General features: G+C 52.6%; 7 protein-coding genes and 1 long non-coding RNA gene across 13 annotated transcripts; 1 reads left to right on the forward strand and 7 right to left on the reverse strand.

Annotated features, from left to right (window-relative positions):
• The first annotated feature begins 277 nt into the window (after positions 1-277).
• LOC125158432 (uncharacterized) lies at positions 278-4,718 on the forward strand. Its single transcript, XR_007149405.1, has 4 exons — positions 278-509; positions 3,542-3,599; positions 3,895-4,006; positions 4,596-4,718. It is a non-coding gene; the product is annotated as an uncharacterized LOC125158432 (long non-coding RNA).
• On the reverse strand, positions 2,489-27,901 carry HOXB3 (homeobox B3). 4 transcript variants are annotated; one of them, XM_047845468.1, is made up of 4 exons: positions 27,853-27,901; positions 9,256-9,343; positions 5,704-6,302; positions 2,489-4,833 (listed from the first exon to the last, which is right to left on the reverse strand). In XM_047845468.1, exons 3-4 carry the CDS (start codon positions 6,149-6,151, stop codon positions 4,001-4,003), a joined length of 1,281 nt encoding a protein of 426 aa, XP_047701424.1. In that variant the 5' UTR covers positions 6,152-6,302; positions 9,256-9,343; positions 27,853-27,901; the 3' UTR covers positions 2,489-4,000. The 4 variants fall into 4 exon arrangements, with proteins under 4 accessions (XP_047701424.1, XP_047701426.1, XP_047701423.1 ...); XM_047845470.1 differs by having other exon boundaries at positions 5,704-6,037; positions 27,853-27,881; XM_047845467.1 differs by lacking the exon at positions 27,853-27,901 and adding an exon at positions 25,734-25,749 and having other exon boundaries at positions 5,704-6,037.
• On the reverse strand, positions 8,009-32,628 carry HOXB4 (homeobox B4). Its single transcript, XM_047845475.1, has 5 exons — positions 31,957-32,628; positions 30,757-31,092; positions 29,054-30,509; positions 27,853-28,030; positions 8,009-9,343 (listed from the first exon to the last, which is right to left on the reverse strand). The coding sequence occupies exons 1-2, from the start codon at positions 32,411-32,413 to the stop codon at positions 30,794-30,796; spliced, it is 756 nt and encodes a 251-aa protein (XP_047701431.1). The 5' UTR covers positions 32,414-32,628; the 3' UTR covers positions 8,009-9,343; positions 27,853-28,030; positions 29,054-30,509; positions 30,757-30,793.
• Positions 32,629-45,621: 12,993 nt separating this feature from the next.
• On the reverse strand, positions 45,622-50,141 carry HOXB5 (homeobox B5). The gene is made up of 2 exons (XM_047845474.1): positions 47,542-50,141; positions 45,622-46,854 (listed from the first exon to the last, which is right to left on the reverse strand). Exons 1-2 carry the CDS (start codon positions 48,101-48,103, stop codon positions 46,607-46,609), a joined length of 810 nt encoding a protein of 269 aa, XP_047701430.1. The 5' UTR covers positions 48,104-50,141; the 3' UTR covers positions 45,622-46,606.
• A 140-nt stretch (positions 50,142-50,281) lies between these two features.
• On the reverse strand, positions 50,282-59,001 carry HOXB6 (homeobox B6). Of its 2 annotated transcripts, none has more exons than XM_047845472.1 (3): positions 58,828-59,001; positions 52,071-52,563; positions 50,282-51,012 (listed from the first exon to the last, which is right to left on the reverse strand). In XM_047845472.1, exons 1-3 carry the CDS (start codon positions 58,999-59,001, stop codon positions 50,753-50,755), a joined length of 927 nt encoding a protein of 308 aa, XP_047701428.1. In that variant the 3' UTR covers positions 50,282-50,752. The 2 variants fall into 2 exon arrangements, with proteins under 2 accessions (XP_047701428.1, XP_047701429.1); XM_047845473.1 differs by having other exon boundaries at positions 52,071-52,595; positions 58,828-58,953.
• Positions 59,002-61,588: 2,587 nt separating this feature from the next.
• On the reverse strand, positions 61,589-65,016 carry HOXB7 (homeobox B7). The gene is made up of 2 exons (XM_047846080.1): positions 64,507-65,016; positions 61,589-62,432 (listed from the first exon to the last, which is right to left on the reverse strand). The coding sequence occupies exons 1-2, from the start codon at positions 64,904-64,906 to the stop codon at positions 62,179-62,181; spliced, it is 654 nt and encodes a 217-aa protein (XP_047702036.1). The 5' UTR covers positions 64,907-65,016; the 3' UTR covers positions 61,589-62,178.
• Positions 65,017-66,434: 1,418 nt separating this feature from the next.
• Positions 66,435-68,805, reverse strand: HOXB8 (homeobox B8). 2 transcript variants are annotated; one of them, XM_047845765.1, is made up of 2 exons: positions 68,382-68,805; positions 66,435-67,483 (listed from the first exon to the last, which is right to left on the reverse strand). In XM_047845765.1, the coding sequence occupies exons 1-2, from the start codon at positions 68,803-68,805 to the stop codon at positions 67,179-67,181; spliced, it is 729 nt and encodes a 242-aa protein (XP_047701721.1). In that variant the 3' UTR covers positions 66,435-67,178. The 2 variants fall into 2 exon arrangements, with proteins under 2 accessions (XP_047701721.1, XP_047701720.1); XM_047845764.1 differs by having other exon boundaries at positions 66,435-67,486.
• An 8,307-nt stretch (positions 68,806-77,112) lies between these two features.
• Positions 77,113-80,642, reverse strand: HOXB9 (homeobox B9). The gene is made up of 2 exons (XM_047845809.1): positions 80,126-80,642; positions 77,113-77,382 (listed from the first exon to the last, which is right to left on the reverse strand). The coding sequence occupies exons 1-2, from the start codon at positions 80,640-80,642 to the stop codon at positions 77,147-77,149; spliced, it is 753 nt and encodes a 250-aa protein (XP_047701765.1). The 3' UTR covers positions 77,113-77,146.
• Between the last annotated feature and the right edge of the window lie 57,437 nt (positions 80,643-138,079).

The raw sequence follows: 138,079 nt of genomic DNA on the forward strand, positions 1-138,079 counted from the left end.
GTACTGGAGAGAGGGGACACAAGACTCGCCCCCCCCCCCCACCCCGGAGCAATTGGTGGGAAACTAGATCTCAAAGCAGAAAATGAAAAGTCGATCTGGGGGAAGATTTTTAAATAAGTGGGTCAGAGGGACCGAGAGGAGATGAGGCGATCAATCTTAGCCCCCTGACAGCTCCCTCCGATGGCATCAAAGAATTTGGCTCTTTGGGAAAGCCGAGGGAACAGCCGAAATTCCACATCCCTTTAAAAAGGCCTGGGGGTGGGGGTGATAGCAAAAGAGAAAGGTGATTCTGGGAGAGCAGGGGAACAGATGGGCAATGGGGACAGAGGGAAGGACGCTGAGTTGGGTGGAAAGTTTGTGTGGAGAACTCCCACGGCTCTGGCCTCCCCTCCCCCTCCTCCTCTCGGCTGCCCAGCAAGGAGGAGAAGGCTGGTTAGCAGAGAAATGGCAACTCAGCCGGGAGCTGGAACTAGAAACTTTCTGTCAATGTAACAGCCGCGTGGGTGGCGGTGAGTATTCATCCGCGTGGGTGGCGGTGAGTATTTAAAAAGGACCGAGAAGGCCAGAGGAGAGCCAGGAGAGAGAAAGGGGATTTGTAGGTGGGGGCTGCAGGGACGGGAGGTGGACCGCTGCGGAGGGCTCAGAACAGAAGGAGCTGCTCTGAACTGGGCAAACTGGCCAGAGACCGTTGTGTCCAACTCCACTCCAAAGAAGGCACTTTTCGCCATTTGGGGGGGGGGGGTGCGGATGGGGCGGGGGAGGGGAGGTGGGCACAGAAGAATCCGAAGAGTAGTTGTCTGGAAGTTGTGCAGGGAGGCCTGAAAGAGGGTGCTCCCTCCATTCACCCCCTTGAGAAACCCTGGAAGTTTTTCCGCAGCCTCTCCAGCTGGCTGCAGGGTAGAGCGCTTCTCTCCGCATCAGCTCAGGCCGAGACTGTCCCTGCAGGAAATACGGCTCTCTTTAACCCTGCTGACAGATTTTATGGCCAGATTAGAGAACAGCAGAAAAGTTGGGTGTTAAAAGGGGCCAAGAGAGCCCTCCTTCCCAGAGACACCGCTTCCCCGCCTCCTGTTATGCTGTGAATCTTACAGCACAGATATTTTTCCCCCACGACTTTGGCTGCTTAGCTAGAGGCTGGAAGCCCGCAGAAAGAAGGGCGGAGGACACCAAAGCCAAGTGGGCCCCTATTTTTCGTTTGCAATTCCAGCTTCAGGCCAAAGCTCTGTTTTTCAAACTCAAGCTCAATTCCTTCTCTTGGCCTGCCTCTCCCGTGCTAGATAAATAATCAATCCACTCCACCCCCAGAGCCAAACATGGCGCTCCATCTAGTTACATCATTCAGAAAATGTTATTCAGGGAAGAGGAAGAGAGAAAGACAGAAAGAAAGAAAAACCCTTGAGCGTTATTTGATCCCAATCAAACTTTGCACGCTCTTATGCCTTTAAATTATAGCCTGACCCGATGCTAAATTGCTTGCTGCTTGGATGAGCCGAGTCCAGTTAAAACCCTACTTGGTGAGGGGGGGGTAGAATTCAGGTTGCTTTTTTATTGTTATTTATTGTTGCATAAAGACTGTAATTACTAACCTTGGACTGCCAGGATGCAACATAAAAATGAAAATCAGCCCTCGCTTTAAGGCTGAGGGCCTGGAACGATTCTCACTGACACTGCCCCCCCCCCACCCCACTACCACCAAATATATGCTCCTAATTAAGCAATGCGGGCGCATCGCTTACAATTAGAATTATGCATCTCTTCAGCAAGCAGCCATCGCTTCTCTTTCAACGAATTAGCTCCATATTTCAGCCGCCCTGTCTCTTCGCTCTTATCGGCTCCAGCGACGCGGCGGTGACATTTCATCTTTGACAGACCCTCTCTATCCTCGCTCCGATGTGATAAAACTTTTATGGAACCACGACTAAGAAATGAAGTTTTCCCAAGGATCGTGGAAACGGAGCTGCACATTTGCCTGGGGACCATTTTATTTACGCTTGGATCCCACCGCCTCGCCCTCCCTCCTCCCTCTCCCCTTTCCTTGGCAGGGAAAATCTAAAGCGCCTCCTCTCCCTCCGCCCCGAGTTTTATTTAGTGATTTAATTTCACTTTAGTTTTAAGGTTTGACCTGAGAAGTCTAGGCCTCAGATTTTTTTTTTTTTAATCATTTTCCTTTGTTTTCATTTTAGACCCAATGGTGGTTGGGCTTCGGGTCACGTGACGACTTCTTTGTAGCTCCGGAAGAGAACTGTGAAGTTTAGGTTCCTTGGAAGAAGCAGTAAACGGCCAGATGTTGTTGTTGTTGTTGTTGTTGTTGTTGTTGTTGTTGTTGAAGGTGTGGCCAGGAAGTTGTGGCCAAAGGCGCGAGAGGACAAAAGGTCAATGAGAAAAACGGAGAGGCCAAGATAGGGTCCTCGATGTCCTTCTTTCCTTGGGGGAAGTTTGGCAGTCAGCAGCCTCCCCCTGCTATGTAAATCGGACCACCAGGACAAGATAAAATTGATAACAGAAAGTTTATTCAAGAATTGTTTGACAGACAACCCTTTTAAGTGAGGAAAAAAGTAACTACGGAAGAACAAAGAAAGTTTCGAGAGGGAATTAACTCTAACTCTACGAATTCAGGACTATACAATGACAATAGGAGCTGAGTTCATGCCTTTTAGAACTAATTACAATTGCTCATAAGTACGCGTTTAACATAAATCTACAGCTCTTTTCTAGAGTACAATAATAACTAAAATAGCTGGTTTTACATGACAGGAAACACAACGGCCTTTATAACAAGTAAATACTAAAAAAGTACAATTTGTCATTTTTTTCCCTCATATAAATACATAATGTAGGGGGGGGATAAATAATACAAAAAAGAAAATATTTTAACAGGCTATAACCAATAAATATATATGAAAATGTTCACTAGAACACACACTTTTTGAGCGATGCCGGACTCCTGCAGACCCAAGCATCTCTCACAGTTGTTTTTATATCCATTAAAATGTAAACTCTAAGTGCAACAAAAGTGTCCTGACAGGGGGTTGAGCGAGGCGCACAGGCCCAGCTGCAGCCCCTGCCTGGGACAGACAGTTTGTTAAAATATACCCTGTTTTCACGTTAAGTCAAGAGAGCAACAGAAGAAAAGAAAAGTGTAGAACCTCGTGTCGCCCGATTGCTTTCTGTGGAGAGAGGGGGATGGTCCTGGAGCTGAGATGGGAGACAGCAGAATGGGCAAAGCTTCAGTCCTGACACCTTGCCTGCTCTGACCTCCCAGCGTTCCATAAAAGAAAAAATATATATATTTATAATATAGACAGCTCTGACTTTCAGGATCTCTCGCCATCCCTGAGCCCTCTGAAAACTGTAATAGAGGGGGGCGGGGTGTAGACATTAGTGTCCTAAAGCAGAAACTATGGGGCTAAAAATGGAGGGAGCGCCCCCAGAAACCTCACATGGGTGGGAGGAAACTTGAGGCTTCAGGAAAGTGGGAGGGGAGCGTGCTTTGGGCCCTTGGTTTTGAAATGGGCTCTCTTTTTTTGTTTGTTTTTTAAAGGAGAACTGCAAGGAAAAAAAAAATCAAGATTTGGAGGAATTACTCACAGAGATGGAAGGTAAGTTAGTTGGTTGGTTGGTTGGTGATGGCCTAGCCATCTTGTCTGCTTTTTAAAATGTGCTTCTCTGCCTTGTTTCCCTATCTCCTAACTGGGTATTGCTGGAGGCCTAGGGTTGAGGGGATCATCTCCACAGTCGGCTGTGGATTTCTCTCCAGTGGGTTGGCAGGCGGACCGAACAAGGCCCGGAGGACCTTACAAAGCAACTTCTCAGGCCAGGGGGAGGGGAAGGGGCTCCAGCCCCGGTCTTCCCAGCAGCAAGTGTGGCTCTCGCCTCCTTGCCTCCCTATTTCAGACTTCCAGGCTGCCCCCTCAGAGCGCACGGCCTGCGCCCCTCGTAGCTCTCAGCCACCCCAAGACCTCGCCCCTCCGCCGCCCCGGCCCCCCCGGCCCCTCTCCGATCACAGGTGTGTTAATTTGGGCGCTTCTTGGATTCTACCCTGAGGAGGAGGCGCATGGTGAGAGGAGAGGTCTGTGTAGGTAGGGTGGGGATCGCAGGGTCCGTGGTGCTGGTTGGGGGCCATAGGGGGCGCCCCATTGTAGTCCAGGTTCCCCGAGGGGTGGTGGGAAAGGTGGTTGAGGCCGTAGAGGGAGGGGCCGGCAGGGGGCGGCAGCGGATCCGCGTAGCCGCCCCCGCCCACGTACACGGGGCTGCCCTGCATGGTGGGCGTCCCATAGGCGCCCCCGTTGGCTTGGAGGACGTGGGGCTCGTAATCGGCCGCCGGAGTCGGGGGGTACTTCTGCGGGGCGCCGCAGCCTTTGAGAGGGGGCTGGTAGTTGGAGGGCAGCGCGTAGGCATTCTGGTGGGCTTTGCCGAAGGCGGGCGGGGACGGGCTCTCGTAGCTGGGGGTCATGGAGTGTAAGGCGTTCATGAAGCCGGCCGTGGACTGCATGGGTTGCGGGGGGCTGCCGGCAGGGGAGGGGCCCCCGGACGACGAGGCCAGGCCCTTGGCCTTCTGGTCCTTCTTGTACTTCATGCGCCGGTTCTGGAACCAGATCTTGATCTGCCGCTCGCTGAGGTTCAGGAGGTTGGCCATCTCCACGCGGCGCGGCCGGCACAGGTAGCGGTTGAAGTGGAACTCCTTCTCCAGCTCCACCAGCTGCGCGCTCGTGTACGCCGTCCGCGCGCGCTTGGACGCCGCCGACCCCGGGGGGCTCTTGTCCCCTCCCCCGCCGCCGCCGCCGCCCCCGCCGCCACCACTGCCGCCGCCTCCGCCGCCGCCGCAGCCCTCCGCTGGATCCGAGGGGGAGGGGTGGGAAGGGGACAAAATGAAATAAAAGATAATTACTGAACACGCCGAAATTGAATGCATGGTTTCTTAATAAATCCAGGCCTGGACTCGGAGCCCCCGCCGCCCTCCCCTTCTCGTCCCCGCCTCCTCCTCACCACCCCCCCCCAACGCCCGTCGCATTAGCGGACACTCTATAATAGTGGCATTTATTAAGAGACCTGTTCTCCTCTTGCTGCCCCAGCTTATGAAAATTTGATCATGTCACGCAGACAGAGCCGCATGGCCATTTATTTAGAGCTGGGTTTTCGCGCGCGCGCTTTCTTCCCCCATCACCAACTCCAGGTTCTGGGAAGACACCCCCCCCCCCCAACACACACACACAAACTTCCTGCCGGGGTCCTGTGGACTAGGTGGGCGGCCGAGGAGAACCCCTGGGGGAATCTGAACATTCGGGGGCAGGGCGCGGAAGTGTGGCTCCAAGAGGCTGCCTTGCCTGGAGGCCGGGACCCCGGGCGGCCCGAGCGATTGTGATTAATACCCACAGTAATCATACTTAATAATAATCAATCGTTGACGACTCTGCGTCTACTGGCAGCGTCTCGTGGCTCTGCGGCCTTGCAAAGGGCTGAGTCCGAGCGCCTGGCCTTCTGGAGCTCTCGGCAGCTCAGGTGAAGGGTGGCTGGAGGGAGAGGGTGTTGGCGGGGTCAGGGGTCATCAGGTGGTGGGGGCTACGGGAAAAGCGCCGCTGCAGGGCCGCCACCTGATATTGTTCCCCGGCCGCCGCCTGGGCGCCTAGGGGCTGGGTGCTAGAATAACAGTGACATTCCTGGCCTGGACAAAAGCTGACGACGAGGAAGGCAGAGAGCTGGTACCTGTGCCCGGGGAGCTGTTTTTCAGCTTGGACGTTTGCCTTGACTCTTTCATCCAGGGGAATATCTGTTTGGTGAGGGTGGAGTTGGAGCCAGGAACGCACTTGGGGGTGCCGGTTTTGCTGGGCCCGCCCCCATTATTGCTGTTGCTAGTGGTACTGGTAGGTGCGGCGCTGGGCGGGGGTGAGCCGGGCGGGGCGGGCAGGGGCTCGGGGGCCAGGCCGGGCCTCATGCAGCTGCCGTTGAGCTCCTTGCTCTTGGCATGCGGGGCGGCGTTGCCCAGGGACTGCAAGGAGCACGCCGAGCGCTGGTAGTCGCCCTCCAGGTGCGTGGCGGCCTGAAAGGGGGGTTGGGGGGGACCTTCGTAGCCGAAGCCATTGCTGCCAGGGTACGAGGAGTAGCCTCCGAAGAGTGCTGCCGCGGCGTTGTCGTAGTAGGTGGCTTTCTGCATCGCTGGGCGAGGCCCGGGCAGTGGGTGGCAACTTGCAAGAGCCTGATACCCTCACGACCGGACATTGGCACCCGCGGGGGTCACGTGAGGCGCCGGACCCCCCCCTCCCCTTTCTGCCCCCCTCCTCCCGAGTCCGTTGGGAGCTGCTGACCTGTGGGGTGAGAGAGAAGAGACACAAGGGGGAGAAGAGGACCGGGGCTCGAATCCATCTTAGGAGCTGAAAAGGGAACTGACATCAATAGGGTTTTTTCTTCTCCCCAACCCCAACATCTTCAAAGCAGATGCTGAGGCCACTTTCCTGACCTGAAATGGATTTTTCTTATTTCAGTGCTTTAATTAAAAAAAAAAAATTTTTTTCCACTTCAAAAATAAGGATTCTACTCCTTCGGGGACTGCCTAGGTATACAATCTTACTACTGGAAGGCCATTGCTTCTTTCCTGCCTGCAGGCTAGTCCCTGACCTCTCCTCCTCCCTCTCCCTATCTCCCCCTACTAACTCTGGGATAGGGTGGCTCAAGGAGGGGGGGGGGGACTAGGAGACTCCAAAATAAAAACATCGTCAACACCCTCCTGTGAGCTGAGAGGCCTCCTGCCTGCTCTTTGCCTCCCTCCAGGTCCATCTAGGTCTGTCACCCAAGCAGAGTCTAGCCTGGAGAAAAAAAACCCCAAAGATCTCCAAAAGAGACAGGAAGGAGAAGCAAGTTGAGCAGGGAACCTTCTCCTGTGAGGGATCCTCTCTTTCCCTACCCACCTCACGAAGAAGACAACAACAGCCTGACCTAGAAACTTCCTGAACATTTTTAACCTCCAGAGCCAGCAGAACCGAGCCTCCTCCCTGGCCCCTGGAGGAACCACCACCTCCAGTGTGAGTCTTTGCTCAGCCAAGTCTGGGACCCAGCAGCTAGCAGCCAGCGGCCCCCATGGGGCCCCCAAATGGAGCAGGATTGTTTCTATTTCCCTGGCCAGACGGATTGGTGCAGTGACCATTTGGCCCAGGTCTCTCCCCGCTCCATTTTCTTCATCAGACCGAATTTTTTCCCACCCTTTCCTTGACAGTCTGTGTCCTTTGATTTCCCCAAAAGAAGACTTTACTACCAAAAGCTGGACTTTACTACCAAGAGACGCAAAAGTACTTCCTAACTGAGGACATCTTCTCCCAAAGGAAAAAAAAGTCCACAGAGCAATTAGAATAATATTATTCTCTGGGTTGGAAACAGGGTACCTTGTTTACTGAAGTTTTCTCAGGCAAAAAAAAAAAAATCATTATTTTAATGCAGACGCTTAAAACTGTGCAGAAAAAAAATAAAGGTCCGTGCTGTCATAGGATTTTGTATATTTCTTCTAAAAGTTCTGACTGCATTTTTTTCCTCCCTGTCTTCCCCAATTTCTCATCATCACATTTCATAAAACCTCCAGAGTGACCCTCTCTTCTGACATGTGAGTTTAGACTACTTAAATCTCATTCAGCCCAGCTGTTCAACCCCAAAGAAAACTAAAAACAGGCAAATAAAATAAAAGGAGTGCAGGTGAAGAAGTCCCTCCCACACATAAATCCCCTTCTTAATGGCACAGATACACATTCAAAAGGGAGCCGGGGAGCCCTGAGTTCCAATTGGTTTCTGGGAAGAATTTGTTTCTGGGAAATACACATGGGTCTGCAAACAGCAGGTCCTTCCAGGGAGGAGAACTGGAGTTCAATTGACCAGGCTGACCCAATCCCTTTATTATTATTACCATTAGCCTCCGATGATTTAACCAAAATTAGCTTCAGAGCAGCCCTGGATGAAGGGGGAATTAATTAACAGGCATCAGTTGAGTTTGTTATTAATAGAGAAGAGAATGAAATAAAAACGTTGGAAGGGGTTGGCTGGCTGGGCCCTGGCTTTATTTAGTCTAAATGATTGTTACAGCAGTAATGATGATGATGATGATGATGGTGATGATGATGATAAAGCAATAATCTGACTAGACGCCTGGGGCTGAAATTCCTGTCGTTCCCCCTGCAATAAACCTGCAAACCATCGCAGGACAGAGGCCAGGCGAGTGTGGGAAGCGGAGAAGCCAGAGACGTAACAGGAAAGAATGGAGACTCCGCTGGCGGCGAGAAAGGGCCGGGAGGTTTGTGGACGGAGCTAGCCCCTGGCTGCCGCCTCCGGGCTGTCTCGGCCACTGCTGCCGCGGTGGCTGGTGACTAGCTATGCTGGCCCAAGGAGGCGAAGAGAAAGCGTTCAGGACGCCTCAACGGCTAGCGGCGGCAGGTTCCAAGCACACCGGGCGGAGGGCAGCAAGTTTGGGCGCTGGAGGTAACCGAATTAAGAGGCGCCTTAGCAACTCCGCTCTGGGACTTTGCCAGGCCCGGATCGACCGGAGGGCGCAGAGGCCTGGCTGGTGGGACAGTGAGAAGAGGTGAAGGTGCTGAGGGGATCTGAGATCTGGGGATCCAGGAGAAGAGGGGGTGGGGAGCAGCTCTACCAAGCCAAACATGTCTATTTCCCTTGCCTCCATGTTGGAAAAATCCAGGCTCCATATGGCTTCTCGGGAGAGAGGGAGGGAGGGAGACGGTGGCTCCCGGCTTCCCCCCAGGGTCTCGTTGGAGGAGGGCGGTGAACCACCCCAAGAACCCCACCTGTCCAGGCACACCCCTGAAAAGAGCCGAGGACAGTAACAATAGCTGGGGAAGCCCGGAGAGAGGGGATAGGCCACCTTCCAGGACTTAAAAAAAAAAAAAAAATTAGTGGAAGGAAGAAAAATAAAAGAACAAGAAAGGAAAGGAGAGAAAGCTTAGGCTCTTCTTAGCAGCCGGGGGGAAATTCAGCTCTGGCTCTGGCTGCTGAAAGAAAAAAGAGGAGAAAAGGAGAGAAGCAAGAAGGGAGAGGGAGAGAGGGAGAGAGAGAGAGAGAGAGAGGGAGGGAGGGAGGGAGGGGGAGGGAGAGAGAGAGAGGGAGAGAGAGAGAGAGAGGAGAGGAGAGGAGAGTCGCTGCGTGGAAGGAAGCTTAAAGCTTGTGAACTCTTCTTGAACCGAGATTGGAGTCATATGGGCCATAAATCATTGAGACATACTCTCCGCCATTCACAAACTGATAGCCTATTTCAGTCCAGCTTACCTTAGCCACCGACGAGGGGAGAACAGGCAGACATAATATATATTCACATCGAGCCCCAGCGCGAGCGGCAGGCGAGAAATCTCCCCTCCTTGAAGGCAAAGGAAAAAAAGACCACTGTTTAAAGCTGCGTCGCCCCCCCCCCCCAGTAGCCACCCCGGCTGGGGAGCCCGAGGGGCAGAGCGGCCGGTGGAGCCGCGCGGCGTCCGCTTCAATTCACTCGGCTTAGGAGCGGGGGTGCGCAGGAGGGAGGGGGGTGGGGGAGCGGGGGAAAAAAATAGAAGAAGACCGAAAGGTGCTGGAGCGGCTCAGCTCGCTGAGAATCCAGCTCCGGGCTCCGGCTTGGCCAAGCCGCCACAGTGTGGTTGCCCTACAAGACTGGTACGCCCTACTCTCCGTAACAATGGCCTCTGCTTTTGCACAGGGAAAAAAAAAAAAAACCACACACACACACACACACACTCACACACACACTCACACACACACACACACACAAGCTCACACACACCCCCACCACTCCCCCTTTAGTAAGCTTAGATGCCAGATAAGGAGGGAAGGTGGTGGTGGTGATGGGGGCGGGGGAAATTTTTTAACGCCCCCCCCCCGGAAAAAAAAAAGTGAGAAAGGAAAGAAGGCAGAGATGTTTGTTTGTTTGTTTGTTTGTTTGTTTAAAGAACAGGTAAATTTTTAAATTGAGATTTTGGCGGGGGAGGAAGAGGAGAGCACGGGCAAGGGAAAGCTGGTGGAGTTCAGCTCCCCCCGCCCTCCCGCCCCGCACCCCACTAATAAGCCATTATGCTAACTGAGAAGTAGGTGGGGAGGCCTAGTCAAAGGCACCCAAGGTGTCTGGGGGTGGGGGTGCTGGGTGCCTCTCTGCATTCATTGGCAATGGCAACACCAAGGCTTTTTTTTTTTTTTTTTTTTTAAGTAGTTTCACTCCTCTGGGACTGGTGGCTGGGTCTCCCGCCCTCTCACCCTGGCTTCCCCCCCAACCACACTCTGAGTCTCCCAGTCTGTCTCTTCTCTTCCCCCACACCCTCCCTACTCCTCTTCTCCCCCTGCAAGTCTCCAGGCCCAGTTTCCAACCGGTAGGGGGGACAGCCAGACGTTTTTTAAAAAACACCCCCCCTTTTTTGAGAACAGACAACAAGCGGTGAGTGATTATTTTAAAAATCCAGACCATCTTGCAGCAGGAGGGGGGGTTGAGGAGAGGGTGACAAAAGGGGGACTCTGTTTAGCTCGAGCTCCAGACACGGCTGGCAATAGAGAGGCTGTAAGAACTTAACAGAGAAGTTTCTGTTAAGATTCTCACCTCGGGATAGGCAGAAGGGGCTAAGAGGTGATAAGGACATTTGTACTTCTGAGAAGGTGAGAAGAGCTACCAAAATGGCTTCATCTTAAATTCGCTGGCAGAAGAGAAAGGCGGTTATTAGTATTGTTCCGAACAAACCTGTTTGTTTCTCTTAGCTCTGCAAGATTTATGACTCTTGGCACAAATGAGGAAGACTACAAAAGCTAAACTTTTCTTAGGGTGTGTTTGAGAAGGGCAGGAAAAGGCAAGGAGGCCTGTAGGAGGGAGACAAGAGCCAAGAATGTAGGTGTCTGCAGATTTGGGGCGGGGGTGGGGAGAGCCATTCCCGCTGGAGGAAAGAGACAAAAAAGAAGACCAGGACGTTTCCCAAAGCAGGAGTGTTTGCAACTCTGCCTAACTGCTGAGTCGGGACTTAGGGGATGACACAGAACGCAGAGAGTCTCTCTTTTCTACAAAGGCAGCTTGGAAAACTTGTTCTCTTTAACTTGGAGTAGACAGAGCCAGCCACTACCCTGTGGCCTCCTGGTTAGAATGCTTGGCTTTTGCCTTCTCCCATCTGGACGCACCAGAGGAGATGGGACTGGGAGAACAAAGGTGAGAGATGGCTCCAGCTATTGTCCCCCTCCGGGAGAGGGTGGCTGTGTCTGGCAAAGGTCCCCTCACACCCTATTGCTCCCCACTCACAAGCTCTGCTTTGGGCTGAGAAAGGGTCCTATTCTCCCAGGGTCTCCTCCAGCTCCTACCTCTTCGGGGCCTGCTAAGTCAGTTTTCATGGGCTGGAGCAGCCAGTTTTGGGGGGCCTTGCTGAACGGGGTGGGTGGGACCCATGGCCTCCCTGCCCTCCAGCAACAGGAACCACATGCAGAACCTCCCACTGTGATGCCCCAAGGACCCTACTACCACCTGCCTAGAGAGCTGGTGGCCGAAGGAAGGGGGGGGGGATGTGCATGAGGATGAAGGGTGGGGGCCATTTTTCTGTTTATCAGTAGTACCAAGAAAAGAAAATGCTCAAGCCAGAGCCGATGTTGCGGCTCAAGCCAGGACCCTCAAAGAGAGCCATTAGGGCTGCCTGTGTACGTGGCTGCACAGAGCCTGTCCTGAGATTTCTAGACCCTGGTCAGGGGCCTACAGTGTTGGTACCTATGTAGCTTTGGGCCTAGTGGGTTGGGGACTCAGCCCAGGGAGGCTTCCAGAGGCTTAAGGGAACCAGCACCTTTGGGTCTTTTCTCTGACTCCCCCAAATTAAAAGTCGAAAATGGACCTCAGACCCTCCAGCTCTCCTAGCTGTTGCTACCACTGGCTAGAGAAGGTCATTGCAAAACTGAGAGAAGAGGAGAGCCTGGTGGCTATGGGGCTGCACAGCTTTGCTTCGAGGAATAAAAGAGAGCCTAGAGGGCACCCAGCCCAAGGCGGGCCTGTGAGACTGGGGCTGCGATGCTTTCCCCAGACAGTAGCGGACCCCTCCCCTCCCAGAGCCTCCTCAACTCACTGTGGTCCCTTCTGGTGACACAAGGAGCTGGGGCACGGTGGGATGGGGGGCGAGAAAGAGGACTGGGGCTGGAGAAAGCTAACCTGGAGAAAACTTTCAGAAGACACGCACCCCCCCAAATGCGGTAAGAGATGGAGTGGGGGCTTCTTATTAAACCTGGAGAACAAAGTCCATTTGAAATGCTTGGGAGGCAATTAGATCCCAGTTTGGTTTCTTTCTTGCCTTTTTCCTTCCTTTCTTGGAGATTTCTGGCGGGCCGGTTGCCCCTGATCGGGGCTGGGAGATGGGAGGCTGATGGTAAAGAGGCAGCCTGGCCGGCACCCATTCCACTGGGTGGGCAAAGGCAGGGCAGTGAGGAGCTGGGCCAGGGGACTCGGAGTAGGAGACATCAGAGGGGTGTGAGCGAAGACCGGAGTCTAGAAAAAGACAGGGGAGAGGAGTTTCTCACTCCTGACAACACAGTGGTGATTTAGGGGCAGACCAGAGAGAGGAGTGACCAGTTTCTTCCTGAACCCAAGAAGGGAAACTTGGGCAACTTACCGTGTGCGTGTGTGAGAGAGAAATTGAAAAGGAAAACTCGAGAAAAGATTAGGACAGATTTTAGGATAATCTAACAAAGGCAGAAATTAAGAATAAAGGTAAATATTAGAAAGAAGAGCCCCCTTCATGGGCATAGTTTCCTCTTCCACTCCCTACAGCACTCCCCTCCTCCATTCCTAATCCCTACTCAATATCAGGGGACAAGGAGCACTTTAAACCTCTTTAAGCCATTCCTGGCGCCCACCCTCCCAGGCCTTAGAGGGATCATGTCTCTTTCTCTCCCCCCTCCCAATAAAACCCATTAAAGAGCAAACGAAAATTCTCCTCTCAATAAGGACAAAATGGCTGGCTCCTTTAAAATCGATTTCTGGTTTCAGCTTTGGGGAGACCAAGGATCTGGCCCCCAGTTCAACCATCCCCCGGCTCACTGAGAAGTGGGGACCTGGGAGCAAGGGTGCGGAGCGATTGGAGATCTGTTTCTTTCTGGTCCTGTCTGGGCTCCGGGTCCCACACTCTTCCAGCTTCACTGCCCCAACTTTGTGGCCGCTGCGGACTCGTGTGAAGTTCACACACACACACACACGCACCGGAATGTCCATCTCTTCTTGAATATTAATAAAGATTTCAAAGCTGGCGGTTGTAAAATTAAATTGCTAATGAAGATGGCTCTTGGTTTGTTCATTCCCAACCCCCACCTCTCTAAGATGCCCTTGCGGGAGGAAACAAAGGGGAAACGGGGCAGGAGAAGATTCGGTGCCTCCGCGGAGGCCAGTGTAGACCCGGCTCAGCGGCTCAGCGGAAGCCGGGATCGAAAGAAGACGGAGTACGGTCAGAGAAGAAAAAGGCAAGCTGTGTTCTCTCTGCCCCGAAAGTGTAGGGGCGCGAGGGGGAAGCAGGAAAAAAAGGGGGGAGGGCAGCCACGTGGGTTCGCAAAGTGTCTCGGTGACCACGGAGGCCGCCTGGATGCGCTGACCATACGGAGCCGATGGAGGTGCCGCGGGGCCGAGGCTGGAGTCCGGGGCAGGCGGGCGCCCTGGGGGCTCAAGAACCCGTTCTGAATCCGGGGTCCCCGCCGCATCTGGAAGCTCAGTCCCGGCCTGGCAACCCCCCACGCTGGCGGGTGTCGAGACAAAGGTGGGCAGCCCGGAAAAGGCAAGAGGGAGAAGGGCGAATCTTGGACAGCTTGGGGAGGAGGTGGGCTGCTGGGGAAGGGAGGGAGAGGCAGGCAAGAGAGGACAGGGGCCCAGCCTGCTGCCAGCGACTGCGCAGGTCTCTCCTGACAGATCGGATGTCTCTCTCCCTGTGACCTCTGTTTAGCAGACAATAACTCACCGGATTAATGACCAATCAGCGGAAGGCCTTCCCAATTGCCTCCAAATATAACCCCCCACCCCCCCACCCCCCGAGTCAGAATAGGATAGGGCCAGAGTCTGGACCTGCCAGCCCTTTGAGTCCCCGCCCCCCACCTCTCAAAACAGAGCTTCTGATTTCCAGAACCCCAAAGAGTTCTGCCCATCTCTTCTCACTCCTCCATCAGAACTCATGTACCTGGCCACACTTCCCAAGGCAGTCTGGAAACCTCTGGTCCCCTGCTGGCCTCCCATGTCCCTGACCCTATAAGAAATCTCCCTCTCACAACTCTGCAACTTCTGAGAAGCTCTCTCCTCTTTTGAATGTTATCTACTTCCAGTTGGGTAAAGAGATGAAGACAAGAGCAAGAATAGGGCAGGGGGTGGGGCGCCTGGGTGGCTCAGTCGGTTGAGCATCCGACTGAGCGTCTCACTTCAGCTCAGGTCATGATCTCACAGTCCAGTCCGTGAGTTCGAGCCCCGCGTGTCAGGCTCTGTGCTGACAGCTCAGGGCCTGGAGCCTGCTTCAGATTCCGTGTCTCCCTCTCTCTCTGCCCCTCCACTGCTCATGCTCTGTCTCTCTGTGTCTCAAAAAGAAATAAAAACATTTAAAACATTAAAAAAAAAAAAAAGAATAGGGCAGGGGCTCATCCACCTCATAAGCCTCCTGTCTTGGCTGCCCGGGGAGGAGACCTGATACAGTGCTGTGGCACCCTGTGTGTGTCGTCTCCCAAAAAGAGAGGGCTCAAAGGCCCTGGGGTCAGAGTGAGGCTGGGGGACAGACAGTGGCCTACCATTACAGAATCTAAATTCTGAAACCATAATTCAGTCTTTGGGCTGGAGTAGGAAGAATTTCAAAAGCTGAAGTCTGAACAGCTCCAGACTCAGCCCGGTGCCTGTCAAGGAAAACGCCTTGCTCTGTGAGGGGAACCCTCCTCTTCCTTAGCCCCTCACCCCCAAATGCCAATCCCAGTCCAACCCAGCTAGCCAGCCCCTCTCCACTGCCTTCTGTTCCTATTGCTCTCAGCCTGGGCTTCTCTGCTGAGAATAAAGACACCTTCAAGAGGAAGAATGGTCCAGATTCTAATAGATTTCCTAGAGCCAGTCAGAGTAACTATCCACTGCTCTGGGTGAACACAAACTCCCTGTATATTGCAAATAAGCGTGCGCGGTAACTTCTATACCCAGATGCTCTCAGGACCCCAAGCACTAGAGAGTTACCCAAGGTTACACCTAGGGAGAACTCAGACACTGTCCTGTCCTACCCCTGCTACTGTAACAGACAGGGACACTGAGGCTCAGAGCCAGGAAGTGGTTTGTCTAAAAATTTGGCATAGGCGTAGCAGTTGGGAGGCTAGGCTTCTAGGCATTCCAGATTGGCTATGTGCTCTGAAGCAGTGAACTCCTGGGGCCTCAGTGTCCCCTCTATAAAGTTAGAGAACATGTGTGGAGGGGAGGGATTGGGCTTAAATGATCTCTAAGGTCCTTTTTTGGACTGACAGCTTGTGGTTCTCTGTGTGCTAACGTAAAAGCGAATGACCATTATTGCGCAGTAGTAAACTGAGTTCAGACAATAATGGGCACCATCTCTGGCAAAAGCAGAATATTTCTTCTTGGGATTTAAATGGGACACCCCCACTGCCCAGCCCCCACCCCACTCCTGGTTGTCCTTGCCCCCACAGAGGCTCATGCACGGTTTTAACTGCTTTTCTGTGTGTGTGTGTGTGTGTGTGTGTGTGTTGTGCGTGGAGGGGGGGGTGGTTTTCTACCTTCATCATCAAATCAAAAGTGCTATTTTTGGACAGCAACCTAAGCAGTAAATAATTAATTTGTATAATTAGAAGGGGAAGGCTTTGACCTGGCAATTTTTAACCAGGAGTCAATGCACCCATTGTACCAGCCTGGCTTTCTCACCCGACCCCCAACTCTGCCCACACACCTACCGGCCTCCCTAACTGCCCCCTCCCCCCCCCCCCCCCCACCAGTTGGAGACCAGCATTCCCAAGATGACCAGCAGGGTTCAGAGTCAGATTCTGCTCCCTCCCCAAGAAAGTTCCATTCTTTGCCTCGCTCCCTCACAGAAACAGGCCCTCTGGCAGCACCCCTCACAGCTTGCTTTCCCGACCCCCTAATGCCCCTAACCCCCTAACACAGGTTCCAGGTCCAGGCTCTCTGCTCTTGGGACACATGAAATCCACCTCCCCAGTTCGAGATGCCCCAACAATGCAGCGGAGTTTGCATTTCAAGAAACTCCCATTAATATCAATTTACTTCACTGAAACCTCGGGTTCTTCATCAAGTTGATGATTTATGATAAAATCAATTAAATTACGGCCACTTAGGGCCCAGCCGCTTCCTCTCAGATTTCATTGGTGCGGGGCCCAAGTGTCTGGTGGAAAAATGCAAGTTTAGCTGGAGGCGAGGAAAGATAATTCTGCGACTGAGAAAATTTAATGCAAAACAATTTCCAGGCAAAGCCAGGCTTCTAGAAAGATATGCAAGAGCCACCAGTTGGCCTGAGGACATAACTATCTGGGGTCAAAATATTCCTCTCCCCACCCCCAGCATCCTGCATGGCTCCCGTCCTCTGTTCCACTTTGTGCTCACTTGTCCCTTCCCAAGCAGAGACTTCGGGAGAATTGGAGAAGTAATGGTGGAACTCAAGCCTGCCAAGGCCCAGTGTCCAAGCACCGATGATCTCGGCTACCACCCCAGGCCTTTTTCTTCTCTCCCCCTCCCCTCCCCCCCTCCACGCAGCCATGCTCACTAATTCCTTAGTCTCCCATAGCAAAGTTAAAGGTTCAAAGGGAAGATCAGGCAGCGTGGGCAGATGGCACAGAGGGGCCAGGGACCAGGCCAAGTGGACTGTGCTGCATGTGGCTGTGGGAGGAAAGAAAGCACGGGGCAGGGGGCAGGGGGCAGGGGTGGGGGGAGCATGGTGAGAGGACGGGGCAGCAAAGCGCGGAAAGAGCTATCACATCACAGAGTACCAGGACCAGAGAACACGGAGCCTCCCTCCCAGCTCCCTGTGTGCCCACTCCCAAGGCGATGCTGTACCCCCACAGACCCCAGCCCAAGCGCACGTGTGCCCCAGTGTGCGGACGCTCTCACACAATACACAAACACACCTCCACGTGTGCACGCTTGCACACTCTCCTTCTGCATCACACAGACCCACCGCATCCTGCGCCTGCAAAGGGACGGGTCCCACCAGCTCCCCACATCTGGGAAAATAAATCCCAGCCAGTGAGCCTGGCATCGTCTCCCACTACAAGGAGAGGGGCTCCTCCCGCCTCTGCTCTGTTTGGTTTTTGGTTTCCAGAGCAGTCCCGGAGTAAACATAGCTTCTCTGAAGCCATAAATCACCCCCTCTCCTACCTTCTCAGTTTAACACCCGGCCTCACCGCAACCCCTTGTAGTTTCAGCTTCAAATAACCCGCCAGGTGCTAAAAGGCTCACCAGGATGGCAGCTGGACTGTGGGAGCGGGGCCCAGCTGTCCCCCCAACTCTAGGAGATGCCCCCACATTTCCTCCACAACCCACAGCTTCCGGCTTCCCTGGAAAACCCTCCCCAGCCTCCAACACTCCCTTCCTAAGCCGGAGAGCCCCCCCCCCCCCCATCCCCTAACCCGGCTCCCGTCCACACACCCGCGGCGGGGCGGCGAACAGCCCCACATTCCTCCACATTGCCCTGCACACCCGGATCCCTCTACCCCCTCAGCACCCACCCACCCGCCTCTTTAAGGTGCTCACATCTTTGTCTGCCACGATTCGGATCCAGCCTCTTTCCCGACCCAGGAGAGAGACCTAGGGGCTGGGGTCTCGGCCGCCCCACACGCACACCCTTAGCCGGACCTCCCCCCGCCCCACACTCCCCGCGCTGGGCCGCGGGGCTCCGCACCCCCACTTACCTGGGCGGACTCCCGCTAGGGCGCAGGCCGCGGGCGGCCGGGAGCAGCGGACGCGCGGGAGCCGACTGCCAGGCCCGGGTCCCTCGGCCCCGCCTGGGGCGCCCCGGCCGCAGCCGGCCGCATCGCGCTGGTGCAGACCCCGGCGGCCCCCGGAGCGGCCGGCGGCGCGGGGAGAGGTCCGGAAGCGCTCGCCCCCTCCCCGCCCCCGCCCCCGCCCCCGGCTTTGTTCGGCCTTCGGGGCGGCGGGGCGGCGAGGCGCGCGCGGAGGCTGCGCTCTCGGGGCGCGGCCGGGGAGGAGGGCCCCCCGGGGCCGGAGGAGCCCGGAGCGCCCCCTCGGCGAGGGCCCGCGTGGGGGCCGCGGGCGGCCGCGCGCGCCTGGCACCGAGCCCGGTCGGGGCCGCGAGAGCCGGCCGAGCTGCCAGGGGAGAGGAGCCGCGAGTGACAGGGGGCACGGCGAGGCGCGGGGAGCGCCGGGGGCGCCATGGCGGAAGGCGGGCGCACGGGCGGCTCTTCAATGTCACCAGCGAAATGGGTTCCATATGTCCGGCCCAGCGGAGAAGGGAGGGGAAGGCAGAGAGTTCTGGGCTGGACGGGACGGGAGGATGGGGGTGGGGGTGCGCAGTGGGGAGAGAGAGCGGTGGCGAGGGGGTAAAGGGACTGGTGCGAGAGAGAGGCGCGAGAGGCTTTGCATTTTCCAGGTTCCCTGGAGTTTTCTAAAGCTGCTTAGGCTGGTAGGAGCTTGCTTCCCCTTTTTCCTTTTCTTTCCTGAAAGATGGGGGAGGGAGGAGATCAGTGAGGGCAGCGTCCGTCGGTTCAGGCTGGGGGTTCCAGGGAGGAGATGTGGATTGGAGGTGAAAGGGAGAGTTCTTGGGCGGCTGGCAGATCAACTTCTTCTCCGCGTCCCTACAGGGGGAAAGGAGGGACCAAACCCGCCAGGGGGAAGAGAGGCCGAGGAAGGGTTCCAGGGCCCAGGTGTGAGAGCCTGACCCAAATCCACCGCCCGCTACCCCCTCCCCCCCCCCCCCCCACCGCCGCAGTGGAATTCTGTTTTGGGAGATTCCAGCCATTAAGTTACTGGCGGGAGACGTGGAAAAGTGCTAAGGTAGTCTTGGCCATTCCCTGACACTTCAGTTCCTGCCCCAGCTGCCTCAGACCTGATTTAGCACCCCCAAGGGCCTACTCGAGAGGCAGTTGCTTCTGGGACGGCCCCAGCTTTGGGCAGCTGCCTGTAAAGAAAGCACCGAGTCTGGAGGAGCTTCCAGACCCCTGCAGCCCTCCCCTCTCCCTGTGGCTGCCCTCCCCAAAGGGTTGGGCTCTTTCTCCATGTCTCTCTCTCCCTCTCTCTCCGCACCCTTTCTAATAACCATCTCTGCGGTCTCTGTCCCTTTCTCACGGCCTCTTTGTCTTCTCATACTCTGCCTCTCTATCTTCAGGGAGTTTGAACTGAGTCCCGGGAAAGACTTAGTAGCTCCAGAAATTCACTTCTGGGCTTGCTTACTAGGCTGCCCCTCTCCTTGGGGGCAACGCGGCCCTTGGCCTGAGGGCCCTTTCATCTGTAGGGGTAACACATCCTTCCATCACAGAGACATTCTCTTTGACAGAGAAGGGGGCAAAGTGAGTGGTTCCCTTCCCAGTTCCCTCCTTGTCACTTAACTGTGTGTGTGTGTGTGTGTGTGTGTGTGTGTGTGTACCCATGCAAGTTGTGGAGCTCCTTATCCCAGGACAGCCTCTCTGCCCCTCTGACGGGCCTTTGTCTCTCCCTGTCATCCCCTCCTTGGGCTCTGCCTCAACCTCCCCCCCTCAGAAAGGGATCTTACTGCTGCTTCTCTCTCTGAGGCCCTCTCTTTTCCTTTGGCTAAAACATTGGCAAGCCCAGCTTCTTACAGGCAGGGGGATACACACTATAATTACTAGAGAAAGTGTACACCAGCAGAGTTGGGAAAGAAGATGGAAACAGCCAGCAGCTTTCCGAAAGCCCCTGCCACTAAATACGTTCTACTTCATCCCCTGAACAGCACAAAAGCAAATGGGGTGGTGTGTGTGTGTGTGTGTGTGTGCACGCGCGCGCGCGCGCGCACACACACACACAGAACTGATAAGAGGCAGGATGCTTTGTGGCTAAATAAACCAAGGGTGTGTGTGTGTGTGTGTGTGTGTGTGTGTGTGTATTTAAACAACAACAACAAAGTCATTGCAAACTTACGGATTTGGGGGTAGGCCTATATGCCTGGGCATCAGGCCTCACATGGAGAGATTCAACAAGGAGCCAGCAACTAAAAGATAACATAATGGTGGAGAGGGATGATCTCCCCGCTTTTGTCTCCTGGGGGAAGACTCTCGAGTGTGAGTTGGGGAATGGGAAGGGGCGGGGGGGGGGCATCCCCAGGGCCAGAAGAGACAAAGACCTGAAGGGGGGCGCTGAGAGAATGGAGAGGATAAGAGGGGGATCAGACATCCACGTCAAAGGCAAAAGCAGCAGGGGGAAGAGGGACAGAGAAGGAAGGATGGTTGGTAACCCGGGGTAGAAGCCTGTAGGACTGGCTCCCAGCTCACCTACCACCCCCCATCGCCCAAGCTGTGACCTGTCCCAAGGAGCAAATCCTTCAGCCTTCCCCCTTTTTTTCCCCATCCTCCAAAACAGGCTGAATTCAGAAGCTAATAAAACACAATTCTACCCTCTTCCTTCTTCCTCATGTCCCTCCTCCTCTCCAAGGAAGAGGTAATCCTTCTCCCTTCTCAGGGATTCCAAGACTTTGGCCTAAATTCTGGAACACTGATCTGGGGGCGAACTCACCCTCTCCACATTTACACCCGCCTTGCAACTTCCCAGGTGAAGGAGAAAGACATACTCCCCTCTCACACCCAGAGCGAGCACGTATGTGTGGGATTCTCCAACACTGAAAGAGAGAGGGCCTGAAGGGTCAGAGCCTCTGTCCCTCAAGTCTGCCTCCCCCCAGCCCTTCCCTCCTCCCCCACAATCTCCAGTCCTGTCAACAGCTACCCCTGAATCCAGATTCTCCCCAGTTCCTTTTATCCAGACCAGATAACACCCCCACCCATCCCAGCCTAGGGTCTTGATCTCTTTTACCCTAAACCCTTTTCAACCCAGACTCCCACCACGCACCCACAAAGCTGTCTATTAACAAGGATGGGGCTCCCTGCCACTTGGAGCAGAGCATGGGAGCGAGTTCCTGGATGCCCCAAGACTGGGGCCTAAGCCGACACTCCACGAGGCTGATGCCATGAATAATTAACACCTGGGCACTGCGTCACTCTAATTTTTTTGCTCGAAGGTTTACACTAGCAGGCAGAGTTAAATATCACAGATAATCGTGGCTATAGTCACTTGGCCAGGCTCCAGCCAGAAAAGGAAAAGCCAGCAGCCCCGATCGGACTTGGCAAAGGTTCTGGCCCTCTGCTCCTCACCCATCACAACTTCGGGGCGCAGTGTAGAACATCCCCAGAAGCTATTTCTGGCTTTGCTCTGGACCCATCAGGCTCTTCCCTAACGGGAAGGGACTGAGCACCCCCCCACACACATAAAACCCGAGGGGAAAGTTACCAGCTCTCCTCCTCCCAATATGCACCCCATTTGCTCCCTCTTTGGATGGGGGCTGAGGGAGGGGAACACACCCCGTGTTCTGGAACACTCACCAACTTTCTGGGACCACCTGATTCCCGGAACATTTCTTTTCTAGAAAAACTTGGAGAACTTCTCTTTGCGTTAGCCCCAAACACACATAGTCCCTCACTGCTGAGGAAACTTTCTTTGTTTCAGGAGGTCGAAGGAAGGCTACTGGGGTGTGAATTCATTTCCTTGTTTTGTTAGCCAGGAGGGTAAGCAGCCAAGGCTTTCAGCTTCTCTCCCTGCCCTTCACCCTCCGACCCCCACCCCATCTCCCCCAATGTGGGTAGCTCCTTCTTCACCCTCGACACCGTGCCACACACATCAACCCTATAGATGACGCTTCAGTACCATAACTGAATCCTTCTAGCCCCTTCCAATTGCAGAGGGCTTCAGCTTGCTCCCCATCGATTACAAAAACCTTTGCCTTCAACTCCAGTAATTTCTTCCTCCACCTGCACTTCTCTTGCCCCCAGGCTCCTTCTGCCTTCAGAGTTGGGTCCTTTACCCTGGGCTGCAGACAGAGCAGCCAAACTCCTGGAGGGGAACCACTGAAAAATGAGGCTCTGCCTGCTGCTTCAGGAATGCTGGCTCTATCAGGCTTGCAAATATAATTTTTATATTAGGTCGTGGTCTTTGACTGGGTTTATATGCCAATGAGGCATTTCTGGTTTACCAAATTTATACAAATCTTGCCTTAATTGATAATCACAGATGCTGTAATTTAAGACCTCCAGCTATAGAGCTTTCATATTAACTGCTGATATATTACTGTAAATCGTCTGAAATAACCAACTCCTGGGAGCAGAGCAGAGAGGGAGGAGTAGCTCCGAGAGCCAGTCTCTCCCGGCCGCAGAAATGGCCCAGCTTCCACATCATTTTCCGTGAGAAATGATTTATCGAAGACATGGCCATAAACAACACAACTCGCTCACAAACACACACAGACGCGCGCGCGCACACACGCGCTCACACACACACACACACACACACACACACACAATGGCTGGCATGCCGGCCGAGAAGCTGACATCCATATTGCTATAAATCAAGAAAAAGGTTGGAGGAGAGAGAGAGGGAGAGAGAGAGAGAGAGAGAGAGACAGAGAGAGAGAAGAGGAATATTCCTAAATTCTCTATGCAATGCCTCAATGGGTATAAACACACAGAGCACCGTGTGAAGAGAAATGGCAGGAAATGAAGATGGCTATTTGTCACATTTTACGACAATAACATTAATAACAAACAATAAATTTACATGGACATATAAGACGCGGTAGGTAGTGAGAAATCCCTTCTACTTACAATACCCCAGCCCGCGGTGTGGCTCCGGCTGCGGGGCTGTTTTATTGCTGCCTCCCTCTCTTTTTCTCTCTCTCCCTCTCTCTCCCCCTCTCTCTTTTTTTTTTCTCGGGGTACAGGCTTGTTTTTCAAAGGACAGTTGAATTGCACGTCAGAAACAGGGAGACCGAGCCTGCGATTTTCCTGACGAATACATATCTATTCTGCAACCTCGGCATTAATTATTTAATGAATCACGTGACCAGGAGGGGGAAGGGGGTCTTTCGATTTCAGACTCAAAGGACCACTATGACCTTCCCCTTCAGGAGGAGAAATTTTCCTGCAAAATAGGTTCCCCCCAACCCACCAATGGAAGAGTAGCAAGTTCTTGTCTCCCACATTCACATCTATACCTACTCTACCTACGGCTCCCTAACCTCCCCCCAACCCCCCGCCCAGACACACACTTACCTACAGCCCACCTCTCCTCTCTCCCTTCTCCTCCTGCTTCTGCTTAGTTCGTGGAGGTGCAGAAATAGTCTGCAGGGGCGTCTGGGGGGTGGGGGTGGGGTGGGCGCAGAGCCCTGCTCCAAGCCTCTGGATTTCTCAGCTTCCAGCTCGTCTCTCTGCGTCCTTTAAGATTAGGATTCCCCCCCAACTCCATTCTCTCCCTCACTCCTAGGATATTTATTTTAGTGGGACCCACTCCCCCTCTCCTAAAAAAGCAACAACATTTCTAAAGGGACCAGCTTCAAAAGAAGCACTCCCCACAAGTCCGCGGTACATAGGCATGAAGAATGGGGCTTCTGGCTTTAATGCTCTTTCTGATCTTTTGTGGTACATTTTGAAGGGGCAGAGAGGGGACAGGATGAAGAGACGACTCTGGAGCTCCCAGAGCTGAGAATACCCGCAAGGGGGACTTCCCCCCCCCCCTTGTGTTACTACCACCACGAGGAATCAAATTCTACTGACCAACTGAGAATATGTTCTAGACACAAAGACTCAGACTAGGGTTTCTACACAAAAGAAGTGGGCACTCAGGCTCTGTCTACCTATGTCACACACCATCTCGGTGACCCCCTCCACCCCTGACACACCAGGGAAGACGGCTTAAGATTTGAACTAGAGGGGAAGGAAAGGGAAGAAAGACGAGGCTTTGAAGTCAGTCTGGCAGCCCCAGGGTCCCTATTCCCCAGGTGTCAGTACCCTGAGCTCCCAATCAGCAGACAATGGAGACCGATCAATGGGCAAAGAGGAGGGGGGGTCGCATATTAAAGGGTTAAACACAGGGATGATAGGGGAAATCCATTCCCTAGGCCTGGAGAGGGAAGCGGACACACAGTCCTTCATCTCGGATGTAAACAAAACAAAAACAAAAACAAAAACCCAAATCCCCCAAACCTTCACTTACAGCTTGGCCCCAGAATGGGCAGACCAGTAGCAACCAGAATCGGAGTCCTGGGCCATCGCGTGGGGTGGGGGCGCAAAGGGGAGCAGAAAAGACATTCCTGCAGGAGCCCCTGTCCGCACATTCCCAGTCTTATCTTCGGCAGCAACTGGGGCAGCCTGGCCTCCGCCGCGCCGGCTGGAGCAGACACGAGAGAGAATCAATGCGGCTTAGGGTAGGGGAGCAGGGGCCGCGGGGCCGCCACTGGTTTGTTTGGAGAGGTCTGACCCAAAAACAACTCAAGGGGGAAGAGGCTGAGGACCCAGATGCCTCAACCACCCGCAAAGAAACAGCCACCCTGCACTGGCACTCGGCGGCCCCCGTAAATTCCAGCTGTGGCGGCAGCTTGGCCCCGGCCGCCTCCTCGGAATCCCGGAATCCCGCTCCCGACGACGCACGGGTGGGGCGCCGGCGGGGCCCAGACTCTGTAGGGGGGTGGTCGGCTTTGATTGTCCCGATACAAAACACAGACTGGGATTGAATTCAGCCGGCTGCGGCTCCCGATGTGGGCCCTGCGCCTGGTTCCAGCCAGGGCAACTCCTTGCAAGGTCCTGGCCACAAATGCATTAAAAACGGTCCCCTATAGGAAAACAGTCCACTAAAGTCTGAAAGAAAAAAAAGGAGAGAGAGAGAAAGAGCGAGCGAGCAAGAGAGAAATTGGAAGCAATATGCAGGAGCAGGGGAAGACAGCAATCTCTGAAACCTGAGAAATTGTCTTTAAGGGCAAGGAAAAGAAACCGCAAAATGACACGAAGAAGACACGCTGGGCAGGTTCTGTTAAAATGCCCACACTCTTTTCGGATCCTGGGAATGTCCGTGTTCAAATAAACAAGCGCCTGAGCGCGCGCTGAGCGCTTTCTTGCTGCCGATAAAGCGAACGTTCATTCTGCGAGAGAGGCAAGATTGATTTACGAATCTGAACGCGCCGGTTTTATGGCTGATCACAAATCCGTCAGCGCTCAGCTCACGCTGGGAAACTTCCCAACTCCGTTTTCCAAGCAGACTCCCCTCCCCAGCCGGCCACTCTTCCCAGGGAGACCCACCACGGGCGCTGGGGTGGCCTCCCCGGGCTCTGGCAGGACTGAGGAGCCCCTCTGCCCCAGTAAGTGCAAGGAGGAAGGTGAATCCGGGGGGCCCAGGGGCCTGGAGGGAAGAGAGGCCAAAGATGAGGATGGGGTGGCCACCAGAATTGTAGAAGGTGAAGGTGAGTCTGTCTAGCTGGGGAGACTGCCCAGCCCCTGAAAAGACTGGGGTCTGGAAGTGAGGGAAAAGGGAAATCTGGAAGCTCTGGCCTATGGGGCTGAAACCCTTGAATGAACCCCAACTTTCCCTTCCATTTTTTCCCCCCTCCTTCCCTTTGATGGACCCCTCACTCTGCAGAGAGCAGCTTTGTAAAGTCCCAGGTGACTAGATCTTTGCCACCTGGGACTATAAGAAGGCCCACAATTGGTTATCTGCCCTTATGAGTAATGGGTGCACGTCTCCCACGAACCTCAAACATTTCCAATCCAGGAGCAGCCCAGCTCACCTTTCTACCCACTTCCTCTCCTGCCCCAGGCCTCCAGCCCCTGCATTTATCATGCCACTCAGGGACAAAGGAGATGATACCAACCAACGCCAGTTAGTTCTTGCCTGAGACTGAGTCCCCAAGTGACAGGAGACCGATTGAGACGATTTACAAAATACAAACCAACATCCCACACACATCCCAGCAAGGTTCTGTGTCTCCTGGTTTTAAGTGAAGGAACATTTCCTCCCTTCCCAGCTGGAGTCTCAGTCTGTCCGTGTGTCTCTCTCTCACCCTCTCTCTCTCTGTGTCTCTTTGTCTCTATCTCCTCTTTAAAAAAAAAAATTGGTTGCTGGTATGGATTTTCAGACACATCAAGTAGAAAACAGAATTGGAAAGGCTCCATGTTAGCAAATTCTCCACGCATCTCTTAAAATTCAAAGTTGCTAAAACTCTGGTTGATGTGGCAGAACTGTCCTTGGAAACGGTCAGGACAGCCTGTACTGACCCTTCTCCCATCTCTCCTGCTCCCCCCTGGTGGGAAGGTATCCATGGGCTGTGTGAGAAGCTGGGGTGAGACTGGGGATTAGGGGAAGGGGGCACAAGTGATTGCAGGAATAGTCTCCTAAACAAAGGAACTTCAGAAAAATGGGTTAAGAAGCTGTGAATTTGGATATCAGACCTTGAGAGACAGTAACCTCCAAGGGACTGTTAGTGGGGGAGCCTTCCCTCTCTTTAGAACCCAGGGGCTTGTCCCTTAAGCCCTCTGAAGCCCTGTGGACCTGTCATATCGTCTCCCTTTGTCTCTCTTCCCTCCGCTCTCTCCAAGCGAAACAGGAAACGAGAGATGAACTGGACATGGGGGGGTGCGGTGGTTAGAACCCGGCCTAGGGAAGGAGTCCTACACAGAGAGCCAGATCAGCACCCTACTCCCTTCCCCCAACTGCACCCCAGGGCTAAAATTTTCACTCCTTTTCTCCCCAGGGGACAGTAATAGAAAAACAATCCAGAAATTCCCAGTTAGCAAAGAAGGGGTTGGGGGCTAGAGGGAGATGACGAAGGTGGGCCACGACAACAGCTCAAAGTACCCCTCCCTGCAGAGGTAGGACTTTCCCTCCTGGGCAGGAGGCAGGAGCCAGCCCACTGTCCAGTCTCAGAGAGGTCAAGGGGCTTCCGAGGTCATTTTGTGGTTCTAATACTGAGCTAATCGCCTAGAAAACGTGGCCTCTCCATGAACTCTCTCTCCTGCCAGCCTCCTGCCTCCAAACCCTTAGTGAGCCCCAGGGTAAAAGAGCCAGCACATTCGGGCACAGCCCACTGGCTACCTCACCCTCAGAAGCAGGGCCCCAGAAGGGGGAACAGAGACCCCAAAACAAGAGAGCAAAAGGAAACCAAATTGAACACTGAGCCTCCAGGAAGAAGAGGGGGGCAGAGTTGAAAAGGAAGATTCCGGCATCAACGAACGTCGCCTGTAAACGGAACAGTTTCCTGCTCCAGAGTTGCAAATATTTGTCTAGAATCCCAAGCTAGACACAAAAAGAAGGAAAGGAAAAACAACAACAACAAACCGACATCTACCTATACCCTGCTCCAAGCCTGGGGCATTCCATCCAAGAACTGCATTCCATTTTTTCCAGGAGGCGGCAGTGACAACATCTCACCGGTAAACAGACATATGGGACGCAAGCCACCAGTGTAGACAAGCGAAGTCACAGAACACACGGGCCACATGTGCACATCACCACACACGCACACATGCACACACGCTAGCCCCCCCCCCCCCCCCCCCCGCCAGGCCCGCCTGCATTTTCCGAAACCCGAAAAAGCACTTCTGAGAGCTGCCTCACAAACCACCCTCTCTGGGGTTTTTCAGGGGTCCTGACACCTCAGTCCCAAGCAGTTCAAACACTCTCCAGGTGTGAGGCCCCTCTCTCTCCCTCTGACCCGAGCATCAGTCATCATAAAAGGCAGCAAATCTGACCAAGCATCCCCCATAAAAAAAAAAAAAAAAAAAACCGCGAAGAAAGTTGAAAAAGGAAAAGGAGGGGAGAGACTTTCTTCTTTCCTTTGTAAAAAGAGCTCATAAAATGATCAAAAAAAAAAAAAAAAAAAAAGGCAGCCCAGGCAGGGGCTTTGTTACCTTTGCGCCTCTCGCCTCCTCTGGCCTGAATTCTGCGGATCCCATTCATGACGAAGGGCTTCTTCCAAACTGAGAGAAAAAAGTTTTCAACTTTATGGTTCCAAATTTTTTCCCCCTCGCAGATCCGGGAGAGCCAGCTAACACTTTTTTCCCCCAACAGCCGGTCTGCGGAGATTTGCTGTTGAATAATAACAAAGGAGAGAGGATACGTATTTAAAGAAAAGAAGTGATTAATGGTTTTCTGTATAATTCTCACATTTTTCTTAGCTCTTGTCTACACAGAATGGCTGTGAACTTTAAGCTCCATAGAAATCTTTTTTTTTATTCTATTCATACCTTCCAAGGAGCAGCTTTGATTTGGTTCTATAGAGACATTCCTGGGGGGGCATATGCTTTTTAAGGACTATTTTCCCCCTCCACTAAGGGCGGCATCCCTTTGGCAGTTAAACATCACACCGCGATTCGACCAAAACAAAGCTCGCCTCCAGGTCCTGTCAATTTTTTTTTTTTTTTAAATGAGACCTCCAGGAGCATTTCAACGGGCAGTTCCAGCGCCCTTTCCCCGTGCTGTGGACACCGGCCCTGTGTGTCCCAGGCCCTACCCAGCCTCAAATTCCCGGGCGCTGCAAACCGGAGGAATACAAAAGAAATAACAGTAAAAAACGTGCTGGTGGAATCAGCTATGTTTATTTTCTGGAGGGAGATGGGACTGAAAAACGACTTTTAATTGCATACGCTCTCTCGAGCCCCAAGTTTTTTGGAGGCGGGTGGCTGTATCCTGGGCCACCACGAGACCAGAGACCCCGAGGCTGGAGCCCTGGGACCTTAAGCACATCTCTTGGGTGCTGCCCCAAAACGGCCCAAGCCCGACAGAGCTTGTGAGGGTCATCGGCACCCCCACCCCCTTCCCCCACTCCATTCTAGGGGTGACCGGGACCTCAGAGACAGAAAGCTATTTGGTCCCCGGTCTACTTTCGATACTTTCTATGAGAAAGAAAATGAAAATTAATACAGGAGCAGGGCTTCACAAAAGAGGCCATTTGTCTTCTTGATTATCTATTTGCTTGTCAGAGTTTGAGCTATGGCACCGGCTAGCTCCTTTGTAATATAAAAATACTCTGAAAACCTGCAAACACCCAGAAACATCTGTGCAAAAAATTAGACTCATTAAAGCTTTAAACACCTCAGAGGAAAACGATACCTTCTTAGGCGGGAGGAAAGAGGCCGGCCTCGCAGAAATCCTCCCTCCGAACCTTAATAAGCAAAGAGCCGTCTGTCTAGAAAGAGACAGCTTAACCGCATTTTATTTGCTTATGACAAATAAATCACGATATGAAAGGCTTTGCCATACTTAAGCCTCTCGTGTCCTACAATGAAACATTTTCTCCCCCATTAGGGATTGGAGTCGGCCCTCCCAGTACTTTCAATCCATTTTTGGACTGGAGGGAAAAAATTAAAAGCCCCAAACAAAACACACCCACCCCAAAAGGAAAACAAACCAGCTACCACAATTTGGAGTCCTCTGAGATAGAAATTCTCCTTGGACCCTTCGAAAAAAAATCCTCAACCACATACAATGTGAGGCCGAATGGACTGAGATGCTTAAAATATACGCTGGGTGGCATTCGTCTGTATCTTTACATCAAGGTTTCAACAAAAACACGCCGTGCTGGTCACAAGAAACCAAACATTTATTTCTATTGTCACTCTGTACAGGACACAAAATTTTCACGCCAACGAAGGGTTCTAGACTCAGGCAGCCCCAGAACTAGGAAGGGACCTGGTTTGGAATGTCAGAGAGAGAACAGGAGACAGGACGCGCATGACATAAAATAATAATAATAATAATAATAATTAATAATAATAATAATAATCAATGCAAAACAATGATAAACTATGGGAGAGGTCTCTGCAATATGTCTCCCAGACCGGGAGGCCCCACCACATTTTCTGTGCTAGTCTCACATTCATTTGCAGCGGAGGAGAGAAGGCCTGGCTGCACAACTCAATTGGCCAGAGGGTTGTGCCCAGCTTCCAGAACTCAGCTGGCCCCTCACTCTGCCAGGAATGGCTTGACCTTCCAGAAGAAGGCCCTCTCGGGTCTCCGGGTCTCTTTTCTGTTGGACTCAATTTCCCTGCCTGGTCCTACGGTGCCAAGGCCACCCCCCACCTCCACGTGTCCCCTTCCTGCTGCTGCCCCCCACCCCACCCCTTGGTGGAAGGGGGTGAGCAGTCAGTGTGCCCGTGGAGGGGCACCGAGGGGGAGGAGGGTGTGTGTGTGTGTGTGTGTGTGTGCGTGTTACCGTGGCCAAAACACTGCGCTATCTGGCAGTCACAGGGTGCTTTCGCTGGGTGTCAGGAATGGGGGACAAAGAAAGAAAATCCAGGCTGTCTTCCAGCAGCGGCAGCAGCAGAGGCGGCGGCGTCGGAGCCGGGCCTCATTTGTTAGCCGGGTGTCGAGGTAATGGTCGCCACCGAGGCCCGTCCTCTCCGCGGCAGAGTAAACAAGACAGATGGGCCTGGGCCTGGCGTGATTAAAGATGAAACGTGGATCCATCTTCGCCAAAGCTGAAAACGAGGAGTGCAGCCTCCTATTTCTCTTTCTGTCTTTTTCTTTCTTCCTTCTTCTTCTTTTTCTTCTTCTTCTTCTTCTTCTTCTTTTTTTTTTTTTTTTTAAGGAAGAAAGCAAGAGACTTGAACCTTGCTTCTGGGGGGCCTCGCCTGGCTCCCTATTGTCATTTCTATAAATAAAGCTTCCCCTCCCCCTCTTCTGCGTTTATTCGTGTAATAGATAAAGTAGGGGGAGGGCAGGTAGGCTTTTGCGGACCCAGGCCCCAGGGTCCCCTCCCGCATCTCCCCCTGCCGCTCCCCCCCCCACCCCCCCGCCCAGCGCTCACAACCCACCCCCGCCCCGAGGTTCGCGGCTCCCGCGCGGGGGGCACTAGAGCGCGGGGGGGCCTCCGTTGGGCCGGCCAGGGGGCCCTCCGGCTGCGCCTGCGGTGCCACCCGAGCGGATCTTGGTGTTGGGCAACTTGTGGTCTTTTTTCCACTTCATGCGCCGGTTCTGGAACCAGATCTTGATCTGGCGCTCGGAGAGACAGAGCGCGTGGGCGATCTCCACCCTCCGGCGCCGCGTCAGGTAGCGGTTGTAGTGAAATTCCTTCTCCAGTTCCAAGACCTGCTGGCGAGTGTAGGCTGTCCGAGAGCGCTTGGGCTCCCCGCCGGCGTAATTGGGGTTTACTGGACACACACAGAGAGAGGGAGAAAGAGAAAGTTTTATTGCCCCGAAAGGGAGGAGGGAGAGAGCCTTTTCTTCCAGCTAACACAGCGTCTCCCTCCCTCCCTCCCTCCCTCTCCCGCCACCTCTCCTTCCTTGGAGGGGGGGGGGGGCGGTGGGCATGAAAAGGGAAGAAAGCGGCCCCCAGGAAGAGAAAGAGACCTCAAAGTTCTGGAGGGTTATGTTGTCTCCACGTTGTTGTTTGGGTGTCTGGAGAAGGGGGTGGGGGCAGAGAGGAATCTCCACAAGGTTTTAACCGCTCCTCTCTGCCCCCTTGGCCTGGGGCCCCGGGATGGGAGAATGAGGGGTGAAAGAGGGAGGGGGGCTTCCCTAAACCTTTCTTCTGTTAGTTCCCACCCTCTGTGCTCAGATTCCAAGCAGCGCCTGCCCCCAGTAAAAACTTTTGCCCACTTCTCGAGCCAAGGAGCCAGACTAGAGGAAAGAAAGGGAAAAATAAATACTGGGAGTTGACTCAACTCTCCGCTCAAATACAGATTACCCCCTCCTCCTTCTCCTCCCCCACCTCTCCCACCCCTCCCCAACTTCCAACTTCACTGAGACTGCATCTCCCTGGCGAAAAAGTCGCTGGTGAGAATGGCAAAGAGGATGGGGAACCGACTTCAAAGGCGCGGGGCCCACCAGGCCATAAAAATTTATGGGGGATGTAATTATGTGGCTCTGAAAACAGGCGACCGTAAATCTCCGGCAATGGCGAGTTTATAGCGGGGACAATTGGCTTCCCCCAGCTCCCCCCCCCCCATGCCTCCGAGGTCCCTTTGGTGTAAAGCACCGGGGGTGGGAGGGGGAAGGGGTGCCCACGCACTCACCCGTGCTCACGTGAACTTTGCGCATCCAGGGGTAGACGACGGGCTCTTTGCACGCGGAGTGGGACGGGCTGGGGTGCAGGGGGTTCTGGGCGCAGGGAGGCGGCGGGGGGCTGCTGCTGACCGCCTCGCAGCGCTGGCCGGGCTCCGGGAGGAGGGCCCCCGAGGGCGGCGGCGCAGGAGCCCGAGGGGACAGCCCGGGCGGCGGCGGGGGTGGCGGGGGCGGCGGCGGAGGCGGCGGGGGCCCGGGGTCCCGGCAGGCCGCGTAGCGCTGCACGGTGCACGCCGCGCGCCGCCCGAAGCCCGCCTCCGGCTGGAAGCCGCTCTCTCGCCTCTGGCCGCCGGCGTAGTACCCCGGCGAGGGCTCGCTGGGTAGGTAATCGCTCTGTGAATATTCCTCGCACGGAGGGAACTTGGGGTCGACATAGTTTGAGTTGATCAAAAAAGAACTCATAGCCATTAATTTCTGGGAATTGCCCACAAAATATACTAAAATTTATTCCGACCCCTGACTCGTTTTCCTGTTTCCGAAAGCCCTCCTACTTACTGTCAAGTGAACAAAGTTAGGGGCCCACGTGATCCCCGGAGCCAATGGCCGCCCCGCCTGCGATTCCCGGATAAGGAAATCTGCTCACCCGGACCCTACTCCAGCCAAAGAGGTTTATTTCCCCTTCTTCTCTTTCCCCCTCCCCACCCACCCAACACCAGGATTTACATAGGGCTCCTGCGGGGCGACCGCCTCCTCGCCAGGCTCTCTCCGGGATCAGAGAGAGAGAGACAGAGAAGGAGAGAGAGAGGAACAGGGCAGGTTGCCGCTGGAGGGCTTGTTGGGGCGCTGGGCAGAGAACAATCCTGGATCCCCTCGGAAGTTGGGGCTCCCGGTGCAGCCCCTCCTGTCCTGCCTCGCCTCCACCCCGCATTCTCTGCCTTCCATAGGCCCCCATCCCTCCTCAGGACGGCGAGGAGCCCAGGAGTCTGTGTGGGGAGTTAAGTGAGAGACAGCCTGGGGGCTCTGCCTGGAGAAGGGAACCCACATTGGGGGCGAGAGGCACTGAGCATGGGGCTTTTCTCTGCAGTCGCCTGGGGAGGGGTAGGGAGTGAGAGAGGAGGCGTCGGGAGCAAGCAGGCGGGTGCACGGAGGGACTTGTCAGAGATGAATGGAACCGCGGGCGGATCGATAGGAAATTCATGCACTAATTCGGGGAGACCTCGCCTTCCAAATCGCATTTAGCTGCGCTATTAGTTTGGTTGTGTCAGTCAGTCCTTCCGTTCCCTTCTCCTATCCACTCCTCCCCGTGCCCAACGCGGCCCAAGCGGGGAGAAATGACTTGGTTTCTCACACTGAACACGAGCGCTGGAGTAAAAATCTTGCAACTTTTGAGAGCACACTGAATAGCAATTTGCTAATTCCAAAACCACCGGAGCAATGCTAATCACGGTGTGCAGACTTTCTAATTGCCGCTAATGCAGCCGCCTCTGCAGTGCAGAGAAATCTCACATCCTTATGATGATGGGGGTAGGAGCCCTGGGGGTGACCCACACACAGAATAACACCCCTTCGTAACTGCATATTTCCAGGCCCTCTTGTTCTGATCCCAAACGAAAAGGAGACCTCAACATCCGTTTGAAAAGCGATTTTCTGTGCCTTCGCCCACTGACGACGATAGTCGTTCCCCGCCCCCCCCCCCCCGGATTTTCAGTAAAGCCTCCCTGATCCCAGAGTAGAGAATTAGTGGGCTTGAGGGAGAGAATAAAATTAAAACACCACCAGCAATATTAACCTATTAAGAGAAGCGAAAAGGGACCAAGCCTTCCAGGGGCAGGCGTGGGAGAATTCAGGTAGATGCTTCCTCTGTCTCTAACCAGTAAGGGAGGAAAAGAAAGAAGAAAGAAAAAGGAAGGAGTCTTCGTGTGGTCAGTCACCGGATGGTCCTCATTTGGGAAAAAAAAAATTTTTTTTTCTTCGGGAAAAAAATGAGCGGAGTGTTTATGTCAACTACATATTCCCCTAGATACGAATTTGTGACCACAAAATTCCTTACACAAATTCGGATCTACAGGGTATATACAGAAGACAGACAGATCTTCTTGGCCCAGAAATTTTCCAGTTCTCCCACTTTGCGCGCCTTCTTCTCGTTTGGGGTGTGATTTCAGTGCTTTGATTTTATTTCGTTTTGTTCTACTTTTGAGCTCTGGGAGCAGGAAAAGGCACTGCGGGTCCATTTTGGGGATTACAAGGTTTTCAACTCTCTTTCTCTTCTATCAGAGAGAAATTGAAACCGCCGGTTCCGCAAAGGGACGCGAACCTCGCGGCCGCCGCGCAACCCTGGGCGGCGCATGAATTATGAGATGTAAACATTAGCTAAGCACAAAAGGAGGAAGGGTCATCCTGAGGCTGCAGCATAGTCAGAATCAGGCCCTTCTGGGTGCCCTCGCGCCCCTCCCCTCCCCCCAGGACTTTTATTTTTTTTTTTTAAGAAAAACAAAACCCCAATCGGTTCCTCCATGCCCCTCGAAGCCTTTAGTTTGCCATCAAACGAATATCTAGATATTTTCCAAGGCGCCTCTCAGCAAAGGGAGGAGGGAGAGTCGGCTGGGTGTGAAGGAGGTGTCATAAAAGTCCTTTTGGAAAAATTCAATGGTAAAAAGAGAGAGAAACAGCTGTAAAGAAAAATGCTGGGAGACCAAACAGATGGGGCCCCGGATATTTAATGACGGGCAATTCCATTTACAACCTGAGAAAAAGATCAAAGGCGTTTCATTTCCGAATGAAGGGCAATGAGGAACCATAAAAGATGCAGCCAGATGATATTCTGGCCCCTCCCAAACTCCCATACCTCCTGGGGCCAGGAAAGGGGGATAATCCCTGAAGTGTGCGAGGAACCCCGCTTCTCCCACCTCCCTAGCCCCAGGCAGACTCTCTCTGTCTAAATTTGCTCATTCTGCCACCTGCTAGGGTCGCTGGCAGTGCGACCAAAATGGGGATCTGGGAAACCTGGGGGAACCTGGGGTTTCTGAATGAACTTCCTGACGGTCCCAGTAACTGCTGAATATACTAAACTGGGAGACTGGGGACTGGGCTGGAGGGAACTGGGTCCTAGACTGAATGCTGAGGGCCAGCACAGGGTTAGGGGAATTGGCGCAGAGAAAGCCTCCGCCTTGCCCAGACTCCCTACCCATCTCCCTGAGAAATACTTGCATCCCTGGTGAGCAAGTCAGAATCATATCAATTTCATTAACAAATACCGCGCGATAACACACACACACACAAACAGCCCTCTAACCATCACATTCCAGAAGTCTCTGTCCATCCACAATTCTGGGACCCTTGCAGGTGGGTAGGAGGAGTGCTCCCACTTGCCAGAAACTATGTCCAGAGACCCTCTGATTTTCTATCCTAAATCCAGATTGCCAATTTTGGCCTCCGGGCCTGATTTCTAACAACAACACTCTCCCAGCCCAGCCAGGCTGACTTGCATATATTTGAAAAATCGCACGCACACACACACACACACACACACACACACACACACCACACACCACACCACACCACACTTATATTTTAATGATCTTTGCCAAGAGAGGGTCCAATAGACCCCCCCACATGGGCACCTAGAGAGACTACTAGAGTCTGGCCCTGGGCCCACAGACAAAATGCCTGGGTAGGACCCCCACCAGCCCCGCGACCTCAAGCAGGGATCTTTCCAAGTCTTATCAAAGGCCAGTTAGTCAGGGGTTCCACGACCCATTCCAACTGGCCAGGCCCCTCCCCCACCCCATACCTCCTGTCCTTCTCAACTCGCTCGCTCTCTGAAACCCGTCCAACTCAGTCGGCTTTTCCGAATTTGGGGAGGGCCGCTAGGCCGGCCACCGGGCCTCTCTGTTGCTCTGCACTTCACAAAGGATGCAGCCCAGGTGCTCGGAGCACCCCAAGAGAGAGGTATGGGAGACAGAGACACTGCGGGGCTGGGTATGGCTGATCTTAGGGACAGAGCGCAGAGATTTTCTCTTCTGCGCGCTGGGAGCCGCCACCTGCCCATCCCACCGAGGCGCCGCACCCCCACCCCCCCCAAACCAGCCGAGTGCAGCCGCGATGGGTGGAGGACAAGGTTTATCAGCCACTCCCTAGACGGATTTCACCAAAACCGGGGGCTGCCTCTCCCTTCCACCCTCAAAAGAATGCTAACAGGAGTAGTCATAATAAAAATAAGAAAAAGCAAAAAGCTTTGCGCGCGCATCCCGAGCCACCTCCCCTGTACTCCCCGCTGGCTCGCCGGCCGCCTTCCCCACCCCCGGGCAGCCACAGGTTGCTAGAGTGACCTCTCACTGCTCAGCCCCCTTCGCTGTCCCGGGCGTGCCCAGCCCGCACGGAATCCGTCTACCTTTTGTCGCCCGGGAGAGGGCACAGAGCGAGGGAGAGAAACCGAAGGGTCGAGGAGGCGAGCCCCCAGCCGGCCCGCGCACCGGAGGCCGCACCGAGGAGTGGAAGGCCCCAAGAGGGAGCGGGCAAGAGTACTCACAGACCCTCCCGGCCGCAGACCCGCCCTCGGGCCCGCTCGGCCACAGAGGAGCTCGCTCTTGTCCACTATTGTGTGTCCGGAAAACCGAACCGCGGCTGCGGGCACAGCAGCTCCGGGCCTCCTTGGAGGCCGGAACAAGACTTTTTTTTTTTTTTTTTTTGATGTGTTTTTGTTTTTGAGGTGCAAGTTTTCGTATTAATCTCATACTTTGTCAGTCTTTGTTAAACAGCTAGGCGCGTCACGAGGCTCTCGAACATTTTAATAATTTTTAGACGCTGTGACCTACGGTTCACCCCTCTCCGGGCCTCCCCCACGAGCAGGCAGTTACTATAATACGCTGGCGCAGTTCGCTCGGTCATATTGAATTTTGCGCAGGTCATTACTTGGGAGAAAAATGACGGAGCAGGAATTTGATTCAGCTCATCCTCCCCAGCTCTACTTTTTTTTTTTTTTTTTGCCAGAACCTTCTCTTCCCTTCACCCAACCCCACCCCCAAAAAAGTCCCATTCCGATAGGGCTCAGCCTGCCCCACCTTCACCTTGATATTCCATCACTCCTGTATTTTTGCCAGTTCTGGTTCCCAGGGAAAAGTGGGAGAGGGTAGGATGATTCTACAGGGGCTCCTTTTGGGGCCTATGAGGGAGGATGGCACCTGGAGAAGTGGCCTTCGGGATCTGGGTCCCTGAGAGCAGGCCGGAGCCGGAGCCCCCTTCCCTCCTGCCTTCACTATTAAATGGCTGCATTGGTAGGGCCTGTATGCCCACCCCCTTGCATACTCTATCTGCTTTATTCCATTCCCCAGTGCCAGAGATAGCCCCCTTTCTGCCCAAACTTTGGAGGCTCCAGGGCCCCAGGAATGAGTCCTCCACCTCGTGGGGGTGAGAATTGGTCCATAGGCCAGCACATTTGGGAAAGACAGAGAACCCTGAGAGAGGAGCTGGACTGTGCTGGTCAAAGCTTGGGACTTGGCTTTCAGAGGCCTTAATTTCCCTTTAAAAACAAAACAATACTCCGCTCCCCCCCCCGTTTTTTGTTTAAAACCACTTCTCATCTGTACAGTAACTCTTTTTACCTACCCCCATCACCACCACAAGGAGGTACTGGAATAAAGCAAGGAGGCATTAAAAATACTCAGAGACTTTCTTTGATTTGTCTCTCAAGGATTAGAATTGGTGGATTGTCAACAACACATTTTCCCCTTTCTCCAGCCTCCAACGGACCAGCAGAGGTAGGTCAGGTGACTCCCCTGCCACCCAGTTTAAGTCTAGGGCAAGTGTCTGCAGGGAGATATACCCCCCTAGCCCAGGGAGATGGGAGAGAACATCCCCAAACACCTGGTTTGGCCAGAATGGCTGAGGACCCTCTTTTCCCCTTCCCGAGGCCTCTCCAGCCCAGGCCCTTTGGCTGCTCCAGGCTAGTCCACAGACCCATAAATTTGCTAGCATTCTGTCCTGGAAAGGAGGAAGAAGACACAGAGGAGGAACAGGAGTTCCTGTTCCGGCTTTGACCTCTACCCCTTCTGGACTTCAGGAATTCCTTCCTGGCCTGGCTCCTCAGAGAAACGTGTCCCAAGGCTGAGTAGAAATGGGGACCCACACCCAACTGGTTAGGCAAAAACTGGGGCAAACTGATGTAAAATCTGCCATTAAGTTGTTGTCTCTTCCGGCCATATTTCAAAAGGCATCTTTATGAAAACTCTCAGGACAAACACCCACAGCGCACCTCCTATACCCAATGCTTAGAACAGAAGATGAAGACATTTCATAACACAACAAACAGTCATTTAAAGACCAAAAATAGGCATATGCCTTGGTGTTATAATTACAGAGTCCCTGTAAACATGTTACTTATGAGCGCAGCCTAATGCATGGATTGGAGGTTCATTTCAGGTTGCTTGTTTCAACTCCAGTTAAAAAGATCTCTGTGAGGCCATTCAGTATTTTTCCTTCTCATTTCCCCTCCCTCCTCCACATAGGAAGAGAGGGATTCTGGATGAACACACAAGTGGAGGTTTGGGAGAGTGCGAGGATTAGCAAGCCAGCCTTCTTTCCAATATCCACCTTCTTAAACCCAAGCAATTTGGAAAGAGGAATGGGAGTTCAGAAACCCTCCAGTCCTAGCCCATAGGAGTCATGGACTCCAGCTTCCTGGACCCAGCCTGGGGGCTAGGAAACCCTGAAAAACAGGCCTGCCTGGGGGCAAAGGGGGGAGTTGGGGGAGTCAGCTGTTTGGCCCCTTTCGGAGAAGCAGGGTGGGGCTGATGTTGGTGAGAATCAGGCCTTCACCTTGGAAGCCTTCTTTGGCCCCATCAAATGTCCTGCAAGGACGTGTGGGTAATTGGATTTTTTTTTTTTTTAATGTGTGCGGCTGGGTAGGTTTTAATTAAATTTTATATGGTGACTCAAAGGTTATCTTTGGGAGAGAAAATTGCGCAGAGGATTCCATGCCCCCAGCGCTCTTTTGTGCGGCTCCCCCACCCCACCAGCTCCGGGGTTTGGAGAAGGGTTTCTCCTCTACTCCAGTGTCTCCCTTCCCAGGTGTCAGTCTCTCCACCCCACTTCTGCTCCCCCACTCCCCAAGCACACGTCTCCCATACCTCCAGCACCCCTTGCTCCCTTGCTTCTCTCTCCACTCACACAGCCTCCTCCCCTTGCCCAGCCCGCCCCCGCCGCTAGACGCCGCCGCCCGCTCACGCACGCTGTAAACTTTTGACCCTCCAACTTTGCGACCCCTCTGGCAATAACACTGGCCTCACGGCCCAGGGTCTCATTCTGCTGTGCCGCCTGCAGAAATGCAAGCGCAAAAGCGCTTTTCGTGCCCCTCCCCCGCTCACCACGGTCCCCAACCTCCACTAAGGGCCTTAGCTCTGGGGAAGAGGAGTCTTGATTATTAAATAGCTCCTTCGGAAAAAAACAAAAACAACAACAAAAAACGCCACCCCACTTCCTGCCTCGACCCCACTTCCCGCATTTCCACCGGTCTCTCCTGTGGAGTGCCTGGAAAGGCTTTGGATGACCCATCCTCTCCATTCTTGTCCCCGAGTGGGGCCGCGGGTGCTGGGCGTGGGGACACACAGGGCGCGGTACGACGCGTCGGCTGACCTGGAGGAGGAGGGAGTTTCTGGGGTGAAGAGTGGAGAGAGCTTGGAGCAAGGGTTCCTTGAGAGCGGAGGGAGCCACAGTCCCCAAAGGGCTGGAAAGAGAGCTCAGTGTCCAGGCCGTGCGAGACCCAGCGGGCCCGGGGCCACCTTGCACGGCCGCTCGCTGGCGCCTCAGAGGCCCCAGCCTGGCTGTGAACTTGGTCTAAGGCGGACTCTACTGGCAGCTCGGGGACGTTACAGCCTCTGCTTCTCGGCCAGCGCAGCGGCCATACGGGGCGACCTGCGCTCTTTCGGTTTCCCTTGTGCCCAAATATCCCCTCTCAGGACCCCACCTCTCACAGGGACAGGTTTCCTTCCTCCTTCCCTAGGGGCCCGTTGGGAGTCAGAAAACAGAAGAGAGCAAATTAGAGAGGCACAAACACAGAGAATGGAACAAGCTTGCAGAATTTCCAAAATAGATTATCCTGCATCCCGCCTTCAAGCTCCAAGGGGAGATGTTCTCACATGCTGGCACTTTCCCTCTACTTTTCCTCCAGATGCTGCCTTCCGAGCTGAATCCTTCCCTTCCCACCTGGCCCGGGGTCATCTTGACCAGGCAAGCCGGACTGGGGCCTGCGAGATCCCTTTCCTCCCTGGGCACATTCATCCCTACCCCACAGGGCTCCGAGGTCAGGGATCGCTATAATCAAAGACAGCGTCAAGGCTCAGAGGCCGAAACCAGGGCCACAGCTATGTGGGCTCAGCCCGTAACCACGCGGACTGCAAGGCCAGAACCCGGCCGGGCAGCCTGGGAGCCTCTTCCCCGGGGAAGAGAAGCTAGAAGAAGCTGCAGCGAGTGCATCTTCCTCTTCAAGTGGAAATGTGGGGAGAGAAGAGACAGGACAGAAGACGCCTGAAACAGGGAAACGGAGAAAAAAAAGGTGGAGAAGAGATTAAAACTTGGAAAGGTGGTGACATGCCAGGTGCGACCGGTCCCAAATCGCTCCCAAGTCCAGTCCTCTCCCGTCTCCTAAATCCCCCACATCCTCTGGGAGCCCGAAATCTGGGTCTCAGTAAATTCACCAAAAGGAAGAACGAAAAATCCGAAAATCAGCCTAAACCTGTCGGCAGGCGCGTCCCCGGCCCAAGCCGCCGCGGAGGTGGCGGCAGCGCGGCCCGCGGCGCGTAATGTATGCGGCAGCGGCTCCAGCGGCTCGGAGCCCCAAGCAGGCCGGCGCTTCGGCCCCGTCTGCTGACCTCTGCGTGATCCCGGACTCTATGAATTATTGATGAGATATGAGCGTTGATTTCCCCTTTCAGGATGCAAACTCCATTATATTGTTAAAATGGCGATTTAATCGTTGAGAATAGCTTTGGTGTGGGTTTTTTCCCCCAACTCATTTGCGCCTCCTTCCTTTTCATTTAACTGTCTTAATTAAATCCTTTAACAGATTTTAATCACTTTTTGGAGGGAGGGGGAAGACGAAGGGGAAGGCCATCACCACCACCACCACCACCACCACCAAACACTAAAAACAAAACAAGCCCCCAAACCATAAAAAAGCTTCTACCTGGAGGAAGTTGGAAGGAAGGTGGGCAGGAGGCGTGAAGCCCTGTGGAAAGGTCGTGCTGCGAATATCCACCAAAGGATCCATCCCTTGGAGGGCTGGGGCAGCCTACCTCTGACAAGGAAGAGTCAGGCCTGAGGGGTGTTTAATTCCACCCCTGAGAATATTTGTGTGTGGATTCTGACTGTGGGGAGGAAGGCACGCTTGCCCCTGCTGAGAAGTGCGGGGACATCAAGCTTGGGGAAGGCCACACGATTCTGGTGGAGAAGGACTCTCCAATCTGGGCCCTGGGGGCACTTAGGGAGAAATGTCCATTTTCCTTAAGGGGCCCCTATTTCTCCCCTCCTCCTCCTCCCCAAGCAGCTCAGTTTCCAGGCCGGTGTCTGGGTTAATTAATATGGATGTGTAACAGCGCTGCAGCAATCGATAAATCCTGCTGTGGGCAGATCCCAGCCTCGAAATCTGATTACTTCTAGAAACTCCAAAAATGGAGAGAGTGACCCTAAAGCATGGGAGGGGTTCTCCCTAGCTCTGTCCTCCTTGGTCGATCCAGTTGGTCCCCAAGCTGAAAAGCCCATGCAGGGAGAGCCTTCTCCTCACTGCCCTGGAAGGGGTTGAGTTTGGGAGAGCGGTCTGTTTTCTCTCTTGCTCCAAATCCTTGGCTTCTGCCCCAGCATTCAGACCCCAGGGATAAAGGAACCGGGCCGGGGAAAGGAGCTTCTACTTGGATCTTGCCCCCACACCCTGTCCCCACCACCCCCAGGGAATACATTCTCACAGCCAGGGAAGGGTTAAGTGTCCTGCTGCAGTTATGGAGAGGAAGCCGCCGATGAAATATGGGCGCTAAGAACTCCAGGGCCGGCTGGCTTTCCTGTTTACACTTCTTTATACTTCCTCCCGCCCCGTGGCGCAGAGAAACAAACCAAAACAAAACAAAATAACCAAATAAAACAAAACCAAAAAAATCAAAATCAAATTGTCTGCAGAGTGCTGGTCAGGCTGGCCTTGGGGGGGGGGAGGGCAACTGTGGCCTCAATCCCTGGCTGCCCCCTCCGCCCTGCCCGGGGGTGAGGGTGCTGGGCAGTTGCAAGGATGGGCATAAGGATCTGGCCAGAGGGTACCAGCCTGTAGCTCACAAGGTTGAGGCCTGGGCTCAGCCGGGGAGGGGAAGCAAGTGGGTGAGAAGGGAGAGAAGAGTCCTCCAGACTGGGGAACAGCTTTCCCAAAGAACATCTTGGAGGGAAGGGCAGGGCGGGGGCGGGGGGGGGGGGGCGATGAGAGGGGGGGGGCTATAGCAAAGGAGAAGAAGCTCCTTGCACCAGAACCCCCTTCCCACCTCTCACCCCCTCCCCCAACACATCCTTGTTGGGTTTTAAGGGAGACCATTGCCCAGACAACCTAAAGTAGAGAAGAGGAAAACCCAGGCGGAGGGTCTTCAGGAGCTGCTTAGAGGAGGAGACCAGACCCTTCAAGGGTTTTGGCCTCTGGGGAGGAAGTGGGCACCCCCGCCTCGGGCTTCTTTTTGCCATTCCGGAAAATCTGTCTAGATATGCCCAGCAGATGTCCCTGGGACACCAGCCCCACACGTTTCTTTATCAGAGTTTGCAGAGCTGACATGGAAGGGGGCAAAAAAAAAAAAAATCTTCAAGGCAGGCCTGGTGGTCTGGGGTTTCTGAGAGAAAGAGGCGGCGTTGGAGGGAGGCCAGGGCACATGGCAATGGGGTTTCCCAGGAGGCCCCAGGTCAGATTCTGCCCCTGCTGCACTCTTCCTCTGCACCTTACTCAACTCATTTGCCTTGTCCAGAGTGGGAGCGTGGGGAAGCTATGCCTCCAAAATATATTGGTAGCTTAAAGGATGCTGAGGATCCTTTGGGAACTGACCGGAGTCTCCTTTCCAAAGGATACCAATGCCTCATCATTCTTGGGGAGATTCATCTTCAAATCAGGGTGAGGACACCAAGCTCTCTGTCCTCCTTGCTCTCAAACCTGTGAAGGCTCTCCTAAGTCAGGCCTGGGCAGGGACTGGAGAGCTCAGGGAACAGAGAGTGGCTGCAGGGAAGAGGGGAGAGAGGCAGAGGGCAGGCATCCTTTAATGGGAAATGAAGGGAATCTTGTGGCCCTCTCCTTGTCCCAAAGATCAGAAGCCCCTTAAGGCGCCACATGTCCAATTTGAGGAACTACCCACAGGAGTTGATAAGCTGGCAGGCCGGCAAAAACCGGAGTAACAGGGTGGCAGACCCCGTCGATCTTAAAAGGGGGGGGGAGACGGTGGTCAGTTTGGTGGAGAGGAGGCCTCTGGTTTTTAGAAGAGGGTGACTTACACTTAGAAAATAACAGGCCCCCTGGGGGTCAAATGATGAAATCTCTCTGGTTTGTGGTGCCACAAAACAAAGGGGCTTTTAAGGGTCTGGTGGAAAGAAGAGGGCGAGAGAGGAGAGGAAAGAGAGAACCTCTGATTTTTCTCTCCCAGCTCCTGCGTCCCTTCTTGCCCCCCGCCCCCTCCGGACAGTTGGGGTCTGTGTTCTGGAGCAAGTTTTATTTATGGAGGGACTGCCAGGGATCTGCTTCAACATCTAACTCCTCCAGGCAAGGGAAGAAGCGCTCCCCTTCCCGCCCCCCCCACTCCTGGCCAGGAATTAGGTTTGGAATTTGAGGGGATTGTGCCCCTCTGACCCTACTTAGAGCCAAGCAGAAGGGTCGGCTTGGAATTAACAAGCTGAAGCTGGGTGCGGAAGTGCCGCGCTCCCCATCCTGAGTAACCCCCTCCAACAGGCCTTGGAGAAAAGGCAGGGACCCCCTTTCATAGGGTTCAAAAATCTGAAAGCCAAAGAGAGCCCCAGTGCAAGGCAGCCCCCAGCAGCTGCGCTAGCCTTCCGGGTGCTTTTTCTCAGCTCAGATGTATCCAGATAAAAGTGCCCAGCCGCGCGCGCGCCCCCACACACCCCTGACAAATGAATGTCATAAAGTTTCTTTCCTGGGGGTGGGGAGATGTCTGTCTGAAGATATCCAGCAGTGAAGTGGCCCCCCCACAAGGGGCCCTTGCTTCAGTAATACACACCCTTCCCTCTTGCCCCCTAAATTTCCAAGGGCACCGAAGGAGCCCCCACGAGCCCCTTTCCCTACAAAGAGCCAGACACTCCTGCGAATACAAACCAGGCACCCCAACCGCTGAGGCCTTATGGAACCGAGTGCCCCCACTTCAGACACCCAGCCTGTCAGGACTCCGTGCAAAACGCAGACTAAATTTCCCCCACCTTATCATCTCACAGCCCTGCGGCCAGAGGCAAGATTTCCTTCCCCAGTTCCAAGCCCCAAAATTGCGAGGGGAGAAAGCGAAAGCTGGAAGCCACTTACCGCCGCCGGAGCGCCGGGGGCCTGGGCTGCCGCCACCGCCTTCTGGGCTGGGAGAGCGCTCACCTACCTCTGCCCCCTTCCCCACCACAGCGAGCAGTTAAAGTGTCACTTAACATTCTGGAGAATGTGAAATATACCGCGCGGTGTCAACTCCCCAAAACCATAAAACTAACTTTATGGACCTCACGTGACTTTCTCGAGCCAGTGAGGGGTATCTGTCTGACTTCTCGGCGATTTTTACGATCTAACTTCGAGATAAAACCCCTATCCATTTGACATCTAAATGTCATAGCGACTTTTGGGATAGTTTGCTATGGACAAAGGGGGACAAAGTCAAGGGGTGAGGGGGAAGGAGGGCCCAGTAGAGCCTCTACGACCCTTGGCTGCCTCCTCACCAGTTCCCCCTCCCCCCCAAGTCCTGTAAGAAGTTGGGCCAAGCTGGAAGGGATTGACCGGGTAAGTGTCCAGACTTGACTCTTGTACTCAGGGTGGAGGCGGACTTGGATGGAGGAAGACTGGGCCCTAACCCTGGGCCACTCGGGCTGGCAGGGGAACAGGGGTCTTTCAGGAGGGACCCCAACTCTTAATCAAGAAGGAAGATCAGCTGGGCCCCTGGAAAGAGGGAGCCCTTGATAAGTATAGAGAAGACTGAGGTTGAGAGAAAACCTTTGAAATTGAGCTGATTTTTTTATTATTATTATTATTATTTTTTTTTTTTTTTGGTCTTAGTGGGTGGCAGAGCTGAATTGGGATTGGGGCCAGGGGCCAGGGGATCTGAGCAGGCCTGTACCACTCCCAAAAGGCCAGGAGCCTCCTAACAGGACTTAGGCCTAAACTGCTTTCCCTGAAGAGGTTTCTAGAGGCTTTTCTGGCTGGCTGGTGGAAGGCCAGGGTAGAGTCCAGCTCGGCCTTTCCCTTACTCCAGCCCCGTGTGGGATTTCTGGGCCTCCCAGTCCCCCAGACAGGGGAAAGCCTATCCCTTGGCCCAAGTACCGCTGACCAAGCCAGGGATGTAGGTGGCTAAGAGAGGCTGCTGGCAAGCACCCTGCTTTCCCTTCCCTACACCCCAGATCTGTCAAGAATGGTCTAGGGTGTGCCCAGTGATGGGAGAGGCAGGCCCCCAGAGAAAAGACAAGTGGGAGGGCAGTGGAGTAGGGGAAACATTTATTTGACTTCAAGGAAAGCTACAAACAAATACCAAAAGCGAATCACTGAGACAGGCCCGGCAAAGGCAAAGACAGATTTCACACGTAGCACAGCATCCACTCACTCACTACAAATGGTCTTAGAAGCGAACTGGGGGTGGGGGGTGGGGAGGGGATGGGTCTGACCCAGACTATCCCCATATTTACAAGGTTTGGGCCCTCTACTCCAGACCCATGGACTCACAGAGAAATACACAAGACATTTTACACTGAGGATTATTTTTGTTTCCCTACACTCCCAGGCCAGGCCTTGTGGGGCCTACCCAGGCGGCAGGAACCTTACTCTCAAGGTTTACCTTCCCTCTTCTCCATATCACCCTCTCTGGCCCTCCCTGCCCCCTTCCCACCCCAGGACCAAGCCATGGGGAGACTTGGGCCTGGGGAGTGGGGAGGGAGGAGGAGGAGGGTGGAAAGAGACAGTCATGGACTCCATCGCGGAGGCCAGCTCAGCTGGGCCAGGGGGCTGCGGCACTACCCCACCTCAACTGCTGCCCCTTAGAGAAGTTTCAAGCTGAAACTCAAAATACAGCGATCATCCTTTTATAAATAAGTTAGAAGAACACAGATGGGGAGGGGAAAGTTCACATTAAACATGCGAGTTTCTTTCTTTCCTGGAGGAAGGGGTGCAACCACAGACACGAACATTCAGAAATACTGGCGGATTTGGGGTGAGTGGAGGGGCGTGGGGAGCATGGAGGGAAAATAATAATAATTATTATTAACAATAATAACAAGATTAACCAGTCCAGGAGAGAGGGAGCCACAGGAAGACCTAAGACCGAACGAAAAATCGTAACACAAGGCCGGGGCGAGGCAGGCTCGTGGGAACCGGTCCCCAGCGGGCAGTGGCAGCGCAGGGAGGCTCGGAGGGGCCAGGGCTGGGGGCGGCAAGGGCTCTTGGGCCACCCAGGGCTCCTCCCGGCGGGCTCAGGGCTGGAAGGCGCTGCCGGCTGTAGCCAGGCTCATACTTTTCAGTTTGTTGTCTTTCTTCCACTTCATGCGCCGGTTCTGGAACCAGATCTTGATCTGGCGCTCGGACAGGCAGAGCGCGTGGGCGATCTCGATGCGCCGCCGCCGCGTCAGGTAGCGGTTGAAGTGGAACTCCTTCTCCAGCTCTAGGGTCTGGTAGCGGGTGTACGCGGTCCGGGCCCTTTTCCCGTCCGGCCCGGTCATATCTGGAGCAGACAGAGTAGAGCCGCGAGGCAATGTTATTCCGGTTAAGGGAGGGGGGCACTGGATGGGAGAGGGGCGTGGAGCAGGACCCAGGCGTCCCTGGCACCCAGCTCACCGCAGCTCCAATCCTCCCCACTCCAGACGCCCGCATCCGAGCTCGCTTCTGCACCCCCTTCTCCTGCAGCCCCCACTTCTGCCGGCAGTGAATGCGCCCGGCTTTGTCTCTTGCTCCCTCCCTGTGCCTCACCCTTCGCTGGGCTCAGGCGGCCGCTCGCCCCGGGAGGGAGGAGAGCGGCTGCACTTTTGCCCTGGAAAGCTCGTTTTACTGCTCGCCCCTCCTTTGCTAGCAGCAGCCTCAAAATTTCGGGGGTAAGCACGACCCTTCCCCACGTTACATAAACCCCATCCTTCCTCCTATAGCTAGTACAGCTGGGCGAATAAAACCTTAGCCGCATCTGGGGACAAATGATTAAAAATACTCCTCCCCAGCTAAAGACCTAGACCTTCTTTGGCTCTATCCCCCGAGCTGTGAGGACCCTCTTAGAGACTTCTCCCCCCCCCCCCGGAAAAAAAATAAATCTATATTTGAGGAAAAGCCAAGCTCTCCTCGCCTCCCCCCCCCCAACCTCCCCAAACGCAGAGAAGGAAAGCCGGGGGAAGACAAAAAAGGGAGCGAAAGCGACAGTTACCATGGCTGATGTGAAGCTTCCTCATCCAGGGGAATATCTGCGGAGTCTGCCCCTCGGGCGCGGCTGTGGAGGTGGCCATGGGCTCTGGCTGTGCCCGAGCTAGGCTCGGGCTGCTTAGCTGGCTCGCCGCTTCCTCAGGCTCCGAGGATGCGCTGGCCTCGTCTATTTCGGTGAAATTGGCGCTGGAGCTGGCCGGGGTCGCCTGGTCGGAGGGGGACGAAGCAGAGGGCTTGGCGCTGTGGCTGTCGCCGTTGGTGCAGGGCAGGGACTCGGGCGAGGACAGGGAGCAGCTCGACGCCGCCTGCCTGAAGCGGGGCTCCTGGGCGGGCGCGGGGAAGGCGCGCGAGCTCTCGCCCACCGCCCCAAAGTGGCTGGAGGAGGCCGAGGAGCGGTTGACGCTGAGGTCCATCCCATTGTAATTGTAGCCGTAAGAGCCGGTGTGCATGGCAGCGGGATCCCTGTAAGAGCCGCTCAGAGAGCTGCCACTGCCATAATTTAGCAACTGATAGTCCGGGCCATTTGGATAACGCCCCGAGAAGGAGTTTACAAAGTACGAGCTCATTTGGGTGATTTTGGAGGGCTTGATTTGTGGATCGTGGTCGTTATAACCCTGTGCTTCACGATTTATGATGTATTAATGAATTATAGCGATGCACTGTACTTCGTTTTGCTATGTATGCGGCCAAATATGGGGGGGGGGTTGGAAGGGGGATGGGGGGGCGTTAGAGAATCACGTGCTTTTGTTGACCAGTCGTAAATTCTCGCTGATGACCTCAAGAGGTAATTCATGCTCTATGGTTACAAATAATGACGATCCGAGAATCGTTAGGGCCGATTCAATGCGAGCCTCCGAGAGAGGGGGAAAAAAGGAGAAGGGGGAGAAACCGGGAGAAGGTTGGCGGCGGCCTCTGAGCAGAGCGCGCCACCTCCCGGCGATCGGCGGGAGCGCGGGCCGCAGACTGCCATGGCGGCGACCGCTGCCTCCCTGCTGGCTCCCTGCAAACGCCGGGCGAGAAAAGAAACCTGGGCCAGGCTCACCCGCAGAGTTGAGTCTTTTAGAGGAGGGACCCAGTTGAGCCTTTACCCACTTTCTTGAAAGTGGTGTTAGACTACTGGTGTCCTTCTCCTTGTCATTATTATTATTATTATATTTTCACTCTGGATGAGATGATCAAAAACTGAGTCGCTTTTCCCTTATGTGGGCTTTGCAAGTCTCCGAGTTGGGGAAGGAAATGGTGGGGGGAGGGTTGGAAGATGTGTGAAAAACAATTATTGCAATGCGTTTCCCCCTGAGTTCAGCCCGGCCTGCTTCCTGCCTGGACTGCTGTGGCCCATGCATAGCGTCCAGGCGGAGCTGGCAGGGCTGGGCCGAGGGTTCCACGGAGAAGCTTTCACTTCTGTGCCCTTTAGAAGTTTGGAATCCTCCTCCTGACTTCCTCTTCATCCTTAGCCCAGGCCCGGAAAATGGCAAAGCAGGACAGGGACCCCAGAGGAGGAACAGGGCTGGGGCTAAGCGGCCTAGTTTAGGGGAAAACGGCGGCAGAGTAGGTGCCTGGGGTTTGGGGTTCTGAGAGTCTGGGATGAAGGCAAGACCCTTTCACCAGATGCCCGCTATTGCATTGGGAGGCCCCACTGAAGGCCCCTTGCTGGCATCTGGGTAGTTTCAGAATGTGCTCCGCGGCCCACATCTTCCCTGGAAAGGGGTTCCGAGGACCAGCGGCGCCTTGCTGAGCACGCTGGGCGGCCAAAGACCGCCGCAGCTGGGCTCCTTCTGCCGGATGGCTATTTTCTTTAAAAATAAAAAAGCGAGAGAGAGGGAGGAGGAAGAAAGGAAAACAGTGTCCGCAGACTGCTGCCTGGGTGAGGGTGGGGGTGGGGAGAGAATGGGTCGTTTTTTTGGTTGAGGGCATGAGACCAAAATGCCCCATCACCTGGCCTCCTGCCCTCAAGTGTCCAAGGGGCAGGGGAAAGTCGTGCCCTCCACCCCGCGCCCGCCGGCGCCTTCAAATTCCCCTACTTGTCGATGAGCTCCTGCTTGAGGCAGGAAGGGGCGCCTGGAGCCTTCAGCTGCGCGCGGAGAGATACCCGGTGGCCCCGATTTTAGTCTCCAGAGGCACGGGCCGGGAGCCGAGGGCCAAGGCCGGAGGAGATCAGGCCATGTGGACAGGCCAAAGGCTACCAGCTTCGCGATCGTGAGGACAGCAAGGCGCTGCTGAGGCGCCAGACCCTCCTGGCTGTCTCTGCAGGGGCTCCGGGCTCGGGGCCTCGGTCGTCCCTCGTGCCACGGACAAACGAGGAAAAGCTAAAGAATGAGAGGGAAACGGCCCTTCTCCGTCCCCCAAGTGTGCACCAGGAGAGGCTGTTTGGAGCCTCAGCACTGGCGAGGCGCGGCGCGGGAGCCTGGGCGGGACCGCTCCAGCCTTTATCTCCACTGTAACTTCCGAGTCGTGTCGGGCCCGCTGGGGCCGACCAGGGCTCCAGCCTTTGCTGCGGAGTTTCCGGCACTGGGACGATGGGGTGGCCTTGGGGGTGGGGGAGTGGCAGGGGAGGAGCAGAGGTGACCGAGCGGCGAGTTTTAACGTCTTTATTATTATCATCATCATCATTATTAATAATATTAATATTATTACCGAAGTATTTCACGTCCAGAGCTAAGACAAGACTACAAACACAACACATAGAAAATTAATAAAATAGAACTTTGTTTTCTTCTGAGGCTCCTCTTCTTATTTCTAGGTAGTATGTGCTCCTTCCAGTGGCTTTAGGGAGGGGGTGGGAGAGAGGTCTGGGGTCAGGGAGTCTTCGAGGCCCCCGCTGAGGGGACTGCGAATCTACCATTGAACCGTGCACCGGGGACATGGACGAAATGAGACGCGACACGGACAAGAGCATTTTGCTCTGCTTCCAGGAAACATCAAGTGAGTCCGGTCCTCAGTTCTCACAGGGGAGCCTGATGGGGCTGAAGCGGGTCCCGCAGGGATGGAGGGGGCGCTCAGGGTGCTGGGTGGGCTCAGGCGGCAGGGCCTCCCAGCACCCAATGAGAGCTCTGCGGGCGGGGGCGTCCAGAGAGCGCTGGGTCCCCCCGCACGTGTCGTGCGCTAGAGAGCAGGTCCCCCGGGTCCCCCGCCCGCAGAGCCTTCTCGGGGCTCTCCGAGGCCCTCGGCTCCCCACAGGCCGCTCCCTTCGCGTCCCCCCTCCCTTTCCAACGCCTTCACTCCGCTGGTTTTTCTTCCTCCTCCTCGGCACTGAGCTGAGACGCGCTGAGCAGTTTGCTCTCCTTTTTCCACTTCATGCGCCGGTTCTGGAACCAGATCTTGATCTGCCGCTCGGTCAGGCACAGGGCGTGCGCGATCTCGATGCGCCGCCGTCGCGTCAGGTAGCGATTGTAGTGAAACTCTTTCTCCAGCTCCAGCGTCTGGTAGCGCGTGTAGGTCTGGCGGCCGCGTCGGCCGCTGGGCCCAAAGGAGGAACCTGTTACGCAGAGAGAAGATGCTGAGGCCTGGGGTCAGCGGGGCCAGAACCCCCTCCCCCACTCGACCCTCAGACATGGACTCTAGCCTGTCCCGGGATGCCCTCCGCTCTCCGAGAGTTCCCTGCTACCCCCGCCCCCCTCTTTCACTCCTCCAGCGCCCCCTCCAGATTCCCTCCGGGTCTCCCAGGCCTGTGCCTCTGGTCTAGACTCCAGGTGGGGGATGGGAGGAGGGCTTAAAATCCCACCTGGGCCGAGGGGGAGGGGCTGGGGAAGCACTGGCCAGGTGTGTCTCTTCCTAGCCTCATCTTTTCTTTCCATCTATCTGGCTCCCCCACCACCCTGTGATAGATTCCAGCCCTTAATCCGTAATGACGTGGATCGATCCATAGTCGGCATTAACGGCTCCTCACTTTCGTGTCCCGCTAATGGACATCAATTTGGGACTTCAGGCCCACAAATAATCCAACCTGAGACCCAGGCGCCTGCTTCTCCCTCTCTCCCCCTCCGCCTGCCTGCGCCTGCTCCCTCTCCCTTTCTTCCCCTTATTCGCCCTCCCTCCTCTGACTACCACCCCTTTCCTGGTGCCTCCTCCTTCCCCAGCCCCGGACCCCCAGGGAAACACAGTCCGGGACAGACTCAACTCTCCCTCGCCAGCGTCACGCCGCCCCCCTTCCTATGACGCACTCCGTTTTTAATGGAACCGTCTTCGGGTGGGGGACCCGACCAGGGCTGGGGGCACGAGGGAAAGCCACGCCAGTGGCTGCGGCCCCTGCCCCCTCCCCTGCCCCGGAATCCGGCTCTGGCGTGGCGCTCCGGGAGAGCCCACTCGCTCCCCCTGGCTCCCAGTGCAGCTGGGACTTTGCAAACTTTGTAACTCCTGAGGGCCAGAGGACAGAGCGGGAGACCCGGGGCAGGCGCCCAGTCCTCCCTTAGCTCCTAACTGAGATGCCCACCCAGCACCCCGGGGGGGGGGGCGGGAAGGAGGTGGGGGCGCTACTTCTGTCCCCGGGGGTGGGGGCCCGCGGGGGTCGGGGCGGCCGCGGGAGGGCTCACTCACTGTTGCACGAATTCATCCGCTGCATCCACGGGTAGACCGGGGTGGAGCACTTCTGCTCCTCCGCCTCGCCGAACACGCTCTTGTCCTGCGCACAGTCTGACTTCCGCGGCTCAGGGTGGAACCGAGGCGGCTCTTCGGCGCCCGAGAGCGCGCAGGCCGACTCCTTCTCGCGGTAGAAGGCCGGCGCCGGCCCGTAGTCGCAGGGCGCCGCTCGGCCGTAGCCGCCGCCAGCGGGCGGGTAATAGGAGGAAGCGGCAAAGCCCTTGTCCTGGCCGGGCCCGGGCCCGTAGGGCGCGGGGTAGTGCCTCAGCGGGTCCGCATAGCCCGACGAGTAGAGCGGTAGCTGGCCCAGGAAGGACTCCTGCCCGCTGGCCAGAGTGACGGGGAAGGTGGAGTTCACGAAATAGGAACTCATTGGGAGGGGAGGCGCGCTCGGCCGCTGCTGCTCCGCCGGGTTTATGATTTGTTGTGTTTTATAGTCCGAGCGCCGCGCCTATTAGTAGTATATCTGAGATTGGGTTTTAGCTGAGGGGGGATGGCGAGGTGCCAGTGAGGGCCAGAAGGAAATACAACCATCTGATCCAACACTGACCAATGGCAGAGGCAGGAATTGTCAAATAGCACCCAGGAGGAGCGCAGCCCGCGCGAGGGACCCGCGCACAAACCTATCAACCTTTTTTTTTTCCCTCCTTCTTCTCCTTCTCCTCTCTCTCTCTCTCTCTCCCCGACAACACAACGCGTCCTGTTCCACCTACGTAGGATCTGCGAAAGAGGCGTCTGTGCCTTGGAGGGAGGAGGGAGCATTTGGATTGAGACCACCCCATCCCCCAGTGATTAAATAAATATATCCCTCCCCTCCCCACGCAGGATAGGAAAAAGTTAATTGTGTTTTCAGAAAAGTTAACCCCTGCGTGGCTTGAGCCCCGTTCCCTCAAGGGAAGGGTGGGTAAATGTCCCCCCGAATGAATCTCCGCGTGGTGAGGAGAGAACTAAGGGAAAAGGTTTGTTTCTAGGGTTTTGTGTAGGTAGAGAAGGAGCAGAGTTCACTGTTTAGCATCGCTTTCAGAAAGAGAGGCGAAGAAGAGGAAGCACTCTCCTTCCCAGGTGAAAACTGTTTTTCCTGCTTCTCAGGTCTACTCTGTCTCCTCCAAGCCTGGGTTTATTATTCTCGCTTCTTCACAATTCTTATGGTCTGAAGGGCAGGCCAGAGCCCAGAGGACCCAGAAGTCTGGGAAGTAGGAGGGTCTGAGCCCAAGGTTCTCCCTCCGGCTCTGTGGCTAGGTTAAGCTAAGCGAGGCTAGGATCTTCTTGGAAGGCTACAGCAGCTGCCCAAGACGTCCTGCCTGGTTCCAGCATCGGCTGCTTGCTCTTGGAATGGGAAGGGGCACTGGGGAAAGGGAATAGCCTTCTCTTCGCTTGTGGGATAAGGAGAGGAAGAGGAAGGGACATCCCCCAGCCTAGGTTCCCCTGATCCCTACCCTGCCTGCAACCCGCACTCCACCCCCACCCCCTGCCCCCCAAATCATTAGAATATCCTGGGCTACAGATTCTTAAGAATCAAAGATATCTCAGTACATCTGGGTACAGGGAAGAAATTGTTCCCCCTCCAATTCTGGGTCCTCAAAACTGCCTGATATTTGAGGCAATCAGAGACAGCCAGGAAAAGAGGGGACCTTGCTCCTTTTCCAGGTCTCTCCAGAAGCTGGCAGGTCTCTTTAAAATGAATTTTTCCCCAAGACTCGGTTTGGGCTTAGTTTTATAAGGAGGGAGAGGTGTTCAGGTCCTCCTGGGGACTCAGCAGGCAGCTTACAACTATCAGCCCGAATCCCCTCTCCAGAGGCTCACCACCCTTCTGTCAGACTCTCAGTGTCTCTCCAGTCCCTCCCACATCTCATATTTGTATCACCAGCTTTGCTGCTGCACAAGCTTGAGTGTAAGAAAGAGTGCTCATCTCTGTTCCTCTCTCTCTCTCTCTCTCTCTCTCTCTCTCTCTCTCTCTCTCATCTAAGGAAAATGAGCCTTGAAGCCAGGCTGGAAGACTGAATCACAATATGTTTTCAACATTCTAACTATGCACATGGAAGCCAGGCACTAAAGGTCGATAATGTTCAGACCTGAGTTCAGGAATGAGCCAGGATGTGTGACAAAATCTGATGATGAAGGGGCCAGCTGACTGTCTGCTATCTCATACTTTGGGTTCCTTTTTGTGGGCCAGGTTTGCCCACTAAAGATGACACAAGATACTAGGGAAAGTGGTTGGGATACTAGGGAAAGGGCTGAGCTTGGTGACCAAAAGTGGGAAATTGGTTGGTTGCACAGTGGCCTACAAGGATCCCGGAACTCGGGAACGCTTCTAGGCTATACCTTCATGGCCACGTAGTGATCCCTGGATGTCCCACCAATCACTTCCTAGCCCAACTTGGGGGGGGGGGGAGGGGGTTATCAAATTTTAAGGAAATAAACTCAAGTCTTCTAATGATGAAGAATCCTAAGTGCCCCAATCTAGCTGTGATTGGGCCAACTCCTAGAGAGGAATAGGGAACATTTGGGCTGGGGGAGCAAGGTCAGGAGGGTGCCTGTATGCACCTCCCTCCTCCTTGCCACTGAGGCTAGGCCTTGGGCCATATCTGTCCTGCCTCCTCCCTGGTCACAGTGTCCCCTTCCTAGAAATGCACAATGTGAGCTTTGCTGTGGAGTCAGGACTAAGTAGGATGCTGTAAGACAGGGAGACTTCCCTGATACAGAAGCATGAAAATAATCTCCTTATCCTTAGAGCCACAGCCCCAAATTAACCTCACCTCTGCAGGTTGCCTGTCACGAGATGGAGCCCGAAGCAGGGCCTGGGCGCCTGGAGTCCGGCATGAAAAGAAATAGCGCCTCATCGCTCTTATCTAAGCCCAGAGGTATTTATGAGCGTTTATTCGTCTGATCCGTTTGTTTGGGAGAAAGAGCAGACAGGGCCCGGCCAGAGGCCGCCTGGTCTCTGGAGCCAGATCTCTACGAATCTGTCTGTGGTTCGGTCCACTGCCGTCTGTCTGTCTCCAAGGGGGAATATGTAAATACCCAGCAGGCACAGCCGTCTGCCAGTCTGGGGTGTCTCTCCCAGCCTCATTGAGGAAGTGTGTATATAGAGAGATGGATATAAATGTGTACCAAGTCTTGAGTACGCAACAGAAGGATTGTACAGAAACCCCACAGGCAGAATTTATAATTGTAATATTCTATGCTGTAGATCCGAGCTCCTCTGGATGCGCACGCATTTTCATTTCCCAGGGAAATGTCCGAGTTGTGCTCAGCAACTGAGTAAAATTCTCCTGCACCAGTAACCTCAGGGAGGGGTTTTTGCCTGTATGTGTACGGAGGAGAGGAGGATTGAGACACTGTCCAAGTTTCCCATTTCCTCACAGCTCCAAAGCTCCCCCCACCTCCGGCTCATTTGGGTTGTGGACATCTTCCCCCAGCCCACTCCCAATTCTGGCCGGGATGGAGCGAATGAAAATAACTCGACTCAATTCTTCCCCTAGACTCTGTGATTCTCTGAATTTGGGAAACATAAATGTTCCCAGAGGGAGTTCCCAACCTAGGGGAGCTGTTTACTAGGGATATTGCCTTAAAATTAGCCCGCCCAAAGCGCCGGTACAAAGACCTCATTTCCATTATGCAAATGAACGGCACCGTCTCTGATCTTGGGGGGTGGGATGGGCGGTGACGCTCAGCTCACTCTCCCTGTTCCCGGCACCCAGGTCCATGGGCACCCCAGGAGCCCCAAAGTGTTTCAACCCCCTGTACCAGCCACCTTCCCTCCCTACCTGTCCTTCGGATTGCCCACAAGAAAAGAGGGGCCCGAGACTTTCCGGGCAGGCTCCCTCGGGGCCTCCGCACTGGGCCGGGCCTTCTGGCCTCGGAAAGTCACTCTTTCTGCCCAAATGCTGAAAGGGCAGCTCTCCTGTGGTCCAGACTCTGGAGGCGCCACAGCCGCTGGGTCTGCCCCCCAGCACCGCCGGCCCCCCTCCACCTCGGCAGTTCTGGCCCAGACCCTAGTAACACCTCGGCCTGCCTGGCACCGCAGGCAATTTCCTGGAGCCCCCGCCCAGGAACTGGGGCCACAGCACCTTGAAAGGAGCGGCCAGAGCTTCCTCCTGCGGCTTGAAAGCCCGAGCTAATCAGTAACCCGTGAGACAGGGGCCAATATTCAAACTCGGCAGCGGAGGCCCGTACCCCTGCCCCCGCCACCCCCTTCTGGGAGAGCAGTCGGGTTAAGCGGGTGTGAGGGGTCCTGCAAGAACGGAAATCACAATGGTCTGGTTCCTTAATGATTGATCCCTGCTCCCACTCCCAATTTTTACCCAAAGCATATTTGTGTCGATTTTGCTTGAAACGGTCGAGAATGGGGGAGGGGACCCACACTCACTTGCAGACACCAACAGTTTCCAGAAAATTCGGCTCAATTCCTTCACCACGGACTCACCGGCCAACCCGGAGAACACAGACCCGGTCTGTCTTTAGACAGCCGAGTGGAACTGCGGGACCGGCGCCTCCCCTGCTGGCCCCCTCCTTTGGCCGAAAAGAAAACCAAATAAACCTTGAACAGCCTTGGCCTCGCATCTCCCGAGCAGCCCGGATGATCCCCTCTGTAGCCTTGGAGGGGTAGGAGGGTGAGGACTCTCGACTCTGATCCCCCAACCCTTTGGTTCAGGGCCCCCTGCCCGCGGGATGCAGTATTAGTCCTTTTTAAATATGTCCTAGAAAAAGCCGCTTTCCCAGCCAGCCGCTGGGTTTGGAGCTGGAATGGGGCGGGCCAGGAGGAAGGGACACTTGTTTTCTAATCCACACGCGGAATGGCGGGTACCAAGATCCAGCGGAAAGCGACAATCTGGGCCCGAAGTCCCCGCAACCCGCCGAACCTGAGCAGCAGGGGCTCCGGGCGTCGCGCACGGTTCAGGCAGTGAGTGTCGCCTGGCTTGCGGCGCCGAAGCCGCATGTCTCCGAACGGACGGTAGATGGCAGCAAACCGCATAATTTGGGTCAGAGCAAACTGTCTAAGGGATGATTTATAACCACACCAAGACTACAGGAGAAAAAGACCTTCAGTCTGGATGGGTTTGGGGAATTTTTCCTTTGAGAATAGGCCCCGAGTACCGTGGGTGCTGGCCGAGAACTTCTCTCGCTGTGCAGCCGAGGGTCCCCGCAGGTACCCAGTCCGGGCCTGCTTCTAGGCATCTACCTGTGCCTCCAGGGACCCCCTTCCCGCGCCACAAGTGGCCTGCATCCCTCTCTTCCCAGCTCAGGATCCAGAATGCCAATATCCCCCTACCGACCCCCATCCCCCGCGATCCCTGGGCCACCAGAGGCTCCAGGCCGAACGCTCTGCATTTGGTCTTTAAAAAGAGGAAAGCAATCACCTATTCGTGCAAACCAAACTAAATCATAGTCTCTCCTGCCCTCCACGCCCCAAACCGCTTATCTCTCCGCTGGCAGCTTCCCCGGAAGCCCTCCCACTCACTCTGTTTTTAGGTTCTCACCAGCTTTCCCCTTCTTCCACGCCATCAGCTACTTTAGGAATTTCGGTCTCCCTCCCAACGATCCTTCTCCCCCCTCCTCCCAACCCCCAGGAGGCCTGGCTGGAGAATGAAATCAGGCGCCGGAGGGACAGGACTAGCTGTCTGAGCTCAGCGCCAGGCAGCCCTCCAGTCCGGACACCATCAGGTTCCCTAACTGGGTTTTCTTTTTGATTTTCTTCTGCTGCTTCTTCTTCTTCTCTCTCTGTCCCTCCCTGTTTTGTTTTTGTTTTTGTGTACAAGCCTCAAACACAACAACACACTCCACAGCTTCTTCACAATCACCACGGTTGGATCCGGGGAAAGTTTGAGGTGCTCCCACCTGAGACACACACATGGCAATTTCCTCCACCGAAATCCACACACCCATAAAACACAAGTAATAGAATCAATATTGCACAGACACCAACACGCTGTGACCTACCGCGTTAAAAACCACAAAACTGTCTCCCTGCAGAGCGACGCTCCCTCCTGCGGGAGTGGCGACAGACCTGGGCATTCTCAGGCTGGCTTCCTGGGGGGAGGGGGTCTCCCTCGATGTTGGTGCCTCCACCCACAGCCCTTGAATTTCAAAAATGTCTCCGTAAGGGAGATAATGAGCATTTCTCTGTGAATTGTTCTTTCTGTGTCCCTCTAGCCGCCGCCTCCTCGCCCTCGCGGGCCTCTGCGGACATTCCAGGCCCTCCAGAGACCAGAACGTCCCTTGGCACCACCTCCCCTTGTGCCAATGCCGCCGGGAAACCGCCGATACCCATGCCGGGCAAGAGAACTGCGCGGGGGGCAACTGGGGGAGGCCGGAACAAGGGGGGGGGGTGGGAGGGGGAGGGGGCGCGCACCCACAGAGGCCATAGCGACAGGCTTCTAGGGCGCCCTGGAGCCCAGACGCCCCCATCGTCTCCTTTGCAGCCCCCTCGCTTGAGCCTCTCTTCCCAGCTTAAAAAGGCGACTTAGAGCTCGCCTCCGTGGTCCCTTTTCGGTTCCTCCTCCCGTCTTCCCTGCCTTGGCTCCCCCTCCAGGAAGCAGCCACCCCTCTCTCTCCGGGCCACCGAATTTCCTGGGAAGCCTCTCCCTGAAGTGCCCAGAGGTGGGGTTCGGCCCCCCGTCTTGGAGAGAGGGGGGGAGACGGAGACAAACCCAAGCCCCACCCCCTACAAAATCGATGCAAAAGAATAAGAAGAGAATTGTAGAATCTCCCTTACCTTTGTAGACCTTGGGATTTCTCTCCTCCGATTGATACGGGTGAGGAGGAAGGAGGGGGGAAAAGCGTTCTGTTTCTTCTTCATCTTCCAGATAATATTGTCCCAACCTGAGAGCCGTCGCTTCCCCTTCTCTGACTTGGGAGAGAGGGTGTTTCGCTTTTCTGACATTTGCATAGAAAATGGAGTAAGTTCTGGCTTTGAAAAATGGTATCAGGCTGCAGTCCTGGGCAGATTGTCCATTTACCCTCCATGATGACTAAAATCCCAGATCAGCAAGCAAATCAACTTAGAAATTAAAATTATTTCTGGTTCTCTCTTTTGTGTAATTCCCACCCCTCCTTCCCTCTCTCTCTCTCTCTTCTTTCCTCTCCCTTCCTCTCTCTCTTTTTCTTTATCGAGTGATACTGAAGTATAAAAATATCAAGAGGCTGGAGCCCTGAAGGACGACAGTGCTCCGACCTAGGTGTGGTGTCCAAAAGAATGCTGCATTATAACCACCAGGGAAATGATAAAAAGTTCATGTTCACGATCGCCCGGCCACATGACCGGCGCCGGCCAATCGCTGGATTCAACCACTCATAAACTTCTATCACAAAGTTGTAAATTTTCATAAAACAACAAGGAATTTATTGCATTTCTTCATGGCTGCTCCACCAGCAACCCTTTTCTCAGTCGCCATCTTCTTTTCTTCTCCTTCTCGCTATTTGGGGAAACCCCAGTATGAGAAGGGGTGAGATTTGGGGTGCAGGGAATCAGGCAGAGGAGCCACAAGGGTCCATCTGGGAAGGGGATTCTTTCCAGAACCTCCCTATTCTCACAGGAGCTCTGCCCCCTCTTCTAGTAAGAATTCACCCCAAATCCTCCACACAGGGGCCATTCTAAGATAGTTTTGGGGTGAGTCGGGAGCAGCGGCAGGGATCCAGAATTGCCACTTGCATCAGGGCAAAAGGAAAGCTTCAGTGCCCCCTCTCCCCTTCTGAATGCCCCCCTCATTCCCAGCCCTCTAGATGGCAAGACCCCCACCTGTGAGGCTTGTGGCATTGCGGGTGTGGGGGCCCTAGATCCCCCAGGGCCTAGTTTTTGCCCGGGGAAGAAAGGTAGTCCTGATAGAGGCCAAGGCGGACAGTCTAGCAGCCAGATTCTCGCCTCTGCACCCCAGAAATTAGAAGACGATGAAGCAGGATCCCTGCCTCTCGCGCCCAAATGCCCGCACACCCAGGTTCCCAATGACAGCTCTGTGTGCTCTCAGGGGGTTCTGCGGTCATTAATGGGGGAAACTGCAGGTCCAGGGGACTTTTACTTACAAATTCAAATTAAACAGATCCTCCTAAAATGTGCTTCCCTTCCAAACTGCTTCCCCCCCCCACCTCTGTCCCCATACCTGTTCTTTACGTTTAAAGGATCCAAGGCTTATAATTGAATAAATTCTAAACCTCAGCTCCACAGGTCTAGATGCCTAGGCGCCGTCTTCCAGGTTTACGTTCCTCAATCAAGGGGTGTTTTGGAGGAAAACAAACAAACAAACAAACACCACCAACAACCAACAAAATCCACCCCGTGTTTCCCAGGTCCCCTGAAATACTTCTGTATTTTGAATTGAGCTACCAGCGCCCAGATGCAGGAAACGAAATTACATCCCCCCACACACGTTTTTTTTCTCTTTTTTCTCTTTCTCTCTACTCCGGAGAAGATTCCAGGTTGCCGGCCGCGCGGACCGCGGATAGCAAGGCGCCGAGGAAGCCGGCGGAGCTGCGGCGGGAGGCGCGGCCGGCTCGGAGCGGCCCGGCTGCGGCCACACTAGCCGGGTAAACTTGCCCCTCTCAGGTTCTCGTTCTCAGGGCTCATTCTCCACCATTTTAAAGTATTGTTCGGATCGCTGTGTTAATTTAGATGAGAGAAATTAAAATGCACGAAAGCAAAAGAAGTGGAAATAAAAGAACCGAACAGGTCTTGCGGAAAACGTGTGCCTAGTGAGCGGGAAGCCCTGAGCGCCCTGGCTTTGGAGGCCGCCTTGGGCCGGCCGTGCGTCTCTGGTCGCCGGCCCGGCTTCTGCTCAACGCCGCCCAGGAAGCGGGAGGGGATCTGGGGGGGTCACCTTCCCTTTCCTTCCACTCTTCCTTCCTATGGGGCCTAACACTTTGGATTTCAGCTCTGCGTTTGGGCCCCAGCCTGGTCTGAAGGCCTGGAGGAGGAAGGGTTCGCGTAACTGTGGGCGTTTTGTTTTACGAACGTGTGCGACTGGGCGTGCGGGCTCGTGGATGTGCTTCCTTGGGGGGCGAATGTGAATCCGTGTTTATAAGCCAGCGTGTGAATGTACGTTGGTATGCATAAATGTTTCTGTGAGTGAGTGTGAATGTGTGTTTACTCGTGAGTGTGTGTGAACGTGAATGCGTGCGTTCCCGGGGTCGAGTTGGGATGTGTGGATGCCTGTATGTTTATTTATGAACGTGCGAGTAGGGGTGTTTATTGGCGACTGTGTGTGGAGATGTATATATTTCTGTATGCGTGATGTCAGCCTGTGAATGTGTGTCATCCGTGCATTTGTGTATGACAGAGTGTGTAAGGGGGATGTGTGTGTGATATCAGGGTTCGCTGGCTAGTAGCCCCCAGGGCAAGGAGGAGGAAAGAGAGCCGACCCCAAGCACGGAAAGAAAAGACTAGCAGCAGAAGTTGAAGCCAAGAGGCTCTGGGATGCATAACCCTGACCCTCTCTGTCCCCCACCCCCCTGGTTCTAGGGAAACACAGCAAATAAGGCATGTGTTCATTTTTAAATTGTGTTTTATTTCTCCACCCTTCAGGTACACATACATACAACATAAAGAGGATCACGGGGGCTCATGGGAACAAGGAGCATCGGGCAGGCCAGGTGCACAGAGGGGACACTTGAGCTAGTCGGTGGGTCCATGGGGCTCCCTAAGGCCCCTTCAGTGCCACTACTGGGAAGTCAGGGGGGCTCAGGAGGACGGAAACCACACACTGTAAGTCCAGACCCACAGACCACAAAGACAGCGTCAAAGAAAGGGGTTTACAAAACAGCAAGATTTTACAAAGACCTTACAATAGCGACATAGAAAAGGGGCGGCAAATCCCAGAAAGCTACAGAACAGGTAGATGATGTCCTCACATCGTACAAAACAAACCCGACAGACGTTTCTATAGGTAGTATTTTCTTTTTCAGTGTCAAGAAACCAAAATTTCACCTTCTCTCCTTAAAAACTTTTCAACTGCTTTCCACTATTTAAATAGTTTTCCCCCTCCTGATTTAATTTGAGTTTCCTGGATCAGTTCTCAGAGCTGGGCTTCACCTCTCTCCCTGTCTCAGCTCTCTTCCTCTGCCCTTTCTCCGGCTCTCACTCTTCCTCGTCCTCCTCCACCTCGGCCTTGTCCTGGCCTGTGGCCCCAGCACCCGCCGTCTTGTTCTCCTTTTTCCATTTCATGCGCCGGTTCTGGAACCAGATCTTGATCTGTCTTTCGGTGAGGCAGAGCGCGTGCGCGATCTCGATGCGCCTCCGGCGGGTCAGGTAGCGATTGTAGTGAAACTCCTTCTCCAGTTCCAGGGTCTGGTAGCGGGTGTAGGTCTGGCGCCCTCGCTTTCGGTCAGTCCCTGCACATAATATTTAAAGGAGAATAATCAGTGCATGTAGGAGAAGCCACAAGAAGTGGTTGGGAGAGCCCATTTCTCCACTAAGCCAGATTCTTATTTTCCATACCCCCAGCGTGTGCAGGGTTTTCTACAGGCCTCCTGAGGCAAACATCCCCACTTTCCACCCAGAAAGTCCTCCAGCCTCAGGCTTCTGGATGAAGGATTTAGCCTGCTGGCTCTTGTGGGATGAGGGAAGGTTAATCCTCCCATCACCCCTGGGACCAAGGACCCCAAGCCTCCCTTTTTGGATAGTGACTCTGATGTCTTTAGGGCAATGGGGCAATGGAAACCATAGAAGTGACCCTGGAGTGGGGCTCTAGGCCTGACCTGAGTGCTTTTCCCAAAAAGAAAAGGAAACAAAGGAGCCTTATAGACCCAGTCTCTCTCTCTCTCTCTCTCTCTCTCTCTCTCTCTCTCTCTCTCATACACACACACACACACACACACACACACACACACAGCCTGTTTTGGTATGAGGTGGAGGTGAGAATTTGCAGATTTCCTTGGAGCTCAGAGTTGGCCTGAGAGCAGTTGCCCTCTGATGACCATTTTCCAGTGAGTGGCTGAGGTTCAGACAGGGCCAGGCTGTCCTGCCTGCCCACCTGCCCAGACGACCCAGTTCTCCAAATCAATATTTGGGCCTCCAGGAAGGAAGGCACAGGGAAGACAGCAGCCTGGTTTGGGGTGGAACGTGGAGTATCAGGGTGGTGGGGGCTGAAGGCCAGAGGAGAGCTTTCCAGGTTAGGCCAAAACCCTGAGGAGCCTTGGGGGAGGCTGCACTGGGGGCGGTGCCGATGACAGCCCTCCTGGGAAGTAGACGTGGGAGGAGGGACTAGGGGCCCTAATTTCAAGTCAGATAAAAGCCAACGTGAAATGTTTACGAGCAGAAAAATTTGGGCTTTGATAAATCAACTGGAAAGGCAGTTGAAGTATGGAGCAGGTAATGGGGACAGTGACCGCCAATACGGATGGTGTAGGAGCTGGGCTGCTTCTGGTTGGATTGGGAGCCTCTGACCACAAGTCTTGGGCCTTCTGAACCTTGGGGTTGGGCCCTGAGACCAGGAAAGCATTAAGAAAGATGTCTGGTTCGGGCTAGTCAGGAGACTCTACTCTCTTGGGGCTCCTGCAGTAGCCTCTTCAGTGGCCTGCACTCTCTAACTTCTGATTTGGCTCCATGGAGACCCTCTCCTAAGAGGACATTCACCCTTCTGGAATGATACCTGCAAACTTGCTGGCCACTTCTCCAGAGGCACTTAGGAACCCTAGGAGGGGGCACCTGAGGAAGCCAGCTGTACTCCTGTGAGGCTGCTCACCCTTTCTCTAGCTCTGCTTCCCCCTTCCCAAGTTCACTGGGGGGTCAGGAGCCTCCTCTCTCTTGGTCTCAGCCCCCCTGTCTCCACCTGCCTCTCTGGCTCTGTGTCCCTGGCTGGATCTTCATCTCTCCTCATACCCCCTCCTCCCGCCAAGCCTCTAGAGCCCACCTCTAATTGTCCAGAAGGGAATAATGGGGGAGCGGGGTTGGCTGGGAAGGAAGGGGGAGGGGAGAATTGCTGAGCGCTGCGGGCCCCCTCCCCCAGACCTCCAAGCTGGGGCTGGGGGACACACCCAGAGCTGAGATCCCCGGCGGGGGAAGGGAGAAGGGAGGGGGGAGACCCTAATGGCTATTCTCTGCAAACCCCAGCCTTCCTCCACAAGACAAACGGCCTCGTCTCCAGCCCGTGCCGGCGCGGCTGATAAATATTTAAAGCTAAAAGGCCGGGAGGAAAGGTGGGGGGCGGGCGGGGGCTCGGAGCGCCACGGCGTCGGCGGAGAGAGATCCGCCAAGGGAGCAGAACGAGCCTGAGAGCACCGATCAAAAAAGAGGGGTGGGGGCGGCGCGCCGGGCTGCGGCCGAGGGGCTGCCGGGTCCCCCCACGGCCGACCTCCTACCGGAGCATTCTGGACGCGGAAAGGGGCACTCGGCCAGGAAGGGGGCGCCTTCCGGGGAATGTGCCCAGGCCACTGCGGCTCGGGATGGCTCGGTGCGCGGCGTTACCTGAGCTTCGCATCCAGGGGTAGATCCGGAAGTTACTCTCGGCCGCCAAGTCCGAGTCCCTCTGCTCCTTGGCGCCCGCCGCCTTGGCGGAGTCGCCGGGACACACCCCGGAGAGGTTCTGCTCAAAGGGCGCGCAGTGCATGTTGAAGGAACTCGGCTCGAGCCCGTAGCCGGCCGCGTAGACGCCGGCTGCACTCTGGCCCGCCATGCCCCCCCCGCCGGGGTACAAGCCCTGCATCGAGGCGGCGAAGGAAGCGCCCGAACCCGCTCCATAGCCCGGGCGCTGGGGGTTGGAAGCAAACGCGCAAGAAGTTTGTTCAGGGAAGGCTCCGGTAGCGAAAACCGAACTTGCGGCTGGATATTTAGAAAATAAAGCATTCGCATAATACAATGAACTCATAATTTGGCCGGATGATTTGTAGGCAGGGACGTTTTAGTGTCGGTTTTACGAGATTCCTTGATATATTACAGAATTAGAGTCCAGATTTACACCAAAAAGGACCCCCTTTTTCCTCTCCGGACCACGTGACCCCGCCCACGTGACGTGCCCTCCGCCAATGGCCGGGCGGCCTCCCCACGGCTCCCGGTAATGTGGAAAAAATTGTGTGGCGTTGGATTTATAAAATATGATCAATAATGAATGGGAAAGCCAAGCTCTGTGGATTGGGGCTGGGGGCTCAAGGGCCGCTGCCGACCCCCTTGGGCTGGAGGCAGCTTGCAGGCGAGATTTGGGGAGGAAGGGATTGAGTAGAAGGGAAAATAAATAACCTCGGAGCGATCCGTGTTGTCACCCCCCCCCCCCATACACCCACCTCCCCAGCCGGTTACCCAGCGAGAAACAAATGCAGGGACTGCCCGCAACTGGGTGGGTGGGTGGGGGCAGGGCAGGTCTTTATTAATCTGGGCCAATTCAGCCTGGCTGGGCCTTTGGGGGAACTTGGTCCCGTTCTCCCGAGGTGAGGAGCGGAGGTGAGCCTGGCTTCCTGGCTCTCTCTGGGTGCCCCCGGACATACGGGCAGGGATGGAGTGAGGCTTCGAGGGTGCTCCTACAGGCGCGGGATCCAGCCCACAGGCGTTGGATACTGCGGTTTCTGTTGGCTTTAAAAAAAAAAAAAAAAAAGGTTTGAAAATAAAAAAGGAAGGGGGTGGGGTGGGTGGGAAGAGAAAGGAAGGGAGGAGGGCGGCCTGGGTATGCTGCTCTCCTGGTTCCGGGAGGCGGATGCCTCAGTCGAGCGTGGCTGCCGGAGAAGCAGAGGCAGCGAAGGAAGGAAGGCAGCGAGCCACGACCTCGGAGCTGGGCGAAGGTGGCCAACTCTTGGAGAGGGAGAGGTGGGGAAGAGCATCTCCCTTCTCCTCCTCCTCCCCCCCCCCAAACCCGGGGGGGGGAGGGAATAAATATATAAGCTTGTTCAACGGCCCTGCGCTCCACTTTTACCAGCCCCCCCCCCAATGCACACACAGGAGACAGGAGAGGGCCCACAGAAACAAAAGGGGAGGTGGCGAGGGATAGAGCCACCAACCGGGCGCATCTCTCCAGCTTGGCCTGGGCGCCTGGGTCTCGGGCAGACAGCCTCAGAACACGAAGGGAGGGGGTTTCTCTGGGCTCCCCTCCCCCGTTCCTCTCTCCTCCAATCAGGCGCAGCCGCCTCCCTCACCCCCTGCGCCCCTGGGCCAAGGGACTCGCACCACCTGCCTCCAGCCCCCGCCCCCTCCTCTGGGCTGCCTGGCCTGGAGGGCGCAGGAGCCCGGTGACCGGCTCCCCCCCAGCTCTGCAAGGCGCCGGGGGCAAATGAGGAGCGCGGGCCGGGCCAGTCTCGGGTTCTCGCTTGTAAACTTTATTGTAACTCTTCCGCCCTTTTCAGGCGCAGACAACAGAACAAAGTATAGAGGAACAACAAAATATATAATTAGCCCTCCCACCCCCCAATAAAGCAATTCACGGATACAGGATACATTCTCTTCACAGTAAACCTAAGAACACTTTTAACAATTGCCCACAGCGCGCATGCTAACTAAAGTAACCTCTTTTGAGAAACACTTAAGACGAAATTGCCAAACCAAAGGGGGCGGGGGTGTTGGGAGGAAAAGAGAGAAGCAAGAGAGAAAGCCAGCGAGCTAGGGAGGGCAGCGGTGAGAGAGGGGTTGGGAGGGGGAAATGAGGACGAGAGAGAGAGAGAGAGAGAGAGAGAGAGAGAGAGAAGAGAGAAGGGGAGGGAGACAGAAAGAATTACGGCGTGAATAGGCAGTTTCATGTTGTTGGGAGAACTTAGCAGAAATCGGTACCTCGGTCATTACAAAGAAGCACGTTCAAAGGAAAAAAGACCATTGCACAAGGAGGCTTTTTACACGGGGCGGGGGCGTGGGGGGCTCAGCCAGGCCGCAGCCGCTTCACCCTCGCAGGGCGAGGGAGTCCTTGCTTAAAATCCTTTTCTTTTCCCTCCCCCGGCCCCCAAGAGAAGGGAAGGAGATCCACGGTAGCTCACACACAGAAGCTATTACGAGATACTACCACTAGCGGGGACTGGCGCGGCGGGGGACGCTGCGGCGGGAGGCCAGGCTCCCGGCCCCGCTCGCGGGGCCAGAGCTCTCTCGGGCGGGGGCGGGCGACGGCGGCGTGGTCGGGGGACCCGCGGACGGAGGGCAGCCGCGGCCCTGGCAGTCCCAGCTGGAGCCTACTTCTTGTCGCCCTTCTGCGCGTCGCCCTCGTCCGCCGCCTCCGGGGCCCGCTCCAGCTTCTGTTTCTCCAGCTCCTCCTGCTCGCATTTGCTGCTGGGGAACTTGTCTTTGTTGTTCTCTTTTTTCCACTTCATCCTCCGGTTCTGGAACCAGATTTTGACCTGTCTCTCTGTCAGTCCCAGCGCATGCGATACCTCGATCCGCCGCTTGCGAGTCAGATAGGGATTAAATAGGAACTCCTTCTCCAGCTCCAGGGTCTGGTAGCGGCTGTAGGTCTGTCGGCCTCGCCTGCGTCCGGCGGCTGCTGGGAATGGGGGAAAGGGCGAGACAGGGGGGAGGGGAGGTTGGGGGAGGGGGCAGAGATGGAGAAGGTTGGAAGATTCGTGAACCAGCCTAGGAGACCAGTATAATAAGGGCAAGGGACCTTCTACCCCGCTCAGGGGCGGGGGCGCTGGGAGGCCGCGGTCAGAGGAGCGAGGGGAGGGGGGGTGAGGGGGGGGGTCAGACACCACTGAATCTAAGGGAGCCAGAAAGGGGGAGCCCCCTCCCCTGGTAAGGAGCACCAGAGTTGGGTAGGGGTGGTTCAAATCTATTAAAAGTGCCATAAACTTTAGAAGGAAGGATGTGGGGGGGGGGGGGGGAGGAGGATATAAGAATTTAAAAAGCCAGGATGGGGACGAATGGACCCACCTTGAAAAGCCCCCAGAGCCTCTGCCCCAGAAGAAAAGTTTCTTCAGGGTAATTAAACTATAAAGCAATTGAGAAGTGCAAAAGTTGAGCGCCCCCACTCCCACCACCCTCTCTCCACTACCCCCATAAAACACTAAAAGGGGAAAAAAAGGATGAGAAGAAGAAAAGTAAGGCAGGGTGAGGGGTTTATGGATTCAGGAAATGTCGCTTAGCGACCCCCTTTCGAGGGAAACAAAAAAGAAAGGAAGGAAGCAAGGGAGGGAGGAAGGAAGGAAGGGAGGGAGGGAGAGAGGGAGGGAGGAAAGGAGGGAGGAAGGAAAGGAGGAAGGAAAGAAGGAAGGAAAGAAGGAAGGGAGGAAGGGAGGAGGAAAGAAACGGGAGGCGATCGGAACGCAGCAGGCACGTCTTCCAGGAGCTTCAGGAAATGCTCCCGGCCTTCCCGGCCCCCTGCCCCGGCGTCGGGCCCTCCGGTCTCCCTTCCGCCCCGGCCGTCCCCGCCGCGAGCTCACCTTGCGGGCGCATCCAGGGGAAGAGCTGTGTGGGCGACGGGCTCTGCTCTGAACCCTCGGCCTCCTCGCCCAGGCCGCTGGCGGCGGCGAGCTTGCAGTCGGCGTACTGCACCAGGTCTGGATCCTGCGCACCGAACAGGCTCTGTCGCTGCAGCGGGTCGTAGCCGTAGAAGTTGCCCGGGTCCCCGTGGCACGCCACGGCGCACGGGTTCTGCTGGTAGGGAGCGGTGGACAGCGACGACGGCCCGTGGTAGAACTCCTGGATTTGCGACGGGTGCTGGAAGCTGCCCCCGCTGCTGGGACCGTACACCACGGTGGGTCGGCCGCCCAGGTCCTGGGCGAAGCCGCAGTCATAATAATTGGGGCGCAGGGACTCCCCGGTTTTGTATTTGGAGAACAGTGAGTTGACGAAATAAGAGCTCATTTTATTGAATTTTGAGGCGGCGGCGGCGGCGGCGGCTGTAGTTGGGGGCTGTTGGGGAGGGGGTGGGGAGGGGGAAAGGGAGGGAGAGAGAGAGAAAAAAACGCGGATTCGCCGGCTCCTAGTCACCCTCGCCAGGAAAGGAGAGGGAAAGGGAGGAGGGGGAAAAAAGAAAAGAAAGAAAAGGCGAAGAAGATCTCGAAGCCGCCTCACTTTTTGTGATTTCCAGGAATAGAAAAGGGCAGCGAAGCCTCCAAAAGTCTAAGCTTGCATGGCAGCCGCGGCTCGCTCGCCCTCCCCCCACCCCCCACCCCCCAAACAAAAATATACCGCCACTTAAAGAGGTCCTCGCTTTACATTTCGAAGAAGGGATGCCAGTTCATAAACAGTTTTCGGTGATTTACTTCCCTGCAAATGAGTTGTTTCATATTTTGCACTGTCTTTTCATGATCATTTGCATCCATTAGAGACCCCGCATCCTATTGGCTTCTCCGTACTCCTCCCGGACAGAACGCAGAGCGAGGGTGCGAGCGAGAGAGAGCGAGCGCGAGAGAGAGCTAGAGCGAGAGAGCGCCAGGGAGTGAGGAGGGCGCGGAAAAAAAAAAAAAAAAAAGGAGGGGAAAAAAAAAAACACCCAGGGAGAGCGAGGGGGAGAGGGGGAGAGAGGGGGAGAGGGAGAGGGGGTGAGAGAGAGAATGAATACGGATTAAATCTGTTTAACTACCTACATTAATGAGATATCTCTCGCCTCACAACAAATCAAATACCTTCGCAGACCACCCCCAAAGACTGATGTGGGGGAGTCACGGAAAAAAACACGCACACACACATACACAGCGCGCCAGGCGGAGGCACGCTGTTAATTTCGCGATTTTAACGAGGCAGTTGGAGTCTTTTTAAATGTCAGGGTCGCTTCGGAAAAATGTAAAAGAACACGGTTTAATTGCGCCGAGTTTTAAAAGGTCCTATAAATGTAATTGGTATTTTAATACAAGTTATCAAATCATACAGCTTCCTCTCCTAAACATATTTTCAAACAAACGAGGTAGTCATATTTAAGGCTTTAATGATCAATTTCCTTATTATTGATAAAGGTTTAACTATCGTGTGGAGGGAATTGGCTGGGTAACCGGCCCCCAAAAAACAGCTGTAAACTCTTTAACAAACTATAAAACGCAATAAAGCCGGAGTCTGTTGTTGTTTATGCCGCAGCGCATAAAAGCTGTTAGCATTTTACGAGTTCTTTCCTCTACAGCTATAAAACTGCAGCTTCGATCGCCCCACCGCCCGACTGCAGCGCGGTGGGGGTGACGAAGCCGAAATGAGAACGATTATGGGTTTTTTTTTTTCGGCGCAAACGGTGACTTTTCCGAGATTTTCGCCTCCTTCAGCTGTGGCCAGCACCTGCCCCCATCCCCTTTCTGGAGCCCCCCCCCCTCCTCCCCACATCACCTCCTCTCTGCCCCATCCAGGCCACTCACCAACTTTCCCTCATTAAACAAACAAGCAAGGATTTTCTTTAGAGCAGGGGTCCCGGAAGACATGAGGAGGGACCAGGAGGGGGGAAAGAAACTTTCTGGTTAATGGGCACTGGTGAAGCAGAAAGCAAAATTCGCCCTGCAAAGGCCAGTTCTGCAGTTCTGCACAACCCTCTTGACCTGGAGAGCAGTGCTGGGATGGGGAGGGGGGCACTGACTCTAGTCCGTGCCTTGGGGGACCATCTTTGTGTGATGGGAGAGGGGCCTGGTGTTACTAGCAGGATGACACCAGGTTGGGCTGTCCCGCTCCTGCACCCAGGCCTTGGGACCTTAACTAACCAAGCTCAGTTGGCTCCTAGCCTTCCCAGGCACCTTTGGCAGCACCCTAGGGTGAGCGGGCATCACCACGCCCATCAGCACATCAAAGGGAGGGAAGGGCCGCGGCGGCCGCTGCTGGGCGCCCACCAAGGCCCACGTGCTTGGTCTTGATGTCCCCGTTCCTGTGCTGTCCTCTCCTCTGCTCTAGGTAGGGGCTGCAAGACTGTATGTGTGGGGCAGGGGCACCTTGCGGCTTTCAGCATCCTTTGAGCCATGGTCACTGCCTAAACCGACCTTGGGATAGAGGGGATTTGGATGCAGCAAGGCCACAGAGCTCCCCATTTTCTCTCCTTTCCCCTTGGGGAGCCTGTAGTAGTTAAACCCAACTCTCTCCACAGACCTGAGGACCTGGGGCTCCAGAGGCACAGCATACAGGGCCGAGCTGAGTGGGTGCCACTCTCTCCTGCCTTAGCCTTTCCCAGCCTACTGGCCTGCTGGGAATGGTGGCCTGGTTTTAGAAGGCCCCAGTCCCAGGGTCCCAACCAACGGCCTCCTGAATCAGCTCACTGGCCCAAGGAAAGGAAAGGAAGAAGGGAGGGAGAGACAGACAGAAAGAAAAATTCTAACAACAAAGGTTAGAGGCTTTACAAACACAGTCGAGCCATTGTTTATTCACCAGAGTGCTTTGCTTTGGGAAGGGTGCTTTTGGGGGATCCCATTTACCCTAACCTTTGCAAAAATGAAACCATCAGCTTTTGCCAAGGGGAAACTACCAGTAGGGCCCCTTGGTCCTTTAAAAGTGAATCAGGAGAATGGGAGAGGGGCTGAAAGGGAGAGAGAGAAAGGAGAAAAGGAGGGGAGAGAACCAGGGTCTTGGATTTTCAGTGCAAGGCTGAGGGGGGCGGTGAGGCAGCAGAAGGCAGAGTTAAGTTGTTGCCGAAGAGAACATTTTTATCAAGTGCGGGGGATTTTATGGTCATGATTTGAGGACTCACCGGTGAGGTAGAAATTCAATGACTTGTTCTAAATCATCCCTACACCGTGCCAGAAATTCCTGATGGAAGGAAAATGTTTCTATTATAAGAAAAAACAAGAAAGAGCGAGGAGATAATTTATAAACACCCAACGGAGCGCAGATTTATTAGAGAAACTCAAGTTGAGAAACTCCGCTGGTCTCTCTGCACCCGGTCTTGGGGGAAGAGAAGAGAGACCGCGGCGAGGCTAATTTTAAGGAGGGGGGGGGTGTCTATTTCTCAGGCAGGTTTGTCCGGATTGGGGGACACGCATCAGGCTGGGCCAGAAGGAAATGGGAGATTTGGAATCAGAAGGGTTATGGACAGACAGCTCGTGGGTCTCAGAAGGAAAATTACCCCCAGTCCAAGCCTCCAGCTGCTAAATTTCGGAAGGACCCTTGTCCCCGAGGTTTGCCAGGAGCAGGGCCGCACGGATCCGGAGCTCTCACCTGGAAGCCACGGACCGAACGCGGAGAACCGAGCTCCTGCTTCACGCCGCCGTGCCCGCCCCCACATCCAGCCGGAAAACGCACACTTTTTGGGCTGCCCAACTTGGGACGCGCAGAGCAGCCGAGAAAATATACGAGACCTCCCGCGCCTCGCCGTTCTGGGGAGCCCCTGGCCCGCGCCTGGATCCCCCGGCGCGCGCCCAGCCCCGGACGCGCACAAAGGCTCTGAAGCCTCCGTCCGTCCGTGCTGAGCCGCCCCGCCGGCTTTGGGCACCGACGAATCCCCACCAACGCCAAGGATCCATTTCTCCCCCACATGGCAACCCCCAAACCTTGGGCTGGCTCACCCGGTTCCCTCTCCTGCTGATCCCGTCTGGGGGCAGCTTCCTCTTCATCCGACCCTCTTCTACCCGCTCGCCCCTTTCACCTGACCTGCTCACCCGCATCCGGCTAGACATTCCTCTAGCTCCCCTCCCGGAAAATCTCATTTTTCCCAACCAGTTCTCCCCTTTTATTTTGCCCATTTCCCTATTATTATTATTATTATTATTATTATCGTTACTACTGCTACTGCCCGTTTTCAGGCATTGGTTCCCCTACCGACCACAGAAACTGGGTGAGAAGCGCTGAGACCTCCTCCTGGGGGAAATTCAGAAAATTGACCATTTGAGGGGAAGGGCGGGGGAGGGGGGGGGAGAAACACACTATATCTGAAATCTATAAAATGGGGGAAACGGCCATAATGAACCCTATATTTTTATTACGCGCAAATTATTCATGACTTTTGGTAGCGCTCAGTTCATAGATTGAGGGCCGACCAAGGTGCGCGGTGCCGCCGCCAGAGTCCGCAGCCGCCGCCGCACCGGGGATTTTCGCGTGGAGCAAGGGTGCCATCTAGCGGCCGTCCTGAGAAAAGGCGCCGCCGCCACCGGCTCGGCCAGTTTCTCCCGAGATGCAGCCGCCTGCAGCCGCCGAGGCGACCTGCGGGAGAAACTTTCATTATTAGCAGAAAAGGGGGAGGGAAACGAGAGCAGGCGAGAGACAAGGCATCGGAAATCAGGAAATGGCTCATGAAATTGTGCAGATAAGCTAAAAAAAAACAACAACAAGGAGAGGGGCTAGGGAGGAAAAAAAATGAAACCATAAGCTTTTTTCTTCTCATACTTACCCCCGACCCCCCCCCCCACCTCAAGCCCCTAATTTCTAGCGGAGACCGCCAATCGGTGCGTCGTTTATGGCCCGTAAAAGGGGGAGCCGAGTACTTTTCAAACCCAACACGATTGTTTCAAATTCTGAGGAAGAAACAATTGGGCTTTTTGTGGGGGGGAGAGGAGGCCCGGGAGGGTGGGTTGGGGCTGTAAAAGGATCAAGAGGCTGCCCGCGCCCAGACGTCTGGCCCCGCCGGACTTTGTGTGTGTGTGTGTGTGTGTGTGTGTGTGCGCGCGCGCGCGCGTGTGCGCAGGGGGCTTCTCATTTATGACGCCCGATCCTGGAGGGGGTGTAGGGAACAAAGACAAGAGTCTGAATTGTGACAACAAAGTGTTCTTCCCTCCCCTGCCCCTCTTCTCCCCCTCTTTGCCCCCCTCCCCCGGGCCTCCCCCCTAAACCCCAAGCCTCCGGGAGGGTGAGGGTGGGGGCTCCGGAGCCAGGCCCACCCATTCGGCCGCCAGCCCCCCGGAGCCCAGGCCCAGCTGCGGCTCCCTGCGCTCCGGAAAGTTTCCCTTCACTGTTTGCTTTGCTGCTGTTTAGTTTCTTAACCTTCAGAAATTTATACGCTATAAACTTTTATAGCGGTCATATTCTTTTATTGCTGCGCACACGGCATTGAATTCCTCTCCCGGCCGCTCTCTGTCTCGCACTCTCGCGGTCTCCCGCTCCGAATCTCTCGCTCTCTTTTATGACAACAGATTTCCCCATCTCCGGCTTCCCGGCCTCCGCATCTTCGCCTTTGTTTGTCTTTAAAGAAGCCACCCCCGGGCTCGGGACCCTGACGCCGGCGGCGGCTTCCCCGGGAGGCCTCGCCCCCCAACCCCGCAGCTCCGCGTCCCGCTCCCGCCGCGCCTTCGCCTTCCCTCCCGGCGGATGCTCGCCCGCTCGCGGCGCCGGGGAGCCCAGGATGCGGAGGGAGCCTAGTCTACACAAGCTCTAAAGCCAGATTCATTTCATAACCCGAATGGAACCCTCCTTGGATGATGCGGGTCCGGGGCCCTGCCAGACCCGGGAGCTTCGCTTTTCCCCTGCCTTTTGCTCTCTGTCCGACTAGTTCGTGCTTTCGTTCGCTGGAGAGGGGTTGGCCTGGCCTCTTCACTTCCAGGCGCCTCTCACTCGGGCCACGCTTTGTCCCCACCGCTACCCCCAACCCCCAGGGTCTCCGCGGGCTGCCGCGCCGCTGGGGTGGGCCCGGCGGGAGGCTCCGGGGGCGAGCGGCCGCTTCCCCACCGCCCGGCGGGCAGAAGCCGAATCCCAACGCCTGGCTGGAGAGAGGCAGGGCTGCGCGGGACAGCGGCCTTCAGAAGAGGTCCTGGCGGGGACCCCGCAGTCTGTTAGGGACGGAGAGGTGCCTCTGGAGACCGAATTTAGTTCTGGGGTCCGACTGGGGAGGGAGGTTTGGTTTTCTCCTGAGACATTTCTGTTGCATCCGGCCACCTCTACCAAACTCCACCCGCGTGATACCAAGGCTGCAGCCCTGTGGCTCGAATTGGAGCCTCACACTCCTGGTGGGGGCCAGAACCCTAAGGGGCTCACTCCTCCTGAGCACAAGAGAGGACTGTCTGGCCTTCCTAAGGCCTCCGTCTACACCCAGTCGCCCCACTGCAGGGAATGGCTGCAGGAAGCTGGTGCCTTCCTCACTCGCATGATATTTTGAAGTGGCCAAAGCAAGGCGATGCTCTCAGCCAGCTGAGAGAGGAACTATTTCCAGGAGTGGCGGGGCTCTGGAGTTGGTGGGGTGGCCTCCTGTGCAACTTGGGGGGGAAGATCTCATTGCTCCCTGCAGACCCAGACCCCTCTCCAAATCACTAATCTTTTCCTTCTGTCCCCCTCTGGTCTCCCGGCTCTCCTGTGGGAAGGCTCTTGCTCCCTTTAAGCAGAGGTCTTGGGACCTGGGGTCCAGACCAGTTCTCAGCCCCACCAGGAAGCCCTGCCCTGCAGGGTCTAAAGGAGGCACCTCTTGGGCTCAGGAGTCTCTCTGTTTTCCAAGCTGCCCTCTTGGAACAAGGACCTCTACCTCTGGCCAGGTGAGGAGAGCCAACACAGAATAAGACACAAGGAGAGATTTATTTTCTAGAGTGATATATATTTTTTGTTCTTTTTCTTGTTTTTTTTTTTCTTCCAAAACAAACAATCAGAGCTCTAGGCCCCTCACCCTCCCACTCCCACCCACGCCCCCCTCCCATATAAGCGACAACTGAAAACAGGCGAGACAATCACCCCCAAAGAAATCACGAAACACAGCACAATTTCACGACAGCCACCGACAAAGCAAAGAAGTTCTACTGGAGTGTCCCCTTGCAGGGTCGGGAGAAGCAGGAGCAAGAACAGTTCATGGAATTGAAGGGGGACTGGACAGTTCCGGGGAGCGGGGTGGGTGGGGGGAGGGGAAGCAGGGAAGCACAGAGTTAGCTTCCGGCCTGCTGCTGAGGTGCGATTTCGCCTCTTTCCTTTGCACGCGGGACCGCGTTCCCCAGAAGCGCGCGCCCGGCAGGCAGCCGCGCAGGCCACCATCCAGGCCCGAGTCGCGGGAGGCAAAGCCTGGCGCTGGGGCAGGTCTCATTCTGCACTGGGGCGGGCAGCCGCGAGCCCCGAGGCTCCTCTGCCTGGGTCGAGACGTGGGCAGGATGGGGAGGCATGCGCCAGGCTCCGCGCGCCCCGCCGGAGCCTCTGCTCCCCCCTGTCCACAAGTTATCCCCGGAAGGGCGCTCTCGGGGAATCGATTCACAATAAATTCTCCATAGGACTCTCCTGACCTGGCTTTCCTGCCTATAGTAGGGTTGAGCTAGCAGGGGATGGAGGGTGGAGGGGCTTTTCTACAAGGGGCGGCTTGATTCGCTGGTGCAAGGTGGATTTGGCCGAACAGAGTTGATTTCAGAGCTGGGGAGGATGTGCAAGAAGGCAGGGCCTGTGTAGAGCAAGAGAAGCTAGTCTGTGTCAAGCGGGGCACAGATGAACAGACAGACGACATTGTCAAGGCTTACGACCCACGATTTGACCTCCTTTTGTTGGAAGGAGAGGAAAACAACATGCGGAATTAAACATTTCCTGCAACAAAACGTGTGTGTGTGAAACACCTTCATAAATCCTAAGATGCCTCCATAAGACCACTGCTGTCTTTCCTCGCCCCTTCTAGCTTTGCAGCTTGGGGGCTGAGTTTACCCCATTTGCCCTTGGGTCCAAATGGAGTATAGTTGGGGATTCCATAGAGAGGGTGACGTGATGCCGAGCCCTTTGGGCTACAACACCTCATTCAGGAGTGCGGCTCTAGACATCTTCTGGATGTGGATTTGTGTCAGGGGTAGAATCTGGGCTTGCTGGTGGTCTGAGGGCTGTTCTGCCAGATTTGGGGTGCGATGGTCTGCATTTGGGGTGTCACTTCATTGGAGTGTTGGCTGTGAGCTTTCCCCATTATCACTGTGGGCTCCAGGCTTTAAGTGTGTGGGCTTCTGTTGGGCTGTATGCAGCTGGAGTGTCCCTGGGTGACTCAGGATAGGGACAGGGCGGGGGGGGGGGGGGTGCTGCGTGGAGACAGGTAGGCTGGAAGTGAGGGGCTGGGGCTTCCCAGAAAAATTAAGGGGATTGCTAGGGGCTCAACTAGGGGCTCTCTTTCCTTGCGGCCCATCACTTTGTTAGAAACCAACTACGTGTCTAGCTTCTAAGTCAACAAAACTTCCTTCTGAGGCTCAGGGAGAAGAGAAGGACAGGTAAGGGCAAAGGAAAGATGCTTGAGATGCAGAGAAGGACTTTGAAGAGAAAGACCCCCTTCCCCATTCACTTGAATACATCCCAGACAGCGCTGGCCCTGCAGCCATCACTTATAAATAAGCGTGAGATGGGGAAGGGGCAGGGAGGGCCGGGCGGGGGTGGGGGATCTTCACTCTTTGCCCTGTTCCTTATTCATTTTCTTCATTTTCATCCGCCGGTTCTGAAACCAGATTTTGACTTGTCTCTCACTCAGATTGAGGAGTCTGGCCACTTCGTGCCTACGGTCCCTGGTGAGGTACATATTGAACAGAAACTCCTTCTCTAGCTCCAGCGTCTGGTATTTGGTGTAGGGACAGCGCTTTTTCCGGGAAGAGCGAGCGTGCAGCCAGTTGGCGGAGGGGTTGGCTGAAAGAGAAGCAGCGATAGAATCAAAGAAAGGAAGGGGGGGCTGAAAGGCCCCCCCCCGTGCTCTCCTTCCAAGAGGATGTCCCCCTGGTCTCCACTCCCCCATCTTGCGTTGCGGAGGGGGGCGCTGGGCCTTCCAGTTCCCAGAAGGGGTCCCAGAGATGGGCCAGGAGTTGCTGTCGACATCGCCCGCCAGGTGACAGTTACTGGGACAGAGTGGGGCCAAACAGGCTGGTCAGCGCTTCCAAAGCTCTGCCTGTCTCAGGTTCTCGCTCAGTCTCTTTCTCCACTTGGGTCGCCACTGGTTGGGACTCAGGTCAAAGCCCAGCATGGCTAAAGCCCCTCCCCCCTCCCCACCGGCACCACCGGACTAACCAGAGGTAGCTGACCTGGAGGGTCCTGGCCCTAGGTCCGGGAGATAAGAGGAGGGTTGGGCCCAGGGGGAGCCGGCTTCTGTTCGGCCACGCCAGAGAGACCTCCTGGCCCCTCCAAGTCCAGTTAGGGACACCCTGCCTTCATCACAAGTTTGCATCTCTTGGCCACATGGCAGCAGGCCTGTGTGTCTGTAGATACCTTGTCGCCCCCCCCCCCACCGCCACACACACACCCCGCAAACATGGGTCTGCACTTAGAGACTCCAACATCTAGCATACTGCAATTCACATGCAACCCAATTGCAACCATTTATCAACTCCAGCCTGTGGACAAGGGAGCGCCAGGGGCTCACAGATAACTTATGGTTGCAATAGTCTCTCCTTTTCCGCTCCTGCTCAGCTCGCAGTTTGGTTAAAGCAAGTTCAGGGAGATTGGGAAGCGAGACTGCTCCGGTCCCAGGGTGGGGGGCCGTGGATGATGTGGGGGTGACAGAAGGCCCTCCACAGCACACCTAACTCCAACTGGTTCCGTGTAGTGAGGACGAGCAGAGAAAGGGGTAATTGAATGGAAGAAGGGGAGGCGGAGGGTGGGGGGGGGGAGAGGAAACAAAAATATACACGGGCTTGTCTTCCTTTCACTGTCTCTCTCCCTACCCTGGAACTCAGAAAAGTTGCCAAACAAAGCAGAGCCAATTAAAAATAACACTCACCCTTTGCTAGATTCTCCTCCCTAAACGAAAAGCACTGAATGTATTTTTTTAAAAAATAATCTGGCTCATCCTACGCTAAGTACCGTGTCTTACCAATTTGCAGTGCTATGTCTTTAATGTGATTGCCTGGGATGGGACCTACAGCCGCATTAAATATGAAAGAGGGGAAAAAAAAACTGTTAATAATTGATCCCAGCCCAACCGCCGCCTTGCAGTAATGGGCTTTCCAGGCAGAGTTTGGGGGCTTGGTGTGGGGGGTCTGTTTGGGTGTGAGTCGGGAGGTTTGGGGAAGAGCCCGTGTTACCCAAACGGTAGTTCTTGTTATTAACCCTGGCAGGCTGGAGGTGGTAGGACCTGGCAGGGACCTCAGGGGAGTGGGGGCAGCTCTCTACCCTCCAGCAGACAAGGGCGCCCCAAAGGGCCCGCGGGCCACCACCACGTTGACAGGAAATCTGGCAGGGCAAGCAGAGACCAAAAAAATCTGACCCTCGCTCCCCCAAAAGAGTGAGGGGTGAGGACTTGTTCCGGTCAGCCTGAGGCTTATTGTTCGGAGCTAAGAACCCCCAACCAATTTGCTTCTTCTCAACCTTAAAAACGAAAACGGTGAGACTCCCCCTACCCCACATCCAGCCAGCAGCACCTCCTGGAAATTAGCCAGACTTGGGCTCCCGGCGGGGGTGCTTCTGGAGCAGTGGGAAAGATGAGGAGTAACTACCATCGGAGGGTAAAGTTTTCCGCCTTGCCGCAAGCCTCTCTTCCCCCCACCCTTCCTCTCCCCAGGGTCCCTTCGGGATCTCTCCTTCTCCACTCCGGCGGTCGGCCCCCGAAGTCCAGAAGCGATCCCCGGACTCCCCGAGAGGCGGACGGCTCCGGCTGGGGCTATAGGGAGCCCCGCGGAGCGCAGCGGGGGCTGCAGAAAAGGAAGCTGCAAGCCGGGGCGAGGATGCCAAGGAGGGGAGGGGGCGGCCGGAGGGAAGGCTCCCGGGGAGGGGCCGGCGCATCCGGGGAGGGGGCTCAGTCACCGGGTCCAGGGCTTCCCCGCCCCTCCCGGCGCCGGCTGCGGACCCTGAGCGGCTACTGCGCGAGACCTGCTAGGAACAATCCTCCGCCAAGCTGTTGCATCGCAAATAAAATCCTAATGAGCCCCCTCCCACTTCCCCTTGGCCGGCTTTTACGGTCTGCGCGTGGCGCGGGGAGCTCTGCCAGCCGCGCGGCCCCGGGCAGCCCCGTGCGCTCCCGCCCTCGCCGGCGCGGGCTCTCGGCCTCGCCGGCTGCCGCCCGGGCCCCGGCCCCGCCGGCCCCTCTCCCGGCCGGCCGCCGACAGCCTCCTCCCGGGCTTTGAGCCCGAGCCCCGGGGGAGTGGGGGAAGGGAGGCCGAGAGGGCGGCGAGGTGGTGCCTGCGCCCCAGTCCCCTGCAGGACGTGGCAGCGGTGGGGGCGGCGCTCCGCCGGCGGCCTCAGTCTCCCCTTCGGGGGGCACCCGGCTAGCTTTGACTGCTTCCTTCCTTCCTTCCTCCCTCTTCCCTCCTCCCCCGCTCGCTCTCTCCGGCCACCGCCGCGGTCTCCCCTCCACATTGTCCGCAGTTTATTGCCGCTCCCCTCCCCTCCCCCCACCTCGCCTGGCCTTCGGCCTGGTATTTCCTCACTTTTTATAACTTACTTTGATCCGGCCTCTCTTTGTCCTCGCTTCCTTCGCAAATTTTATTGTCCCCGTAGCCGGGTCTTTGATTAGACAGGACGGCCTCCCTGCCCGCCGAAGTTTCCAAACTGTACTCGGGCGTGCCCTGTTTGAGCAGCTCCCCAGGCGCGCCCAGCAGCGGCTCCGCCTTCACCGCCGCCTGGCCCTGCCCCGGAGCAGCTTCGCCGCGCGGCGCCGGCTCCAGCCAGGTGCGGAGGTACCTGCTCTCGGCCGGCGGGACGCCCTGGGGCTGCAGGTAGGGGTGGTAGACGGACGGCAGGCTTCCGGACGCGTGCGGGCTCAGCGGCGCCCAGGAGGCGCCGAACACCGGCGCTTTGGGCTGGAAGCTGCACGAGGGGAACTCCAGGTGCTCCGCGTGGCCCGGCTGCCGGGGGCTCGCGTACTGGCCGGAAGGAAACTTGGCTGGAGGAGCGTCCTCACTCTCGTGACTTATGATCGAGTCGACATAATAGCTGCTAAGCGTCCCAGAAATGGACATTCTCAGACATTATCCGGGCGCTCGCAGGGGGAAGGGAAGCGCTCGCGCGGCGGCGCCCAAGCAGGGAGAGGTGGCACCCAGACCGGTGTGAGGGCTTTCGGACGCGACCCCCCCAGCCCCCCACCCTCCCACCCCCACCCCCTGCTCAACTTCTCAGCCAACAAAGTACAGTGGAGCAGCCCGGCTCAGCGCTCCTTGCAAAATGATTGGTCAAAGTTTTTCCGACTGCCTGATAAAGCGTCAGCTCCAACATAAATCAATCGGGCGAGGGGGCTGCGCTCTCGCTGTCATCCGTCCGCACCGCATTCCATATCGAGGATGGATTGTTTTATGCTGATGCAATGTGCTATCACGTCAGGGCTCCGGCGGCCACGTAACCTCAGCCCGAGCTGCCGGCCGCCCTCCCTCCCCCCCTCCCCTCCTTTTGCAGGAAGGGGGGTTGTTCTCGACATGGGGCGGCGGGGGCGGAGGAGAGGCGGAGGGAAAGCAGCGGGCTGCCTCGGGAGGGATTCAGGCTGTGGAGCCCTCTCCCCAGGCGGGTCCGGGAGGAAGAGAGGGAGAGCTGGGCAGAGGGAGGGAGAGAACCCCAGCCCGGGGAGCAGACCGAGAGGCCCACAGCATAATTAAAGAGGGGGTGGGGACAGGACCCCCAAACGCCACTCCACCCCGCAGGCCTCGTTTCCTCTCCTCTGTCCCCTTGACACAAGATGTTTATTAAACAACAGTGCGGCAGCAATCCACTGGAGATGAAGTAAAGGGGATGGGAGAGAAGTTGGGGGGTTTTATAGGGCATTATCTGCTTTGGAGGGCTCTCTGTGACTATGTTGGGAGGTTTACAGGCCTGGGAGCTTCTCCTGACCCCTCGGTAGCTGACAGAGGAGAGCGGGGTGAGTGTCCAATGACCTGGTCCTAAAATTTAGCTATCCTAAAATCAGAACCTACAGGAGGTTAGAGGTATTCACCAGGCCCTGAAAAGTTGAGCCTCAGAAAGAGTTTAATACAACTAGCCAAAGGTCCTTTAAATTCCTGGGGCCTCTCTCTGGCCCCGGTCAGAGGGAAGTAGGGGGTGGGGGGGGTGGGGGCATAGCCATTACTCTTTTCCTCCCCCTGATAACTGCCGGGGGGCCCTTAAAATTGCCCCGTTGCGGGAGCCGAATGTGAGAAAGGGTTAAGGGTAATTCCCTAAGGTGTCAGCAGAGCAGAGGTGTGGGAAGGGGTCCCGCAGTTATCTCCCCTTACACCCAGTGAAGAAGGGGCCCAGTTTTCGACTCTTCCGGATGGCTCTTCTCACCCGGCATCGCCTTCCTGATAGATTTCCAAATACCGGTATTGGGCACCAGTGTAGACCGAGGGCCTGCAGGTCAGTCTCTCTCCCGGCCACCCGCCGCCTCCCCTCCTGTGAACTCTCTGGCTGGAGCTTTCAGATAGCCGGTTTTATTGGTCTCTGCTACGCGGCCCTGCGCGGATTCTCCCCTGGGGCCACCGGCTGGCTTCCTGGCTCATCTCCCGGCCGCAGCTCCTCCAGCTTCTGCCCTGGGTACAGTGGCTTCTTGTGGTGTAGAGGCACAGGGAGACGCAACCCCTGGACAGACCGGGCTCTCCTGCGGTTGGGGCCGGGAGCAGGCTGGGGTGGGTTTTCTCAGCATTGCCGGGCCCTGGGCCCTTAAACGATCGGCTGTCCCCAGCCCTGTCCTTTTATCTTTTTGGCCATGTACCCCTCTGCCTGCAGAAAGCTGCAGATCACCTCCGCACACACACAGACACGCTCCCGCCCGCTTTTCTTTCCAAATGAAGCCATCTCGTGTCATTACGTGTGAAATACGAGGGCGAAGCGCCATATTTCTTCACATTATGGCGATTTCAAAATGATTTTTTAAAGATCAATGCCAGCGCCCAGCCGGCCCCCTCCTTCCCCACCCCAGCCCTCCGAGGGCGACAGCCCAGCAGATCCGGAACCAAACGGCGTGAAGATCTGCTTTTTCCATGGGACCCAAGTGGGGAAACAAAAATCCGATGCAAATTCTTCTAAGTAGCGGTTGGACGCTTGGGAAAGTCAAGGGAGCTCCCCGGACTCAACAGCGAGAAAGCTGGGCACAGAGCGAATGAATCACAGTTAAGGCAAAGCACCTGTTCTCGATTTGCCAGACGTATGGAGTCTGCTGTTGGCTTTACCTGTAATAAATATATTCTTCAAAAAAAAAAAAAAAAAGCGCCTCTCCTGCCATAAATAATGGTGTTATGAAGCATGGAGGGCTGAGTGTATGACTTTCTGTAGTATATAAATTAGGGCCCAAAAGGCCATGTGGAGTGTGGGCAGGGCCTTTTTTATTTATAGAAAAGTCACAGTGCTGGGCTGCTCTGAGGACCCAGGCCCGTGCAAGCGTTGGGCTCTGACTGCAGCCCTCTGGTTCCCATTCCTGGCCCAGACTTTGTTGCTGCCTTTCTTTGCGATAAGAGAGAAGTCAAGACGGACGCTTCCTTTAGGGAAGAAGTTAGAGGCAGCACATTTGAGCTCCTGGCTTGTGCCCTACAAGGGTGGGGAGGCCCAGGAGACAGGGTTTAGGTTTCTGACTTGCCCGGCTCCCCTTGTGGCTGGCTCCTAGGCGCTGGGTAAGGAGGAGACCCAGGCCTCTTTTTCTGAGACCAGAGCTTAGCCTTTGCTCCTAACACCAGAGTGTGGGAACAGTTTCAAAATGACAGGCTTTGAGGTCTCAGTCTTCTCAGGAGAGAGGGCTCTGGAGGGAAGAGAACGAACCAGCACCCCAACCCTGGGTCTTGCACCCCAGCTCATCTCCCAGGTGGGGAAGCAAATGCACCAAGCGATAGTCCCACCCCAGCCAGCCTTTCTAGCAAATGCTGCTGTCCCAAACTGGAGCTCAACTCCAGTTCAGGCAGAGGGCTAAAGGGTCAGTGGGGAGGGAGCCCCCTGTTTGGGTGCTCTGAGGGTCTGTGGACGCCCTCAAAACCTTGTTTCCTCTCCCAAACAATGGTACCCACCGTGAGGGAAGGAGGCAAACAGGACTGCCGGCTGTCCCAGGAGCCCAGCTTCTAAAGATGCTTAGTAGAGAGGTTGCTTGAGTGGGGGTCACTTTGTCCAGAGACAGCAAACTGCTCCCCACGCCACTCCTAATCCTAAAGAGAAAGAAGGAAAACCTTGCCTGCCCCCCGCCCCCCAGTCTCTGGCCATTCCCAGCACAGGAGCTCTGCCGCCTGAGCACAGCTAGGGCCAGTAGCTGGTGGCTCGGAGAAGGACAGGCAGGGAAAAGCTGCAGCCCTTGGCCACACTGGGGCCCAGAGCAGCCAAGAGCGAGGCAGAAGTGGGGAGAGCAGAGGCCGACCCTGGGGCCAGGACCAGACGGTGAGTGCCTGTGCTTGGGGGGGGGGGGCGGCTTTGGGAAAGATCCTTGTCAATAAGAAGAGAGAGGAAAAAAATCTAGACAGAGGGAAGGAAAAGCAAGAGAGGAGGAAAAAAGAAAAAGAAAAACAATAAATGGGAAAAGGGGGAAAAGTTTGTTTTTAATAGATAAGCTAAGCTGAAACTTAGGCATTTTGTATTTGAATAGATGTGGATATCCTGTATGTAGATTTCAAATCGATATTTATTTATGGGGACCCAGTGTGCAAATGTGCTGTACTCTAGGTTGTGTATAGAATATGTAATAAATAAATACACCCTACTATAATAGCGGATGTGCTTGGGTGTTCACACAGAAGACCCAATGGTGCATATGTGGAGGCATGTATAACCCCTGCGAATGATGTGAGTTTACGATTCTGTTCATAGAAGAAGATCTGTTACCCAAAAGCTTGTGCATACATTTTTATAACTATCACACACCCACGGAAAGGGCAAAAACTTGAGTATTTGTGTACTTGAATTTTGGCTATAAAACATCAGTTGATCAGGAAGCCTTGCTTGAAAATCTCCTGTTGACTTGATATTCAGGCAAAATATATACCATATCCTCAAACAAACGCATGTGGCTTACATCTGAATCCTTTGATAACTTTCTTCCAAAATATTTCCGTGGAAGGTAAAGGAAATGCCTCAGACTGGCCCAGGGGAGGTCATGAAATTTTGTGACTTTTTTTTTTTTTTTTTTTGGTCCGACCATGACCTCCTTTACTGTGTATCTCACCCCAAACTGCAGGAACGATGTACATCGTGTGATGTTTCTTTCATGCTAGTGATGGACACAACGATGTAGGCACCATTACCTGCACACAAGCGTGTCCCTCACAAGTGTGAATCTGACCAGTGGGCAGAGATGAGCTGAACGTGAAAGCCCTCAGGTAACTGTGGGGGTCACACAAAAGCACTGCTATCTACAACGAAATTACAAAGGTCCCCAAGCCTATGTCTCCAACCACCCAGAGATATTTCTTCTGACCCAGAACCAGAGTCCAGACCCACTCTGGGAAAGAAAGAGGGGTGGGGATGTTTGCTCCAAGGGGGAAGAAATCAAGGTCCCCAGAACCTTCAGCCTTTAGACAAAACCACCTCTAAACCGGGATCACATCGAAGCCACACACATGGGTTCAAACCTCAATGCTGCCACACCCTCCAAGTGGGGATTTTAATTGCAAAGTAACGAAATCTCCTGCCAAATCTCCCTCCCAGGATGTCAGAGGTGAAAGGAAGAACGGAGAGGTCACCGGCCCAAGCAGACCTCAGGAATCTTCTTCCCAAGTCTCAGCCATCGGGGGATATGGAAGGCGGTGGGGGTGGCTGACTCTTTGGGAGGGGGCATCCAGGAGGCCAAACGGGGTTGGGGGCAGGCGGGGCGGAAAGGAGCTGAGCAGGTAGAAGGTTATTACGGAATTGCTTCCATAAAACCTGAGGCTGTTGTAAAACCCTCTGCTTTCCAAAGACTTGATTTCCTCTTTTCTCTCTAACATCCCCCTTTTTTTCTTTTTACAGCACTGTTCCTGGGAGGGGGTGGCCAAGAGACGCCGCCGGGATGGAAGACAGTCAGGCTCCAGGCTCCGGGTGGCTGGGCAGGTTTGTGAGAGGCCCAGAGAGAAGTAAGGTAAGGCAGCAAGACACCCTAGACCACCTTCGCCCAGGCTGGAGGACAAGAAAATGTCAAGGAGTTGTGCTGTTGGCCTTTGCTCACCAGGGGGGTGGATTGAAGGCTGCATTTCTCCCAGGGCCAGAGGTGGGTCTCCCAAGGGCCCTTCCACTCCTAGCAGATGCCCCTTGTTCACAGACTGCCCCCCCCCCATGTCAGCTTGGCGCCAGAGCCCCATCCGGTCGGGCCTCTTTCCCGGCCCCTTTCCACATTCCCTTGCCTCAAGCAGGGGGGAAAAGTTTGGGAACAAAAGTTAGCTTATGCTTTGGACCGTCCCCTCCTTCCGCCAGTACTTCTAGCTATTCCTCTCCTGGGCCGGGAGCCAGCAGCCTAGAATGGGTTGGGGTCAAAGAGGGTATCATGGCTTTGCCCCTGCGCCACCCCCCCCCCCCGCATCATCTCCTGTCAGACCACCAGTCTGGAGTGAACTGCCCAACAGCCTGGGCTCCCCATTTAGCCTGCACATCAGGCCCCTCTCCCAGGGGGTGGCCTTTAGGACCGAGGTAAACCTGTAGCCCAGCACAAGGGTCTATGGGGAAGCCTTGGCCACTCTGTGGAACAGGAGCTGAGGGATTGGGAAACGTAGGACTTTTTCTGCCCCACTTCTGCCCCACTAGGGGGCCCTAGGAAGGACCCTGGAGGCGTACAGGCTGAGGCTACATGGGATCCTGACATTTCCCCTTTAGAATGGGACATACTGAGCCCTCTTCAAGGACCTGACGTTTCCTGTTGAAGTGGAGTCCTGTCCCCCCCCCAAGGGTTGCAAAGATCTCAAGGATCCCCTGTATCTCTTGAAACCAAGCATTTGCCAAGTTGGAGAGGCTTTCCTTGAAAAGTCTAAACGTAGACAGGAGCCCAAGATCCCAAGGCAGAAAGCCTGAAGCCCCAACCAGCATTCTTTGGCTCTGCAGAATAGCCCAGCAAGGTGCCTCTGGAGAGTAGAATGTTCTCCATTCCCGCTTTCCCTCCCAACACCCACTTAAAAAATACGGAAGTGGAAAGACACCCTAGGGCTTCCCACCTCTTTTCTCTGGGGAACATCTTCGCTGTTTCTGGGTGAGGGATCTCGAACCTCTTCACCATTTGGCAAGAGTGATACACTGGTCCTTATGCTGCCTCCCTGCCCAGCACCCACCCCCCACCCCCCACGCACACTCCTCCAGCTAAGCGAGGAGCAGTAGCTGCCGTGAGTCGGGTGGTTTAATGTCGTTGTGTTCAGAAATCCAGGCCCAACAACATGAAACTACCTAATTCACTCAGCAGCTCCAGGTCAAGGGCTCACTGAGGGGGCAGGCCCCCGTAGCCATCTTATGGGCCAAAAAAAAAAAAAAAAAAACGGTTGGCCAACTCACTTCATTTTCCTCCACCACTTTCCCAACAGAACCCAGTTGCTAGTAAACAACCCATCCAAAGAACTGGAGGCAGAACTCCAGGCACAACCATTCAGGAGCCGGTGCCACTAGCTCAGAGATTCCGGGAACTTTTGTTCTCTTCCAGGAGCCCCGGTGGAGGAGGATGGGGACCCTAGGCCCAGCCCCAGACCTGGACAAGGCCTCACGGTTACACCTGCCTGGTCACCACCTCTCAGCCTCCATCTCTGCAGCTGGAGGTCTCCACAGATAAGATTTCTCAACTTCAAACTGTCATCAAGGTGCATCTCCACTCCCCGTCGGCGGGCTAGTGCCTAGATTCCAGGGTCACCCGGGGTAGTTCGGAGAGGCCAAATCTTCAAGCCCTACACCACCCCCCTGCTTTGAGACTGGAATAGAGACCGGAGAGTGGAGAGGGAGAAAGTGACTGCTGGAGACATAGGTGGAAAAGCAGAGTGTGAGAAAATACCAGGAAGACTAGGGATGACAGGCAGGCAAAAGCGGGTTGGCCTGGACAGTCGCTGCGAAGTCGCCCTGCCGGAAACGTCCGGGGTAGGGGTGGGGGGGACCTGGTTCCGCAGAGGCTGAGCCGTCCCAGGTAAGAGGATCCGCTCCGAATTCACAAATGAAACCTGGAGGCTCAGCTTGGGACGCAGAGAGCAAGGCTGCTTCTTGCTTCCTGACCTTCAGCTTGGGCCCTTCGCTCTCCGCCCCCACCGATCTCCCCTGCGGCCACCTCTACCCCTCCAGACGCCCGCGTCGTCGCAGGTGTTCAGGCACACAGCCCACAGCGGGCGGGCGGCCGCGCAAGCCGAGGCGGCGGACTCACCTGGGCGGCGGCGGCAGCGGCGGCGGGAGCGGCCGTCGGAAGGCGCGGCGCCAGCGGCCTGTCCCCCCGTCCGGCCCGGCTCCCTCCCGCCCTGGCGCCGGAGGCGAGGGTCCGCGTGGCCACGTGTCCGGCGGGGAAGTCCGAGGGAGCGGAGGAGTCTGCCCGGCCGCCCGCTCCCCCTCCCGGGTATAAATCTTGGGGACCGGAAATACAATAAAACTTCACCGTGTTGATGAACTTCAAATGGTTTACATCCCCTCCTGTCCTGAAAAGAAAGACGGCCGGGGGGCGGGTTAAAAGGAAGGGGAAACAAATTTACGAGCCGCAGAAGCAGCCGCCTCGGCCCCTTTCTTTCGTCCGAGCAGACTGTGTCCGCGTGGAGAGAAGCAGCCTCGGCCCCCGGGACTTTGCGTCGGCTGTCCCCGCCTCCAGGGACTCTTCTCTCGCAGGAGTCGCCCGTGCGGCGGCTGGCAACTCACCGGGCCGCACGCACAGGCCCGGGCTCGGCGGACCCGGCCCTTCGCCCAAGCGGAGTTAGGCGCCCCGTCCTTCCTCGCTAAAGCCTGGCTCTGCCGGCCACGCCCTGTGGCCTCGTTCTTTGCGTCTTTCCGCTGAAAGCGGGTTTTTTGTTTTGTTTTGTTTTTTCTTTTTGCGCCTCTAGCTGCCAGACCTTTGCCCTGCCCCACCCGTTTATTGCCAGGTACTTGCTTGAAGGGGAGAGAGGGTCAGAAGGCCTGAAGGGGCTGAGCGGGGCAGGCGCTCCCAGAGGAGAAACCGAGATGCTGGTCTTGGCCAGAGTGGAGGTGACGGCCAGCGCTGAGTGGTGTCCAAATTGGCCTCTGCCGAGGCCTCTGCCACCGTCTCCTGTCTGGTTCCTTCAAAGCCTCCAACAACAGCCACTACCTGAACCTCCACTGCCCTCTCCATCGCTCTTTTCGGCTCCGGACCTTTTGCTTTTGTTTTGTTCTGACCAAACTTTGTGGAATCCGGATTTGGAAAATCGCTATTAGGCCGTAGTGAATCAAAACCAAAACCAAGGAAAGGGTCTTTTCGCTGTGAGCTGCAGATAATTGGGAGCACAGTTGTTGATTTCCTGTTCACTTTGTCTGCTGGAGGGGCCTGGTTAGGTGCACTTCTGGGCGGGAGAGCAAAGGAATTCGATCATGCCTCACAGTTATTCACCAAAAAATAAGAAGGATCTAGGTCTAAGAGGCGCTGGAGGGCTAAGATGAGCTCAGGCGCAGTCAGGGCTCGGGTGCAGAACTGAGGCTCAGCCAGCAGACCCAGGCTGGGGCTTGGTGCACTGGCGGCCCCTTCCTCCCACAGACACACACAGGTGCGCCCTGTGTGACCCGCCGGCTCCACGCCCACCCCCCACTTCCAAGGAAAGGCCCCAAAACATTACTGGGGACTTGTTTTTTTAAGTGATTTTTTTTTTTAAATGGGGACATCTGGTTGGCTCAGTCTGTACAGCAGGTGACTCTCGATCTCAGGATTGTGAGTTCAAGCCCCACATTGGGTGTAGAGATTATTTTAAAAAGAAAGAAGCAGGGAAAGGAAGGAGGAAAGGAAGGAAGGAGGAAAGAAAGAAAGAAAGAAAGAAAGAAAGGAAAGAAAGAAAGAAAAGAAAGGAAGAAAAGAAAGAAAGAAAGAAAGAAAGAAAGAAAGAAAGAAAGAAAAAGAAAATTCAAAATAAAGTTATAAACAAACGGAAGGGGCAGGGAAAATACTATGGTCTACAGTTCGCAATTTTTTTGAAAGGCTAACTCTGAGGCAGGCAGTCCTACTCTGCCCCAGCCAGTGGGGGATGGGAGCCGCCGTGCCCTCTGGCTCCTTCCCTGCACCAAGGAGGAGGAAGGCGGGGCTCTCATTAACAGCTGGAGGACAGGAAGTAGCTTGTTTCCATGCCCATATTCATATTCCAGGATATGCATGAGGAGGCCCCTCCGGCGGCTCCCTCCTTATTACATGCCCGAACTCCCCCATTTTGCTCTTTATCATGCTATATTTTTAATAAAAATACTGTGGTGGCAGCTCCTGGCAGTCACCCCTGCTATGAGGATTTGCCTCCGGGAGCTGTTAGCGAAGGGCGGAGGGCAGGACTGAGGGGCCAGCAGTTTCCACACCATTCGAGACTGTTATTACCCGCCCCCTTGCCCCCTCCCCCAGAAGCCTGCAGTGGGGGCAGGTCACTGTGCTGGCTCCCTGCTCATTGCTGACCTGGGTCTCGGGATTCCCTGGGCCGAGGAGAGGGGATGGGACCATTTTAGTCTTAGACGCTGGAAAATCTGAAGAGGCCACGGCTGCAGAACAGATGTATCTGTGCACACACAAGTTTTGCACATACTTTTCAAGGGCTTTGTAGCTGCTCCCCCCCTCAACTGGTACCCAGAACCCAGGCCATGGATCCCAGTTTAAAACATAAAATTCTCTTCATGGGACTGGACTGACACCTCAAATACATTCCCATAAATGCCAACTAGCCTTTTCCTTCCGAGATTGCTGGCCCCAAAGGAGCCAACTTTCAATGCCCAACACAGATACCCACCAACAGGGGAGCCGCTGCCCACAGGCACCCTTCTCATACACTGGTTGAGCTCATAATGGTCACTCCGTGAGTAAAGGCCATTGAGGCGGGGTTTCTTTTCACCCTCAAGTGTCCAAATCCTCTCCCCAAAGCACGTCGATCTCCAAGTTATTCAGAAAATTGAAAATGTAGATGATCAAGCTGCAGGATTTAGGGGTAACTTTTCCCTACTCTTGTCCCTTCTTGAAGATACAGCAGAGTTCTAGCATAACTGGAGGGGACTGCACATGGGATGTTGAGAGGAGGCAGTGTAGACACAGATGCAGAACCCAGGATCCTCAAAGAAACCGAAATTGAGACCCCCTTCCATTTAGTTAGAGTTGCAAGGAAAATAAATATTCCTGGGCCTTCTTCCTCCGTCTCCCTTCCTAGGTAGGGTTCAATATGTTGGCGGGGTGGGTTTCAGAGCAGGCAGAGGTGCCGGAAGCACCATCCCTGAGACCTAGGCTCGATGTTTTGCCCCCAATTTTTTTTGGCCCCGGGCTGGGGGAGCGGCTCCGCGGTGGCTGGCGGGTGAGGCTGAGGCCGCCGCCGACCTCTAGGCGGCGCCCTGGCGTTGAGTCCTCACGCAGCTCTGTGTCCCGCGTTGGTGAAGGGGCCGGTTCCTGCAGACGCACTGGGCTTGGCCTGGAGCCGGCCGCCGGCGCGTCGCCTTTGGCGCCCTCTGCCAAGCAAGAGAAACACGATGAAACGAGTGAGGGCTGGGAAAGGAATCGGCAGCTAATGGTGGCTTCATCCGCTCCCCACCCCCTACCCTCCTTCCCGACTCTAGGGAGCCTTCCACAGCCCAGTCTCCTTTGATCTCCCCAGAAGCCTGCTCAAGGGCAGCGCCGGAATCCTGAACCCCTCCCCGCAACTTGCAAAGGAAGACACTGAGGCCCGAAGAAATTAAGTCATTAGCCCAAGATCAGAGCAGCTATAAAATGGTGAGGCAGGCCTGGAGGACAAGTCCTTTACTCCAAGTGAAATGCTCTTACCCCAAAATAGGACGACCCCAGCAAAAAAAGTCTGTCTTGTGAGCAAAATTCATTTCAGGAAAGGCAGCCTTTGGGGGGGGGGGGTTGGAATTAAGATTTGGGGGAGCACGTAAGGGAAGTGGAAGCGAATATAGGAGAGTCTCAGCAAAGATTGGGAGACAAGACGAGTGCAGCCCCCTCCCTTCCAAGACATGGTCAGTTCAAAGCTTACAACCTCCCCAGATGTGTGTCATCGAGGGCAAGTGCCCGAGGCCTTCAAACACCCAGGTGAAAACGACCCACAGGACGGGGGGGGACACTGTGAAGTTTGAATACTTTGTAAAAGAGGCCCTGATGACAAGAGAAGGTGCTGGACACAGGACTGCCCCATAAACCCAAAAGAGAAAGGCCTTTAGGGCAGGCAGTTAAGTCACTTTCCTTGGCTCAAATGGCCTGTGGGATTCCAGGAAAAGGAAACCTTGCTCGGGACACAGTCCCTTTGAGTCTAAGCTCAGAGACTCCCCCCACCCCCAGAACCCGAGAAGCACGGGGTAGGAGAAACGGGGGTCCCTCTTCCCCTCCTGCCAAGGTAGAGACGCCATTTTACACTGCGGGGGCCCACTTGGAGACATCTCTCCAAAGTTCCTTGTAGGACAGAGATCCCAGAGAATCCCCTGGGGGAAAGGCAGGGAAGCAGAGGGGCGAGGGGGGGGGGGGGGCTGCGGGGCTGGGGCAGCAAAGGGCACGCGCCCACCGTGCGGCAGACTAGGCCCCCCCCACCCCGCCCGGGTCTGCAGCCCCGCGAGACGCACCTTCCCTGCATGGCAGGGGCTCCCGTGGACGCCTAATTACCGAGAGCACATCTGGAGCAGCTGCGCCCTAGCTGGCCTCGGGCACATTATTCTGCTCCAAACCCTATTTTCATTCCCGAGGCTGAATCATAAAAGACTCTAGAGGCAGGATAAATTCGGGTCTGCGTGTGTCAGCATTCTTACGTGCGTGTGTGTGCGCGCGCGCCCGCCCGCGTGCGCGCGCGCGAGTATGTGAGCGTCCGGGAAGCGTCTGTGCGTCTCGCTGTGATTTTGCCCAATCGATTCGCAAAAGTTAGGGGGAGAAATGGTGCAACATCAGGCGAATTCAACGGCGAACATACTGTCGGCCTCATTATCCGCCCATTTCCAGGGAAAGCATTTGGGGCTGGGAATTAGCCAGTTAATTGCATCACTTCTTTTGTTCACTTTAGGGCAGGAGAAACTATCTGCTTTCTATTACAACATTCCATATTTCAAAAACTTTAAGATCTTCTCATTGTCAATTTTCTTTATTTCCATCCCCATTACACCACTTGAACATTCAGATATGCCAGTATCGCATCAACATTCTCTCTCTCTCTCTCTCTCTCTCTCTCTCTCTCTCACACACACACACACACACACACACACACACACACACACTTACACAGGGTTTATGCTGGGAAAAGTCACCCAGTTTCTGCATCTGCAAAATCTGGATGTCTTAACTCTTAGGGTTGTTGTACGGATTAATTACTGTACAAAGTGTCTAGGATTTAGCACAACGCTTGGTAAACAGAGAGTATTTAGTAAATAATAACTATTAATAACAAGGAAGGGGAGGGGGGAAAGAGGTGGAGGAGGAGGAGGGAAGGGGGGAGGGAGGAGGAAGCCTGCTTTGTTCTCAGAGAACCAGTCTAGGTTGGAGGGTATGTTCTCAGCCTGTATATGTATAATGTATTCTTTTGACTTAAAGCAATGTCCATAAAAGCGAGGCCCCTTGAACCCCTTGGCCTGTAACTACCTCTTCAATAAGGAACAGAGAATTGGGGCAATTATCTGGCTCATTTCAGGTTCAAACTCCCTTTAGCCTGAAGTATCTGGATCTGGTGGGGGAAAGGTCTGGGGAGTGGTGGCATATTCTCATTCAGCTTCTCAATAAGCCTTTTCCCTTTGCTGGAGTTGTTGAACAAGATCCCTGCCTCAGAGAATGGGTGGAAAAGAAATAGGGGGCCCAGAAAGATGGAATTAAAGCAGAACATCTGAGAAATACTTCAGAAAAACCACGGCGTGCTCATTTCCTGGGCATTTCCTACTCATTCCCTTGGAGTTTTTCCATGTTACTGGCCTCAGAGACTCCCTAAACAAATCACAGAGCTTTGCCTGGTGGGAACCTTCATTTCACATTCCACGGATATCTCCTGAGTGCCTACTGTGTGCCCAGCGCTGGGCTAAGCTCTGGGGCTCCAGCGGGAGCTGCACTCCACCAGTTAGCTGTGCTGAGTTGCAGGCAGTGAGAGGTCTCTGCTCCCAGAAACTAGTCCAGGGATCTAGGGAGGGTAAGACCCTGCTGGGCAGGAACTTCTGGCCAATGACTGCATTGCCTTTTCAGGGCCAAAGTTCTGGTGCAGGGGCGGAGCCAGATGGTCTGAGGGCACCCCCCCTCCCATTGTCTGTGGGAAAGAGGCCAACTCCACGGTGGGGATGGCCTTGTGGGGGGAGGGGTGGGGCACAGGGAATTGAGAAGAGGTGAAGAGATGGCTAGAGGCTCCTGACCCTCAGTTGGAAGTTCCTGAGAACACCAATTAGCTTTTTTTTTTTTTAATTAGTAAAGTAGGAAACAAATGGGCATAGATTTCTTCTGCTCTGATTAAAAGCATTTAGGTCAGGTGTTCCCAGCCTGAATTATTCAGTTTAAGTTGTCCCAAGCAGAAAATTGTTTATTTTTTTTCTTTTTATTTTCAGGCAGGGGTCTGAATACTATCAGCCAGCCATTGGCTTCTGTGTGACAGCCCAGAACGGTGGGGGCTGCTAGGTGATGGTTGCGTCAGCCCAGAGAGAGGCAACTGGCAATGGGTTGAGGTCTTTCCTTCCCCAGGTCACATTTACTTGAAATGTGTAGGCAATTGAGGATGAGCCAGGAGGGTAGGGCAGTGTGTGAGTGTGTGTAGGGTGTAATAAGCCAGACAATTTCCTGTTCCCTTAATTTGTCTGAACACAGTGCTGAAACAAGGAAGTTGGTTCACTTCTCAGACCCCAATGAAACCTGACTTTTTTTCAGGGAGATCAATTCACAGGAGCGGGGAGAAATGCCAGGAAGGTTTTACTGGGCCGTGGACGACAAAGAGTCTAAAGAAGCCAAAACTTGGGGTGAAACTCGGGGGTCCCCCAGGCTCGTCAGGAGCTACCTGATAATGTGTGGCTCCTACCAACAAGATAACAAAAATATTTGGGAGCAAATCCTTCCCTTTTCCACCCAGAATTCATTATCTCCGGACTCTAACCTTGGCTAAGCCCTCAGGCCCACGGAGAACTGGGGTCTCCGAAGAAACTGAATAAACAGATCAATAAGGGACACAAAAGAACATTACACTGCCCGATCTCCATTTGTTTGGCTCACAGACAGCATTATCTAGAGGGTTGTCGCCAGACAGCCTTCCCCTCTCCAGGAGTTTCATTACTTTTTTTTTGTTCCCTGATATGTTTTTTTATTCCTCAAGTCCCACTTCCTTCTGGCCGCTGGTCCCACCCTGGGCCAGCCCAAGATCAGCTTTTCGCAGCAAACTTCTTCCCATTTTCTTGAGCCCCCCCCCCCCCCCTGCTCTGGGAAACAGAGAAAGACTGACTCCCACTGGAACCCAGCCCCTATGGTAGTGGTGGGGAGAGGGACACTGCCGGATGGGTGTTTTTAAAGATAAAGGATAACCTGGTAAACACCAAAGTATCAGCTACAGGCAAAACAAAGTGAAGACCTATATTAACTGACCACATTTGGTCTCGGCATTTTCCAGACACCAGCTTCTTTGATCAGTCCAAATAGGAGTCCTTAACCTGGGGTCCAAGGGGTCTGAAATCCTCTGAAATTGTGGGATTTGGTGAGTATTACGTAAGTACTTCCCCCCCCCCCTTAGGGAGGAGGGAACCAATAGCTTTCATCAGATTTTAAAGTATCAATGAGTGAACCCCAAAATGTTAAGAATCCTTTATCCACCATTCACAAACAAATACCTCCAATGTGATGCAGAGGGAGGCAGTGAAACAGATTTGGGTACCTGACACCTGACAGGATAAAGTAAAAGAGAGGACAATTTTAAGTGTGTCACAAGGTCGGGTGGATACTGTCATCTGGCCTTCCCCGGAACCACGGGCACCTGCTCACAGGTGCTAAGGACTCCAGGACCAAGACCGGTGGCCCACAAACCCATCCTGACCTCCTTGCACCCTTGCCCACACACAGAACGAGTGTGCAAGGTCTCTGTGTCTCTAACCAAAATGATATGGAGCTTTTCTCCACTGGGGCCTGGATCTTCTCCAGCCTGAGTTGGTCTTTCTCTTGTCCTGAGTTGGTCCATACCAAAAAGGAACGGAAAGTTTCGGGATCCGTTCCCCAGCCCCGCTGAGAAATGCCCTCGCTCTTGGGGAAGGTGCTTCGGACACTTCCCTGGATATTTCGCAGGCCTGAGGTGCCTTGCCTGCGACCCGAGAACCTAGACGGACGTCCCGGACGCTGTCATGACCTTAAAATTCTCTTGGTCTCAGGTTGGGTCCGGAAAGGGGAGCAAGAGACAGCTGAACAGGTAGGCAGACGGAAGCAGACACAAAGAAAGGGACCCACGAAGGCAGCCAGAGAGAATGACAAAGAGCGAACCGAAACAGCCAGACAGGAGCTGGAAGCCGGAGCGCGGGGGCAGGTGGAGCCGCCGGCAAAACCCGTGTGCTGAGAAGGGCCCACAGGGGCCGCGGAGGCAGCCAGGCGCGTCTCCTTTACGGGAGGTTAATGACTTTGTGAGCGCCCCCTCGTTCCAAACTGCCCATTTAGAACTCCTCGGTCTCCTTAAGACTCTCTGATTAATTAGCAGGTTCGGGAGGATAGAAGTGGCCCTGGTGGGGTTTCGCTGGATCTTTGGTTAATTGTGGGGAGGAAGGGCGCATCCGGGAGGGGAAATCCAGGGCCGGGAAAAGAGGGCAAGGGGTGCTGGCGCCGGCAACCGGAGGGAGCAAATGAACTGTTCGTGCGCCGGGTAGCCGAGCCTAGGACCCACTCGCCCCCTCTCGCCCGCCCCGGAGCAGAACAGCGAGAAGATGCTCCCTTGGCAAAGGCGGCCCGTCCCAGCCTCTGCCGGGCCCCCCGCGCCCAGATCCCGCTTGGGGCGAGGCGCTGGGTCAGCGATTACAGTCGCTCCCTGCGCCTCCGGTGGCTGGACAGAACCCCCCACCCCATCTCATGTCTTCCATAGGACAGCCGAGGCTGTGAGTCCACAGGCCCTTGGCGTTGCGGCGTCCGAGGGGGCACCTGTGTAACTGCGACCTCCCTTCGCCCCTTTATTGCCGCTTCCAGCCGCCTCGGCGGATTTGAAAGCCTCCTTTTCTAATCCCTCTGTCACGTTCCCGCCTCAGGAGGGCCGGGGCTCAGAGCTTGGCCCTCCCGGGCTTCCAGATTCACCCCTGCGGCGCCAGCCTGCGGCTGGGCTGTCGGCGGCTGGGGCTGGAGGCGCGCAGAGTCTCTGCGGCTAGGCTCCCCCCGCCTTCCTGCCCGGCGACCTCCCGGCCCTCCTGCCCGCAGCGGGGAGGCAGTCGCCGAGCTGGCCGGCGGCTGGCACTGAGACCGTCGCTCCGCGCCCGGCCAGGAGACAAAGGTGATCCCCAACTGAGCACCGCGGGGTGCGTGCGGCAGGGGACTGCTGCGCCGGTCCAGCGCCAGGGAACCCTGTACAGATCTTGGGTACGTTCCGCGCAGTTCCAAGCATGTCTGGAGTTGGGGGATCGATGGGGCGCAGCGGTCTGGAGCCCCTCTCATGGAGGGGCGACCATCCCAATCCCCAGGAGACCTGGTTCCACAGCGGTGGGCAGTGACGCGGTCTCTCCCAGGAGCTTGCACGACTCGCAAGGCAGGGACATCGCAGACCGCAGGAGGAGCCGCGCAGGGAGAAGGTTGCTGCGAGGCGCTTCCTTCCCTCGGCTTCACCTCCCAGCCCAGGAGGTCCCCGGCCAAGGAGCTCACCGACTGGGGAAGAGGTAAGAGGCTTAAGGAGTAGAAATCTGGCCCCTCTCCTTTTTTGTTGTTTTAAAGGATGAGGTCTCTGGGTATTGACTTCTTTTGCCATAAAAGAGTTTCGGGCAATTTGACTAGTCCTGGCGAGTTTTGGGCTGAAACGTGGGTCCTGAATCATGGTTTAAAAAAAAAAAAAAATGTTGGATGGTGGAGGTTCAGGAGTTCATGGTTATTTTTCTCGTTATTATCCGTTAATATCCAGGTTATTTTAGACTAAGTCCTGTCTTCCACTTCAGCCGAGATTCAGCCTTGAACAGCTGCCCCGGGGAGTAAGCAGAGGGCTGAGAAGGAGGGCAACTCAGAGCCGCCCCAATGGGCGATGGGAGGGGGATGGGGGCGCTTTGGCCTTAATTATCCCCGCAAAGAAAGTCTGTTGTTTCTATAACCGGGGCTGAGGGGGGCGGGCAGGGTGGGTAGAGTGCGGATGGGAAAGTGGGCTGAGAATGGCCCCAGCGGCCCTTCCTGAGGAAGAAAGAGTTGAGATTAGGGCAACTTCTAGGCCCTAGTGGCTTTTGCCCTTTGCTTTCCAGACAGTAGTGGGGAGAAGAAGGCCGCCTGGGTGCTTTTTGCAGGTGAAAGTCAACCTGGGAAGCACCGAGGTACCAGCTCAAGGGGAAAAAAACTAAACACCTGCATTAATGACCATAGTTGGTCTCAACATTTTCCAGACACGAATTCCTCCGATCAATCCAAATAGGAATTCTTAACGTGACGTCCAAAGAGTCTGCAATCCTTGGAAATTGGGGGATTTCATGGCTCTACAAGAAAGCCCTAGCCATTTCTGAGGAAGGGAGGAAGCAAGGGGAACACGGGAACAGGAGGGGAGTGACCACAAACCCTGCAGTCTAGTTCCCTAGCCACTGAGCCCTGAAACCCCAAATCTGAAACCTCAAGCTGATCCCATGTATGCATTGCCAAACTGAAGAGCGGAAAGTTGCAAATCAACCAAGGAGAAAAGTTTCCACCACTGTTTTCAGGATGGGTCTGGATGTCTAAGTAGATTACGAATCTGGATGTTTTCAGGGATTTTTTTTTTTTTTCCTTTCCAGCTATTCCTGATTTTTGAGTGGGCTCTGGGGCTCATGGGGCAGCCAGGCAGGAGAGAGATCTGGACCTCCAGTCCCCTGATCTCACCTCCACCTTATGAACAGCCCAGGGTCCCCTGCAGGCCAAGTCAGGACCAAGCCTGCTCTCGCCAAGGCTCTGTTGGTGGCAGGCCTTGCCCCAACCCCCTTGGCCCTGAGGACTCACTTCTCTGTGAGCCCAGACCTGCTGCCCAAACTGCACATCCGGCCACCCAAATAATGACAGCATTTTTAATTCTTCCTGTTTTTGAAAACTGCAGACGTCCCACATCCTCAGTTCCTCTTAAGGAAGATGGTACCATTGAATCTTTGGGTGTGGGGGACTGTGGAATCAACCTCTAAGCATTGGAGAGCAGGGCCTACTATAATGACTTGTCACCCCCATCACAGTGCTGCCCAGATGGGTCAAACATTCCCCCTTTTTTTCTCTCCATCCCTACCCTCCAAGCCCAGAAAAAAAAAAAAGTCACGGATTTTTCTGTCTTTCTGTGTTGGGGGAGAAAGAGAAGACAAACCCCAAGAGTCAGAGGGCAAGCCATGAGGGAGGAGAAAAATGAGGGAGATGATTCCAGGAGATTAAAATAAGCGACCCCCCTCTTTCTAAACCAAGAGCCTCTGAAGCCTGATGCTTGTTTTAATCAGGCCAGGAAGAGAAGTTGGAGGCAGGGTGGGTGGGAGACGAAGCGCCCAGCCTAACAGATACTCCAGTCATGGGGGCAGTGGCTTCTGAGGCTTCTGAGAAGGCAAAACTGCCAACCAGCTGCTTGGGATGGTCTGGGCCTCCCAAATCACAGTGTGGAAGAGTAGAGGGCTCTCCTTGAGGGCCTCTGAGGTCTCCCACAGTGCCTTGCCTGGGGCTAGTAAAGCCTTTCCTTGCATTTCTTCTGGGGCAGTGTGCAAACGTATGTGTGTGTGTGTTGGGCCTGCGGGTGCGGTGGTTCTAAACCATGGCAGGGGTGGGGAGCAACTCACCTCCTGGGGAGTCTATGGTGATATGGTTGGGAGTGGAAGGAAGTGTCATCCTTTCTGGGCTGGGGGACTGAGGAGGCCTCTTTGGCACTTGAAGCCAAGTGCTCCAGACCCCAGGGAAAGGGAGGAGCTGCAGCTCCAAAGAGGGGTTCGCAGGGGAGATCAGATCAGGAAAAGCACCAGACTTTCTTCCTCCAGGGGTCTGGGAAATACACTGATAAATGTGAACTTTCACTCAGAGAACACCTCCTTTCCAGGATGGGTCATTATGCCTCTACAAATACTGGAAAGTCCGGTCCTGTGCTGTATGTTTCCACATTTAGCAGATGTGGAATATGTGAAATATACCACGCACTGATCTAATTAGGAAGAGGGGGTGTATACAGGTGAAAATGTGAATTTCCCGCCTGCTACCTTTATTACTGGGCACAACTGGGAGGACGTAATTTTCCGTCTCTTTTCCCTGTTTTCACCAATCCTCAGTCGCTACACAGTGCTTAAATACTGGCAAAGGCACAGCCTGACACAGGATCCCCCACTGATTACTGAGGGTTACTAATTCCTAAGATACCCCATAATCCTACATACCCCTTTATGCCTAGTTCTCTCTACATGCCTTTTCAAAAGCAGGTATTGACCCCTGAATCAATCCAAACAAATTGAGATCCTTCCCCTGCCTTCTGCCCCTTACCATAAACAACAGGGCCCTCTACAAAAATGCACCCGCATCATTTTTGTGAGTGTGAGTTTCCAGTAAGATGGCGGCGCCAGGCATCCCTCCAGATTCGGATACACGCTTTCCCAGGCAGATCACTCGAGTGTCAGTATAATCCAGAGGGCAAGGAAACCTGGGTCCCCTTGCAGCAGTGGAAAGTGGTTAGAAGCAAGAGACTCCCCCAAGCATCCTCTCTCCATCGCTTCCAGGGGACTTCTAGAGAGCTGATTCTGCACCTTGGGGGCCTGGCGCTCCCGTCTGGACCCAGAGTTCCAGGCCAATTCCTAATTTCCGTGGAGAACGAATAACCGTTGTCCCTTTCCAAGCTACCCCCACCCGCGAGGCTGTTCAGCCAGCCAGCCCGGGTTTCTCGCTGCATCCGCTTGGAATCCGGAGTTGCAAGCGGGCAGACCTGGTGGAGAGGGCCTGAGGCTGCGCGGGGCATTCGGACCCGGCTCTGGAGAGCCAGGGTTGCGGGCAAAGGATGGTGGTGGAGGGGGGGGGGTGTGTGACCCTCTGCCCCCTTACACACCTTCGCTTGGAGAGTGAGAGTCCAGTGGGAGCGGGGGGGGGGGAGTGAAGGCGTTGCGGGGGTACCCCGAGGCCCTACTGGGGAGGCTGGATCCGTCCGGAGCTCAAGGTTAACAGGCGGCCCGGGTAGCCCACGCCCGCCACGGCCGATCAGTCCTCAAAGCGCGGCCGAGGGACTGCGCGGCCCCAGAGGGGTCTTTCAAGCCTCCGTTGTGATCTGCGTGGTCGCGGCCCCCATGGGCGAGAGGCAGGGCTGGGAGTGTCTCACCTACCTCTCCGAACCGCGCTGTCCTCCGCGCGTCTTCAGAGGCTTGCAGGGACCCGGGGCTTGGGGCGCTCCAGAGCCTAGGGACGCTGGTGATGACGCCGGGGCCAAGGGCTCATCGGCTGTGGGTCGCCGCCCCCCGCCCCCGTGAGGCCTCTGGCCGCAGTGTCTGGGTCTGGGGCGCCGGCGCCGACGGCGCTGGAGGCGCGAAGGGACTCGTGCGTCCTCAGTCCCCCTGGCGCCGACGAGGGGGTGAGAGGGGGAGAGGACAGGACCCGGGCGGCGGATTGGCGCGGGCGCCACCTTCCTCCGCGTCCGCCCGGGCGGGGCTCCCGCCGGTCTCACCTGCCCCCTTGCTGGGGCGCCGTCGGATCACCGCGCGGCGGTTCCAAGAGTGGGCCTTGCGCCCTCTGGAAGGCCAGAGGCGCGGAGGAAAGGCACCGAGATGGCCGGCAGACAGAGAAGAGACTGTGTGTGTGTGTGTGTGTGTGTGTGTGTGTGTGTGTGTGTGTGAAAGAGAGAGAGAGAGTGAGAGCTAGAGAGAGCGAGCGAGAACGGACAAGAGAGAAGGAGATCCGGGGAACGCTTCCCAGAGAAGCCGTCAAATGCAGAAATAGACAAAAGAAGTAGGGGAGAAAGAGTCTGGGGGACAGAACGAAGCTCCGGGCTTCTGAAGCGAGCGACAAGTTGTCCTTGGGAGTTGGGAACGTGAGAGGGAGGGGCGAGGCCAGAGGAGCCTGAGAGGGGGAGGGGGCGCGCAGACCCTTGGCTGGAGGCGACTGATCCACGTGCAGGACCCAGAACCCGGACAAGGAGAGCGCGGGACCCTCCCCCAGTCCCTCGCCCTGTTGCAGCCGGTCTCCGGCTGGATACAGCGACCCGGCGACTTCCCTCGCTCCCCTCCCGCCGCCCCGCCTGTCCGGGGCTCGGTCCCTCCTGGGGGGACAGCACCAGGCTGAGGGCTGCCTACTACCTCTTCCTTTCTTCTGTTCGCTGCGCCTTGAATGGGATTCTTCCCCTCATTACATGATAAGGACTCGCGAGGCCAAAAGGAATGACCTTGGCCAAGGTCAAAGGAAGAACTTGGAAGTTTTACTTTCCATCCCAGCCCTTAGGATCCCTTTCCGGTTTTGCCCTGCTGGTTACTGGAGTGGTATCCAGGCTCTTCTCTGCATTTCGCTCTAAGGCCCAAATAGAGATCCCAGCTTACCTCCGGCCAGCCACCAGCGAATGGGCCACTGATGACCCAGCGGGCTGGTCTCCACGCGTTATCTGGCCTCAGACCTGAGACCTTTCTCCTCAGCCAGCATGAGGCTGGGGACCCACTCATAATCCAGCCCCTTGCTGCGAACGGTTGTCCAGGATGGGGGTGGGATGTGTCTGAGATCTGAGTTCTAGGCCTGGCTCTGCCACTTTAATTGTGGAACTTCAGCCCCACCCCCCTCTCTAGGTTTCAGTCTGTTTCCTCTGTATATGGGCAGTGGGGGGGGGGGGGAGGCAGGCTGGGTCACTTATGTTTTATTCCTGTACCCTCCTCTGGCATGCGGGTTCTGCTGAACTTACACTGCTGAAACAAACACGCATCCAAGTGGTGATTTCATTCTACAGCCACTTAACTACAAGTACAGAAATAGCGATACAATTACATTTTGCTTCCATGACTCCATTTTTCTAGTTTCCTTTCCCGTACTTTTTACGGATGATAGGATGAATGCCGCAAAGGGCGCTGCTTTCCAATGTCCACTTGGATCATGATATTTATTGCCATGTTCCACTTAACATTTTTTTAAATGTTTATTTATTTTTTGAGAGCGAGAGAGAGAGAGAGAGAGGGAGACACAGAATCCAAAGCAGGCTCCAGGCTCCGAGCTGTCAGCACAGAGCCCGACGCGGGGCTTAAACTCACAGACCGCGAGATCATGACCTGAGCCGAAAGTCGGACGCTTCACCGACTGAGCCACCCAGGAGTCCCTCCATATGTTTTGAAAAGAAGATCAAAGAGCCTTATCTTTTTTTAAAAAATAGAAACTTGGGGTCTCTGGCTTTGTTTAGAAAGTTCTCCCCCACCCCTAAGGTGTTCCTGTAGATATCTTGTTAGTTCTTCATTGCTACCACAAGTAATCATCACAAATCTGTCATCTTACAATTTGTAGGTTGGAAGTCACTCACACACAGGTTTCACTGGGGTGACATCAAGGCATTGAAAGGGCTGCATTCTTTTCTGGAGGCTCTAAGGGAGGATCTGTCTGGATCATTCAGGTTGTTGGCAGATCCGTTTCCTTGCTGTGTGCCGATAGAGGGCTGTTCCCGGCTTCCAGAGGACGCCCACATTCCTCGCCTCTTTCTTTCCTCCATCTTCAAAGCTGTCAATGGCCTGACCAGTCCTTCCTACGCTTCAGATTTCTTTTCCTTCTTCTTTTTTCTCATTTCTCTGATTTAGCCAGGGAAGTTTCTCCAGTTGTAAAGATCCATGCAATTAGATTGGCCCCACCCAGATAATCCAGGATAATCTCCCCATCTCAAGGTCCTTAATCTGTATACAAAGTCCTTTCGCTGTGTAAGGTAGCATATTTACAGGTTCCAGGAATTAGGGCGAGGACACCTGTGGAAGAGGGGCGGGGAGGGGGGCATTATTCTGTCGATTACAACACTTCAGTGTTATTTTTTCTTATTTGAAAAAATGTAAGCTTTTAGTATACCTGAGATTTATTTTTATGTATGGAGTGAAAGCATAAGTTTGTTAACAGGCTTGGTTAGCTTTTCCTATGATTATTGGCTCTTCTGTAAATTGCCTATTTAAAACCTTAGCTCATTTTGGGGCGCCTGGGTGGCTCAGTCAGTTAAAGCGTCCGACTTCAGCTCAGGTCACAATCTTGAGGTCCGTGAGTTTGAGCCCCGCGTTGGACTCTGGGCTGATGGCTCAGAGCCTGGAGCCTGTTTCCCATTCTGTGTCTCCCTCTCTCTCTGCCCCTGCCCCGTTCATGCTCTGTCTCTCTCTGTCTCAAAAATAAATTTAAAAAACGTTAAAAAAATAAATAAATAAAATAAAACCTTAGCTCGCTTTACTTATTTATGTAAAATTTAAAAAAAAATTTTGAAGCCAAGTTCCTTAATATATGGTGTAATAATGATTTCAGGAATAGAATTTAGTGATTCATCACTTGCTTCTAACACCCAGTGCTCATCCCAACGAGTGCCCTCCTTAATGCCCCTTGCCCAGTTAGCCCATCCCTCCACCCAACACCCCTCCAGCAACCCTCAGTTTGGTCTCTGTATTTAAGAGTCTCTTATGGTTTGTCTCCCTCTCTGTTTTTATATTATTTTTGCTTCCCTTTCCTTATGTTCATCTGTTTTGTATCTTAAATTCTACATATGAGGGAAGTCCTATGATATTTGTCTTTCTCTGAGTGACTTATTTCGCTTAGCATCATATGCTCTAGTTCCATCAGCATTGTTGCAGATAGGAAGATTTCATTCTTCTTGATTGCCGAATAATATTCCAGTGTGTGTGTGTGTGTGTGTGTGTGTGTGTGTGTGTGTGTGTACATATATTTGGGCTCTTTGCATACTTTGACTATTGCCAATAGCACTGCTTATAAACATTGGGGTGCATGTGCCCCTTTGGAACAGCACTCTTGTATCCTTTGGATAAATACCTAGTAGTGCAATTGCTGGGTCGTAGGGTAGTTCTATTTTTAATTTTTTGAAGAATCTCCATACAGTTTTCCAGAGTGGCTGCACCAGCTTGCATTCCCACCAGCAGTGCAAAAGAGATCCTCTTTCTCCACATCCTCTCCAACATCTGTCGTTGCCTGAGCTGTTAATTTTAGCCATTCTGACTGGTGTGAGGTGATATCTCATTGTGGTTTTGATTTGTATTTTCCCGATGATGAGTGATGTTGAGCATTTTTTTTATGTGTCTGTTAGCCATCTGGATGTCTTCTTTGGGAAAGTGTCTATTCATGCCTTTTGCCCATTTCTCCACTGGATTATTTATTTTTAGGGTGTTGAGTTTGATAAGTTTTATAGATTTTGGATACTAATCCTTTATCTGATATGTCATTTGCAAATATCTTCTCCCATTCCATCGGATGCCTTTTAGTTTGGCTGCTTTTTTCCTTCACTGTGGAGAAGCTTTTTCTCTTAATGAGGTCCCAACAGTTCATTCAGTTTTGCTTTTGTTTCCCTTGCCTCTGCAGACATGTCAAGAAAGAAGTTGCTGTGGCTGAGGTCAAAGAGGTTGTTGCCTGTTTTCTCCTCTAGGATTTGGTCGGCTTCCTGTCTTATGTTTAGATCTTTCATCCATTTTGAGTTTATTTTTGTGTATGGTATAAGACAGTGGTCCAGGTTCATTCTTCTGCATGTCTCTGTCCAGTTTTCCCAACACCATTTGCTGAAGAGACCGTCTTTATTCCATTGGATATTCTTTCCTGTTTTGTCAAAGATTGGTTGGCCAGGCATTTGTGGGTCCATTTCTGGGTTCTCTATTCTGTTCCATTGATCTATGCATCTGTTTTTGTACCAGAACCATACTGTCTTGATGATTACAGCTTTGTAATACAGCTTGAAGTCCGTATTTATGTTTTAAATATTTTATTTTTAAGTAATCTCTACACCCAACCTGGGGCTTGAACTCACAACCCCAAAGTCAAGAGTAGCATGCTTCACCAACTGAGCCAGGTAGGTGTCCCAAAACCTTGGTTCTTTGATCATTGTTCTTTTTTTTTTTTTTTTTTAACGTTTATTTATTTTTGGGACAGAGAGACAAAGCATGAACGGGGGAGGGTCAGAGAGAGGGAGACACAGAATCCGAAACAGGCTCCAGGCTCTGACCTGTCAGCACAGAACCCGACGCGGGGCTCGAACTCACGGACTGCGAGATCATGACCTGGGCCGAAGTCAGCCGCTTAACCGACTGAGCCACCCAGGCGCCCCTTTAATTTTTTTTTTAACGTTTATTTATTTTTGAGACAGAGAGAGACAGAGCATGAACGGGGGAGGGTCAGAGACAGAGGGAGACACAGAATCGGAAGCAGGCTCCAGGCTCTGAGCCATCAGCCCAGAGCCCGACGCGGGGCTCGAACTCACGGACCGCGAGATCGTGACCTGAGCCGAAGTCGGACACTTAACCGACTGAGCCACCCAGGCGTCCCGATCATTGTTCTTTTCATTGTCACTTAATGAGAGCTCTTAGTCTTTTTGGTAAATACTAATCTTTAACACTTTATATGTTAGTCATCCTGAAATTGGCCTTTTGGGGTTTATTTATTTATTTATTTATTTTGGTTTTTTTTTTTTTTTTAACAAAAATAGACACATTTCTTAACCTCATGAAATTTACATTATGGGGGAGACTGTAGATGTTAAACAAATTCATTAACATAGTAACCAACATTTATTTACAAATTCATAGAAAGTACTTGAGGGAAAAAAAAGGAACTGGGTGCTATGATAGAGAGTAATGGAAGAACATAATTTGTAAGAGTGGTTCAAGAAAGTTGTCTGTAAGGATGTGATACTGAAACTAGAATCTGAAAGATAAGATAGGGGCCCTGGTTGGCTTAGCCAGCTAAGCCTCTAACTCTTGATCTCAGCTCAGGTCTTGATCTCAGGATTGTGAGTTCAAGCCCCGAGTTGGACTCCATTCGAGGTGTGGAGCTTACTTAAAAAGAAAGAAAGAAAGAAAGAAAGAAAGAAAGAAAGAAAGAAAGAAAGAAAGAAAGAAAAACAAGATAAAGAGTTATCTAGGAGGAGCATGGAAGGCAGGAGTGTTCCTGGTAGAGGACAGCTAGTGCAAAGATCCTGAGGTAGTGTATCAGGCTAATTAGAGAATAATTTTCTGTCATTCTGTAAAGCTATCTTTATAACAGGTTATTCAGTCTGGCTTAAGGAAACTTGGATTCATAGAACTTTTTTTCTGGAATGTTTTTGTCAGCTTTATTGAAGTAAAATTTATATATAATAAAATCCACTATTTTAAAGTGGATGATTTTTTTTTTCAACATTTATTTATTTTTGGGACAGAGAGAGACAGAGCATGAACGGGGGAGGGGCAGAGAGAGAGGGAGACACAGAATCGGAAACAGGCTCCAGGCTCCGAGCCATCAGCCCAGAGCCCGATGCGGGGCTCAAACTCACGGGCCGTGAGATCGTGACCTGGCTGAAGTCGGACGCTTAACCGACTGCACCACCCAGGCGCCCCTAAAGTGGATGATTTTTAACAAGTGTGTATATCTGTGTCACAACTACCACAATCATGATATAGAACATTTCTATCACCACGAAAAGTTTCCTGGTGCCCTTTTGCTGTCAATCTGCTTCCCACCCATCCCCAAGCAACCACTGATCTATGATCTTCTAGTCACTATTGTCTTGATTTTTCTAGAATTTCCTGTAAATGAAATCATTGAGAATGTAATATTTTTGTCTGGCTTCTCTCACTTTGCATAATGATTTTGGAATGTAACTACATTTTGTGTTTCAGTAATTGGTTTCCTTTTATCACAGAGTGTATTTGTTCTTTTTTATGGATACACCACAATTTACTGATTGATTTAACAATTGTTGGACATTGAGGTTGTTTCCAGTTTGGGGCCATTGTGAATAAAGCCGCCACAAATCATGTGGGCAGACGTTTTCAATTCTCTTGGGAAAACACCCGAGGCGTGGAATTGCTGGGTCATCTGGGTGATGTGTATTTCGCTTGTACCCTGTGACCTTGTTAATATCTCTTATGAGCTCTAGAAGCTTGTGTGTGTGTGTGTGTGTGTGTGTGTGTGTGTGTGTGTGTATTCCTTAGGATTTTCAACCTAGATGATCATCTCGTCTGTGGATAAAGACAATTTTATTTCTTTCCAATCTACATGCCGCTTATTCATTTCTCGAGTCTATTTCCCTGGATAGGACCTCTAGTACAAAGTCAATGATGAGAGCAAACGCTCCTGTTTTATCCTGACCTGATGGGGAAAGCATTCAATCTTTCACTAGTCAGTATAACGTAAGGCTACATGAAAGGTGTTCTTAGTTGCTCTTCATCAAGTCGAGGAACTTTCCTTCTATAACTAGTTTTCTGGAAGTTTCTGTCATGAGCGGATGGAGAATTACATCAAATGGTTTGTATGCCGGGGTGCCTGGGTGGCTCAGTTGGTTAAGTGTCCAACTCTTGATCTCAGCGCAGGTCTTGATCTCAGGGTCGTGAATCAAGCGTGTTGGGCTCTACAATGGGTGTGGAGCATGTTTTTTTTTAATTTTTTAAAATTAGTTTTCTTTATTTTTGAGAGGCAGAGAGAGAATTGGAGCGTGAGTGGGGGAGGGGTAGGGAGAGAGGGAGACACGGAATCCAGAGCAGGCTCCGGGCTCTGAGGTGTCAGCACAGAACCCTAATGGGGGCCCGGACTCATAGACTGTCAGATCATGACTTGAGCCGAAGTCACACGCTCAACCGACTGAGCCACCCTGGCGCCCCGGAGCATACTTTTTAAACAATCATGCCTCTATATTTTGGGAGTACCTGGGTGGCTCAGTCGGTTGAGCATCTGACTTTAGCTCAGGTCGTGATCTTACAGTTTGTGAGTTTGAGCCCCACATTGGGCCGGCTGTTATTAGCGAATAGCCCGCTTTGGAGACTCTGTCCCCTCCTCCGGCTCAGGTCACGATCTCGCGGTCCGTGAGTTCGAGCCCCGCATCAGGCTCTGTGCTGACTGCTCAGAGCCTAGAGCCTGTTTCAGATTCTGTGTCTCCCTCTCTCTCTGACCCTCCCCCGTTCACGCTCTGTCTCTCTCTGTCTCAAAAATAAATAAACGTTAAAAAAAATTTTTTAAAAATTTAAAAATTTTTGCATGCCTGTCTCTTTTAGTTCTTTGACGTAGCAAAATGAATTACATTGACTAGTTTTTCATGTGTCAAAGCGAATCCTGCATTCCCAGGATGAACCCCACTTGATCGTGATGCATTAGCCTTTTTATTTATTACAGCATTTGATTTGCCTAAGTTTTATGTTTTTTTCCCCCCTGAACAATATGCTTAGAGGTGGATGAGTTTTATTGATCTTTTAAAAAAGTGTTTGTTTTCATTGATTTTTCTCCATTGTTTATACATTTTTTATTTCATCGATTTCTGTTCTTTCTTATTTTCTGCTGTCTGCTTACTTTAGGTTTCTTTTGCTCTTTTATTTTTTTTCTAATTTCTTAAGGTGCAAGCTTAGACCATTGTTGTTAGACCCTACTTGCTTTTCTACTGTAAGTATTGAATGCTGTAATTTCCTTTGAAACACTGCCTTAGCTGTTTGCACACATTGTGATATACTGTATTATTCAATTTCATGCAGCTCAAAATAGTTTCTAATATCCTTTGTGGTTTTTCATATGATCCGCGGGCTATTCAGAAGTGTTTTGTTTAGGGGCGCCTGGGCGGCTCAGGTGGTTAGGCATCTGACTTCAGCTCAGGTTATGGTCTTGCAGTTTGTGAGTTCGAGCCCCGCGTCGGGCTCTGTGCTGACAGCTCGGAGCCTGGAGCCTGCTTCGGACGCTGTGTCTCCTTCTCTCTCTGCCCCTCCCCCTCTGCTCGCGCTCTGTCTCTCTCTCAAAAATAAACATTAAAAAGAAGGAAGTGTTTTGTTTGGTTTTCAGAAAGTTTGATGACCTGTCAGATCTGTTGTTGTTGATTTTCGGTTTAATTCTGTTTTGGTCAGAGAAACATACTTTGTGTCATTTCAGTCCTTTTGAATTTATAGGAAATTATTTTATTGCCCAGATGATGAGCTGATAATCCCATGGAAAGACCATCAAGTCCATTAACATACACCTGGACTCTATTACAATTCACCCCTGATGTTTGATAACTAAAATGTGTTGGCTCACTTAATTAAATTTGAACCTATTTAAGTAAGCCATCCTGGTGCTTTATGAGGCCCACAGCCTCGTAGTTGAAAGTTCTAGTGCACGTCTTGTTTAAGAGCCCGGTGTTATGTATTTTTAGAAGTGAAATAAATGCCTGAGCCACTCTCATTAATGTCTGCAACTCTAAAGAGGGTAAAAGGTGTCTTGGTGAGGCCTCGTATTGTGGCTTTAGTACATGTCTGACCTTGGTTTGTATCTTGGGATATCTCTGAAGCAAGAACATGTCCAGAGTTCTTTTTTTTTTTTTTTTAATGTTTTATTTATTTTTGAGACAGAGAAAGGCAGAGCATGAGAAGGGCAGGGGCAGAGAAAGAGGGAGACACAGAATCCAAAGCAGGTTCCAGGCTCTGAGCTGTCAGCACAGAGCCCGATGCAGGTCTCGAACCCACAAACCGTGAGATGGTGACCTGAGCAGAAGTCGGACGCCCAGCCGAATGAGCCACCCAGGCGCCCCACATGTCCGGGGTTCTTTACCCCAAAGGGGGTGACCCTGGATAAGGGGACTTTCCCAGTAGCCCAGGGGTCTGGGACAGGGACGGCCTTTTCCCACTGTGGTGTTTGATCAGGAACTGAGGGCAAGAGAGGCCACTTGATGGCCATGCCAAGCTTGTGGTCAATTTGTTATGCAGTAATAGGTGATTGGAACAAATAATCACCAACATTTATTGAGTGCTAACCACTATACCATCCTGACTCTTATATGGCTATATATATATATATTTTTTTTTTTCTGTTTTTAAATTCGCTTTTCTCTGTGACCCAGGAAGAGGTAAGACATTCTCTGGTTAGGCCTTAGGGTAGTCTAAAAGCGAGGTCTTTGGGGACAGGCAGACCAAAGTGTGACTATGGCTCTGTATTCACTGTGTAACCTTGGGCACCTTAATCAACTGCCCTGAGTCCCAGAGCAGTTTAAAAGATATTTAAGGGGCACTTGGGTGGCTCAGTCGGTTAAGCATCCGACTTCAGCTCAGGCCATGATCTCACGGTCCGTGGATTCGAGCCCTATGTTGGACTTTGTGTTGACAGCTCAGAGCCTGGAGCCTGCTTCGGATTCTGTGTCTCCCTCTTCTCCCTGCCCTTCCCTGCTCTTGCTTTGTGTGTGTCTCAGAAAAATAAATAAACATTTAAAAAATATATAAAATTATTTTAAATATTGTAAACAAATTAAATATTTTAAAATACTTTTAAATATTGAAAAATATTTTTTAAATAACTTTATTTATGTATTTAAGTAATCTCTACACCCAACATGGCTTGAACCCACGACCCTAAGATCAAGAGTCACTTGCTCTTCGGCGCACATGGGTGGCTCAGCCGGTTGAGCATCTGACTTGGGCTCAGGTTATGATCTCACAGTTCATGAGTTCGAGCCCCTCATCCGGCTCACTGCTGTCAGTGGGGAACCCGCCTTGGATCTTCTATACTCCCCTCTCTCTGCTGCTCCCCGACTTCCACCTGTGCGGGCTCTCTCTCTCTCTCTCTCTCTCAAAAATAAACATCAAAGAAAAAAGAGTCACATGCTCTTCCGACTGAACCAGGCAGGTAACCTCCCCCGTTTCCTTAACTTTAAAACTCAGCTGATAATTCTTCAAGACAACAACATGCAATAACATATTGGGGCGCCTGGGTGGCGCAGTCGGTTAAGTGTCCGACTTCAGCCAGGTCACGATCTCGTGGTCCGTGAGTTCGAGCCCCGCATCAGGCTCTGGGCTGATGGCTCAGAGCCTGGAGCCTGTTTCCGATTCTGTGTGTCTCTCTCTCTCTGCCCCTCCCCCATTCATGCTCTGTCTCTCTCTGTCCCAAAAATAAATAAACGTTGAAAAAAAAATTTTTTAAATAAAAAAAAAATAACATATGGAAATGGTGTGACAGTGCCTGTCATGTAATAAGCCTTCAGTAACGGTTATAGTTTTTATTGCCTGCTCTTTACTTGCTGTGGCCCAACCTGAACCTCAGTCTCTTCATCTGTTATGTGAAGGAAAGAATAACAAGCATCTCAGGGCTGTTTTGAGATCTTGCCCAGTGTCCCACAGATACCCTCAGTGTAACAGATCAGGGCACAAACACCAAGAACCCACCACCCAGTTAATTGTCGTGTTACCTCCAATACTCTGGAACTCAAAATCCCTCTAATGTAGCAGCTCCTACATACAACTCAACACACCCCCTCCTCCCCAGTGCATCAGCATCCCAGCACTCTCAGCCCTGGATGCCGACAGAGAATTCCTTCTGTATAATACAGTGGTTAAAACTCGCTGTCCTGGAGGCAGGTTGTCCTGTGTTCAAATCCCAGGTCTTTCTCCTATTTGCTGTGTGAAATGGGGCAGATCACTTAGCTTCCTTGCAACTCAGATACAAATTGGGACTAATTAATGCCTATCCTCTTTCTATGTACCACCATAGAGGGGGCTAACTCCGACCCCTGACGTTTAGAGAAAAAATTAATTGCATAAGCAAGTTAGATGTAAAAAATAAGCTTACTGTTTTAGCCACAGGTCCTTGTCACCAAAAAGAGAAGAGATCTAAATCGTTCATTTCCAAAACAAAGAGAGGCGTGGCTGCGGTATGAAGAATTTGATTTACACCCAAGATAACAGTTTTGGCAGCATGGATCATTCCAGGAAAACTGGCCTGATTATAGTCCTGCGCAGGCAGTAAGAGAGCTTTAGAGAGCTAGCTCAGTGGTTTTTATATGGTCTGGGGCAGATATATATCTCTAGATATCTATATATATATTCATAGATCTATAGTATATATGAATATATGTATGTGTGTATAATATATATTTAGATGTGTGTATAATATATATATAGGTAGATATAGATCTATAGATCTATGCAAATGATTGATATAGATAGATCTATATAGATGTAATATATAGATAGATACATATAGGTCTATCTATATAGATAGATTGATAGATATAGATGGATCTATATAGATATTATATATATATAGAGAGAGAGATATAGACCTATATCTATCAATAGATAGATATATCGATATATCTATCTAGATATATAGGTCTATATATATATATATATCTATAGGTATATAGTTATATCTAGATATCTGTATCTATCTATCTATATCTATATATATCTAGATATAGATATAGATATCTAGATATATATAGATATAGATAGATATAGATAGATAGATAGATCTAGATAGATAGATATAGATAGATAGATAGATATAGATATCTATATCTATATATATCTAGATATAGATATATAGATACAGATATCTAGATAGATATAGATAGATCTAGATATATATATATAGATATATATATAGATATAGATATATATATAGATATAGATATATATCTATATATATATCTAGATCTATCTATATCTATCTAGATCTATCTATATCTATCTAGATATCTAGATCTATCTATATCTATCTAGATCTATCTATATCTATCTAGATATATAGATATATCTATATCTATCTAGATCTATCTAGATCTATCTAGATATATAGATATATCTATATCTATCTAGATATATCTTTATCTATCTAGACATATAGGTATATCTATATCTATCTAGATATATAGATCTATATATATATCTTTAGATATCTATATCTATATATATATCTTTAGATATAGAACTATATCTATCGACAGATATAGGTCTATATCTATCTATAGATATATATATATATTATACACACATACATATATTCATGTATATTATACTTATCCCCAAACAGAATATGTACTGGGTTATTAGGCACTCTGGTGTTTTCCTGGTCTATTGCATTTTTGTTTTTAAAGTTCTGGTCACAATCCACTAAACTGTTTACACAACTCATCAATGAGTCACAGCCCACAGTGTGAAAATGCTAGTGTAGATTATTTCTTTCTGTCCCTTTCAGTAGGAACCCAAGAAAAGCTAGCTCTCATCCATATTTGATTCCTCAATATAAATCTTCTTGATTAATAAAAATTACAATTCTCCCAAGTAGCCAGGAGAAATTTGACTAGAATTATCTTGAGATCGCCATGGTTATTGCTTTTCTTTGACAGTAAACCAAAAAACAAACGAAGAGCCTGGTTAGGAAGTCTGACCACTTGGACTGAATTCTGGCTCTGCCTCTGGCTTGAGCCTCACTTACCTCAGTTTCTTCTGTCTGTCTTCTGTCTCACTTGCCTCAGTTTCTTCATCTGTATACTGGAAACAATTAAGAATAATAATAGAATCCTCCTTGTACGTAATTAGATAAGCAATTAACACAGGGCCATAGTGAGTTTTCAAAAAATGTTGACAACTACGTTATTATTTTTTATTTTTTAAACTGTCAGTGTTTTTGTCTTGCAGCAGATATCTGAGAGCAGCTTATCCATAAACAGCACTAAACTAAGAGAAGAGACTCTTGGGCAGTGGATAGGGAATCTTTGGAAAGTTTCACGCTGGACCCGCCTTACCCTAGATAGACACTAGAGGGAGCCCCACGCCCAGAAAGCCGCATGTTTCCAGGCCCAGGGACCCGCCAACAACTGCTGCCCCTGAAACTTTCCCTTTCAGTCTGGTGACTTACTTTGGAGAAGTGGCTGCTGCATTGGGTCCCAAACTAAGGGCTCTGTGGGAATCCGGAGGGGACGGCAAGTGGCTGCGTGGAGCAGAAATCTGGTTTCCTCAAATTCACCAATTGGCTTTCACCGGGGCTGAGACCTTCTGGAGTACTGGGACAGCATATTCATCATCCGTGAGCCCCCGGGGCCGAACGCACGTCGTGTCTGACATACTGTAATCACTTTGTAAATATTTATGGGATGGGACCATCCAGTGGGAGAATATGAGACCTAAATAATTATAGTCACAAATGGAAAATGCTGGCATGTATGGCCGGTGAGCATCGTGGGACCTCCCAGTGGGTTGGGGGCTGGGGAGGGTTGGTCCGTATGGCTTCCTGACAGTCAGGGGTCCTGGTCCTCTCCAGTGTACAGAGAAAAGATTTGTCATATTTTCTAGCCAAATCCATCTTGAAAAAGAGCAGAGCTGGAGGACTCACACTTTGCAATTTCAAAATCTGCAGTAATCAAGGCAGTGCGATACTGGCATAAGGACAGACATATATATAGGTCAGTAGAATAGAATGTATCTATGGTCGAGGTGTCAAGAACGTTCTGTGAGGAATGTGTGGGGACAACTGGATATCCACATGCAAAAGAATGCATCTGGAACCCCTCCCAGCCATCGTCTACAAAAGCTAACTCAAAAGGGGCAAAGACATACATGTCAGAGCTAAAACTATAACTCTTAGCAGAAAACATAGCTATAAATCTCTTTTTGGGTTAGGCAATACTTTCTTAGATGTGACAGTAAAAGCCGAGGAAGAAAAAAAGAGGTAAATTGGACTCCATCGTAATTAAAACTTCTGTGGGTCAAGACACTATCAAGAAAGTTGAAAGTCGGGGGCCCCTGGATGGCTCAGTTGGTTGAGCATCCGACTCTTGGTTTCAGCTCAGGTCATGATCCCCGGGTCATGGGATCAAACCCCGCATTGGGTTCTGCGCTGAGCGTAGAGCCTGCTTGAGATTCTCTGTCTCTGCCTTTCTCCCCCATTTGCATGCTCCCTCTCCCTCTCTAAAAATAATAAATAGATAAATAAATAATCTTAAAGACTGATAATGCTGAATTATTATTGTTTTGTTTTTATTTTTATTTTTTTAACTTTTTTTAACATTTATTTATTTTTGAGAGACAGAGAGGGACAGAACATGAGCAGGGGAGGGGCAGAGAGAGAGGGAGACACAGAATCTGAAGCAGGCTCCAGGCTCCAAGGTATCAGCACAGAGCCTGATGTGGGGCTCGAGCTCACAAACAATGAGATCATGACCTGAGCCGAGGTCAGACGCTTAACCGACTGAGCCACCCGGGCGCCCCATCTTTTTAGTGTTTAGTTATTTAATTTGAGAGAGACCGAGAGCACAAACAAGGGAGGCAGAGAGAGGCAGAGAATCCCAAGCAGGTCCCATGCTGTCAGCCCAGAGCCTGACTCGAAACCCAATCTCACGAACAGTGAGATCATGACCTGAGCCGAAAAACTCAAGAGTCAAACACTCAACTGACTGAGCCACCCAGGCGTCCCTAATGCTGAATTATTAAAAGAAGAAGAAGGAGAAGAAGAAGAAGAAGAAGAGAAAGAGAGAAAGAAAGAGAAAGGAAAGGAAAGGAGAAAGACAAACCACAGAATAGAAGAAAACATTTGCAAATCCTACTCTGATAATGGTCTTATATCCAGAACATGTAAAGAGCTCTTACAACTCAACAACAAAAAGACAAATAACATAAAACTGAGCAAATGCCTGGAACAGACATTTCTCCATGGAAGATATACAAAGGGCCAAGAAGCATGTGAAAAGATATTCAACATCATTAGTCATTAGGGAAATGCAAATTCGAACACAATGAAACCCCACTTCCCTGGCTATATCAAAAAGACAACAAGCGTTAGCAAGGATGTAGAGAAATTGGAACTTTCCTGTACTGCTCGTGGGACCATAAAAGGGTGCACTTTGGAAAGCAGTTTGACAGGTCCTCGGAAACTTAAACATGGAGTCACTGTAACACCCAGGAATTCCATTTCTGGGTACATGTCCAAGAGAATTGAAGACATCTATGTATATAAAAACTTGTACATGAATGTTCACAGCAGTATCCATCATAATAGCCAGAAAGTGGGAACGGCTCAGATGTCTACCAACTGATGACCGGATAAATAGGATGTGGTATTTCCCTGCGATGGAATATTATTCTACCATGAAAAGGAGTGGAGTATAGTTACATGCTACCACACGGATGAAGCTTGAAAGAAGTGAAAGATGGCTAAGTGAAAGAAGCTAGCCACAAAACGTCATAGATTGTGTGATTCCGTTTATATTCAACGACCAGATAGGCAAATACACTGCGATTTGTGTTTTCTGGGGGGCTAGGGAGAGGGAGGCAAGTGGGAGTGACTGTTTCACTCTTTGGGGTGGTGAAAATGTTTTGGAATTAGATAGTGGTGATAGTTGGACAACCTTGTGAATGTGCTAAAAACCATGGAATTGTATGCTTCAAAATAACGGATTTTGAGGCACCTGGGTGGCTTAGCGGGTTCAGTGTCCAACTGCGTTCGGCGCAGGTCATGATCTCATGGTTCATGAGTTCGAGCCCTGCATAGGGCTCTGCTCTGCAGTCTGCTTGGGATTCTCTCTCTCATGCACTGTCTGTCCCCCACCCTTGTTCTCTCTTCGTGTGCGCTCTCTCTCTCTCAAAACAAAGAAACTTTTTTTTTAATGGTGGATTTTACAGTATGTGAATTATGTGTCAGTGAGAAAAATAAAGAGGGGCGCCTGAGTGGCTCGGTCTCTTAAGTGTCTGACTCTAGATTTCGGCTCAGGTCACCATCTCACAGTTGGTGAGTTTGAGCCCCGAGTCGGGCTCTCTGCTGTCAATGTGGAGCCCACTTTGAATCCTGTCTCTTTGCCCCTCCCATTCTTTCTCTCTCTCTCTCAAAAATAAGCATTTAAGGGGCGCCTGGGTGGCTCAGTCGGTTAAGCGTCCGACTTCGGCTCAGGTCACGATCTCGTGGTCCATGAGTTCGAGCCCAGTGTCGGGCTCTGGGCTGATGCCTCAGAGCCTGGAGCCTGCTTCCGATTCTGTGTCTCCCTCTCTCTCTGCCCCTCCCCATTCATGCTCTCTCTCTGTCTCAAAAATAAATAAAAACGTTAAAAAAATTTAAAAAAAATAAAATAAACAGTTAAGGGTGCCTGGGTGGCTCAGTCGGTTAAGCGGCCGACTTCAGCTCAGGTCATGATCTCGCGGTCTGTGAGTTCGAGCCCAGTGTCAGGCTCTGTGCTGACAGCTCAGAGCTTGGAGCCTGTTTCAGATTCTGTGTCTCCCTCTCTCTGACCCTCCCCCGTTCATGCTCTGTCTCTCTGTCTCAAAAATAAATAAACGTTTAAAAAAATTTTTTTAATAAAAAAAAGAAATTTAAAAAAATGCTTAATGTTTATTTGAGAGAGAAAAAGAGAGAGAGAGAGAGACAGCATGAGTGGGGGAGGAGCAGAGAGAGAGAGGAGAGAGAGAGAATCCCAAGCAGGCTCCACGCTGTCAACACAGGGCCTGATGTGGGGCTTGAACTCAAGAAACCATGAGATCATGACCCGAGATCAAGAGTCGGACGCCTAATCACCTGAGCCACCCAGGCGCCCTACAAAACTGAGACATTTTAAAAACATTTACTGTTAATTCATTTTTTTAATAAAAAATTAAAAAAAATTTTTAACGTTTATTTATTTTTGAGACAGGGAGAGACAGAGCATGAACGGGGGAGGGTCAGAGAGAGAGGGAGACACAGAATCTGAAGCAGCTCCAGGCTCTGAGATGTCAGCCCAGAACCCGACGCGGGGCTCGAACTCACGGACCGCGAGATTGTGACCTGAGCCAAAGTCGGACGCTTAACCGACTGAGCCACCCAGGCGCCCCCCCCCCCCCAATGTTTTTTTTAGAGAGAGAATGAGTCCAAGTTGGGGAGAGATGGGCAGAGGGAGAGAGAAAGAGAATCTCAAGTGTGTCCACACTCAGGGCAGAGCCCCACACGTGGCTCAATTCCACGACCCTGGGATCGTGACCTGAGCCAAAATCAAGAGTCAGACACACAACCGACTGAGCCCCCAGGTATCCCTGTTAAATCATTTAAAGTAGCATTAATAAAACATATATATGGTAACATAACGTGTATATAGTTTCCAAATAAACAAATAGTGAGGAGAGTGGCATTTTTGCAAATCTCTTTAATGTCTGACTTGACAGGAGACGGGCAGACTCCTGAATCTGCTTATACGTACAAATTCTTGTGATGTGTTGTTCTGGCTGAAATGTATGGAAAAAAATCTGACTTCATACAGATGTGTAGTTGGAAAAGAGAGCAGTGCTTCATGGCCTTTCCAGAACATTGTGGATATTTTTCTTAGATACCACACCAAAGCTGGACAGGTGGTAGTTTCCTAAAGGTTAGTTGCAAGGTGAACTCTGAAATCGCGCCAATGAACTTTTTTACGTTACAATCCATTAAAATCCATCGGTCTCATGGGGCGCCTGGGGGGCTCAGTCGGTGAAGCGTCCGACTTCAACTCAGGTCACGATCTCGCAGTCTGTGAGTTCGAGCCCCGCGTGGGGCTCTGGGCTGACAGCTCAGAGCCTGGAGCCTGTTTCAGATTCTGTGTCTCCATCTCTCTCTGCCCCTCCCCCGTTCATGCTCTGTCTCTCTCTGTCTCAAAAATAAATAAGCGTTAAAAAAAAATTTTAAAGAAATAAAAATCCATCGGTCTCCAATATACTTTGAATAGATCTTTTATCCATGCGTGGTGTTGGGAACATTATGCATTGGTCATTCGGAAAATATTTGTTTCACTGAGTTTTGCTGCTCTCCCAAACGTGGACTCATTTTTTGACTCAGTACCACAATATCCAGTCATTGACATCAACCCCAGGCTCTCCAGAACAGTCTTGGGGTTTGGGGAAGCTGTCAAGCTCTTGGTGGCAGATGTAAGTTTTCCAAATTTCCAATATTTGTTTTAAGACCCAAATTTCAAAATTGGCCATAGATACTGCCGGCTGCTCTCCTTGGAAGGGAAAACCCACTTTGTTTTCCCAAAAATGTCTGCCAATAACCAAGTGGGAATTACATCGATTTTGGGGGGGGGGGGTCCGTCACTCTTTCAAGGAAAAATGGGGTTCCCTAAGAAACGGGATCAGCTTAGTTCACAATTCAAACAAGTGCTTTTCCTCAGGACAACTGCTGTCCTTTGGGGTGCAAAAGTACTTTCTGACTGCCTTTTATTTACTCAGGGATTGGGTTTTCACAAAACTAATAATTTTTATCGCTTCATCAAGGATTGATTGCTTGATTGATTGATTGATTTATAATTCCAGCAAAATTAACACGCAGTGTTCTATTAGGTTCAAGTGTACAATATAGTGATTCAACAATTCTATACATTACTCAGTGCTCACCACAATAAGTGTGCTCTTTTTTTAAAAAAATTTTTTAACGTTTATTTATCATTGAGAGACACAGCATGAACATGGGAGGGACAGAAAGAGAGGGAGACACAGAATCCGAAGCAGGCTCCAGGCTCTGAGCTGTCAGCACAGAGCCCCACGTGGGGCTTCAGATTCTGTGTCTCCCTCTCTCTCTGCCCCTCCCCTGCTCATGCTCTGTTTCTCTCTCTCTCTCTCCAAAATAAAACAGTAAAAAAAAAAAAAAAATTTTTTTTTTTTTTAAAAGAAGGCATCAAGACACTGGGTTGGGAAGAAATAAAAACCTTCACTCTGATGCCATCTCTTCATCGAGCTAATGTCCTTATTCTGTCTGAACTTCAAATTCCAAGTCCTTATCTGAAAATAGAATGGCAATAGCCACCCAGCCCACTTTACAGAGCGGGAGTTCAGTTGACCAAGGATGCACTAGAAAGTTCTTTTTTTTTTTGTAATGTTTATTTATTTTTGAGAGAGGGAGAGAGAGAGAGCACGAGCACACGTGAGGAGGGTAAGGACAGAGAAAGGGAGACAGAGGATCTGAACTGGGCTTCTCGCAGACAGCTGAGAGCCTGAGGCGGGATTCGAACCCAAGCGGGACTCCAACCTCCAACCGCGAGATCATGACCTGAACCAAAGTCGGATGCCTCACCAACTGAGCCATCCAGGCACCCCTGGAAAGTTCTTAATACACTGTCGATGTGAGTGCTGCTTAGTCAGACTCGGCTACCTTCCTCTGCGGGTGCGCGGGCTGCAGGACTTCTTTCCCAAGTTCAAGGTCAGCTCCGTTGGCTCGGCCCCCTACTCCCTCTCCTTCTTACAGGACTCCTGGTTGAGCCAGATCCCTTCCATTCCAAGTGGGGATTCTTGATTTAGAGAGAATAAGATAACCGAATGTCAATCCTTATTTTCGAAAACATCTTGTTAGTTTCTTAAAGGGAATCCTGACTTATTGAAATCCTTTAAAACCTTGCCTCCTGAAGCAACATACCCGCATTGCTAATGAGCCTTTTTTCTTTGTTTTTTTCCAAGTCACGAAATAACACGCCAAGCCCTGCACGGGACACTCTTACCAACTTCACATTATTCTGTGGGTCATATGTCCATCTCTCCAGCGAGTTCTCCAGGCTCTTGTCTGATGTTTGGCTGCGGTCAGAGACCAGGTTCCCTGCAGATTGCCCCCCCCTCCCCCCGCCAGGCTTCTCTTTTTATAAGCAATGTACATGGTTACATTAAGATACACTGTTTACTTCCTTCTCAGAGTGTTCAACTCGCTTGGTTTTGCAGAGAGCAAACGGAGACAGAGAGCCGGAATTAAACGGAGACACAGGCAGGAATTAAAAGCTGAGAATCCTAGGTTTTAACTTTTTTTTTTTTTTTTTTTTTTTTTTTTTTTTTTTTTAGCAGCTCTGGCCCGGGAAAGTGGAAAGCAAGGAGAGAGGGTGTGGGATGAAATGGGGAGAAGCCTGATCCCTACCTCTGGGCTAGCAGCCTAAAGAGGCCTTACTTAGGTCGCTGCTCTGCAGAATTAACCCCTCTAGACCCAGATCCGGGCTGCGTGGCGCATGCCAGGAGCGGGAAGGGAAACTGGCCCCTGCCACAGTGTCTCCTTAGCCGGAAAGTAAGTGGCATTTGGGCCAGAGTGGGTTGAAGTGCCCCACTCGAGGCTGGAGCTCAGCCCTAGGGGCTGTCCCCCGCCAGCGCCTGGTGGCCGGCACCCTAGGCTGGGGTGAGGCGGGCGAGGCCCAAACAAGGCAGGGGGAGCTGCGCGGCAAGGGGAGGCCAGAGAGATGCTGGGGATGGGACGCCCCCCCCCCCCCCCCGCAGGGAAAGTCCTCAGCTCTGGCCCCTTCTGGTCAAAAGCTGAGTGAATAGTGGGGAGTGTTCCGACGACGTTGCCTGAGGTGGCCTAGGACAGCACCGGAGGTCACGCGGTGCGGCAGCTTCTCCAGCCCTCTGCCTAGTCCCGGGAGGAGGGACGCGGTCCCCAGGGCTCTGGGAGCCGGGCCCCGCGCCTCCGCCCCCCCCCCACCCCAGTGGCCGGCAGGGGTCAGTGTTTAGCTACAGGTGAGCCGGCAGCAGCCAGACGCTGAATCTGGTTCCTTGGCCTTGGTCTTGCCCCTCCTTACCAATCCGGACTTATCTGGGTTCTTGCATACCTAGACCCCACATCTTTCCTGGTTCCTCCGGACTGCCCCTCCGAAGGAAGATGCCTGCACCCCTCCATAAGCATACATCACTCCGTCTATGCATAATTACTTCTTGGCCTCTTGCCAAACAGTGGTGACAAATGTGGATGCAGCTTAGAGTCAGATTTGGGTTCAAGTTCCTGCGCTGCCAAGTGCCAGCTGTGTAGCCGTGGGAAAATCACTTTACCTCTCTGGGTCGAGTTTCTCATCTTCGAAAATGAGCTAACGACCGTGAGAATAGCGGTTTCGTAGTGTGCCAAGGACTCCTGTGTCATATGCTATGCATATTATCTTCTCAGAGCTTAAGAGGAGGACACTGGTTGCGAGAGCCAGTAACAGACGCGGCATCTGAACCCAGGTCTGGCTTTCCCCACCACGTGACCCCCGGCTGGCAGGGCTATCGTGAAAATTAAAATGTGAACATTTTATGATTTTTCTCTTCTGACAGTTTTGCCTGGATCCTGGTGGGTGTTCTCTCCTACTAAAAGGCATTTAAATTTTTTTTAATGTTTATTTATTTATTTTTGACAGAGAGAGAGCGCGCACGCGCGCCTAAGTGGGGGAGGGGCAGAGAGAGACACACAGAATCCGAAGCGGGCTCCAGGCTCTGAGCCATCAGCACAGAGCCCGACGCGGGGCTGGAGCCCATGAACCGTGAGATCATGACCTGAGCCAAAGTCCGACGCTCAACCGACCGAGCCACCCAGGCGCCCCCTAAAAGGCATTTTTACATTTTAAAATTTTTTAAAAAGAAAGGCATTTTTCAATTGCTAGAGATGTTCCCAGTTAGTGAAACCAGCCCATTAGACTACGACTTGCAGAAGGGTGGGGACCTCAGCTGTCTGGCTCCCTGCTCAGAGTCTGTTGCTCAACGCACTTCCTGATGCATCGCAAACACACAATAATAATGAAGGAAAATATACATTCATACACTTCCCGCGTTCATTCCAAGACAGATCCTAACACGGAGCCATTTTTCATATCAACCATTCAATTACCAGGCAAGTGATGCTAATTACCAACTCTAATAGCCGTTGTCTAATTTAATTAAAGGGGATTATTGGAGCTCCTGAAACTCCTGCCATCCTCCCATTATCTGAGTCATGGGGGTTCAATAACAGTCTTTTTATTAGTATGTTCACAAGATAAATTAAATAAACCAGCTTAATGACTCATCTTTGTGACTTATGACACTGAGAATAGGTGTAGGGAAACGGTAAGCGTGGCAAAACTGAAGTCTCTGAGAAAATGCTCTGGGCCTGTGGCTCCAAATGTCCCAGAAGCTCTCCCACGTGGCCTCAGGGCTTCAGCAACCCTCAGATTCCCGCCCCGCCCCCCCCCCCCCCCCCAGCCTTCACTCTGCTTAAATGGTGTATTTGCCTTTGCCCAAATATTTTTGAGGACGTTGATTTCCCTTCGTGCTGATCGGGTCCACGCGCCTAAACTACCAAATCTGCTGTGAATATTGACCGACAGGATGGCAACCAGAGAGGACAGAGGAAAGGCAGCCTTTAGTTCAAAGCCAGCCATAGAACTGGAGAGGGAAACTGGAAAATAAAACAGCTTGTCTATACTGACTCTCTCCCTAAAAGTGCGTTTTTGGAGGGCGCCTGGGTGGCTCAGTCGGTTAAGCCTCTGACTCTTGGACCTAAGGGTGAAGGCCAAACCAGAGTGGTGAGACTGAAAGTTCCCAGGGAAGGGAGAGGGGCTAGTGATTGAGTTCAGTCACCAATGGCCGGTGATTCGATCAGCCATGCCTGTATAATGAGGCCTCCGTAAAAACCCAAAAGGGCCGGGTCTGGAGAGCTTCCAGGGTGGTGAACTTGTGGAGATTCAGGAAAAATGGCACGCGCGTTTTTGCATCTGGCTGTTCCCGAGTTCTCTCCTTTCAGAATAAACCAGTGATCTAGTAAGTACAATGTTTCTCTGAGCCGCTCTAACAAATTAATCGAGCCCAAGGAGGGGGTCGTAGGGACCTCTGATCTATAGCTGGTTGGTCAGAAGCATAGGTGACAACCTGGGCTTTCGATGGCTGTCTCAGTCGGGAGGTGGAGAGCAGTCTTATAGGACTGAAGGCTTAACCGGTGAGAACAGTGTCAGAATTGAGTTGAATCCGGAGGACCGCCAGCTGGTGTCCTGAGAATCGCTTGGTGGCGTAGAGGAAACCCTCCCCTCCAGACACACCGGAACCCAAAATAAGCCAGTACTCTCTCTGTCTCCTGATTTTCTTCCTACTTCTCTGAACAGTCTTTTGATTTCAGCTGGGGAGTCTTCTTCTGTTGCTCTCTCCCTAACTTTTGGTAGATTCCATCCTCAGACTTTTATTTCTCTTCCCATACGCCCTCGTGTTGGAAAGTGTTGTCAGAAAGTCTCATCCACGGGGGGGGGGGGGGGGGGGGGGGGGGGGGCGGGGGGTGATGGGCACCTGGCCGGTTCAGCCAGTAGAGCATGCGACGCTTGATCTCGGGGTGGTGAATTCAAGCCCCCGCTTTGGGTGTAGAGATTACTTGATGGTGCGCTTGGGTGGCGCAGTCGGTTAAGCGTCCGACTTCAGCCAGGTCACGATCTCGCGGTCCGGGAGTTCGAGCCCCGCGTCGGGCTCTGGGCTGATGGCTCGGAGCCTGGAGCCTGTTTCCGATTCTGTGTCTCCCTCTCTCTCTGCCCCCTCCCCCGTTCATGCTCTGTCTCTCTCTGTCCCAAAAATAAATTTAAAAACGTTGAAAAAAAAATTAAAAAAAAAATAAATAAACATTAAAAACAAACAAAAAAGAACTTTGGGGTTCCCTGTCCATCTTTCACTGGTCAACTGTAGCTAGAGACGTGACATCTGAAGGAACGTAGCAATCTGCACCGGAATCATAGAAATGGAACCTGGGAAGGAGTATTTACCAAAGGGAGTCTGGGCTGGGGCGGAATGCTGGCTGGACCACTCAGAGCTACCGGTTGAGGACCTTCCTACTTGAATGCCCCCATAGGCATTTCACCGTCTTCCCCCAAAACCTAAGTCTCCTCCTGATCTCCTAACCTTAAAGTGAATGGGACCACCAATCACCAACTCATCCCAGCTAGAGAGTCATTCTACAATCTTCCTTCTCTATCACCAACCCCAGTACGTCTACTTACTCTCCAAGACTCTGATTCTAACCATCTAAATATTTCCCCTCTCGGTTCCCACTGTCACTTTCTGAGTTCATGCCGGCCTCCTAAGTGATCTGGAATATTGCAATAGTTTCTTAGCCGGCCTTCTCCTGGCCTTGCTCCCCCTAATCCACTCTCCACACTGATGGCCTTTGTTTTCCTGAGTGAAATAGATTAACTTCGGATTATATTAAAAATAAATGATGATTTAAAATATCATCTATATGGAAAAAGAACAAGGAAGCATGTAAGCATTGCCTGAAATTTCACTACCGTGAGATAATTGTGCTAGCATTTTGGTGACCATTCTTTTTTGCATTTCTTTACTCCTATTTTTTTTTTAATTTTAATCTTTATTTATATTTGAGAGAGAGACAGCATGTGAGCAGGGGAGGAGCAGAGAGAGAGAGAGAGGGAGACACAGAATCAGAAACAGGCTCCAGGCTCTGAGCTGTCAGCACAGAGCCCGACACGGGGCTCAAACTCACAGACCGCGAGATCATGACCTGAGCCGAAGTCAGACACTCCACCAAGTGAGCCACCCAGGCGCCCCTCTTTACTCCTATTTAAATATGTGTGTGTATGTAGAAGCATCTGGCTGGCTCAGTCCATAGAGCACGTGACTCTTAATCTCAAGGTCGTGAGTTTGAGCCCAATCTTGGGTGTGGAGCCTGCTTGAAAGAAAGAAAGAAAGAAAGAAAGAGAAAGAAAGAAAGAAGAAAGAAAGAAAGAAAGAAAGAAAGAAAGAAAGAAAAGAAGTGAAATATGTGTAGGTATATATTTATTTTTTGTGTTTATTTATTTTGAGACAGAGAGCACACACGTGTGTGAGCAGGGGAGGGGCAGAGGGTGGGTGGAGAAAATCCTAAGCAGGGTCCATGCTGTCACATGGAGCCCGATGCAGGGCTCCCACGACCCACAAGATCAGGACCTGACCCGAAATCAAGAGTCAGATGCTTAACTGACTGAACCCCCCAGGTGCCCGTATATTTGATCTATGAGAATCATCTATCCCAGGCCATCTCCTGCTTTGAATACTATGACTACAAATAGGGAGTTGCTTATAGTTTCTTTGCACATGTGATAGTATTTGTTTCTCATTTCCTGGCCTTCGGCTACGCCCCCCAAAACCCTGTGTTGATTTCCTAGGGCTGAAGGGCTCCAAACGGGCGAGTGGGGGTGGGGGTGGGGCCTAAAATAACAGACATTTTTTCTCTCACAGTCCGAGAAGCTGGAAAACTGATACCAAGGTGTAGGGGAGGATCCTTTCTTGCCCTTTTCAGCTGCTGATGGGCCCAGGGGTTCCTTGGCTCGTGCGGTATCTGTCCAGCCATTGTCTCTGTCTTCACGTGGCCATCTTCTGTGTGTCTCTGTGTCTTCACGTGGTGGTCACCCTGCGTCTCTGTCGCTTTCCAAATGTCCCGCTTCTTAAAAGGCTACCAGTCATGGGGATTAAGGAGTGCACCTGTTGCGACGAGCACCGGGCGACGCGTGAAAAGGTGTTGAATCACCGTATTGTGCACCTGAAACTAAGATAACCCCGTATGCTAACTGTACTGGAATTAAAATAAAGTTTAAAAGGCGCAAAAAAAAAAAAAATCGTACACACACAAAAAGGCTACCAGTCGTATTGGATTAAGGGCCTATCTTACTCTGGGGGCGCCTGGGCGGCTCAGTCGGGTAAGCATCCAACTTTGGCTCAGGTCATGATCTCAAGGTTCCTAAGTTCAAGCCCCGTATGGGGCTCTGTGCTGACAGCTAGGATCCTGCTTGGGATTCTCTCTCTTCCGCTCTCTCCCTGCCCCTCCCCCATTTGTGTCCATGCGCACACGTGCGCTCTCTCTCTCAAAATAAATAAATAAACTTGAAAAAAAAAGAAAGGCCCATCTTACTCTAGTATGACCTCATCTTAACTAATTATATCTACAAGGACCCGCTTTCCAAGTAAGATCATACTCTGAGGCCCGGAGGAGTTAGGACTTCGGCATATCTCTTTTGTTTAGGGTGACACAGTCCAACCCATAGCATACCCTTTTCCATTTTCTTCCCTGACCAGCTCCTTTTCAGCCTTCATACCATAGCTGAGACGTCATCTTTTCAAGGGTGTTTTCCCTGAGTCCCCAGTGGGGGCCTGTGTTCTTCCGTCGTGGCTATATTGCCACAGCACGTCTCATAGGAATTATCTGTATGGTGAATGATTTTCCTTCCTTAAACTAGAACCCCCTTGAGGTGAGGGACTATGTCTTCTATCTTTAATATGTACAGCACTTGTCTTTATATTAATTAGTTCAAGGCAAAGTTGGGCTGGAGACTCAAAAATACAGTGACTTAAAGAATAGAAGTTTCTTGGGGCGCCTGGGTGGCTCAGTCGGTTGAGCGTCCGACTTTGGCTCAGGTCGTGATCTCGCGGTCCGTGAGTTCAAGCTCCGCGTTGGGCTCTGTGCTGACAGCTCGGAGCCTGGAGCCTGTTTCGGATTCTGTGTCTCCCTCTGTCTCTGACCCTCTCCCGTTCATGCTCCCGTCTCTGTCTCAAAAATAAATAAACGTTAAAAAAAAAAAAAAAGAATAGAAGTTTCTCTCCCATGTAGCAGTGCTGAGTTGAGCTGTCCAGGTTAGTTAAGGGTTCTGCCCCCACATGGCCATCTGAGAACTCTGGTTCCTTCCATGTTATTGCTCCATCAAGAGGAGGGAAAAGTCCTCATGACTCTTTCCTCATTTTTTGCAAGTTTATTTATTTTCTTTTGGGGGAGAGAGAGAGAAAGCAGGGGAGGGGCAGAAAGAGAGGGAGGGAGACACAGAACCAGAAGCAGGCTCCAGGCTCTGAGCTGTCAGCACAGAGCCCAACAAGGGGCTCAAACCCACCAGCCGTGAGATCATGACCTGAGCTGAAGTCGGACGCTCAACCGACTGAGCCACCCAGGTGCCCCTAGTTGGTTTTTATAGATGCTCGTTATCAAGTTGAGGATATTCCCTTTTATTCCTATTCTTCTGAGACGGTTTTTCTTTTTTCTTTTTTCTTAAATTTTTAATTAAAATTTTTTAAAATTTACATCCAAGTTAGTTAGCATATAGTGCAATAATGATTCCAGGAGCAGATTCCAATGATTCACCCAGTGCTCATCTCAACAAGTGTCTTCCTTAATGCCCCTGACCCATTTAGCCCATCCCCCCCACCCAACACCCCTCCAGCAACCCTCCGTTTGTTCTCTGTATTTAAGAGTCTCTTATGGGGGCACCTGAGTGGCTCAGTTGGTTGGACATCCCACTTCGACTCAGGTCATGATCTCGCGGTTCCTGGGTTTGAGCCCCATGCTGGGCTCTGTGCTGACAGCTCAGAGCCTGGAGCCTGCTTCTGATTCTGTGTCTCCCTCTCTCTCTGCCTCTCCCCTGCTCGCACTCTATTTCTCCAAAAAAATAAATGAACATCAAAAGAAATTTACAAAAAAGAGTCTCTTATGGTTTGTCCCCCCTGTTTTTATATTATTTTTGCGTCCCTTCCCTTATGTTCATCTGTTTTGTATCTTAAATTCCACATGAGTGAAGTCATATGATATTTGCCTTTCTCTGACTGATTTCACTTAGCATAATACCCTCTAGTTCCATCCACATTGTTGCAAATGGCAAGACTTCATTCTTTTTGATTGCTGAGTAATACTCCATTGTATATGTATCTCACATCTTCCTTATCCATTCATCCATCGATGGACATTTGGGCTCTTTCCATACTTTGGCTATTGTGGATAGTGCTGCTATAAATATCGGGGTGCATGTGCCCCCTAGAAACAGCACACCTGTATCCCTTCGATAAATACCTAGTAGTGTGATTGCTGGATCACAGGATAGTTCCATTTTTAACCTTTTGAGGAGCCTCCACACTGTTTTCCAGAGTGGTCGCACCAGTTTGCATTCCCACCAGCAGTGCAAAAGCGATCCTCTTTCTCTGCATCCTGCCAACATCTGTCGTTGCCTGGGTTGTTAATTTCAGCCATTCTGACTGGTGGGAGGTGGTATCTCGTTGTGGTTTTAATTTGTATTTCTCTGATGTTGAGTGATGTTGAGCATTTTTTCATGTGTCTGTTAGCCATCTGGATGTCTTCTTTGGATTAAAATTTTTAATGTTTATTTTTTTGAGAGAGAGACAGAGAGAGAGAGAACGTGAGCGGGTGAGAGGCAGAGAGAGGGAGACACAGAATCCGAAGCAGGCTCCAGGCTCGGAGCTGTCAGCCCAGAGCCTGACTCAAGGCTTGAACTCACAAACCGTGAGATCATGACCCAACCTGAAGTCGGACACTTAACCGACTGAGCCACCCGGGCGCCCCTGAGAACGTTTTTCTTAATTATTAAATGGATGTCAAATTTTGTCAGATACTTTTTCTGCATCAACTCATAAGATCATGTGGTTTTTCTTCTTTATGTTGGTAGAGTATGATAGATTACAATGACTGATTTTCGAATATGGAATCAGTCTTGCATCCCTGAAATAAACTCCACCTGGTCATGGTATATATTTCTTTCTATATTTTGCTGAATTCTCTTTGCTAATACTTTGTTGGGCATTTATACGTCTACATTCATCAGGGATTTGGGTCTGTAATTGTGTGTGTGCGAGTGTGTGTGCATGTGTGTGTGCATGTATGTGTGTTTTAGAGTGGTCTTGATCTGGTGTTGGTACCAGGGCATTATTAATTTCATAAGTGAATTAGTAAGTATTCCTCCTCTTCTGTTTCCTGGAAGAAACTATGTGGATTTTAATTTTCCTTTAAAAGTTCGGCAGAATTCTCCAGTGAAACCATCTAGGCCTGGAAATGGCAGGAGTCAGGCGTTCATTATAAATGCAATTTCCTTAAGAGTTACAGGACTAGGGGCGCCTGGGTGGCTCAGTCGGTTAAGCGTCCGACTTCAGCTCAGGTCACGATCTCACGGTCCGTGAGTTCGAGCCCCGCGTCGGGCTCTGGGCTGATGGCTCAGAGCCTGGAGCCTGTTTCCGATTCTGTGTCTCCCTCTCTCTCTGCCCCTCCCCCATTCATGCTCTGTCTCTCTCTGTCTCAAAAATACATAAACGTTAAAAAAAATGAAAAAAAAAACTTTTAAAAAAAGAGTTATAGGGCTATTCATTTTTTTATATATATGAAATTTATTGACAAATTGGTTTCCATACAACACCCAGTGCTCATCCCAAAAGGTGCCCTCCTCAATACCCATCACCCACCCTCCCCTCCCTCCCACCCCCCATCAACCCTCAGTTTGTTCTCAGTTTTTAACAAAAAAAAAGAGTTATAGGACTATTCAAATGACCTCTTTCACACTGGATGAGTTGTGGTCGTTGGTGTTATTTGAGGAATTGGTACATTTCATTTCAGTTGCCAAATCTATGCGTGTGGCCACAGGGTATTAGTTTCCTGTGACTGCTGTAACGAATTAACATAACTTAGTGGCTTAAAACAGCATTAAGTTTATTCTCTCCGGGTTCTGGAGGCCAGGAATTCAGAACCAGTATCAGTGGACCAAAATCAAGGTGTTGATGAGGACACACTCCCTCCAGAGGCACTGGGGAAGGGAGCATTTTCTTTTTCTTTTTCTTTTTCTTTTTTAAGTTTTTACTTATTTAAGTAATCTCTACACCCAACGGGGGACTCGAACTCACAACCCCACCATGAAGAGTTGCACACTCTTCTGACCGAGCCAGCCAGGCACCCCCATTCCTTGCACTGTCTATCTTCTGGTGGCAGCCAGTCCTGTTTGCCGCTGGCACATCGCCTCAGCATCTGCTTCTAGGGTCACATGACCTTCTCTTCTGTGTGTCTTCTGTGTGATTGTACTAGAGCCTCCTGGGATAATCTCATCTCAAAATCCTCACTTAATCGCCTCTGCAAAGACCCTTCTTCAAAATAAGGTAATATTTATGGGTTCCAAGGATTAGGACCTAAATCTTTGGAGGCCATTATTCAACCTGTACACACTATTCCCCTGTTATCTTTTTTTTTTTAATTAAAAAAATTTTGTGGGGTGCCTTGGTGGCTCAGTCTGTTAAGCGGCCGACTTGGGCTCATGTCATGATCTCCTGGCCCCTGAGTTTGAGCCCCACATCGGGCTCTGTGCTAACAGCTCGGAGCCTGGAGCCTGCTACGGATTCTGTGTCTCCCTCTCTCTCTGCACCTCCCCTGCTCACACTCTGTCTCTCTCCCTAAAAAATAAACATTAAAAAAAATTTTTTTTAGGGGCGCCTGGGTGGCGCAGTCGGTTAAGCGTCCGACTTCAGCCAGGTCACGATCTCGCGGTCCGGGAGTTCGAGCCCCGCGTCGGGCTCTGGGCTGACGGCTCAGAGCCTGGAGCCTGTTTTCGATTCTGTGTCTCCCTCTCTCTCTGCCCCTCCCCCGTTCATGCTCTGTCTCTTTCTGTCCCAAAAATAAATAAACGTTGAAAAAAAATTTTTTTTAATTTTTTTTAAGTATATCTCTATGCCCAACCTGGGGTTCAGACTCATGACTTTGGAGATCAAGAGTCACACGCTCCACCAACTGAGCCAGCCAGGCACTCCTCCCTATTATCCTTTGATGTCTGTGGTGTCTGTAGTGATATCCCCCATCACATTCCCAATATTGGTGGTGTGTTTTTTTCCTCTCTTTTTAAATTTGTCTATCTTGCTAGAGTTTTATTGATCTTTTCAGATAATCAGCTCCTTGTTTTGTTGACTTTTCTCTTTTTCCTGTTACTATTTTCTTTTTTCCATTTTCCATTTTATGGATTTTTGCTCTTATCTATCATTTCCACCCATTTTGGATTTATCTTACTCCTCTTTTTTTTCCCCCCCCTAGGGTCTTGAGGTGAGAACTTAGATTATGGATTCGAGACTTTTCTTCTTCTTCTTCTTCTTCTTTTTTAAAAAGTAAGCTCTATGGAGGCGCCTGGGTGGCTCAGTTAGTTGGGCTCAGGTCATGATCTCACTGCTCGTAGGTTTGAGCCCCGCATCAGGCTCTGTGCTGACAGCTCAGAGCCTGGAGCCTGCTTCGGATTCTGTGTCTCCCTCTCTCTCTGCCCCTCCCCTGCTTGTGCTCTGTCTCTCTCTCAAAAATAAACAAACATTAAAAAAATAATAATTAGGGGCGCCTGGGTGGCTCAGTCGGTTAAACGTCCGACTTCGGCTCAGGTCACGATCTTGCGATCCGCAAGTTCGAGCCCCGCGTCGGGCTCTGGGCTGATGGCTCAGAGCCTGGAGCCTGCTTCCGATTCTGTGTTTCCCTCTCTCTCTGCCCCTCCCCCGTTCATGCTGTGTCTCTGTCTCAAAAATAAATAAACGTTAAAAAAAATAATAATAATAATTAAGTAAGCTCTATGCCCAACAGGGGGCTTGAACCCACAACCCTGAGATCAAAAGTCACATGCTCAACCAAATGAGCCAGCCAGGTACTCCTCCTCTTTTCTAAAGTATGCATTTATGGGGCACCTGAGTGATTCAGTCAGTTAAGCCTCCAACTTCGGCTCAGGTCATGATCTCACGGTCCGTGGGTTCGAGCCCCACGTCCGGCTCTGGGCTGACAGCTCAGAGCCTGGAGCCTGTTTCAGATTCTGTGCCTCCCTCTTTCTCTGCCCCTCCCCGTACACACTCTGTCTCTCTCTCAAAAATAAACATTAAAAGAAGTTTTTTTAATAAAAATAAAGACAAAGTACGCATTTAGTGGTGCAAATTTATTTCCCAGTACTGCCTTAATTGTGCCCCGCAGATTTTAATATTATACTTTCATTTGCACTCAGTTTAATGTATTTTTTATTTTATTTATTAAAACTTTGAAAAATATTTATTTATTTTTGAGAGAGTGAGAGAGAGAGAGAGACAGAGAGAAAGCAAGGGAGGGGCAGAGAGAGAGGGAGACACAGAATTCGAAGCAGGCTCCAGGCTCTGAGCTGTCAGTACAGAGCCCCACGTGGGGCTCGAACCCACGAACCATGAGATCATGACCCGAGCCGAAGCCAGACGCTTAACCGACTGAGCCACCCAGGGGCCCCCAGGTTAACGTGTTTTTAAATTTCCCTCGATACTTCCTTCTTTGGCCCATGGATTATTTAGAAATGTGTTGTTCGGTGTCTAAGTCTGGACATTTTCTGTCGTCTTTTTGTTATTGATTCCTATTTTAATTCCACTATGGTCAGAGAACACATTCAGTGTGATTTCAATTGCTTTAAATTTGTTGAAGTTTATTTTAGGGCCCAGGATATGGTTTCAGTCGGTACGCATTCCACGGACCCAACACCTTGGGGCGCCTGGGTGGCTCAGTCGGTTAAGCGTCCGACTTCAACCAGGTCACGATCTCACGGTCCGTGAGTTCGAGCCCCGCGTCAGGCTCTGGGCTGACGGCCCGGAGCCTGGAGCCTGCTTGGGATTCTGTGTCTCCCTCTCTCTCTGCCCCTCCCCCGTTCATGCTCTGTCTCTCTCTGTCTCAAAAATAAATAAACGTTAAAAAAAAAAAAAAAAAAAAACCCAACACCTTTAACTCTCACCCAAGCCTCCTCTGTTCCTTTTCAGAACCCTCCCCACCTAGGAGGGGGAATCCGGAGCCAATTCTGTACCGGCCACACCTCCCCAGTTGTTAAGGAGGGAACCGGAAGCTGGAGGTTGGACTGTCCCTTGACAACTTGCCCACTACCTAGAGCAGGCCGGATGTGTCCCCGCTGGACCGTGCTATCCCCCGGGGGCTGTGCGATTCAGGCTGTGGGGGGAGCCTGCCCTGGGGATTCAGCTCCTAGAGGCAAATGGGTATTGGGCCCTGGGAAGGTTCCAAGGAAGCCTAGAGACCCCTCCCCAGTCTGTTGCTTGGGGTTGTAGATGACACTCTGCCCCAAGAGCGTGGAGCCTCCTCATCGAAGAGTCTGGCAGGTGGCGTGGGCCGGTCCTGCCTGGTATGTGGGCCCTTCGGTGGCCCGGTTTGGAGTCACCTTCCAAGCCTTTCCCAGACACACGCTCTCTGCTTCTCTCTGAATCTGTCTCTCTCTCTCTCTCTCTTTCTCTCTCTCCTTTTTCTCTGTCTTTTGAAGGCTGAGTTTCTTTTTTCCTTTCTCTCTTGTCTGCTCTCTCTTGTTTCTCTCTGCCCGCTTTCGCTTGGGACACACAGGTGAGTTAGACCCTTTCTGTAGGATCTGCAAAACATAATCTCTTCTCAGAGCTGATTCTCTGAGAGACGGCGCATTGGTCCAGGCAATGACCTTAAATCAGTCTTGCTTGGGAATCCTTAGGATTCTTCCTCTCTCTCCCTCTGTCCCTCCCCCAGCTCGCATTCTCTCTCTCTCTCTCTCTCTCTCTCTCTCTCAAAGAGAAATGAAAAACATTTGTTATTATAAAAATGATTTGCAGTTTTCCTTTCGAAGGCAATTTCCGTTGTGTGATAGGTGACTGAATCACGGTTTGCCTGGAATATACTGATTTATTCACTCCCTGTTTATTCATTCATCCAACCAGTATTTACCCAGCACCTACAGAGAGCTAGGACTTGTGGCCCCAAAGTCAAGTTCTCAAGCTATGCTAGGAGGGCTGAGGGAAGAGGGTGATGTCCACAGCCTCTCTTAGCTGTACCTGTTGTCTCTCCGGAACAACATGGCAGAGAAAGGAAAACCAGACCCCGAGAGAAGCTGTCGTCTTCCTTGGATATCAAGATCAGTGATGGTCACATTTTTCTCAGGCTTCTGGCTGCCTGCAGTTGAAAGGCATCAAGGGACACCTGAGGGGCTCAGTCGGTGTGACTTTGGCTCAGGTCGTGATCTCATGATTCATGGGTTTGAGCCCCACATTGGGCTCCACGCTGACAGGTGCGGAGCCTGCTTGGGATTCTCTCTCTCTCTTTCTGTATCTCTCTCTCTCTCCTTCTTCCCCTCCCTTACTTGAACTTTCTCTCTCTCTCTCTCTCAAAATAATAAGCAGGGGCACCTGGGGGGCTCAGTCGGTTGGGCATCTGACCCAGGTCACGATCTCGCAGGTCGTGGATTTGAGCCCCGCGTTGGGCTTTGTGCTGATATCTCAGAGCCCGGAGCTTCCTTTGGATTCTGTGTCCTCCTCTCTTTCTGCCCCTCTCCCGCTCGTGCTCTCAGAAATAAATAAACATTCTTAAAAATGTTAATAAATAAATAAATAAACCTAAAAAAAAAAAAGAAGAAGGAAGAAAGAAAAGAATCGACCTTTTGATTCTTTTCTTTTGAATTGAACTTTGGCAGGGCTAAGGATAACAGAAGAGTCAGGTCGAGAGGGTGATACCAAGACGTCAACCATGTGGATAATGAGGTTAGCCGTGAGAAACCCGGGAAAGAAAGTTCTCTTGCAGCTAATTGGGACTTGATGGCATATCGTTTACCTGGTTCAGTTCTCCCTTTGGAGGTTCCAGACTCGGGGCGGGGGGCGGGGGGTGGATAATGCCTCCTTCCCCCTTGCCTTTCTCCCCAGATTCGCCTCAGCTTTGCAGTTTCCCTGCTCCTACAGAGCAGAGGAGAGGGGCTGAGGTGTGGTTTCAGATTCAGAGCAAACCCCATCAGTGCCTTTACTGAAGCGAGGTAGCAGTGATGGCCCACTTAGCCCAGCCACTAGAAAACCCCTTGGCAACCTGGGGGCAGACTTCTCAGCTCAGCGGATCACGCTTTCACCCAAAAGCTGTGCCAAAAATGAATCTGGGGCCCAGGAACATTCAAGAGCACAGATGGGACACGAGCTGTGCGATGCTTCCAAGGAGACCTTCTTGGGGACACATAAAATGTTTTTATTGAGAAAGGGCTTGGGGCGCCTGGGTGGCTCAGTCGGTTAAGCGGCCGCCTTCGGCTCAGGTCACGATCTCGCGGTCCGTGAGTTCGAGCCCCGCGTCGGGCTCTGTGCTGACAGCTCAGAGCCTGGAGCCCGTTTCAGATTCTGTGTCTCCCTCTCTCTCTGCCCCTCCCCTGTTCATGCTCTGTCTCTCTCTGTCCCAAAAATAAATAAAAAACGTTGAAAAAAATTTTTTAAAAATAAATAAATAAATAAATAAAGCTGGAAATTTCGATGAGTTCATTTTGTCTATCCAATTCTTTGAATAAAGGGGTAGGGGCGCCTGGGTGGCTCAGTGGGGGAAGCATCCAGCTTCGGCTCAGGTCATGACCTCACGGTTCGTGGGTTCAAGCCTCGTGTCGGGCTCTCTGCTGACAGCTCGGAGCCTGGAGCCTGCTTCAGATTCTGTGTCTCTCCATCTCTTGGCCCCTTCCCTACTTGTGCTCTGTCTCTCTCTCTCTCTCTCAAAAGTAAATAAACTTTAAAAAAATGAATAAAGGGGCGAGGGGATTGAAGAAAATACTCATGAGTCCTCAGCTAGAGTGCCGGGCACATAGCCTGTGACCCCAAATTCCTGGAGGGACAAAACTTACTAGGGCAGTTTTTTATAAGTCATATAAACCATGAAAGTACATTATATCAGCCACATGGATTGTGAAACATCTGACATTCCCTGGCAACTATGTAAGATCCATGTTATTTGTTAAAATAGAAACCTAGATTCAGAAAATTACGAATATTTTCCTGTGATCCAGCTGAAAGTGATTCTTCAGCCTTGCCTCTTGGGGAGATCCCTGCCCCCATCACGTCTAGGTAATTGGGTTTCCCAGTCCCCATACCCCCACACCAAGAATCTCAGATGAGATATCTACTGACAGGCTGGACCCTTAAGTAGCTGTACCTGGTTCAGTCACGTGGCTAATTCTTGTCCTGACCATTCGGACCATTTGGACCATTTCCTTAGATCTCCCTGCACGACACAGAAAGTTCATTGACAATCTGGGGCGTCTGGGTGGCTCAGTCGGTTAAGCATCGGACTTCCGCTCAGGTCACGATCTCACGGTTCTTGAGTTCGAGTCCTGCCATATCTCAATATCAAACGCCCAAACATCGGGTTAGCTCGTGCCCTGCTTCGGGTGAACACGAGTCCAGCTTCTCTCTCTGCTCCTTGTGGGATTCTCTGTCTCTCTCTGCCCCTTGCTCACTTGTGCCCTCTCCGTCAAAAAAATAAATATACAACAAATAAAAGTTCATTGAGTGGCTCAGTCGGTTGAGCGTCCGACTTCAGCTCAGGTCACGATCTCAGCTCGTGAGTTCGAGCCCCGCGTCGGGCTCTGTGCTGACAGCTCGGAGCCTGGAGCCTGCTTCCGATTCTGTGTCTCCCTCTGTCTCTGCCCCTCTCCTGCTCATGCTCTGTCTCTCTCTGTCTCAAACATTTAAAACAATTTTTTTTTAATTAAAAAAAATAAAAGTTCATTGATAATTTGGACAACTCAGCTGGAATGGGAGGAGAGAAACTCGGTGTGGGGGGGAGGTGCATAAAAACGGGCTCAACCTTGAGAGATCTTCATGAAATTTCTCCTGCTCTTTTCGTCCAGACTTCTCTGATCCACTCTCAGGGCACGGGAGCCCAAGGCGGCCAGTGACAGCCTGGGAGCTGTGTCAGCCTGCTGGGTTGGGGGCATGGGACCTCTGCCTGAAAGATACAGGCAGCTCCTAACGCTCCCTGGGCTCAGGGTGCAGCTACAGAAATAGCACTGGGTTTCGTTCCTCTTGAATATTAAAATGCTCGTAATGCTGTCCCAGATGATGACGGCAAGCTGGAAATTAGCATTCTGTCCCAACACGCCGTGGCACCTTCGCTTTGGGGGTTGAAACGACGGTTTTTTAATAAGCTGGCTCCAGGCACCTGTCACCGGTAATGGAAGTTCTGCCCGGGGAAGATAGATCA

The sequence above is a fragment of the Prionailurus viverrinus genome, unplaced genomic scaffold, assembly GCF_022837055.1.
Source record: "Prionailurus viverrinus isolate Anna unplaced genomic scaffold, UM_Priviv_1.0 scaffold_35, whole genome shotgun sequence".
NCBI classification, from domain to species: Eukaryota; Metazoa; Chordata; class Mammalia; order Carnivora; family Felidae; genus Prionailurus; species Prionailurus viverrinus.

Coding starts and splice junctions, on each gene's coding strand:
- HOXB3 (XM_047845468.1), bottom strand. CDS start 6,151: ATGCAGAAAGCCACCTACTACGACAACGCCGCGGCAGCACTCTTCGGA. Junction 4,834..5,703: donor AAACAGCTCCCCGGGCACAG/GTACCAGCTCTC, acceptor CCTCGGATCCAG/CGGAGGGCTGCGGCGGCGGC.
- HOXB4 (XM_047845475.1), bottom strand. CDS start 32,413: ATGGCTATGAGTTCTTTTTTGATCAACTCAAACTATGTCGACCCCAAG. Junction 31,093..31,956: donor CAAAGTTCACGTGAGCACGG/GTGAGTGCGTGG, acceptor GTGTGTGTCCAG/TAAACCCCAATTACGCCGGC.
- HOXB5 (XM_047845474.1), bottom strand. CDS start 48,103: ATGAGCTCGTACTTTGTAAACTCCTTCTCGGGGCGTTATCCAAATGGC. Junction 46,855..47,541: donor GAAGCTTCACATCAGCCATG/GTAACTGTCGCT, acceptor TGTCTGCTCCAG/ATATGACCGGGCCGGACGGG.
- HOXB6 (XM_047845472.1), bottom strand. CDS start 59,001: ATGCAAATGTCAGAAAAGCGAAACACCCTCTCTCCCAAGTCAGAGAAG. Junction 52,564..58,827: donor AAATCCCAAGGTCTACAAAG/GTAAGGGAGATT, acceptor TACTACTAATAG/GCGCGGCGCTCGGACTATAA. Junction 51,013..52,070: donor GCGGATGAATTCGTGCAACA/GTGAGTGAGCCC, acceptor TCTGCGTAACAG/GTTCCTCCTTTGGGCCCAGC.
- HOXB7 (XM_047846080.1), bottom strand. CDS start 64,906: ATGAGTTCATTGTATTATGCGAATGCTTTATTTTCTAAATATCCAGCC. Junction 62,433..64,506: donor CCCCTGGATGCGAAGCTCAG/GTAACGCCGCGC, acceptor TATTATGTGCAG/GGACTGACCGAAAGCGAGGG.
- HOXB8 (XM_047845764.1), bottom strand. CDS start 68,805: ATGAGCTCTTATTTCGTCAACTCACTGTTCTCCAAATACAAAACCGGG. Junction 67,487..68,381: donor CCCCTGGATGCGCCCGCAAG/GTGAGCTCGCGG, acceptor CCCCATTCCCAG/CAGCCGCCGGACGCAGGCGA.
- HOXB9 (XM_047845809.1), bottom strand. CDS start 80,642: ATGTCCATTTCTGGGACGCTTAGCAGCTATTATGTCGACTCGATCATA. Junction 77,383..80,125: donor CAAAGAGAGGCCGGATCAAA/GTAAGTTATAAA, acceptor CTTCTCTTTCAG/CCAACCCCTCCGCCAACTGG.